Source organism: Chaetodon auriga, chromosome 20 (assembly GCF_051107435.1).
Source record: "Chaetodon auriga isolate fChaAug3 chromosome 20, fChaAug3.hap1, whole genome shotgun sequence".
Taxonomy (NCBI): Eukaryota; Metazoa; Chordata; class Actinopteri; order Chaetodontiformes; family Chaetodontidae; genus Chaetodon; species Chaetodon auriga.
In genome coordinates, this window is record NC_135093.1 from 16,274,248 (window position 1) to 16,396,909 (window position 122,662).

A 122,662-nucleotide genomic window follows, 5' to 3' on the forward strand; every position below is an offset into this window, starting at 1 on the left:
CTGCAAGTCCTTCCCCAGTTTACGGTAATGGGTTGGTTCTCTTGGTGTTTTCTAGCCCCATACTGTTGCTGCACAGCTCAAAGAATGCTTTAAAAACAAAAATAAATGAATGAATTAAAAAAATACAGAAATTTGAGAAATGCAAGTTATATGTTGCACATTCACCAGAGTAATTCAGTCCTTAACAATAAGCCATTTTTAAAAAACCCACAAAACCACAGACACATCATAAACGAGTGTGTATTTATGGCTTGCTTTCACTTCCCATTTTGTGTTTACTTTTTATATTCATGAATTTTAAAGTTCAAAATAATGGCTGATAAATTCCCCAAGAAAATCGAACATATGTTGAACAGTATGAACTGAAATGAGTGTTTAACCAGCCTGGCTGTGATTGGCTGGTTGAGGCTATGGGCTTGCATCACTATTGGTTTCTTCTCTTTCGAGTGTAAGAAATACACCACAGTCCAGCAGGTCAGCGGCCCGTTCACAGAGTATGACAGACAATCCCATTAACTTCAGTCCCATGGCACAGGAATAACACGTGAATGTTTAGTGTTTACCCTGAAACGAACACCTGACATCCTACAGGTCAACTGCTAATGACCCACCGCACGAATCAAACAACAAACCACTGCAGACTTCAATTCAACCTTTATTATCTTGTTCTTTTCCGCTTTAAATTAATTTCCTCTCCTTTTTGTAACATCTGAAATAAACGAAAACATCCTGAACAGGAGTGATAATAAAGACTGACTTAATTTAAATTGATACATAATAACAAAAAACAAACAGTAAAATATAACAGGTAATGTCTTTAACGTGTCTGTAAAACACTGTTCCAGCTCAGCTTGGTATGGTAGGATTTGGCATCTTAATAGAAATGCCTTCAGTTGGTTGCTTTGTCTTATTAACAAAATATTCTCTTATTGCATTTGGCAGAAAAAAAAAAAAAAAAACAGGAACACAATGCTGCTAAAAAAAAACACAACTTAAGAGACATATGCAATAGTGCCAATGTTTTTGAACTTTTTAGCCATCACAATATCCAGTCAGTCAAGCACGTCCCATCTCTCTCTCACACACACACACACAAACACACGGTTTCTCTCAAATGCAGGATGTCAGATTAACATGTATTCACTTCCCTGACTGGAGCAGATAAGTGTTCAAAAGCAAGCACGCAGGCTCAAACACACACACGCAAACACACACTGAACACATTTCTCATGAATCTCTCACGGACAAGAAAACGAAAAAAAACATTCAACATTGTAGCAATAACGCAGACACTCCCGATATCGTCTTCATCACATCCTCCTCCATTCGGTCATACTGTCATCGCTCCTTTCATGCACACACAGGCAGGCAGGAGGGCACCTTGTACAGCGAGTAAATAAGTGATCATAGTCATCATTACCATTATGATAATATATAATAACCAACTTGATTTCTCGAGTAAGAAAAAAATACAATAGCGAGGTCAGTGTTTGAAGGGCAAAAAAAAAAAAAAAAAAGGAAAAAAGAGGACATCTCTGGATTTCCACAAAGTTTCACACATTTCTCTTTTCTTTTAAAACAGAAAGAAATGATAAACAACCAACGTACATCGAGGAGGAGTTACAATTTTGCTTGTCAATAAGAGCAGTGTGTAACTGATGAGAAGGTGTGATGTCGCTGACATGGCGGGCGGGCGGCCGCTGGGTGTTAGCCAAGGCCACTGCTGTTGTAACATTTAGTTGTCCTGTAAGGTCTGTGTAGTTGTTGTGTTGTAGCTCTGTTTCAAAAAATGGAGGGATTTGTGGAGGATGTGTCAACAACAAACCCAGAGGCATATAGTGCAAGTTTGGCTAATGTTGTTTTTGTTTTGATTTTTTTTTTTTTTTTTTTTTTTTTTTAACCCTGGGTCCCATGTCGATGGCATATTTCCACCAAGGTAGAGGTGTCAGTACCTACTAAAAACGCTCTCCTTTTCCAGACCTCAAAGGTTGCTGATCGTCCTTTTGACTCAGTAGTGTGGCGCTGTCCCAAATTTTCTACAAACTCCAGATCCTTCCCCACTCTTCAAGCTTCCAAACATGAGAACTCAGAAGTACGCCAGCCAGGTCTACGAGGGCTCAGTCTGCAAGTCTGAATTTTGAGATTCGACCATTAAATAGTAATACAAAAGAAAAAAAAAATTGTGGCACACTAAAAACAGCAATAGCTAAACTTGTTAACATGTACGACTCTGGCTGAGCCTGTCTACAGTGCATGCCTGAGTGATCGGGTCTCTGAATGCAGATGGTGGGATTTGGAGTAAAAAGACAAAGAGCTATCCAGTTGAGTCCTAAGAGTTTAATGGATTTCACCTTTTTCCCCGGTTCAAGTTTTACTGTTGTCTTCATTTAAAGTTAAGCGGCTTAATGTGTGTGTATGAAAATAATGTGTGCATGTACTGCATGTAGCCTGTGTGTAGTATGAATGTTGAGTGTCTGTGTTGGGTGACCAGTGTAACTTTAATTCATGTCTTCTCTACGTGTAAATAAATACAGAGTGTGACATATGTATTACAACTTGGGTGTAAAATGTGTGTGTGTGTCAGTCGGCCCCTCAGATGGAGTCGGCCCCCCCGCCCAGCAGGTCCCCTGGCAACAGTGAGGCCGGGCTGCCCATCTGGTGACGATCCTCAAGTGCCGGGGAACCCCAGAGGCTACTGCTGGGGTACCCCGCGCCGCTCATCCCGCCCATTCCGCCCCACAGACCCTGCCTTCCGGCCTCCACGCCTCCAGCCCCACCCACCCCGGTGCCATTGCTGCTCCACTGGGCGAAGATGCCCAGCCCGGGCCCCTGGGTGACAGGCTGGTCCGATGAGCTGCCTGTGCTGTCCAGGCTCTGCCACCCGGAGCTGGAATGCCCGGCTCCTCCATTTCCTGCTCCTCCAGCTGTGGAAACTGCTTCTACGCCTGCTCCTCCACTGCTGCCTCCTGCTCCACCTCTCTCACAGCTACCTCCATTACCGTTAGCCCCCACGGCGGAGGCTGTTGTAGGCCCAGAGCCTGCAGAGCTGGCTGTGGTTCCTCCGCTCCCTGCTCCTCCTGCCTGGGAATGTGCAATGTAGCGAGCCACATCCTCCTCGCTCACAAACTCCGCCAAGATGGTGGTGTTACCCAGAACACACCTGGTATAAACAAAAAGTAATCAGACCATAGGCGAGAGGCTGCTGCAGTGCTCTTTTTAATACAGACATGGAATCTGAGAGATAGGATCAGGCTCCATGTGGATATTAAGAATATCAGAGAGTGCTTTGATGGTTTCTGTCTGATTCCTCTCTATCCTGCGGCAGAGAGAAAAGCTATGGAGGAGACTTTCCTCTGACATTTATCACATTGTGAGCAGATGTCTGGAAACATTTTGTGAAGTTTAGATTTTGAATAGTGGGGTCTGTGGACAACCCGAAACTGAATGAGACAATGCCTACAGTTATCTAAACATACTGAAACTGTTTTGATATTAGAGACAGAAGTCAGGGACAGTAAGCCCATCAGCCTACTTTGATTCCAAAAGGTGAGCTTTTGATTTCTGTGACTTTTATAGAAATGAACTTCAACTTTAATTACAGCGACTCCCACTAGTCAGTGAACTTTGAAAGGATCTAACAGTCACAAAACCTGCCTACCAGTACATCTAAAGCTCAGTAATTAACACGCTCCATCTCATTTGCTTGATCCGCCCAAACACTGAAAAGCAGCACTTAATGGTTTTACAGGGAATTATGTGCCCGACTATTTCCAGTATTTCCTCCTCTTTCCTGGTTGCCTGGCAACTGGTCCACACCAGGAAATAGTATGGCACACAACCCCTGTAAAAGGGTCCTGTCGTTTTTAACATGACCAGCTTTTGTACTGATTAATCAAATGGTGTTTTAATTAGTGAGCTTTGGAGGTAAAAATCTGGTCGGCCTGACAAGCCATTGCCCACCTCTTTCCAGTCTTTATGTTAAGCTAAGCTAGCTGGCTACTGGTTTGAGTTACACACTCACTTTGCAGACATGACAATGACATTATGAAGATAATATCAAAACAACAGGCTGAGTCTTACATGTGGAGTGCACTCTGGGCCTTGGCTGCCTCCTGTTTGGAGCCGTAGCGAATCAGAGCGGTGCCCTGGGTCAGGCCAAGGTGAAAGGTCAGCAGAGGGCCGTGCTGCATGCAGATGGTCCTCAGAGTGGAGCCATCAATCTGCAGAAATATGCAAGATGGACAATGGTGAATTTAAAGTGAAGGGTATGAAATTCAGAGCTGTGTTTCCGTGTGGATTTTGTGTGTGATTGCACTTAGTGCGTGCGTAGGTGAGATTAAACAAGCCACCCTGGCTGTATCGGAATAGTTTACAGCTCTATGTATTTACAGATCCATCAAAACAACTAAATGGAAGAAAATGTACTCTGTTTTTGTAAAATGTTTCTGTGTGTTTACCTGTGGTGTGAGGTTACTGAGCACCAACCAGCAGCTTTCCCGAGAGCTGCCGTCACTCCAGGTCGAGCCTGCAGAGAGAGTGCAAACAGAAGAAAAAAAAACTGAGTAGGAGTTTTCCACATTCCCTGTTAACACAATCCCACTCTGTTTTTCTCTCCGGCTTCTCAGATGTACTAAATGATGAATACCTTTCCCTGCTGCTTCCATCAAGCCTTGGCTGCTCTTGCCAAATGAAATATAAATGAACTCTTAAGTTCAAAAGAGCACTGTTGTATCCCAGAAATCAGAGCCAGTTGTTTGATGTTCCATTCACATTTAAATCAGCTGAATATTTCAACACGTACTAGGCCTGAATGAGAAGGTTCAACCTTGTCCCCAAAACAACATGAAAAATGCATCGGGGCATTACCAGTTGTGCTCGAGCCACCGCCCCAGCCTCGACCGGCCAATCGAGGGGCTCCTCCAGACCAAGGTGAAGGGGATGGCTGCTTCTGACTGGCTAGTCCTGGAGGTGGGCGGGACAGCTGGGCCTGGCTGCTGCCGCGGCTGGCTTTCCAGGATTTGTGTCCAATGGGCTCTGGGGGCCAGCTGGTCTTATAGTCTGTGTACTTTGCTGTAGGGCGACAGACAAGTGAATGAGAGTCTGGAGGGGATTTATATTATCACACCAAAGGCAAAGCCATCGAACCTTATTCTCAAAGCCTTCTTTTTATCGACTGTGGCTCTCTCTTGTTTGACATAATCAAACAACTTGTTCACTTATAATACTGCATGAGACATGTACCTTTCTAGCGTTACACTTCTCCAGCTGATAGACGCGCATTTTGTAGATGGTGCAAGCGGCCCAGATTTCACTACAAACTCCAAATTGTTGGTTTTGTCTAACAGTCTAAAACCCGTAGATATTCAGTTTATCACCTCATAAGATAAAGAACAGGAGGGAAGAAGTTGGAAATGACCAATAATTCTCTTGTTGCAGATTAATTCTCAATGGTTGAGTATCAGTTAATCAGTTAATCTTATCAGAAATCAAGACAAAGCAACACACCAGCCCAGAAAGGACATGTTGAGTATTCAGGTGAGGTTACCTGAGTTGTGTGCGTTGTTGAGGGGACTGTCTGAGGCACTGTAGGGCCAGGCACCAGGTGAAGGCAGCAAGGTGTTGAGGGGAGGGGTGGAATCTGTGAAGAAAGGTACCGACCAACTGTGTTAAGCATTTTTTCATGAATAACTGGAAAACAGCAATTCCAACAAACAGAATCCATGTACATGTATGGAGACCTGCTTATTGGCTAAAAACTGAAATGCCATAAAATAAGAAGGTGAACTCACTGACTGCTAGATATTTTTGTACTACAGCGGTGTCTTCACCTGCCTCGTCAGATGCTTACCAGTATTATCTTGTAACAACTGGTGCTCAGTATCATTGAGGTTGGGGGACACTGCGTTTCCCATCATGCTCCCTGGGGTCATGTAGGGGTCAGATTCGGGGTCGACACGGTCAATTCCCTTCCATGGAACACCAGGCTGGAACTCTGAGGAGGACACACACGTGTGGTCTGTTGAATCCAGTTTTATGAGACACTCCTCAACAGTAGACACACTGACCTCAATCAACACTTCATTATGAGAAATACCTCAGGTCAACTCAAATCTGTAGGAGTTAGAGAACACATTCCTATATTGTTCATCTCCTGGATGATTTCTTCTCTTTTTATCTTACTTCAAACTTTGTGAGATCTTCTAGCTCAGGTTATCACGTTAACTATAACCTATCACTAACCAGGGGGCCAGCTGGGCGTGGGCGGAGGCTTGGTACCCATCTTGTTGCCAGGGGTGCGATGCCAGCTATCACCTAGCCCGTCTCCAACCATCATGTCGTACTGAGAGTAGGGCGAGCCCCCCGGCATCTTCATGGGAGTGACAGGACCTGGAAGGTAGTTGGCGGGTGATGATAATGTATGTTACATCACAGATCATCTTAATGTGTGATTTCACATCTAATCCCATTAACACCATTTGCCTCAGCACCCTTTCATTCCCCATCTTATAAAACATTTGTATGAATAAAAACAACGACAAAAAAAAAGACATCTCACCATTTTTGTGGAATGCGTTCTCAGGTGAGGAGGTGTCTGGAGAAGAGTGTCCCTCCATCATCCATTTGAAGCGGGACTGCTGACCCCCTAGGTCCTTCATGCCTCCAGGTCCCCCCACCACAGAGCCACCCAAGTCCAGACCTGGGAGGTTCACCCCAGTACCAAACCCTGCTCACGGGAAGAGACACAGAGAACATTTACAAGGTTAAAGGAAACCTCTGGTGCCACAAAAACATAACATGGAAACCTACTCTAAATTCATCAACAGAAAATCAAAGGAAAAAATATTCCAGTGCTCAGATTGTGGTTTAACCGTGATCTCCGGGAAATGAAGGATGCACACTACATTTGCACGAGTGAGCTCATGTTTACTTATGTATGAATGAGCTCAAGCATAGTTCAGAAAAAAAAAAAACAGTCTCGGAACAATCACCCACCAGAGTATGGTCCGAGAGTTTTCTGGTGCAAGTCAGCCACAGATCCGGCCAGGCCTGGATGTGGCAGGGGATCAGCCCCAGGCAGTTTGGGACCCCCTCCGCCAACTCCACCATGGTGGGAGGGGGAGAGTTTGGAGCTGCCGCCTAAACCCCCGACCTGTTGCTGCTGCCTCTGCTGCTGGAGCACCGCCATGATCCTGGCCAGCTGAGGAGAGGCAACGAATACAAGAGTCAGTGGCTGGGAGGAGGAAGCGAAGAAACGACAAAGGAGTGTGTGACGTGTTGGGTTTGTTCGCACCTGTTGAGGATCAGCCTGCTGCCGCACGCTTGGTGTGAACTTCCTCTGGTTTTGCAGCAGCTGCTGTTGCTGCTGTTGTGGCTGCTGCTGCTGGAGGAGGAGCTGACAAGCCTGAACGAACACCGACAGAACAGAAACAGAAAAAGAAACAAGGAGTGAGAAGCAACAGTGAAAACATTTTCAACTCTGCACCGACAAAGCAATGTGTCAACTGAATACTATGTAAGACTGAGTGTTGGCTTTTGGCTCCAATGGGAGGTAATCGTCATTAACTAAATATTTAGTCAGTGAGTCAGAGCTGCAGCTAAAGTTTGTTTCAAGAAAATACATCTGTGTCACAGAATTTCTAAAACATGTTGTTTGCATTAGCTGTGATTCAACCATTACAATGATGTTACAAGACATTTGATGGAAACTGGGTTTCTGCATAATTTCAATTTCTGAAATACACATTTTTTTAAATCTAATTTCTGATTAGGGGGAGCAAGATACCAATCTGTTGACATTTACTGTGTATATGTATATACACAATGTAAAATCTTACATCTGATAAGTATTTAAAATGTGCTCTGCTCTTCCTAAATTTTCTAGACTGTTTGGGACTAAGAAATGATCACATCATGTTTTCCATGTGATGGAACCCTGCAGTTGTTTTCAGTGCTGTTTCTCACCAGCTGAAACTGGATGGGAGGTGGGTAGATGCTGCTGAGCATGGCAATATGCTGGGGGGACAGCTGTGGAGGGAACACACCTCCCCCCAATCCTGCCACTCCTCCCACGCCGCCAACACCCCCCACACTCCCGCTGGGAGGGGGCATCTGCTTCAGCACAGAGCCTGGCACCTAGAGACAGACACAACGGCAGGAAGGTACACCTGTTACCACAGAAACGCTTTAGCGCTGTAACCACTAGCAACCGCATTAGCTTACTGCTTCTCCCCGATTAACATTGATTCTCTTTCATGTTCTCATTAACTGGTGTTAACAAGTGACTCGACCCAAGAGTGTGAATGAAATGTATTCAATTCCAGGAAAAGACGTGTTTCAATTTACATTGTTTAGAAGTAAGTGTGGAAGCACGATCGATGTTGTCCTGAAGAGTGATGATGCACTCTGGGGACGGCACTGACTAATACACACCATGCACACAGCCAACAGGCCATGCTGTGTAAGCTTACAGAAAGAAGAATCAGACAGTTACAGAGTATGTCAGAAAGCTCACAGCACCAAGACAAGTCCATGAAGTATGCAATCGACCCCAGGGACCTAGATATACTGTGGATGTATCAGCTGATTTAACACCAGCTGGCCATAACAAAAGGTGCCACTGAAGTCACACTTAGAAGTGAGAACGTAGAAGTGGGCCTGATAACAAGTTAAACAAGTTTCCAAGTTGAAGAAATTCTGCTTTTAATTGGTTCCTAAGCAGTAAAAATAAACACTAAAAAAATGAACACTATTTTACAGACAGTCAACCCACGCACTTCCTATGACACTGCTGAGTGTGAAATATGTAAACAGCCAGGAAGAATACTGATCACAGGATACAAGCAAAAGAATTAGTACCTGAGGTGACAGGAACTGATGAGGCACTTGCGCTCGTATCCCTGGGGACTGGTTTATGGGTGGGACACTTGGCTGGTGTCTTGACTGAGCCATCCCTCCACCACTGCCAAAGATACTGTGACCACCCTGTGATCGAAGATGGAAAATGAAACTGTTATGAGGGCCCATAACAGTGGAGATATATACATAAAAATCATGCATATCAGGCAGAACATAAGGACGTGGGGGTATAATTATTATCTTTTGAAAATGGAAAACTACAAGAACCTAATGTAAAGATGGTAGGACAGAAACAAGAGGAGCGGTTATCTTACTTGTCTAAAGGGGATTGTGTGGTTGAAGAGGGAATGGGGCTTGTAGACAGTGGGTGGTGAGTACAGAGAGCAAGGACCCTCCTCCCCAAGGCACCAATCCTGATTGGTCAAAGGCAAGGTCTGTCACAGGGACAGGCAATGGGAGACCAATTTGAATGGTGGTGAAGGGGGGGGGGTTGTAGAGGAAGTTTGAGATGAAGAAAGGGAGAAAGGCGGCAGAAGACCAAGGAACCAAGGTAGAACCACAAGAGGAAATAAAGAACAGTGAGAGAGGACACAATGTTACCTAGACACAAGAAAGACATAAGAGACAGTCTGCCAGAAGTCTGCCAAGGTAGCAGTGAGTCATTACCTTGTCATAGTAGGACCCAGCATCCCCAGGTGATGCCTCTTTGGAAACAGGAGGACGATAAGCCATCCCCCCTCCTCCTCTTCCTCCCTTTCTCAAATCTCCATTGTAATCATTCATCCCCATGCCTCTTTTCTCCACATCCATCTTCTTCTCCTGGAGAGAACCCGGAGCCAGGTCAATATTTAAGCCAGTGGGATCATCATTCTGTCCAGTGGAAAAGACCACCATCATTAACATCATCATCATGTAGGAAATCACAACCCTGCTAAAATAAATCAGCTAAAATATGTGTGGGTACAAATCAAAGCAACTGGAAACGAGGACATTTCTGATGTTGCCCTGACACAGTAACACTGAGCAGAATGCTAACACGTTTTCTGCCTTACCAGCAGCCCCATGTTGGAGAACTGTCTGTTGATGGGACTCATCCAAGAGTCTCCTCCGCCAGCCTTCAGTGGACCCTGACAGACAAATACAAAGTGAGAGGAGGCAAGGATTTCAGAAGTTCTACAAGGGTTTGACCAGAGAATTTCTAATTCAGATTAATGCCATAACCTTGGCAGTCGGACAAATTCACAGAACCAACTAACTACCTTAAACTTGACTTTGCTCAGCTTAGTTTATTTCAGAGATTTCCTTTATCAATCAACCCACCTTGTTGCTGGGCTTCTTCCCACTGTGGCCCTGTCCCCAGCCCCCGTTGCTTCCTTGTCCCCAAGATGAGCCGCTTCCCTGGGAGCCTGTGCTGTTCCACATGCCGCCTCCCTCCTCCTCATCCTCCCAGCTCGAGTGACGCGAGGCGGCCACAGAGCCCTCTTTGTCCCCCCAGCCATCTTGCATAGACTTTGAACCTGCAGAAGGGGAGAACAGATCTGAAATTGATACCCATTTTGAGGTTTTCTATTAGTGAACTACTAAGCATGCCAACATCCAAAATGCAATACTGCAAAATCAGATTGTATGGGTATCCCACAGATAACAGCTGTGATTCACTTCTAACCACACACACTCTAGTTTTTATTTGATTTTCTTACCAGGTTTGATAGGGTTGGGAGATGGGTTCCCCCAGCCCGCTGACTTCCCTCCAGCATCGTCAGGCTCTCCCCAGCCAGTAGGGGTTTCAGTGGGCTTTCCCCAAGCTGCTGTGCCATTGTCTACTGTAGGACTAGTTGGAGAAGTACCACCCCAACCTGAGGGACCTGGAGATACACAGGAACAACACAGGTTAAAATGGAGAAGCCTGGTAGAGACCCTTTTAGCAAGAACATAAATATTTCCCTCAAAACATGTTCACATTTGTTTATGTAGCTTGATGTCATCTGAACAGTGTGCAGTTAGATGTGCTAGCAATGGCTCAGGGCTTTAAAAGTGCTTAACTAATAGCTATGGCAACTTTCTGATCATTTATGGGCTTGATGTGGTCTAGCACACTGATGAAAGCAACTTCTCTACAGTCACAGTATTACCTGGAGAATATTCACTAACAGAAAATGTGTTTTTACCTCAGCTGTGCTCAGTTGGAACACTCACTGAATCGCTTCAGTACCACGGCTGACTACTGTTAATGTGGTTTTGAGATGAACATGCAAGATAGCAAGCAGGTGGCTGGCTGGAAAACAACTACATCTCTCATGACTCAGTTGCCACTTTGATACACTAAAACTGCACGCTAACCTATAAAGAGGAGATGGACCATTCCTGTAAAGACTGCTGTAGTAAGAGTATTTTTGAGCTGTTAACTTCTCTCAGTTAGTCAGTCGATTTGCCAAAATGCCACAGCTGATTCAGAAACATACTCTAATTCCCGCACGATCTTAAAATAAAAAAAAAAAACTGCTGTTACACAGTCAGCCTTACAGGTAAGTCTGCATGTGTGAATGCACATGGTTTGTACGTTAAATTTCTGTGTGTACTACCGTCAGATGACTTCCCTAGCTAACGCAGGGGTTCTCAAACGTATTACTCAAAGGTCCACATCTGATTTTGATTCAAGGTCAAGGGTTGGTGATGACAAAGTAATATTTAATCACTGAATTAACGCCACATCTCTTGTAATTGGGCAGGAGAAAGGGAGATACTTTCTCCATCTGCAATTTAGGAGCTGATAGCTAATTCTTTGATGCAACATTACTGTGTGAACTTGGCAGCAACAACACTCAACACTCTCTGCAGCAGTCAATGTCACCATGACAATGATGTCAAAAGGCCACATTAAAACCACATTCATCCGGTGACAGGATCGCTGTGAATGGTCTCCAGCTACACTGTATATTCAACGTCACTAACAACTTATTGATTTATTTCAAAATAGAAAATGTTACACTTCGTAACGTATAATCCATTCAGGCTTAAGTAACCTATTATTGTTTACTAATTTTACTTTCTAAAAAAATTGTTTTATTTTTACGAGTGTGTATCTATGAACAGACTCCAAAAAAACACGGAAAATCCATAATGATAACTAGACACTGAACTAGAAAATGTTCTCAGACCTTCCAAGAAGACTGTCAATGTTCAATAAAAACCCCACGGTTCAACTAACAATGAATGACTCCTTTTCTCAACAAAAAAGTCCTCTTTGGGATTCCAGGAAGCAAACAAAAATACTCAGTTTGAGAATCAATGCAAAAGTTGGCCAAGGAAAATAAACCTGATGCGTCTTGCATCTAATAGACAAGCTTTGTGTTTGTCCGTGACTTTCCATAGAGCGTAGAAGTCAACTATGAATTATGGACTTCTGGCTTGTAGCCAGGGGTTGGCAAGCTGATCGATTATTACTCTCATGACGGACTGAACCTCTTCCACTGGTGAGTAACATTAGATACGCGCATTTTCTGGATTCACAAATATTCTACAGGCTGGATGGGGATGTGGCGAGCTGGATGTGACCGGGGAATGGCAGTTGACCATATGGGCTGAGTTCAAATTGACTTGCTGTTCGGTCCAGATGTAGACCAAGGTCTGGACTTTGAGAAGCCCTGGACTAATGTAATCCTTGTCTTATTTTAGGATTCTGATTCTTTCACACTGTATGAGTAATCGGTACTTAACAATTTCCCCCCACCTAAAAGTCCTGTTTAAATGCTATGATAAATTCAGCCTGGACAATTAAAGACACATTATCTTAACTCACAATAAGACCAAGTGCAATTTCAAAATCACACGAGCTGCAATTTTCTTGATAAAGGTAAAATGTGTTTTCCAAGGGGTAAAAAAAAAAAACAAATGTCAAAAAATAGGCTCACCAATTAGATGATCTTTCCCTAATTAACATTACTGAGAATTGTAAAAATCCATTTTTCTTTATGACAAGTTCAAAATCTCAATAATAATAATAATAATGATGCAACTACACCAGCTAATGTTGCCGTACCTGTGCTGTCCTGTCAACGTCGTGGCATAATTGATATTACGATCAAATTCACAGTTTGTGGTGTCTTACCCATAGCTGAAGTTTTTCCAGGTCCATGGCCAGTGTTGAAGTCTCGGTTACCTCCAAGCCCTGCAGCCTGTCTGCTAGGCTGCTGCTGTATTGGAGGTCCCTGCTGCTGTTGCTGTTGCTGTTGCTGCTGTTGTTGTTGCTGCTGCTGCTGCTGCTGCTGCTGCGGAGCCTGACCTTGACCCTGGCCATGCGACTGCAGGCCAGCAGGTGCGCTGTTCTTATCCCACAGGTTGACCGGCTTGTAGTTGTAATGGGTTGGGTCTCCCCATGCTGATGTTCCATCGTCTATCTCGTTTTTCCTGCTTATAGACTGTGGCGAAGGTTCCTCCCAGCCACTTGGTTCAGATCCACTTCCACCTCCTTCAGAGCCACCAGGGATGGGCCCCGAGGTCCAGCCTGAGCTTTGGTTCTGATTCTGGGCTTGAGAGATGGGTTTCCTCCCCCCGCCCCCTTGCATAGCCCCTTGGTCCAATGCTTGCTGCCGCTGCGGATGCTGATTGCGGGGCTGTGATTGTTGTTGTTGCAGTTGTGCCTGCGGGCCTGTGATGGAGCCCGACTGGCTGTTTGGCATCTGGTGCATTTTGTTTCCTCCACTCCAACTTTGATGGGGTTTGGACCCCATAGCTCCAACAACACCCATCCCTCCCCCTCCACTCCCGCCTCCCCCCGTGCCCCCTGCTCCCCAGGTTCTCCTGGGAGCACCATCATCCCAGCTCCCCCAACCACCCACACCTGAATCCCCACCTGAGTTTCCTCCATTCTTCCTGTCATCTTCCCATCCTCCAACTCCACTATTTGATTTGGACTGTTGCTCTCCCCAGTCCCTCCCTGTCCCAACCTTCTGTCCTGATCCCCAACCACTTCCTCCTCCATTCCCTCCCATGTCTTTCCACCCCCCTGTCCCTTTCTCCTCCTGACTTCCTCCCCAGCCTCCACTCACTGGGTCCCCCTTTTGACCAAGGTCACCCCATCCTCCATTTCCTCCTCTAGTACTGTCTCTCCATTCCTCCTTCCCCCAACCCTTGGCCTCCTGGCCATCCCCAGCCCCCATCCCTCCTCCACCCCAGCCTGTAGCCTTCCCCTGCTGGCTATGTCCTGGTATTACCCCTGACCCCATACCAGGTCCTGCTGTGGTCACTGGCCCAGATTGTGAGACGCCAAGATTCCTCATGTTGGGGCCTGAAGGTAGTGGGGCTCTCCCTGACAGAGAGGCTCCACTACTGCTACTGTTGCTGCTGCTTTCCCAGCCCTCTCCAGAGGACCCAGCAGATGGAACAAGGGATGGATTGCCCCCAGGACCCATTGAATCAGTGATTTGGGTCCTAGGTCCACCAGAATACTGAGAAGAGCCAGTAAGAGAAGATGGATGCTTTGATGTGGCTGATGACGATCCACCCTTACTTTGTCCTGCATGTTCTTCAAAGTCCCAGGCCGTGTTTTGTCGGATCTGTGTTTGGCCCCAGCCTGTGTTGGAGAGGACCCGAGGGTCCAGATCAGACCGGCTGAGCAGATTCTGTAAGGCAGCTTCAGCATTAAGTGCCGGGCGGCGAGGGCGACTTTGACTGCTGTTAGGCCCGCTCCCGTTTCTGGAATTTCCACCACTGGATGAAGATCCTCCCTGTGCTCCCTGTCCATCTCCTCCCCCACCCCATTCCCCTGTTTCACCCTCTCCTTTCTGATTGTCCCAAGCTCTAGTCATAGTGGTGGCTGTTGAGGAAGAAGAGGAGGTGGCAGGGGGATTGCCAGCTGTGCTGCCCCCACTACTGCTGCTGTTACTACTGCAGGCTCCACCCATTCCTTCACCTCCTGGATTCGCTCCACCAATACCCGTGGAACTCCCACCCCAATCACCACCAGAAATCACTCTTTCTCCTCCTACTCCTGATGACCCCCACCCTCCCTGAGATACCCCGGAGGTTTGACTACTGTTTCCCCCAGCTCCAGCACCACCCCAAGCATTAACCCCACTAGTGGAACCCGGATACCCCCAACTCGAGGTCCCATTATCTTCTTCAGCAGCTCCGAATCCCCCTGTGCCACCTCCTCCTCCCTCCCATCCATCAGTCCGTGAGGCACCCGTTTTGGAGTTAGCTGCAGGGTAAGAAGGCTGGCCTCTCCATGAGGAGGCAAGGCTGTGGTCCCCCACACTCATCTCACCTCCTCCCACACCACGGTCCATTCCTCCACCAATCCCTTCCCCCCCTGCGATTTTTGGTCCCGCTGATTCGCTGTCCCACTTCCCCCCTCCCATCTCTCTGTCTCTGGATTGCATTTGGTGAAGTTGGCGCTGATGGGTGCTTGACTGATTCACAGATAAAGGTGGGTGACCGCCCAGCACCCCGACTGCCCCACCTCCCAGGCCCAGGCCCAGGGAAGCAGAGTTGTTGGCAGACAAAGACCCTCCAGGGCCCTGATGATGGAAGGAAGACGAACCTCCTTCCCCTGCAGCAGCGGGCCCATCCTGCTGCACCAGGGCAGGCCAGGCCGAAGGGTTGGCATTTGGATTGAAATTGGCACCTGGAATCCCACTGACGCCATCAACGGGGCCACTGGCATCATGGCTCCCTGGCACAGTGGAGGCTTTGGAAAGTGAGGAGGGCTGTTGTAGCAGAGGCCCAGCTGCAGCTACTGCATTCCCTCCTCCAAGATGACCCTGGGAGGCAGCCATCCCCCATGCGACACTGTTGGACGACTGCATACATTCATTGGGCAAAGAGAATGAGGAAGTGGGTGAGGATTGGTTGCCAGAGGCACTGACGCTGTTCACAGGCATTCCGTTGTTGCTGCTGCCCCCTCCAGCCCCGGTGAAAGAAGCTCCTCCCCCATCACTGCCAGCGATGCTAGGCCACTCCTCCAGGTCATTGCCATCGACAATCACCTTCTCCCTGCCCTGAGAGGAGGCCTGGCTGCCTGAGCTCGCCCCCCACATGGAATTTGCATAATTAGAAGTAGTAGTAGAAGCAGCAACTGATGATGAGGTGAGGGCCAATGAGGAGGCAGCTGCACCAGAATCTGCAAAAGTAAATCCCACAAGACAGAGACTTTAGGGGTCATGTTAGAGATGTTGAAAAAATTACCTAAATAAACTTTAAATAGATCATGGATAAATTCTGAATCTGACCTGCAGCACTGCTAACACTTACCTGAGACAGCAGCCATGTTTGCATTGGGGCCATCCCCTCCTCCTCCCCCTCCCAGCAGCATGGAGGACAGTGGCGGCTGACCCCTCTTCAGTAGCACTTTATGGTCCTGCTGGCAGCGGAATCGCGGCGGCACTTCTCTTGGCATGTAGCGTGGTTGCTGCTGAGGCGCCTGGGCTCCGCCTCCGCTACTTGTACTGCCGTTTCCAGCAGCACTGGGGCCGCCAGCGGTGGAGGAAGAAATGGTGGTGGAGGTGGGCTGTCCGTTGGCCACCGCCAGGCGCTTGGCATTGTTGCCGCCCTGTAACGGGGTGGCAGCACTGCCAGGGCCCAAGGTGGCTGGGGATGGGGAGGCAGAGGGGGTGGGTCCAGGGCTGGGGGAGGCAGAGCTGCTCTGAGCGGCAGGAGACTGGACAGATGCCGGCTTGGTCAAGTCTGGCACTGCAGGAAGGGAAGACAGAGAAAGAAACATAATGGATGAAATTAAGCATAATTTATTTAACAAAGTACATCTTAAGAGAACAGTGAACAATTGATTTTCTATAAATGGAAGCAGTAACCATATTTTTGGTATTGGATAGAGAAACGGGAAGATGCTACAAAGAATTCCCTAATGCAGGTGCTTCGGCTTCAAGTACCCGTTAGTACCCCTCTTCCCACAATTTTTTTAGTCATTAACTAAAAAACAAACAAATTCATTAATTAATTGGTGCCAGAAATGTAAACAATAACCAACAATAACCACAATTACCATACCACCACAACCAATTTGAGAAAAACAAAAAAAAGCTTAAGATTAAATGTCTTAAGACAGATAGTAAATGAAGTTTTTGCAAACAAAGCAAATCCAAAGCAGAGCAAAAGTTGCATGTATCACTGTGCTGCTTACCTTTGTTCTTTTGTTCTGTGACCTAAAATGAAGAAACACATTGGTTAATAAATCATTCTTTTTTTAATGAATACATTTTATTCAGTCAAATATCAAACAACAGTAATAAATACATCATACCCCCATTCAAGATCCTGAAGCTGTTGGGGCATTTTACGACTTCAACAATATCCTAACACTGAAAGACGTAATCCAAAAATGAATGTTGACTATAATAATTTGGTCTTCATGCTCCATTTCATATTATTAAAACAGTACAACCTAAATCTGCTCAATGCAAACTTGTTTTATTAGAGAAATTAAGTTGGCAATTTGTCAGATTACAATATTTTAGAATGACAAAGCTGGGCATCATTCCTTTGCCTTCCCCAAAAAACAACAATTTGTGGGGAAGATTAACAAATTCACAAATGTTTGATATCACACTATACATTAACAAACTCATATTTACATGTTGGTTCATCTGCCTCCAGTAGGAACAAGTTAGTCAAGAACCTGGATCAAGTATCTCTTCATGTCAAGTTAAGTTTACAAATTTTAAAAATTCTCATTCATACATCCGGTTTTATCCATGTGGTTGGCCAAATATTTATATTCAAGAGCAGTTCTTTAACTAGAGTGATGGAATCACATTTGTATGTAAATCTAACTGCTCATAAATACAACCATAAAGGAAAATATGAATACAGTAAAATCCCAACTCATCCCAAAAATGACACAATACCAAATAAGCAGAAGTAGCACTAAATCAGAAAATGTAAATGTCGACAATATCCTCATAACAAAATATGTGATTCGTATTCAAAGCTGTTTCAGCTGCTGTTGAGCATGGTGCTGCAGCATGCTCGTTCAATGGTGTCCAACCCAAATGGAAGAGCTTCAAAGTCATTGTGAACATGCTCACCTTCTGAGAGGCTTCCCTTTTCCTTTTGTCGTCTTTTTTCCTTTTCTTGTCTTCCATGAACTACTGCTCCTGTCCTGATGCTCCTTTCTTCTAGAGAAAAAAAGGAGAATACTCCAAAATGTGGTCGCAAATTCACCATAGTAAAATCACTGAGCACTTATCTGTTTAGCGAGTGACTTTTAACTACAAAGTAAAAACAAGACAAAACAATACACCCCCCCCCCCAAAAAAAAAAAAACTAACTTAAAATAATAAGCTAATAACGACTGCAGCAAAAATCAGAAAGACAGCATTACAGTTACTACATTGTGTAAATCACAATGGACTGCATTTTTGATTTGAAAGAATCAACCATCAGGTGTTATGGTTAAAAATACTGCTAAACATTTGGACAACAAATACAGTAATTATCTCTATCATAAGCAAGCAGAATACTGTGGGGTGATAACACTGGTAGGTTAAATGAATTCAGACTGTTTACAAGGGGGCTTGGTTTAGTCTACCAACTAATCTTGTCAGCAGACTGTCTGAATCTGTATGCAGCTTTGGAAACTATAACAAGTGTCCAACTGATGACTTGAGATGCATGCTTGTGCTTTAATTGTCCCTAAAAATGGAGTGTGAGTAAATCTTCCAGATTAGGCTGTTTAACAACTTTGCGACAAGTAACATGAATAAGAACACCAAGTAATGCATTAAAATGCAATATAAGGACCCCCGAAGCAGGAACACAGTGCAGGCTGACAAATCCAACTGACATAATACTTTTGATCATATATCTAAATCCTGATAGATTGTAATGCTATTGTAATGCTAGTCTAGGTTTTGACACTGATTTTTTCTCCTTAAGAAAATCATTAGTAATTTAGATATGATGGTTTTAGAACATGTAAGCAAACACTTAAAACACCAGTATATTAGAATATGTCAGTAATCCAAACCTCACAGGATATCTACGGTCATGTTGCCATCTTGAAAACTGAAGCTAGTATATCAATTTAGAAGACGGTTTAAATGCACAGACTTGGTTTAATGCTACGACTCGACAGCGTCTGTTTTTTAGTTGGTTTCGTTTTTGCAAAATGCCAGAGCACTTCCAACAGGCTATACTCTGGATCCACATACGAGGAACCTGACATCCTCCCTGAGCATTTCTGACCACAGGCCTGGCGGATCAGAAAACCAGACTCGATTACTAGAATATTCCTGTCAGATCCGCATTCATCTCTGTCCAGCTACCCTTCAAATCACTGATGTAAACTACAACAGCTAATGTTGCCGTACCTGTGCTGTCCTGTCAACGTTGTCACAAGCTCATCCGCATTTTACTGTTAGCTTGCTAACGCAACTGCATTAGAAGAGCCGAGGTCTCTTATGCTAAAATGGAAAAGCCTCCACAAAAATCAAAGACACGGGTGATTGAAGTTTCTTAAACTGAATCGTGTTTAAACGGGTAAGGGTTCACGGCGATATAGTTTAAGAACAGCTGCTAGTAAAATATTTCGTCGATGGCTAACATTAAGGAGTGGTATCTGCCCATACTTTTAAAATACGCAGCCACAGATTAGCACGTACATGGACAAGTTAACGTTAACAAGATCAACCACGAGCTGTCAACCAACGTCAGTTAGGTCACTACTCTGTTCTGTGCACACAACGGTTTTTAACAGCAAATACACGGAGCGTTGAGCCACATATCCACCTCAACCGATGCACATCCACGAATAATGCTACACCAGCGCTAATGCTATAGAACGTTAGCTAACTTGTTAACGCTGTTACCTATAGACAGCAGCTACAAGCAGCCAGGCTAACGGCGCTAGCTTGGCTAGCAAGCAAGATGGCATTGTAATTCGTTAACAAATATGTTGCAGTCATTTTGCATACAAATTATGAAATGTTAAAACGCTTACAAATATTCTCCATATCAACAGTCAACGTTACTCACCTCAGGAATCACATATGAAGATAAGCTAGCGTGCTAGCTAGCTTAGCTAAAGTGCTTCAGTGCGATTTTTTTTTTAGCTTTTTGAGGCATTCGTCGAGGCTACAAGAACAGCGACGCCTGAGCGGATAGTCAAGTATGTGGCAGATGATGAAAATACACGCGCAATAAGCTACTGGTTTGTAAATAAGTACTAACGTTGTAATAGTGTAAACCCTAATGTGCACAAGAATTTAAATTTCAAAGCGCTGTGGAGTCAGTCGGTTGACGGGCGGCCATTTTGCTGCTGCTCAGCATGAAGCGTCTCCAATGGCCAGCCTGTGGCAGCTGCGTGGAAGCTCTCTGACTGGCTGGCTCCTACCGGGAGGGATGCATAAAAAATGCATTTTGACCTTCATAAACTTTTGGCAGGCGAACTCAACGGCACCGTCCATGCTTCGTACGCTAACAGCCCTCCCAAACGCATATTTTAAAGCGGCCACTGAAAGCATAAACAGAAAACCGTCATTTGCTACTTGATAAGAGCTGCTCATAACTTTCTCTCGGTAGCATGGGTCCAAAAAAGAGAGGAGCGAGTAAAAGAAAACGCGAGGAGGAGAAGGAGGAAGGAGAACATGAAGGAGGAGGGAACACTGGAGAGAAGGAGGCTGAAGAGAGAGTAAGCAGGATGAGGAAGATCCGTGGGAATAAGAAATACATTGGAGCTCATGTTGGCATCCAAGGTGAGGCCTGCTGCCATCCTGCTCAGCTCTCCTTGACTCACAGAAACTGTCACTCACAGCTCTTGTGTTGTCTCTTTGACATACCTCCAGGTGGGATATGGAAAGCAGTGGAGTCCTGCATAGAGATGGGTGGCAGCTGTTTCGCCTTGTTTCTGGGCTCCCAGCGGTCATGGAAGAGGCCTGCACTTGACCAGACTGCTGCAGCCAAGTTTCGGGAGCAGTGTTCCCTGCACGAGTTTGACCCAGCTCACATCCTGCCTCATGGGTCCTACCTGATGAACTGCGGGTCTCCTAAAGAGGGTTTGTCAGACACTGAGGGATGTCTCTAGCAGATTCTGTCCTTGACTCTTCTCCCTTGCTCTCTCACAGCCGGTACCTCTTCTCCTCTGACAACCTCCTCTGGCTTGTGTACCATGTTGCTCCCAGATGTGTTTGAGAAGAGCCAGGCCCTGCTGGTGGATGAGCTCAGCCGCTGCAGCCTCCTGGGCCTCAACCTCTACAATTTTCACCCTGGCTCCTCCCTGGGCTCGATCACCACTGAGCAGTGTGTGGACAAGATAGCAGGAGCCATTAACCATGCTCACCAGCAAACACCTGCTGTGGTTACAGGTATATAGAATAACACAAATACCCATACTCTGCAGGAGCCCTGCAGTAAATACCTTTCCGATGAAGGCTCATAATATCTGGAATTTGTTGAGACTGACAGAAGTGTTGATGCTGTTGATGATGTCGTTCTGTAAAACAAAAATAAAACAGAATGTGGCCTTTTGACATATACTCAATTGAAACCAGTACAAAGACAATATATTTAATGTTGACCTCGTCGGCTTCATTGATTTTTGTAAATATCTGCTTATTCTGAACTTGAAGCAGCATGTTTCAAGCAATTTGGGACAGGAACAGTAAAATACTGGGAAAGTTGCAGAATGCTCCACAGATGATTGCATATTGCATTCTGTTTTTATTTACATTTTAGACATCCCAACTTTTTTGGGACCCGGGTTGTATTATAGAAAGTTGGTTTACAGAAAGACATGAAGTTACAGGTAACATGAGGCCAGATAGTCACTGGTGCTTCTGAATGAGGTGCAAACACTGAAAAAATATGTTATGTAGCAAGGGAAATAAATGTGAAAAAGCCACAGTGACATATGCTAAAGATGGGAACTCTGCAAAGAGGAACTGTAGAGAACCTCACCAACACTGACCCACAGACACTTCAGTGCGTGTTTGCCCTCTAACATCACAAACTAGGGCCTCAGTAATTACAGTGATTTTAATCCATACCTCTTGATGGCCTTGTCAAGCAGAGAACATTCTGAGCTTCACTCAAGGAGGAACTTGCCGCACAACAATGCTTTGCTGAGTGTTTGAGTCTCAGTGCAGCGAGAAAACTTTGCAGTCACAGCCAAACTCACTGCACACAAATTAAATTCTAATATCACTAAAATCACAATTACCTTTTAATCCCTTTGCATGTAATTCATTAAACTGTCCTCTTATGCATTTTTGACCTCATTCAGGAAGATTAATGTGTTACTACCACTATCAGTCATCAAACACATTTTACAGCTCATTATCTCATAAAAACCATATGACCTCAGATTGACTTTGTGGTGATGTGTAACTCTCAATTTGCAGAACTGACTGCAGGCTTGACACTCGTGTTGCATTACTTGTGAGTCATGGCACAGACCAGTCCTTTTGATTTGCATGCCTCAAATGCTGCTGGTGTGACGAGAATACTCTGCAGTGCAGTGCCTGCAAAAACACTGGAGCAGGAGCAAAAAGTGCTCTCAGAATGTGCTTCAGGAATGAACAAGGGCAACTAAATCAACTCTGCATGTGTGACAGGTGTTGTAGCAGACTGGGTGTGGCAAACTAATGGTGCTCTGTTTTTCCTTTTGCCCACCATGTGGTCAGTGTTGGAGAACATGAGCGGTCAGGGCAGTACGGTGGGCGGTAAGTTCTCTGAGCTGAAGAGCATCATAGACAAAGTGAGAGACCAGACCAGAGTGGGAGTGTGTCTGGATACCTGCCACGCCTTCGCGGCAGGTGAGTGAAACCTGAGTTTGATCATTTTGCACCACAAAGTCAGTTTAAGTCCTGATCAGCATTCGGTGTTCAGCACCCATTCATGGGTAATTAAGTCTCAACTGCTCAGACTCCATAGTATAAACTGTCCTCCTGGTTCGGTGAATTGAGTTTATTTCAACCAAACCAGAACTGATCATGATTGTTGGACCAGTGAAAAGCAGAACCAAGATGGTTTTAGTGAGTTTTATTTTTGCTTCTGTCGCGTTTGAATGAAGTGTGTTTTACGACGATAAAATGACTGTTTCTGTGAATGGAGTCTGGTGGCTTTGGCGAGAGTGTTATAACAGCTGGTTCTGTTTAGGCAAAAACTGATTTTACTCTTTAACAAGACGGTAGCTCTGTAGGAATCTTTCAATCATGTTTTCAGACACTTAGAATAACAACCTGAGCCTGTCAGTGGCAAAAACAAACACTTTTAGAGGACGTACATTGAGGGTATGCAAACACCTGGAGGGATTACGTTGCAGCGCATTTCATGACTGCCAAAGCTGAAAACAAGCACAACATGGTATATAATATTATTTTAATTATTTTTTAATGTGTGGGTTTGTGGATCTTTTAAAAGACATGTTTGTGTTGAAATAATATACAAGTAGTTTGTCCCTCGTTGTACTGGTTTGCCCTCCCATGGACATAAGTGGCAAAAATAGATATCTGAATGGTTTGAACCTCTGTGTTCTTTTTTTTAGAAAGAATAATCAAATGTTATTTTTGGCCAAGCCCTGACAGCCCTTCTTGATATCCAAACTTAAAACAAGCTTGCTGTTGATGTGGGGAAGCATGAAAAGCTATGAAGTGATAAACCTGCCATGAGGGCTGCAAGTGTTCAAGTGCTCTTTCTGGTGGTGTTCAGGTGTTTTTTCTTGCCTTTGTAGGATACGACCTGGCTGCAGAGGGAGGAGTGAAGGCCATGCTTGATGAGTTTGATCAGGAAGTGGGACTCCACTACCTCAGAGCCATCCATCTCAATGACTCCAAGGGTACAGCCAAGACATCCACACAAAAAAATGTGGTCATGGAGTCGTATGAACTTTGTGACTTCCGTGAATCCGTCTTTGCTGTGTGAACTCTCACTGTTGTGTTTTGCAGGTAAACTAGGCTGCAACCTTGATCGCCATGAAGACATCGGTAAAGGTCACATCGGAATCTCTGCTTTCCGGGACATTGTCAACGAGCCCAGACTGGACAACATCCCTCTGATACTGGAGACACCTGGACGGTGAGATAAGTGCAGAGAAGAGAGGTCTGTCTGTGAACAATGGATAAATATGGTCTTCACTTTAGAAATCTAAAACAACATATGTTTACTAGTTTAAAAAATGGGAATATAATGGAGAAGATTGCACAACAAAAAACAACTTATATTGAACTGACATCTGTCAGTTTGAACTTCTGGCTTTCAGAGTTTTCAGGTGCAGTTTTAACATGACTTCTGTCTTTTCTCCACAGGCCAGGATTCGAGTATGCAGAGCAGATTGAACTTCTCTATTCCCTCTGTGAGAAACAATAGAAAGCACTCTTACTGATGAATTAATTAGCAATGTGTAGCTCTGCACACGGTTCAGTTGAAGAGTGAGGTGTTTGTCGAGGACCAAAGTGGATAGTTGAACACACTTAGAGTTTGTTAGGCTGTTAATCACCGTGTGTACAGTTTCGGTGAGTTCTGTCTTTGAGTGAACATGAGTTGAATAAATGTGTTGTTGCATATTTTTCATTTGACGTGTGAGGAGTTGTTTGGTTCACAGTGTGCCAGGAGAGGGCAGTAAGAACACACAAATCCAGCACAAACCTGTCAACAGATTCCTCCATACTTGTGGTGGCAGGCAGAGATGGAAGGATGTGTAAAAATCCAACTTGCATGCACATTTGCATTTTATAATCACATTTGTAATGGTGCAGTTTCAATTATAGAACCTAGTATAGTTATTACTAACTATAAAGTCCTTATCTGATCTGCTCACATGCCATTATTTGCAAAATAAATAATCCTTTTAACCTTAATGTGCAGGTTTGTAGTACATATTACAATGAGTACTATGAAGGTAATGTGATGTATTTGAAGTTGAGGTTTTTAACTAAAAGCATCAATTCGATGTTTTCTGAATGAAAACATCAGTTTGCCAAGGAAGTTTATCCAGTCAGGGGTTCTGGTGATTAATTATTCCCAAAGGGAACGTTTCCAAAATTAGAAAGAAATCAGACATAAGGAAACAAGCACGAGTTAGTATCCAATGGACATGATTTATAACTAGTTCATGAAGTCATAAAAATATCTGAAAAAAACAAAACAAAAAAACAACACAGTTTGTGTCATAAAATAACACACTCTGCTTGAGAGAATATGAAATCTAACAGGACCAGTGTATCAGCTCGTAAATGGTGCTATCAAGGCTTAAATCAACATCTCCTGACTGACAATTGTCACGTGGATTTATAAGGACCCCCTACAACACACACACTACTCGCATCCATAATAACCCCCCACATTTCTTCTCTAAAATGGTCCAGCTGTTGAATACCAACACTTTGGTGCAGCTGTTGACCCCTGGGAGGATGGCAATTGATTGTCACACCTATTCCACCACCCCACGGTGCACATAAACACGCATGCACACGCAGGGAAACACTCCCCGACACACTTTCACCTGCTCTTTTCTGAGGTTTCTACTTTTTTCACATGCTTTTATGTACAATGTCTGTATCTTTTCCGCGGCACTTCTTTGTGTCAGATCGTAACACTGGGTTCACAGGATTGTTTTGTTCCCTCCAGTATCTGAGCGCTGAGACTTTGACCTTGCACTTCTCACCATTGTTTACATCCAACATTAGTAATCTCGGAATTTCAACTTAATCTACTGCTGGATAAGAGTGTCAAGTAAAGTGTAAAATAAGAGCAGGTCCAGACAGTATGTCTTTCAGCGTGGTGGTAACAGAGACAGGAAGTGAAGGTGCCTGGCCCAAGAATGTCTCTGCTCCCAGGTCCCACCCACAGGAAATGCCTGTCCAGCCTGTTTGAGTCTGCTCTGGTGAAAAAGAAGTCTCCTGTTAGTGGAGTTTGGCTTGTGATGGAGGAAAGGATGGATGGAGTTTGGATAATGAAGAAGCTGGTCCTGGTACTTGTATGCTCTGTAGTTTAGATAAGCAGATGTCTGATGGTTTTCAGAGGCGTTCTGGCGATCTGGTTGGGTCAGAGGTCACAACCCAGGAAAGCTGAAGACTAAACAGTGAACACACATTCCTGAACTCCAAATTAATCATTTGCTGGAGGAGGCACATAGAAGGAAACACTGAGGGGAATATAAAAATGCCTTTCCATTCTCTAATTATCTTAAGATGTGAGGTATTAGCTGGTTCTGGTGCACTGTGCCCATGTTTTGTGAGCACTCGTCCAGCCGTTTCTTCTCTTCCTCCTCTGTCATTACATTATGCTGTGAATATTTTCCACTGCAGCCTGAAGCCACTGATCTAATTATACAACTTTGTAAATACTTCCAGATATCTTTGGTTAGACTACTTCAGTGTCTTGAGAGTAGCCAAGTGATGATCTCTCACTGAACTTGGTTTCCATCAGACTGATAGCCGCTGTGGGAAATGGACGAGAGCCTCTAACGGCGTGCCAGAGCGAAGCTGGAGAGAAATATCTAACAGTCAAAATGAAGACAGTGTTTCTGTGTTTGTCCTTAGTGGCTCAACGGGGGGAAAAATTATTAAATTGCATTGGCATGCATGCACCTTAGTTTACATGAATTCATAAGATGTTGTGGATAAAACCTCCAATCAGCTGAAGCTTGTGTCTTTGTCAGTAACAAACATGCAGATAGTCCCTTTATCTTGCATGGCATTTCTTCAAGTACAAAAAACTGACACCTTCACACTGCTTCAGTCGCTTTATGAGTGAAAACTACAACCAAATCTGAGCTAGAGTATTACTTTGTTCACTCCTCTTTTGTCCTGCAATTTGTTAAAAGCACTTGGTTAACCTTCTCAATGTGCACGAATAAACAAAGCCCTTCCCTTGGTTTTCATTTCCTCAATTTTCTTTTTTATCCTCATTTATTTTAGCTGAGGGACATGCGCTGGCACAGCTCAGTCAAACCACACTCATCCACTGAACTGCTCTACTGGGACAGTTGCAGGCTTTTGGTCAGCAGTGTGACCAAGTAAAGAGAGAGTGATGTGTTCACTCTCAGACTCTCACAGTCCATGCAGAGATGTTTACTGCCGATCTTCAGGTCACAAACCCACCTCAGTAAACTTTAGGCTGCTGAACAGAAATATTTAACTGTTTTGTAGACGAATATAACAAATGTCATAGCCATTGTTCCATAACCCACTAAATAACTTTCAGTCTTACTCATTTCAAACCAGTGCTGCAGCAAAACAGCTTGTGTCACTTGTACTGAATTAGAGTTGCGCATTGTCTAAATGAGATGCTTTTGACTGTCAAACTGAACATGAATATGATCAGAATATAAAAGTGTATAGAGACCTGAAAAGAAGCACCCATGACAGATTGTAATATTTGGGGGGAAAAAAACTCCATATTGTTTCAGCAAAAGAGGCTTTGAGTATGCTAAAAACACAGTCTTTCCAGTCTGATGTCCCTGTAAGCCGTATCAGCTCAGCTTGAGTACCCCTGCATCAACATGAGCCAAATAAATTTTCAAGTGATTTTAAACTGGAATCAAAGGAATAGTTTGCCTTTTTGGGAATCACGCTTATTTGCATTCGTGCCAGGCTTTAGATGAGAAGACTGATACTGCTCTAATGTCTGTACGGAAAATACTGCCACCAGCCAGTTAGCTTAGCTTAGCACAAAGACTGGAAATGGAGGGAAATCCATCTAAACAAATCAGAGCGAATAGATTAAAACTATTAATTAAAGTATAAAATACTATCCTCTGTTAATTAGTGCATTATTTAGTGAGCTTCAGATGTGCTGGTAGGTGGATTTTGTTACATTTTGACATAGACTGATTCTTTCCCTCTGTTTCCAGTATTTATGCTAAGCTAAGCTAACCACACTTAGTGTACAGCCGTGAGAGCGGTTAACAGAAGTGTGTGGACATATTTCTCATCAAATCATGGTTTCTATTTTTTCATGTATTCACGCAACTGAAACATGTGATAGGAGTGTTGACCCGACCCGAAACCTGAAGGCGAGTGCAGAGAGAAAGAGAGCGAATCCAAAAGAAAAACAGAGGAGAGAGAGAGAGAGAGAGAGAGAGAGAGAGAGAGAGAGAGAGAGAGAGAGAGAGGACTGTGTGCGTGGCTCTTCTCCTCCAGTGCGGCTTGAGCTGCACGCTGAGCCAAACTTTATCCGTCCTTCTATACCCACAGTCTGACTGCTACATCTGCCAGCAGTTCCCAGAGAAGATGCCACACACACACACACACACACACACACACACACACACACACACACACACACACACAGAGTCCTCTCTATTGCCTGCACACACATGCTCCTACAAGCCTCAAAATTCACAGACACACACATGAACCGAAGTGCTCAGAAGAAATAAGAGCTGAGGGGCAGGGTGGAGTCCATTCTGCTTTCTCAGCAAATCTTTTATTTTTGCACCTCAGCAGCAGCGCCGACATCATAACTTACCTTCAAGATATAGCATTTCATTCCCCACTGTGACGAAGAAGAAAGGCTGTGTGCATTTGTGTGCCATGTGTGTTTGAGTAGACCCCTGCGTGGTCAAACTGTGTGGGTATCTTGTGGCCTGACTGAGAGTGTTGTAATGAGTGAGCGGCTGTGGCTATAAACAGAAGGGCTGGAAAGGAAGGTTTATGACCAGTGGGCGAAAAGCTGGAAAGCGACAAACAATTTGGAGAAAAAATTGCTCCTCGCCCCTCAGCGAGGTCACAGATATATAACATCACACTCTATATAAGGAGACCCGCTGTGGTTCTTTCTCTCATTCCTTCCATTTGTCTCCCCCCTCATCCCTCTCTTCCCGTTGGCTCAGGGTGAGGAATGCTACCCAGTGGTGGCTGGGCATCGGGCCACGAGGAGACAGGCAATCGCAGAAGCAGAGCAGGAAAAAGATGGGGAGAAAAAGGGAGATGCAAAGAAGGAAGCTGAATGAAAGAGCAGAGAAAAGAGTTGGGGGGGGATGAGACGAGTGGTGGAGTGGCGTCTTCAGTGGCCTCTTTGTAATTTGCTCAGAGCAGAAGCACATCATGGCATTGTTCTCTGTCCACTGTCACGTTTCTTCATTTGAACAGTGCTGTGCCGTTTTCATCACTCTCTTCACCTCCACAGTTCCCCCATTGGGAAATGTAATTGGTCACTAACTCAAGTAAAATATTTCCAGGGTAGTGGTGGAAGAATATTTTTATATTAGCTATGCATAAAATTCCTACATGTAATGTTAAAGCAGTCACCTTATAGTGTCGAACCCACAGAGAATTATCACTATTATATTTGCAGTTTCCCCAAGTTTTTGTGTCATTTAGCTCATTATTTTGGTTTTCTGGCTTTACTGTTTTGGTTCACCCTCATTGTGCTCATCAACCTAGTTTTCAGCAGAAGGCAGCTGTATGCTCAGATACACCCACGGTACACAACGCACTCAGCACCAAACAGCAGGCAAAATTGCAAGCAGCTAGCTCGTTGACACTGTCGAGCATTTAGCAGCTAAAGAGCCAGATGTTTAAATCAGGTGGTGGAGACCAAAACGGAGCCAAAAGAAGAGTGAATATTGGACTTGGACATTCATCAGGTGCACATGAACACAACCTCAGACAAATGTTGAACTGTGTCTGCTGGATGTGTAAATAAGCAGCAGTTAACTAACATGCAACTTTAGAAGGTGATAATTTGCCAATGTTGTGTTTACAGCTCGTTACACTGTCCCAAGTGGGAAAAAAAGAGATGAATGCAGATTTAATCCTTTTTAGCATTTGTCAAACTGCAACCTCTGGGGATGAAAAATGAAGCCAACGCCAAGTGCCAAAAACTGCAGATCCTCTCTTGCCCTCTTGAGGGAACCACTCCCCATAGACCTCCATATACAAATGTTCAACTTTACAGCAGAAATGAACATGTTTACAGTCTGGTACAAAAAACTTGTCTTGTCTGTAGCTAATGTCCCTGTTCATGCCTGTTCAACCGTGTGGGGGTGAATTTTTATAGAACTCTCATTTGAATTCCATTAAGGCTTAAAGTTAATCATAACAACGGGTAGGGCTGCTTGGACTGACAGCTAGCCACTTGGTTTCAGCAAACAGGCTTCTTTCGGCCCACCTCAGCTCCACCCACGCTCCACCTCTTTACCAATTTTTGGATTAGCTGGGAAAATTGACAGTCAGACACTGCCAAGATGGTGACGGCCGTAGCCACTGTCACTGAGCTTCACAATGGCTCTTCAGAAAATTATAGGTGACGTCGCAGAGATTACATCCATGTTTTATGCAGTTGTCCAGAAACTTCAGATTCAAATTCTATCTTTAGTCACCAGGACTTTTCCTCAACACAAAATGCATCACAATTACCTCCAAGCAATAATGAACACCAAGCATATCAAACATCCCTACTCTTAAACCCGTTTTTGCTCACCATACTGACATAGAAACTTCAAGCAGCAGACTCTCCAAACACACAATTTTCACACGTAGAAACCTTTCCGCTGCAGCTACACTCACACTGTTATTTAGATACCACTGAACCAAACATATTGACAACTAATTACAGTGAAGTGAGTGAAGCGACACTGCGACCCTGCGACTGCCTTACATCAGCATCCACTTGTTGACAAGTGTGTCAAAGCACTCAGGAGAGCATGTACTGCATGTTTTTTGGTGAGCATGTTTTCGTTCACGCTTTGGAAAGAGGCACGTCTGGTGTGTGTGTGTGTGTGTGTGTGTGTGTGTGTGTGTGTGTGTGTGTGAATGGAGCCAGCTTACACAGGTCAGTCTTCCAGGTCAATCATCCATACGCAAAGAGCGCAAAAGTCAGACACTGACATTCCTCACAGCAGAAACACATGCACACACACACACACACGCACACACACACACACACGCACACACACTCACACATTGATGTCCTGACCTCTCTTCTGCCAGGCCCTCGGACCCTGCCATCCAATGGATTAACTGAGTAAACACATGGTATAGTTTATGTAAGTCTCTGTTATCACACTTTCAGATTCACAGGCTTCATCCATACTCTTAACCCCCCCCAGCCCCCCCCAACACACACACACACACACACACACACACACACACACACACACACACACACACACACACACACACACAGAAAACAGCATTGCTCTGCCACATACCTCCAGTCTGTAAATAGCCTCCCTTCCTCTACATCTTTGCTTTCCTTTGCGTCTTTTGAAAGCCTATGTGAATCCATAGATCTCTCAGCCTCTCAGGTCTCCCAGGTGACCTTAAAAGTGGCATGGCCAGGTGTGTGTGTATGTGTGTGGAGAGAGAGGCAGTAGTGTGAGGAAGGTCTAGACCAATGTACTGAACAACTGATGTGTCTTTTATGGAGGGAACAGTTCATCCAAAATACAATAAAGCTTATTTTTCCTCTTTTATGTATCAGTTCAGGTACTGTAGTTCAGATGTGGTTCGCTGAAGCTTTTAGTTATGGGATGCAGCTCCTCTCTCTATAATAGCTCAGTCAAATTTGTGCTGCTGAAAGAGTCCAAAAATGACATTTTGAAACTCAGCAACGGCAGACCTTTCCAAATAGGATGATGAATTTTCCCAAAATAGTCAGTGGAGGATAGATGTGGCTGTATTTCCATTAAAAAAATGTTATTGAAAACTGTTATTTTGTAACAAGGCCTGTAAATCACCATGTGTCTTTGGGTGAACTTTTAAAAAGCAACTTTAGTGGTTTAACTTCTCACCGAGCTGCACAGTGAAAGTGTCCTGCACAGTGTGTCACTGCATGATGGATGTATCCAGTGTGCCAATGTCAGTCATGAGTCCATAAACATCAGCTATCAGAAGGTTAGACTGGGTTCAGGATCAGGGCTAAAGTTAAAAGGTAAGATCAGGACAAAATTGTGCAGTCAATGAAATATCTTCAAAACAGTGTGTGTGCGTGATTAAGAAATAGGACAAGGAGCCTGACGGTCTTTGCTGGAGTCTGTGTTTGTGCAGGTTAGGGTGTGTGTGAGCATGTGCCTGTCTTAGTGCGTTTTCCTGTTTTAGCCTTGCGTGGACATAAAGTGCCGTCTTACAATAGCCCATTGTCCTGTCTCCCCTCCACACTTCCTGTCAGGTCAGAATTCACGGAAATTAGGACACAGTGCAAACAAACAGTGGTGGCTACAGTTCTCCACCGACTGTCGGCCCTCCAGGAGGAACCCGGCTCCGACTCCGGTTGTGGGCGGTAGCGTTCCTGCCAGGAAGCTAATCAGCGTCGCATCCCAGTTTGACGAATGAAAGAGATCCACATCTACTGTATCCATGTGTGCACTCGGATGCGTGTGAATGTGGAGTGATGGAGACTGGAGCAGGAGGTGGTGGAGGGTGGAGTGCAGAAGGGTTGGGGATTGAAACTCTAAACCAGGACTGGTGGGGATTTTCCAGCAGAGGCCTTTATGGTTTATAGTATATCACATAGAGTGTGATTACACCTACAGTGTGTTCCTTTCTTTGGTGGGAAATTGCATATAGTCAGAACCTGACCACTTTCTTTTCAAGCAGCCTGGGTTTAAAACGTACATGTCCCTTTCATTTTCTCCAGAGATATTTTAGGAAATTACTACGTACAGAGTTTTAAGTTTGGAACGAAACCCAGCAGAAATGACATAAATCTGACCCTCTAACAGCTGATTCACACACAATTTACTGGTAACATCAGGTTCTGATCAGGTGTTTGTTTGTGCCAACTGAGTTTGAAAGACATCACGCTCACCTTGATATCACTCTCTTATTTGTACACTGAATAGGAAGCGACCACCAGCAGCCGGTTAGCTCAGCATAAAGTCTGCAAAATGGGAAATGGGAATGGGAAACAGCTAGATTGCCTTTGTCTCAGGGTAAAACAAGCTTCTCACAACCTCTAAAATGAACATGTTTCTTTAATCTGTACAAAGATAGTGGTGTAAAAACAAGAAGTGGATTTTTTATGTGAGTTATGTGTCCAGTTATTGTGTCATGTCAGTTATTTGGCCAGCGCACTAACTGCCTGGAGTGTATAGATTAAGCAAATGAGATGAAATTTGTTGATTAGTGATCTTAAGATGTGGCAGGTGGATTTTATCTGAACTTGCCAGTTTGGCTCTTTGCCCTGCTTCCAGTCTTTATGCCAAACTACGCTAATCAGCTGCTCTCTGTAGCTTCATATGTATATCTATCTATCTATCTATCTATCTATCTATAGAGAGAGAGAGAGAGAGAGAGAGATCTAATTCTCGCAATATGAAATGTATTCTTAAATGTTGAGTTATTCCTCATGAATGAATGAATTAGATAATTTTCACTTAAATCAATTATTACCTCTGGACTGTTGTGTGTGTGTGTGTGTGTGTGTGTGTGTGTGTGTGTGTGTGTGTGTGTCTGTCTGTCTGTCTGTCTGTCTGTCTGTCTGTCTGTGTGCAACAGATCAAGAATTTCTGGGTCTGTGTTACGACTGCTTTGGTCACTTTAAATATTTTCCTACACATGAACAGACTGGAATGTATGGATTTTTTTCTGGCGCAGTTACAAATGTTTGAGTGTAACATAATGGAAGTCTTTCATTCAAAATTTCAATTTCCTGTCTGTAATTTGAAAGGAACCAAAACAATTTTTTGTATCTATTTTAGAGGCAAAGGTATTTGAGGCCACCACAGTTGGACAACGTTAATCTATAATCTGAAAGGGATTAACTGGCAGACATGCACTCATCCATACATTTACACTACACATATCCAAAACATGGTGCTCACATTCACATGAGCACACATGGACAAACACACACACACATGCTGCCAAATCCTCAGACAGACTGGAGAGCAAAGATTGGTTCAGGAAGCACGCTTGATGAAAACAAGACATTTGGGATTTTTTTCAGTAAAATAGTAAAACAGTCCCTCCTGCACGTATAATTCAACAAAAATCCTGGGGGAAGAGAGAGAGGGAGAGAGCCAGCACCTGTGTCCACTGTAGACTCCCTAGACGGACGTTTGGTTCCAGACTCCTGAAAAACACAGTAGCTGCTGTTATTCTAGGAGTCAAATTAGCAGACGGGGCGCTGAAGGTTGGAGAGGCCTAATTTAAACCAGTCTGGTCTCTGGGGAGCAGATCACGCAACAGAAACAGGATTTACTAACTGGTACCCAGTCCCTTTTTTAATGTGCAATGCTGTGATAAAAAAGGGAGGATATTACTTAAGACTGAGAATTTGAATTTAATTAAATTTGGTTTTGTTTGAAAGCGAGAATTTGTGCTTTATAGAACAGTCTGTTGGCAGGCTGGCTGTCTGCTTCAGTGTCCAAAACTCACACAAAGGACACTGGGACACTTACAAGCATAGCTGGATTTTTGGAGGGATTTTACTGTTTTCCGACTTTACCGGTGAGCAGGAGTCATGTCTGCCCTTTTAATGTCTCAGCATGTATTTTTCATGGTATGCTAAATGGCGAGATCAGCCTGTTTTAATTTAATCCATGCATGCTTATAGGATCAAGTAGCAGCAACATAACAATATGAACCCAAAACACGACTATTCCCGTAAGTAGGCACATTATATACAGTACATAACTCTCTAATGTGGCTGCACAATTCAGGAGGGAGACCTTTTTCCAAACCATTACTTATAATTTCAGAGGGCTGTTGTTTATTACCTGAAAATGTCTCTGGTCTCAAATGAAAATACATTACAGTTCACGGCTGGCTCAGCAGTGATTTCTCTCAAAATGACTTTGGTAATTGGTTGAATTTCTTGGGTTTGTGCTGCTGGAAGAGGTTCCAGCATATCTGGCAGGCATTTGCACTGTGTGAAAGTAATTTCCTGGAAAGACATCCCAACGTTCTGTCTGTGAAATATTCATCCTGTTTCAACACACCGCCTCACTCCCGTCACATCTTCCTCCTCTTATCATCCAGCCTCCCTCATTCGGTCTTCCACAAACTTTTCCTCCTCCATCCCATTGTCAGCTTTTTAGATTCACTTTGTCATGAGATGCTTTGAATTGGATGTTTGCTAGGCCCCACACATCTCAGTTACCGTTCCTACTCCTGACAACCTGCCCGTTCTCACATGGCACATTTCCCTAACCAAGATAACAGTGGCACCTTTAGCACTCAACATTCTTGGTTATGTTTTAAACAATGGGTCTTTATTGGTTTTAGACAGAAGAAGACAAAAGCACCGTCTCATTTCTCGACAGCTGTCATGGATTTTGCCATCTGAATTTACAATAAATGTAAGCTAATTTTATCAGCTGTAGCCATTGACAAAAAAGTGGATGTAGCTTCCAGGCCAGCAGGGGGCGACTCCTTGTAAAAATAAGTTTGATTATATGTAAGCTAGCAAATTAAGCTAACATTCCAAAAATGGGAATGGAAGGTGTGCTCCAATTATCAGGGTATCACACTGCTCAGCCTCCCTGGGTAAGCTCATCTCATTCCACGTCTTGGAAAAGAGACTCCATCAGACTGTCAAACCTCATATCCAAGAGGAGCACCGGGGCTGTTGCTATGAGCCGTCCAGTCCTTACATAATCAGTGGATGTTTGACTCCACCGGGGTTGTCCCACAGATCTGGTTTGTGATTTTTTTGGATAGGACCTCAAGACGCAGCCAGGGAGAAGAAAGCATCCGGTCTTGTGACCTCAGAATTGCCTCTCTGCTCTTTGCAGATGATGTGGTTCTGTGGGCTTCACCAGACCGTGATCTTCAGGACACACTAGAGTGGTTTGCAGCTGAGTGTGAAGCTGTTGGAATAAAAATCAGCACCTCAAAGCCTGGGGTCATGGTCCTCTGCCAGAAAATGGTGGATAACTGGGCTCACCCATAGAGATACGGTTAGGAGCTCAGACATCAGGAGGGAGCCCGCAGCAGAGCTATCAAAAGGAACCAGTTGAGATGGTTCAGGCTTCTGATCAGCGTCTTCCATGCATGTTCAACTGTTAGGAGACCCCGGGGTAGACCCAGAACATGCTGGAGAGATTAAGATCTCATTTGGCTTGGGAACATCTCGGGATTGCCCAGGAGGATCTTCCATACTTGGATAAGAGAGAAAGAGGCTACTTTTGCCCTTTTGTTTATTGCAAACAGTGCTTTTTACTTTCAATGTCACAAAAGCATTTGAGAACCAATCAATGTGTAGAGCAAACTAACTGCTATTTGGGTTAGGTTGCTTGAGTGGTAAACTTGTCTAAATTCAACAAAGAGTGGAAGACAGCCGCTAAAATCACCTACACTCTGATATATTAGCATCCAGGACTGGTTTCCACACAGTGGGGAAATACTCTACCATGCATGTGCCATTTTGGGTATTAAATGCTCTTTGGCCTAACAACTAAAACTGGGTTAGATTCCGACTGTAGCTGGTAAGCTAATTACCTAGACATGCTAACATTTGCTGCTCACTTTACACTACTCTTTACACTTTTGCTCTTGTATTAAGGAGATAAAAAGCACAACCGTCCAAACTATCAGTCTTGGTACAGCCCCATCCTCACAACTTCAACATGTGGAGAAGCTCAACTGGCCTGCAGTGCCTAGTTACGGTTGCTAAGCTATGATTGGACAATCACTGTTCAGAGGAGGGGTTTAATGAACAGTCAATGCCCTTTTCCCCTGCTGGCTGCCAATTTCATAAATATCCATGGCAAATGATTCCGCTTGATTGCTCAAGGTTTAAAAAGGAAAACAATTGTCCTTGTTCCTGAGCAAAAAGCTGTGACTCATGCTGGAAACTGCGACACACGACACATCATTTGCACACTCCAGCTGACAAAGACCACGGCTGAATCTTCCCTCTTCCAGACACCATGAGGAAGGATTCACAGAGGCAACAAGCCACAAATTAGTTGAAGCCAGAGAAGCAGCTTCGACACTCTCAGACACAAAGTAAATCACAGCGAAGGGTTAACGAGCGCGTCAGACTGCGATGCTTGTCATGTAGGGGTTGATTATTTAGATCCAGACACAAACACACAAAGGTATTTTCACCATCCTCTCTACCACTGGTGACCATGTACTGTGCTCCAACCCCCACTCCTGCTTCCCCATCCCTCTCTCTCTCTCTCTCTCTCTCTCTCTCTCTCTCTCTCTCTGTCTGTTGTTTTCACTCTGGTTAGATATAATTACCCCTTCATCATGCTCGGGAAAGCAAAACAGTGATCTGTATCTCCATATAGGAATGGTGGCCTAGTCTAAACACAGCCGTTGTGTTTTTGTGCATATGCATGTGTGTATATGTGTGTGTGCGTCTGCATCAGGATATTAAAAGAAGCAGATCTCAGTGCGTGTGTCACCAGCTGGTTGCACATATAAGTGGGTGTCTATGTAAAATGAAACGTTATCTTAGCTGGTGTGTCAGCACACATCATCGGCTGTAGGTCAATGTGCGCGTGAGCGTGTTTGTCAAGAGATGCAAAAGCACAAAAGTGCACCGCTGTTTAGGCACTGAGCATGTAGGGGAACCTGTATGTGAAGGAGGGAGACATTTGAGAATATAAGCTAAACTGAGATCAAAAAGACAAAGCAAAGATGTAATTTGTGGTGAAAAATATTGAATTTAGAATCATTTTGCTGGCACACAAGGAAAAGTGTGTGAACCAAAAACCAGAGGAATACTTTAAATGTTCTTGGTTTTATCTCACCACAGAACACCACATGGGCTCCCACACACACACACACACACACACACACACACACACACACACACACACACTTACATGCATCCTTGTCATCAGAGAAATGTCCACTTCAGGCCATTACACTGAAAAGGCTTTTCCAAACAAATCAGCGATAAGCAAATGCCAAATTGGGAGTGTTTTGCCACAGAGTCACTGAAGTGTGTATTGTATGTTTGTGTGTGACTCTCAAAGGGACTTGACACGGGGCACTCAGAGGCATGAGAACTGGTGTTCTGTTCTCCCCTCGAGTGTTAATCAGAGAAGAGTGGTGAAAGTTCCTGACAGAAAATAAATCAGCGTTTTAACTAACAAGAAGGGAATTTCAGGACTCTATATGGTCAAGCTGGTTGGAATTGGAGGAACATAAGGTCAAACATAAAGGTGGCAGGGCGTCGAAACTCACATATCTGGGAATCGCTATGTTTCAAGTGAGAGATATACAAGTCGTGAGAGAGTTGGAAGAAAATAAAGAGCAGCGTAGACCAAGAAAAATGAAAAACAGAGGGAGAGATTGTGAAAAAGCACTAAATTTGTAATCTTGCCTCCCTTCGGAGACCCAGATCTGAACGACATCCAAAAGCTTGTGAGCTTTTTTGAAGAAATAGCTGACATGCCTCAGAAGAGAGGTTGTTTATCTTGGGATGGAGTGAAGGGGAGAGAGAGGAGGGATGCAAGGAAAGCCTGGGAGAGAGAGGAGGGGAAAAACAGGAACAGCGAGATGGGCAGGAGGATTTGAGATTGTGCAAAAGAAATAAAAGGGAGACAGAAGAGAGATGAAATGCTTGGGAACAGGGCCGCAGAAAAAAAAAACAACGACGGTTTCGGCAGATCTGCAGAAATAATATTTTGCTTCCCAAAATCACAGCAACAAAGACGGGAGCAGCCTAAAATCAAAAAAAGCAGGTCCAAACAGAGATTTAATGTAAGAATAAATCAACTGGAGGGTGAAGTCAAGACATGTCAAACAGTCTTCAAACACACGAGTAACAAAGGGGTTTAGAAGGATCGGAGAGGACTGGAAAACACCAGGGAGTGACAGACAGGAAAACAGTGCAATCAGCATCACCACATAACTCTGCAATTGTCCCAAACGCATTTTTTCCTTGTAAAATCTTAGAAAGCTTTGCAGACTGAAGTGCTGAAATCAGTGCAGATTACATATCAGCTGGGATAACAGCGCTGAGAAAGCACTGACTAACAAGTACATACAACAGACACATTTCAACAAGAGCCATGACATTATGAGGATACACACCGCTGTAACAACAGGACGGCGCACTATTTACTACATAAACACTTCAAATATAGACCTATTGCCACAGCAACCTAAAAGCACCCCTTGGTCACTGTAATGACTCAGGCATCCACACATTTTCAGACTACAAGTTTGGATTGACTTCATCATTGAACCGGTGCCAATTACACAGGAAAGGAAAACATCTACACAATCCACAAAATGGCACAACAAAGCAACAAAGAAAGCTGTAATGTTAGGTACTGCTTAGAGCTTAAACCTAGCTTGACTGATTGGGACGGTGCAACGAGCTACAAACACTAACAGTTGAGTTGTTATGGCTTACATGGTAGGAAACAGTTGCATATTTACACAGCAGACATGCAGTGACATTAACATTCAGCTGGAGATGTGTTCTTGGCCACCTGACAGTCCAGCCTTAACCCGGCTTTCTGCTCTGTTTTGGTCTCTTCCAGCTCCTGAGAAACATATCTGGCTCTTTAGCTGCTAAATGCTGCACTTTGTTCACCAGCCTGTCGCTACCTGCGTCTGTGGTTTGGTGCCGGCCAGGTCGTGTAGAGTGGGTTTATCTGAGCCTTTTGTGTTGAAAACAGCCGCCTGCTGCTGGGAACAGCACCGATGAGAGCAGTCAGTTGTGGACGTTGCTCAAAAAAGGAGTAAATTGAGTGCTTGATGGGAGATATTTTCAGCTGGGATTAATACACATTTGGTGCTTTAGTGAGTATGGCACCATGGAAGTGTGTGGGATTGAAACAAATGAGCTACATAGAACATGTTTATGGTGATGGTGCATGTCACTCACTGCAACAATGTGTTTTTAATAGTGTCTGGACAGCAATGGAAGTTGTCCAACAGAGTGAAATCGGGCTTTAGCTACACAAACAATACTTGTTAGTAGGATCAGTTCCATGTTTCTGTCTTTTCATGGGATTTGTTGACAATACAAAAGATATAAAATATCACCAGCTGTATCCTTTTAACTAGACAAACACACTGATATTTGTTTAGTGTGCCAGCTGTTTGTTTGCACTCTGAGGTGTCAGCTCGTGGTTATCGCAAGGAATGTTTTGTAAACCAGTCCAAAAATGGGTTTTTCTGTAAGAAAAAGAGCGTATTGATTCTGACTGGACACTGGATGCCCACGTTTTTGCCACCTGCGCCAAAAAGCCTGGAAATTTGGTCGACAAACACGCAACGTGAATGTCACCTTGTGAATCTGCTGAAAGCGCCGTGACGCCTGGCTGTTGGCGCTGTTAAATGAATGTCTGTTGGAGCTGTTGAAGTAAGGGTGGAGCGGCGGTGCCAGCGCTTCAGTGCCGAGAAGTGTGGGCATAGGTGGCAGCTGGAGACAAGACAGACCAAATACAGACATGCTGTTTGACACACAAGGGCATGGAATGCACACAGACAGACACACACACTAATCCTTTGGATGCCTCCAGTGCTGTATACACAGATTAGAGGTGAGTATTAGTGTCTGTGCTTAGAGGACATTCACCCCCTTTGTCACAAAATAAACTATGAATCACCTGTTGCTCTAAGGATAAGGTTGATTAAACAATTAAATGAGTCATACTGAACACAATTGAACCTACTGTCCTCAAGAAAAGGTGGAGCCTGATTGGCTGACAGGCAAACCTCATCCCAGAAGATGCATGCAGGCACCCTGGACCAATCGGTGACAAGCAACCACACAGTCACTTTGAACATGCCAAAGCAGACAAACAGCACGTTCCCCAAAGTTTCATCAAAGGCCAACCCATGTGAGACACTGCTCATGAGGGAAGGTACACTGGATTTATTGTGAAACAGCCTGGAGAAAAAAGGATGGATGTGTGAGAATGCAATAAGTGTATATTTAAACCCCCCAGCACAATATTTCTTTGAGAAAATCTTTTACCGCGTGAGTAAACAGAGAACTTATGTCTTGTGAGATGAGGAAGGGTGTTGTCTGAAACAGTAAAGGATGGTGGTTTTCCCGATTGTGTGCGATTGCGTTTACTTCCGCCTGCCTACGTGTGACCTCGTAAGTGTGTGTGTTTGTGTGTGTGTGTTGTTGCAGGGTTGTAGGGGCAGCAGGGAAGTCCTGTGGGGTAGCATGTGGCTGTGGTGCGATTGCTCACGGTGCATGCTTGCAAACTTGCAGGCCACCTCGGAGCTTTAACGACAGACGGGCCTGCTAGAAGCCTTTGAGGAGGGGGTGAGGATGCTTCTGTTCCTGTTGATAAGGCTCTGTTTCCTGTTGGACAGGTCAGCATGGGACCACTGGCATGTGCGCTTTATGGGGCTGCACCTCTGGCGGCTGCTGTTCACTGAGTGTTGGATGAAATTTTGCAGTATTCAGTTAATGTAACTGAAGCTTAAAGTGGAACCTACTGATGTAAATCTCTATTTACCTCATCACAAGCCTCAAAGTGGATCTGCAATAGAGGAAAATCAATGTATTGTTCACTGTGTTTGCTTCATGTTGGGATACTTGAGAGCAAAATGCAAACCGTATCATAAACAGGAGTTAGAAAACCATTTGTCCCATGACTCACACCGCTCAACTCTTGATCTTGTTTCCTTTAGTTGAATCACCACATCACAACACGAGCAGACTGATGTCATTTCTTCAGGATTTCAGGGGATTCCAGCTCAAACAGTTACATGACAACATGCAGAACTGCCCGTTGTGCAGTTTTCAGTCTCTGATGTGAGGAAAATGTGGATTTTTAAGAGCAAGATAAGATACGGTAAGCTAAGCTAAGCATTTTCTAGGTATAGCTTCATAACAGTACAGACATGAGAGAGGCATCAATGTTTTTGTCTAAAAAGAAAAAGCATATTTGCCAGTATGTCAAACTATTGCCTTAAAAAGCGTGTTAGTTTGAAGCACACACAGTAAAAGCCTCAGAGAAGGTCAGAGTCATTGTTAGATTCATCTTTAAATACACATTAACATGCGGTTAGTTACTGTACATTAAGTCAAACTGAGTCACTGTGAAACAATTTCATAATAATGTTCTTCCCTGCAGCTAAATGTCACCAGATACTCCGCTGATACAGTCTGATGATTAGCACTTGACAGACTTCTTCACTCTGAAAAACATGGAGCTTATGTCACCTCTAAATGTGTTTCTCCAAACGTCAACAGAGGTGGCTCGTTTGATGTGACGCTCATGTCACACCGCCTGTCGTCTCCACATGTTTACTTGCGCCTTGAACGCGTGTTGACGAGCCAGTTGTCATGTCGCTGAGGTGAGGCACCGCGTGGGAGCTCTCAGTGTGGCCCTCTGATGGTGTTACTGGTGGGTTTTTTTGATCCCGCCCCTTCCCCCAGCCTCCGCGCTGCGCCGCTCCTCACACCCGACGCACCCGCGGCACAGTCCGGCTGCACAACCGGCTCGCTCGGACCTCAGCAGCCTGTAGTGCGTTCCCAATGGAAAAATAATTACATCGGAGCCCAGAAGTCTCCATTTCTTCGTGTCGCAGTTGCCTTTGGTGAGTGTGCATTCAATTTTAACGTTTAGTCACTGTAACGTTGCTCAGAAAGACTCACAATGAGTCTGTAATGCTCAGTGAGAAGTTCATAGTGACTTTTATTTGATGTAGCATTCATATAGAGAGCTGACAGTGTGTTTGCAATAAGTACAGAGTATGTATAATGCATCTTTGGTGCATATTGAGTATAACATTCATATCACATTTCTGTAACATTCCTTTAAGTGTTCCTTTGATTTTCTGCGGCTCCTGTTTGGACAGGGAATAACTTTATAAAAGAGCTTATCAGTTACCTGTTGATTTAGCTATAAGCTGCATATCATGACATTAATCAGCAGTAATGTTTTTCTCCTACTAAAAGCATAGATGAACTAATAGCTCAGTGGAGAGAAACAAGAGAAAAGAAAGCAAACAATTCAGGGTTACTTTCAGATAAGGTCATTCCATCAAGTCTTGTAAAAATGTTGAGTGAAACCCAGCTGTTATCAGACATGGTGTTAACGGTCCTGCTGTTCAACGCTGGTGGGTAAGTTGTTGTAGTGTTGTGAGAGCCTTCTCTCAGATGTCTGACATGAAACTCAATCCTCTCCATAACATATTTATATTCGGCAGCAGTGTATCATTACGATTTCCCCACTGCAGCCTTGGTCAGCACAAACTGCTCCTGCTCTGATTTCTTATCGCTCTGCCTTGTAATTACAGTTACATGACATAACCTAATCATTTTCATACACGTTACCGAGATGTACGCTGATTTGATGTAACATGGCATGGTGAAGTTGAAGTTGGTGCCCTTGAGGTGTTTTAATTATGGAGACAAACAGGCTGCATGGTTGGACTGATTAGAAGCTGGGGGCAGTGGCCTTCTGACCCCTACAACCTGCCAGCAAGCCACGAGGGAGGCCACCATGTGAAATGCCACACACACACACACACTGACACACAACGTGCTCTTCATTGATTGAAGAGCACGTTGGCCTGACAATAAACAAACATGAGCGTTGGTGATCAATGAAAAGCCAGCTTGCTTCAGTGATAATAACACAAAATCCAATTGTGGATCTGCACAGTGTTTCACTGTTTCAGGTCTAACCGGAGCCATATTTCCCCCAGTTAGTCTGCCCAGAGTAGGCATCCTCTCGGGAGACCCTGAGTACACGCTTTGATATTTCTACATCGGCCTCCTGTATGCGCTCAGCTCAGCCGGCAGCAGATGATTAACACATGCATGTAATATGTTTCCTGTACATCCCCCTCATGTGATTTACACTAATGATACGGTACCTCTCAAAGCATTTGGTTAAGTAAATGGGTACAGACCTTCCCTGTGGGTTTTACAGTCAATTCCTCATCTTTTTTTTTCTTTTTTACCTGAGTTCTACATTCCTTTAAAGGGGGCCCTTTGTGACCTTTGGGTGTCATTGACGCAACCAACCAGGAAAGGGTCAGTAGCAGAGGTGCGAACTCTGAATCTGGCTGCTGTATTTGTTTTCACACCGCAGGGTTTTTTTCTTTCTTTTTTTTTTTTTACCACACATGAAGATGGGAAAACTGCTCCATCATGGTCTGTCGTCACCAAATGGTCACAACTCGCTCATCTAACAACAAGGCAGGGAAATGTGGGCAAACTCTCGGTCTCTCAACTACATGTCATAGCTTTAAAACTAACTGCAGATAGTAGATTTCACTGGATAGTGCGAGTAAAAAGAGGACATTTTTTGACCAAGCCACAGTCATTTTTTTAGTCGGAAAAACAGGGTTAGGCTGAAGTCTGTTTGCTGATTGGCTGCTGTCCAAACATTGACTACATGCGAACTTTTCAGATGATGATTGATGTGGATGATTGTAAAGTTTCTCCAGTTCTGGCAAGTCTCCACCTCTCCCCCTGAAACTGAACAGTGTGGAGCCTTAATATGAAACTTGCAATGTTTTGTGCTGTCTGTGAAAGTGATAAGAACAATATCAGTGAGTCCAAGGCGACATGTTGAGTGGAAGTAGCTAAGTGCTTTTATGCAAGAGCAAAATTTAAACTTAATTGTTGGTCTCTTTTTTTTTCTTTTTTAACTTTGGACATAATGCCAACCGCTTATCGTTACTTAACGACTAATGCAAAAAACTCAACACGAAGAACCATCAGAGACTTGTGGATTAATTGATCTTTATCAGAGCCCAACAGACACTTGTTTTTTTAGACTGATATTAATACTTCTATCAATATTTGAGAGTTTAAAAGAATACAACAGCAATACACAGTTTTTGACAAGGATCACTTGAATTTGTTTGAAGCAAGAGTTCAACACATTGGGGAAACTGATGGGGCAGTTATTGACTTTCTTGCTAAGAGTTAGATAAGATCAAAATCACTGTCATATACTATAGATATGAAGCTACAGCCAGGAGATGGTTAGCTTAGCATAAAGGCTAGAAACAGGGGGAAACAGCTAGCCTGGCTCTGTCCAAAGGGAACAAAATCTGTCTACATCACCTCTAATGAAATATTTGAGCATATATTGTCCTGCAGACACCTCCAAAACTCATTAATTACCCATTAAACCCTGTTTCCTGTCTTTGTGCTAAGCTAACCAGCTGCTGGCTCGAGACTCATGTATTGTTCAGATATGAGAGTGGTTCTTTCTTCTCATCAACTCCCAGCAAGAGAGAAATTAAGTATATTTTGCAAAATGTCAAACTATTTCTTTGTGGGGATATATATACATATCACTGCTCTCTGGTGGACAAACTATGTAATGCTGACACAGTTTCTAAATTATCTTAATTATTATCTTATTAAAAATGATTCAAATTATCGTTGGCATTCCAGTACTGCAGTTTCAGTTTCTTGTTCCTATAGAAACAATGTAACTAATATGGTGTGTATGTAATATGATAAAACTGCACGTGCACGCTTCAGTGTGGCTGCAGTGTCTATGTGTGCTCTCAGGTAAACTGACCTGACCTTCGAAATACGGCAAATATCACGCGTGCACGCGTGAACAGAAGAAAGAGAGACGAGAAGAAGCGAGTTAAAGTATGAGCACAGAAGAGATATAAACTGAAAGGCAACAAAGAGGGCAAACTGGGACCGCCAGTTCCAGCAGATGCAGGAAGCAGGGAGCCGCAAAGAGTATGGATGTTTGCTGAAGCATGAAAATGTTTTCTTGGCTGAGGAGGAAGTGTAGCCGTGTTTTGCTTGGATTCAGACTGAGCACGGACGGTGAAAATAGGAACGTAATTGAAAGTCAAAGGGTGAGCCTAAAAAATGTGGCCTTATCTTGTATGTTTGTTCACCTGGTTAGCGGGGTTAGTGAGTGAAGGACATGAGAAGAGAGGGAGAGGGAAGGGAGGGGAAGACCCATAACGAAACACTCAGTCCATCACTGATTTTACTCAAGACAAAACATAACAGAGGAAACATTTTGAGTTTAAGTCATCAGGAATAGAGATTAATGTGTGTGTGTGTGTGTGTGTGTGTGTGTGTGTGTGTGTGTGTGTGTGTGTGTGTGTGTGTGTGTCTTGTGTGGGCCCAACAGCTGTTTCAGCCTTCCTAAGTCAATGGAGATACTCAAAGAGAAAGAGAAAAAGAAAGAAAAGAAATGGAAGGGAAAGAGGAAGAGAGCAATTAAAGAGAAAAAAACACAGCGACAGAAAAAGAAGATGGAAAAAAGAAAGAAAGGAATCAACAACGTGAGGAAAAGATTCAGAAAGAGTGAAAAGGGAGAGGGAAAGGAAACAAGAGGAGATAAAAGGAGACAATTAAAGAGAAGAAAAGAAAGAAGCTGAGAATGGAGGAGAAAGAAAAGGAAAAGAACCGAGAGAAAAAGAGAAAGAAAAAGTGAGGAGAAAAGGAGAAGAATGAAAGAATTAAAAAAAAGTTTTAGACCAAAACGTGGTTTCAATCAGCGCTTGAGAAGAAGGGTTTGATGGTCGTAATCGAGAGAAAGACTCCACCGACCGATGCTCTGCTCAGGAATGTGTTCATACACACACACACACACACAACACACAAAACACACGGCTCCTATTAGGCTGTGGTTACTCTGGTTTCTATCCAGCAAAGCCACCTCAAGCAAATACTGTACATAGTGACATGGAAATGTTTTATTGAGCCTGTCTGTGATGTATGAATGCACCGAAATCCCCTGAATGGTGAGTTGCCCAAAGAAAGCAACTAAAAAGCTGCAGCAGAAAGATGAACTGAGCAGAAGTTTTAATGCAGAAATGCTCTTGTTTTATCACAGACTGGGGCTGTAACAGAAAAGAGTTCTCCCACGAACACTGAGCGAGTCTGGCCAACTGATGCCTTGTTGCAAGACTTCATACAGTTATCTCTCAGCGCTTTTGGAGATATCTGTTGGTGCGCTGTTGATGAAGAGCTTACGACCACTGTCAGGCTTCAGTGATTACACTGCTGATACTGCAAGAATGATGTTTTCTTAAAGTCATGAAAACTTTTAAAAAGAGAAAGTTAGGAAAAAAAGCATCAAATGTGATTAAACTGACAGGTGACAAAAGTCCCAACAAGACAAAAGACATAAAAACCGGACTAGGTCTGCCACCATGCTGCAGATTTATGCAGTGCTTTAAGTTAAATGCTAATGCCAGCATGCTAACATGCTCACATTGACAATGCTAACGTGCTGATGTTATTCAGGTGTAATGTTTACCACGTTCACCATCTTTCCTTTTAGGTGTTAGCACGCTGGCATTTGCTAATTTTTATAAAATATTTGAGGCTGATAGGAATGTTATTGGCTTTGCAGGGATTTGGTCATAAACCAAATTACTGCACAAGTGAAAATGTGCAGCTGATGATGGTCCAAGAGGAAAAGTTATGGTGTCAGCAAAACAGTAAAAAGAGTATTTTTTCTTTTTGTTTCTCATCCTATCATCCTCTCCTCATCTGACCTTTCCTCTTTGTCTCTTTTCTCTCAGCATCCATTCCATCATCTGTATTTCTGCTCCCATTTGCCATCCTCCCCCTTCACTCCTTTTTGAGAAAATGAAACTTAATTTTTTCATCCCCTACTTCCTTCTATCACTTACCACCTTGTCTTGCTCCAGTTTCAATTGACTCCCTCCGTCTGTCAAACTCATTCTGTATTGTATTTCTCCTCTGTCAGGAATCAGAGCCAGCGGAGCAGCTGACCAGGGTGGTAGCAGTCCGGCCTTGCCCAAAAAGAGACGCCCTACTGGGGGTAACGGAGAGGATGAGGGATTAGAGGATAATCCAGGGTACGTCCAAGTCCCTCCTGTCGAGAGGTCCTCTATTCTTTTATGATATCCAATTCGCAGGCAGGCAAGATGCTACTGGGATTATAGCATTAAACTTATTACCTTTTAAAGACTCAAAATATTGGAGCTTTTGTCCTTGTGTTGCTTTTCAGGCCATTTTATGTGACGCCTGAGGGTGCTGGCTGCTGTATTTGTGTGACTCAGACAAGAGAGCATCAAGTGCAAAGCAGGATCACAGAGAGGAGGGAAGGAGAGTTCACTAACATAGAAGCGTATGTGCAGATAAAATGAGCTTTGCCCGGAGGGTCGAGATACATAAGAGGTTTCGGGGGGAGCGACCCCCTCAGAGCTGTGGTCAAAGGTCTTTAACGGGATTACAGGCAAAGACAAAACACCAGAGCTTTCCGTAAGCACACAGCCAGAGAAATTAATGGCCCTGAGTGTATTCCTGTAATACTGTAGGTTATCAATTAGACTGAGGTTTTTCTTGTTAAACCTAGCAAGACAAACCTTTGCCCTTATTGGGAAGCACACAGTGCCATTTTGTCTCTGACCACTGGTCACCACCACCACTGGGGACCTGTAATCAGAGAGGTGGCCCGTCGCTTCACTGTGGTTCATGGGAACGTGCACAAGGTCCCTGCAGGCTCACGCCGTATTAGATTCAACATCACACCTTTGTATACTGGTCTCTGGCGTCCTTTTGTGAGCCTTGATATGGCTCTGCTCAGTGCTGGTATGTGGCGTGCTTCCTCCCTCTCTGCTCCCACATGCCCCTCTTAAAACGCCAGTCAGGGGAAGTGGAGCGGAGGGCCTGGGACTGCGGTCAGCTGCAAATTAGAGGGGCTGCCTTGGACCTGACGCAATCCCCAGCTCTTGAACCATAGCAGATCATTAATGAAGCCAGACGGGGCCGTGCATGCGTGGGAGGCCCGCCGACATTTAGCTGCTGCAGTGGAAAGCTTTTAAAGAGAACCAGAGGTCCTTGTCAGGGCTGCCTTATGCTATCAAAATATTTTAGAATTGGATATCCATTACTCTGCTGGCAAAGAACAACACATGAGAAAAAGCCAATTTTTTGTCTGCGTTCATTACAGACATATAGACTTATGGAGGTATGGAGCTCCAAAACTGATGAAAGGCAGTAAGGCTGTCAGTCAAGTCAAAAATATAACCAAATACATGAATTAATAATTAAAACAGCGTAAAAACAAATATAATGCTTTACACATTTTCTTTAACCTCCAATCATTTCATTAAAAAAAAAAAAAAAAAAAAAAAAAGAGAAGCTGCAGCTAATGTTGAGACAGAAATATGGTGTCTGAGGATGCTAATTTACATCAGCTAGCCTAGCTCGTTAGCATTAGCCAAAATGTTTTGGCTACTGTTACAAGAGTGTGTACAGTAATGTTACAGAAGAGTTAAGTATATGGCTGTTTAACATCACCTGCACGAATGTTAGCTTCAGCTAAGTAGGTAGCTGAAAAGGCTTGTGCTCGACGGGTATAGCTTTGAGTGAAATTAGCTAGCTAGCTGCTCAGTTCATTGACACATTCGAAGACAATGAAAAATGTAAATAAATAGTAAATAGTTGCATGAGGAAAACAGGGACTAGATAAATGACTTGCGCTAAAACCGAAAAATAGGAAACTTATAAAGTGAATCAGTTAAGGATGAATAGAAAAGTCAGATTTTTTCCATCAGCATATTGGAGGCAAAGGGGAAGAAATGAAAGGGCTTTTTCTTCTCTTTTTCCCAACCAAGAAAAGTCCAAATTTTATATTTCCTTTCACATTTCACTATAAATGAATTAATGTGTTCCATTTCTCAGTTTTCTAACCGTCACTGTGTGTCGGGGCCCCGTTGAGCAGTGCAGCTAAGTAGCAGCAGTGCTTTTCTTATCAGGAATTGTCAGTATCCCTTCCTATCTTGCCAGGCATACTTTGCCTGTTTATAAACAAATGTAAGCCTGTTGAAGAAGGGCTGCTGCTCAGCTTTAAAAGCGTGTCTAGCCTTTTCAGTGAAATGTAAAATGAACTTTGTGTAACCTTCATGCCAGACAAAGCAGGACAAAATGGAAGCAAGAATTCCCTGAAAGTGCACCCATTTTATGGATAAGAGGCAGACTTTGGTTTGTTGCACAGAGCAGGGACTGTGGTCTAAATTTAGAAGGTTCCAGACCAGCGGACCTTTGGAACGCGGAATCCTAAAAACCTGCAGAAAGACAAAATACAGTGAGGTTACTTTACAACGACATATAGCATTCAGAAAAGGAAAGCACAGTGGTCGCTCACAGAATCTCCACTCCCACAAAACAAACTGCAAATGTCATCCATGTCTCTCAACATCCCTCAAAATCAAATACATCCCTGTCTACGTTTTAAAGATAGATGTTTTTTCCCTGTTTTTACTCTCGATAGATGGTTCCATGGTGCGACCGCAGAGCCGTTTGCAGCTGGACTCAGACCTATTTCTGAGCTGATGTCGACAAAAGCCAAAGCCTAAGGCAAGCAGGGGAAACCAGGCGACCTGACCACACTCCAACTGGCCGGGCTGCTTCCAGGAACACAACTGCACAGTGTTCTCCTCAATTTATGTCCGTTTAATTCAGCCAGCTATGCATGACAACGAGCTACAAACAGTGGGACAGAGTTTGGCCTGCACATGATAAACAGAGCTAATATTCCAGTGAACCATTTGGCGCTGCAGACCTGGAGTTTAACTTTTCAGCCTTAGAAATTACACGGTTTCAAGATCTTGGAATAATCTTTCAGGGCTGTTTTTTAAGCCCATACTTTGGCCTGCTGAACTGTGAGTGATTTTGGCATAAATCTAAGAGGAGAAAAGTTGAACTTTGCCAGTTCAGGTTTGTCATTCAGCGGGATTAAAGGCCATTTCAGACGTTATTTCTGGCTGGTTTTCAAGAAATATTCAGTCACCTCTTTTGACCATGAATCTTCAGGAGAAGCTGTCAAGCCTAAAAGGTCTGGTCTCACACTCCCACAGCAAGCGCCGCTTCAAAGGCGACCTTACAGTGGACATGATCAGCCCTCCTCTGGGTGACTTCCGCCACACCATGCATGTGGGCCGTGGCGGCGATGTGTTTGGGGACACCTCCTTCCTCAGCAACCACGGCGGCACAGCCAATGGGAACAATGGGGAAGCGGATTCTACCTCCACCCCTGACAACAAGATCGGAGCTTTCTTCTCCAGGACGCTCCGTCAAATCAGGAGGGGCTCTGACAGTCGACCCAGAGAAGGATCCAAGGATCTGTCGCCGCCACCTCCCGCTGTTTCTCCCATCATCAAGAACGCCATCTCCCTTCCCAGGCTGGATGTGGATATGCCTAATGGAAGTCCCACCACCAAATTGCTCTTCCCCAGTTGTCAAACCACGCCAGAGGACAAGAAAAGCTCTTATGGTGAATATGGTGGTTTTTTTTGTCTTAAAGCTGCCATAATCGACTGTGGGTGTGTGTGAAAGTAGATGCGTGTAGTGATGAACCCACAGAGAATTATCACTCAACTTTAAGTGAATTGTTTCGGTTTTGCAGCCTTAACTTTACTGTTTGGTTCACTCTCATTTCCACATGCAGCAGACAGTGATAGTGAGAAATAAAGCTCAGATACACTGTATGCCACCTGCACACCCAATGACTAACTGGTAAATATAGTGTTGCATTTAGCCTCTCTCAGGGGTTGGTGGAGACCAAAATGGGGCTAAATGTAGATTGAATGTTGGACTTTGATTCGTCAGGTGGCCAGATGAATACTAACGTTGTTCTCTGTCTGCTGGATGTGTTAACAGCTTTGCCATATCAGCTTTAATAGGCTTTCACAGCTTTCCTCCAAGTGTCCAAAAAATCAGTTAAGTTTAAGTCAACCAGCTAGTGCCTTTAGGCCATTAGTGCCTAAACTTGTGGCACTCAGTATTTGTAGATGGGGATCACAGTGTTAGCAAAACAACCTTACTGTTTGACACAGGATACATTGTGAATGGTCTATTGAGGCTTCTGGTTGTGTGAAAATGTACGTCTTTTACAAGTATTTGCTCATTTATTCTGAGGGACTAACACCATCAGTCTTTTGCATCGCTGTTTTCTCAGCATGATGTCATGTCATCTATTTTTGCCCCAACTGTCAAGGATTAAGAAGAGTACATCACCAAATCCCAAAATGGTCCCTAAGATTAAGGGTAGATGTTCCCTTCAATTTAATACATTTAAATTGTTGCTAAACAAAGTGACACACATGGGCAAAGGCCAAAGGAATTAACCAGTGCTAACTGGAAACTGCAGAGGTTGCAACCATGTGTAGAGCTTTCAGTGAAACTCAACCATCAGTTCTACCCAGTAATCAAGACAGATTTGCCCCAGATGTCCTCATGAATCACCTTGGCTCATTATCAGCAGCCTCCACACTGATAACACACAGAGATCCAGACAGAGCTGGCAACAAGCTGTCTGCGAGGCTGTTTGAATGACCCACATTAACACCACACTCATGGCTCACACAGTCTGACCTCCCCTGTGTGTGTGTGTGTGTGTGTGTGTGTGTGTGTGTGTGTGTGTGAAGCGTTTGCTGAATGTAAATGGAATGTTTGTGGGCATTTTATCACATATGACAGTCAAAGTAACAGTTCAACATTATGGGAAATATGCTTATGTCTAGATGGGAAGATTGATACCATTCAGTCAGTAGACTGTTAGCTTAGCTTAGCATAAACATCGGGAACAGCTAGCCTGACTCTGTCCCCATCAAATTTTTACGCTTCAGTTTTTGTATGGATTTAACAAACAAGATATAATGTCTTAATTATTAGACTTTCTGGTTGGAATAACTGGACAGACCCAAGCTTGCTGCTCCCCCCTGCCTCCAGTTTTTATGCTAAGCTAAGCTAACAGTATTCTGGCTTCATATCCAACATACAAATATGAGTGACATCAATCTTCTCATCTCACTCTCTTGCCAGGAAATTAAATTAGAGTATTTCCCAAAATGTCAGACTATTCTTAGAAATGATCTGAAAGTTATCAGAACATATGAGCTGTGTAATCCTTGAAATATGATTACATTTTGGGTGATCCAGTAAGTGTTAACAACCAAATCTATCTATGTGTGTCATGAGTCTATGAGTTTGTGTCATTTTGATGTTTTTATCTCAAATCTTAAACTGCATACTTTTGTAGTGCTAACTGAAGCTACGTTACTCCCCAGTAATTACTCTTTCTGAAACACGGATGGGAGAGTCTGCAGGTTTTCATGCCGGCCAGTCCTCCACAAACTGGTTCCACTGATTACGTCATTCTTACTCTGGTTAAAGTGTGTTAATCTGTGAAATCAGACACTGTTTTCTTTAGTTGGTATGAAAAACCTCCAGACTCTTGGCCCTTTAAGGCTGGCATTAAGAGGTGCTGTGGTAATTTTACCCGTTTGGGTCATGAAGACAGCAGTGTGTGAGTGTGAGACTTGTTAAGTGATCTGACAGGATCGGGCAGATGATGCACTGTTCACAGAGCAGAACAACTCAGCACTCTGTGGGACGGGCTTTGTTGGCTTGTCATCATCAGACAGGATGTTCTCAGATGGGTTTACACTGCCCCCTGTTGAAATTGTGGGATAGGAACCATGATGGGGATTGCACCATGTATCAACTGGACTGTGCCAGTAAAACTTTGGGCTTGCGTCTGATCCTTCGAGGAGGCTGCTGCCTTTCAGCCAGAATTTCCTTTTGGCCAGCTGCTTGTCTAAAGCTGATTGTGGTGTTTCTTTATGCTGTTTGTCTCCCTCTGTACACACAAACACTTAAAGATCACTAATTAACACACTATCTGACCCTTCAGTCTCCTGGAGGGCGTTTGGACAGAGCCAGGCTAGATGTTTGTCTTTATGCTAAACTACGCTAAACTCATGTCACATGGCAGTACCTCATACTTCACTGAAAATTGCAATGACACAGGCCACCGAATATGCACATAAGACAAACCACTCAGACAAACCTCCTCCTGATCTCCATGTCTTGATGTTTGTGTCATCTCCTTAGGTCTGGAGTCTGGTTTTGTGACACTGCCTCGTCTCTCCCGCTCTGAGCGGCAGCAGCCTTCCATCTCCCTCCCAACTTCCTGCTCCCCTAATATCCACCGGGGCTCTCTGACCGACCCTACCGACGCCATCTTATCCACGTGCTCCACCTCCATTGTAACCTCCAACCCCAAACCCTCCACCACCGCCTACTCTGACTCCCTCCCCTCCCTCACCTCACTGGACACCTTCACCTTTGACCTTGGCCCTTCCCTCATGAGCGAGGTGTTCAGCATGATCGGTGGCCACCCAGAGGATCATGGCCATGCCTGGGAGGGAGAGGAGGCAGGGTCAGCAGGCTGGCTGACCAATGAGGGATCAGAGATGGACTCGGCTACTATCTCATATGTGGATTCCCTGCTGAGAGAGGACTGCGTGGGCAGGAAGAGCCCGCATGGGGCCGAATGGGAAGAGGAGGAGTCTAGCATGATGGAGGTGAACGGAGTTGGGCTTTCTGTTAAAGTGCCTGATGTGGTCATGGGGTCTCCTGAACGAGTGAGGCTGGGGATGGGGATGGAGAGTGAGAGGTTCCAGAGCGCTACAGATGTGCTCGCACGCCACTATGGCGGCACCTTCCTAAAGGGACAGAGGAGGGTGGAGGTGGCAGATTCAGAGATGATGGTCAGCCAGTCCAAGAAGAATATGTCCTACAATTACATGGACGACGAGGATGAAATCAAAGTGTGACCTGAGCAAATCAGAGATGTTTTGACATTAAGACAAATCTTCATCTGATGTTTGATTTCCCTGTTACTCCAATCAAATCAGTCATAGAAAACATCTTTATGGTCAACGAGGCTGGCTCTTTTGACAGGATGACCATGGAAACTGTGTCCTTAATATTGGATCCTTTACTTTTATGCAAAAATGCTTTAAGGTTGTGCAGTTTTGATGCAAAACTGTTGCTGAATGTACCTAAAAGGAGGGAAAGACTTGATGCTGCACGGAAAGGGAGAATGCTTCCAAAACGTCATGACTGAAAAAGGCCTGAAACAAAGAGGAAGCGTAGAAAGTGAGGATGTGCCAGAGAATGTTGTTAAGATTGTCTCAAAGAAAATACCAACATTACTCAATATAGAAGTTACAAAGCCTGTCATTCACTTTATACTTTAGACACTTCCTCATATACGAAGGGAAAAGATTCTTGGTGTGAGTCCTGGTCACTGATGAGAACACAGAGAGGAAGCGGGGATTTAAAAAAAAAATGTAATCTTGTTTCAACCTTTTTTTTACAACCTACACTACCGTCTTTTGCCAACTTTTCACTCAGGAATACACTACCAAGAAACGAAAAAGGGAAGGGAGGTAAGAGATCTGGAATCTCAGGCCTCAATTAACCAGAGAAATACAAAGAGTTCAGTTATTAAACTGCATGGACTGAGGGAATATGACAAGTATTACCGGTGTTTGCCAGTTGCAACCAAAGCCTAAACCATATAAATGCTCATTTTACGCTGCAGACCTTCTATATAGATACTCCATGCACCTTTTCTGAGTATGAAGTCTGACTCCTGTATTGCTTTTATAGAAGAATTGGCATTTATATGTTTTTTTATACAACTGTACATGAAGATATCAACTGACCTCCTATAAATATGTACTTACAGTATGAGCACCTGCAGTACATAGTGCAATTCACATCCATATGCTGCAGTCAGTACCAATGATATACTATGATGATATAAATTGACAATAAAGATGTTTTTAGTTAGGTTGAATATGCATTTATTGACACAGTTTTTCAGGTTTAGAGGCAGACCTGACAGGTGGTTGGAATAACTGTTGGAACTGTCGACCCTGACATGAATCACGCTCACCCCCAATTGCTGTGAACAGTAGACTTTGAATGGGTTATCTTTTAACAACTGAAAAGTAAACTGCAGTTAAGTCTCAAGGTTCACGCAATAATTTCCTCATACTTAATTAGCTCACATGAATACTATTATTGGGTAGACTTATGGAAAAACACCACAAACATCAACTGGCAATCTGTTTTGGATTAATTTATAGTGTAGATGTTTGTTTGTTTTTACCAAAGAGACTTGCCTTCCAGCACTCACTTTGCATTTTGGGAAATGTAGGACACCAGTAACTGAAGAATAAATAAATGATATTGGTTACACAAACGTTGGTAGACCAAAAACTTAACTAAGCTGCAGCACTTTGTCTTAAAATGAGTCCTCGATGGGACTAAACAGCACAGACTGGCAATATCCAAGGGGAAGTTTTTACACAAAATACACAGCTGCTCGTCACCAACCAGGCAATACAAAGTTCCATGTTACATGTTCAATGGTCCACTGTGAAGGATTTAGAGGCATATAGTGGTGAGGTGGCAGATTGGGACCAACTGAACACCTCTCACCTCAACTTCCCCTTCCAAGCATGTAGGAGAACCTATGGTGGGCACGAAACTCTTTAAAAAACACAATGGGTGCTAGAGTCAGTGTTTGGTTTGTCTGTTCTGGGCTACTGTAGAAACATGGTGGTGTATCATGGTGGACTCTGTGGAAGGGGACCTACTCTCTGTGTAGATACAGAGATCTAATTCTAAGGTAACAAACACATGATTATACATTAATGAAAACATAACGATGGTACATGGAATGGAATTTAATACTATTCAGTTTCTGCCATATTCTGCCAATAGATTCTTGCACACTGGCCCTTTAAAGAGTAGCTTATCAGCAGCCCTGAAAACTTTTTTTTGCTGCCCCCACTGACCACAGCTAGCGTCCCTTACAGGCGTGGTTGGTTGCTGTAACCTGACCCGACAGTGATGTCACAGTGCCCTAGAGTATATCTGTTCATCACTGCAGCGAGGTCAAAAGTTAAACCACCAGAGGTTAAGAAAGACAAGACAAGTTCCTCTTTAAGAGCTGCAACAAAAAAAATTCACAATTCATAAATGTCACACGTCGTTTTTCTCACTGTGCTATAGAAGGTACCACTTTCGCCTGTGAAGGTGGAGGAAGTGGTGGGGGGCAGTTTGGGGCTTTGGGTCCAGGCTTTTTCGGGGGAGGCTTTTTGAGGTTGGCCGGCTGAGCTCGGGGTGCGGGTATTGGCTGGGTCCTTGTGTCCGCGGCTTTTGGGTCTTTGGTGGGGGGCGGAGGGGCCTGGAGCTTGGGAGGTGCTGGAGGTTTGGGTTTAGAGAACTGAACTGTCAGCTGCTCATTACCTTGGTTAGCTTTGTTCACGTTGAAAGTTCGTTTTGCTGTAGGATGAGAAAAGGAAGACAGTGAGATTAGAAGGAAGGCACGTGAGAGCGACTAGATTAAGAAAGGGTTGTGATGCATAACAGTCATCGACAATACACGTTATTTGTGTAACAGAGGAGAAAAAGTGGCAAAAGATTTTTTTCAAAAAGCAGTGCTGTCCACTAGCATGTAGCACTGATGCTGTAAATGTTCTATTTCAAATCACTGTATCACAGTGAGATGATGCAGTTTTTGAAAAAGGAAACAGTATCTTCCTCTTACAAATGAAAAGCTTAATACACTCAAAGGATTTGCTGCCACTTGGTCTGGTATGACCAGGAGCTTACGGTAGCTGATGTTAGCTAACTTTTCAAAGATTTTACTGCATAATTGGCACAGTTTACTGACTATGGTTCTGTACATTTTAGCATTGTATTTTTTTTTAGCATGGTTGCCACAATGTGGTCACAGTGGCAGCTGTTTAGAAGGAGTGACCTAATTTCACTTTAAACTGAACTTTATATACAAGTGCGATGAAACAGTGTGCAATTATTAGATGCAGCCCATTTGACATAAATACAAAATGGAATTAAATTAACCAAAAATGTATTAAATTACAATGAACAATTTGGAATCAATGTGATAAGTATATCTACAGACTGGGTTTCCAGTTTTAAATGGTTGTCAGTGTTTAGACGGGCACTGCTCTGTTACCACGTTGAAGGAAGGAAGTCTGACATTTGTCTGACTGGCAGCTACATTCAAATTATTTTGGGTTAGAAAAACAATCTTGGAAGACCAGCTATAGTAAAATTTGGAGAATTGTTTAATGTTGGTGGAGGTACATGCTGTACCGAGTGCTTTGTACTCAACATTATCAAATACCTCAGAGGATTGTAATGGCAAAGTCAGTGAAACACTCCTGCTCAACTTCAGATAACATCACACTTAAAGTAAGAAACAGATGTCATCAGAATCTGTTTTGTAGTTAGGCAAACATATCGTGATGAGAAGACTTGAGCCAAAATAAGGGAAAGTATTTCAGCCTCAACCCGCCAGTGAGGCAGTTACAACAATGTGAGAGATGACGCACGACCCTAGAGACTGGTATTTTGGTCAGTGGTGTGAGACATCCTGTTTCCTGTGTTCTTCCTGGTTATTACAACAAGAGCAGTATATTATCTTCTCTCTGACAGCTTGACCTAACAAGCCATCACTTTGACTTTGTGAGGGGAAAAGGGTAGAAGTAAAGAATCTGTACAGGACATTACCAAATTGAGATATGGAAGCCCTCAGACCCAAAACAAGAATGAAATAAGGGGCTGCTGCTTCTGAAGGAAAATATGCTGTCACACATGAAGATGGGTTTACTGGTCACGAGGAGCGCTGTCATATGTGTTACTTTGGCTTTGGTGTAACAAAAGACAGTATTGATATGCATAACGGGAAATGTAGGATCCAGTGATTTTGGAGCTTGACCCACACTAGGAAATAAAAGTCACGATAGCTCAGCCTCTGCTGCTACAATTCTCACCATTCTTTGAAAAATATGTCCCTTGCAGTACCCTAAATTAACGAAAATGCAATGCTAAAAAGCTGGACTTCCTTGCGTTGCTGAACAAGTCAACATCTGGGGACGGCCTTTGGGCACAGTGGACGTTGACTTACGTTTATACGGTGAGCTGATCTTCACGAATGCTCTGGGAGAGTCTGGAGGTGCCTCCAAAATTGGATCCAGCTGGCCCTGATCCGAGCACTGCTTTTGAGCGGAAGTCCTGTTCTGACCTGGGTTTGCTGCTGCTCCTGTCACTTTAGGAAGCGGGGGTGGACCCAGGTTCACTGTTGAGCTACAGGCAGTGGAAGTGTTGGGGGCCACGACGGGGCTGGAATTGACGGAGGATGAGCTGCTGGATGTTGTGTTTTGATGGGTTTGTGCTGCTGTCTCAGCTACAGGGCTGGCCCATGAGGAGGTGCCACTGCGACTCACAGAGCCAGATTTCACCGAGAAGTTACCACTGTCCTGAGAGGCTGTGCTGATGGACAGAAATAGACAGCAGTTCATGTTTTTTGTAAAAAAATACAGGAATGAGGTCTTGATATTCTAAACGGTCATCTCTTGCTGCCATTGCTTTAACCCTCTAATGCCATAATATAGGAGTGTGCCATCATCCTAATAATGATTTGTGGCTGCACCGTGAATTCAGTTTGTGAATTCTGCCCTCAAAGAGTGGTACCTGTTTGCCTTTGAGAGAGGGAGGTGATAAGAGGAGTAGGAGGAGGCTGTGGATGAAGAGGAGACTGTTCTCCTCAGTAGGTCCTTTTCTGACATCAGAGACTGAGAAACAGGAGCTGGCAGGGCCCCATCCGGGACCTCTGGAAGCTCGGGGATCTCAAAGGACACAGCTAACCAAAAGAAAGGGAAAAAACAGCAACTAGCATCACACTGATCAATTGCATTGTGGAGATCTGATATCGCTAAAAGAAGTCTGATTGGACAAGAAATAGGAGCAATCAAAGGATCAGACAGGTTTTAAATAACGTGTAAGCTAAATATATTTCAAAAAGTAAAACAACCCAAACTGTCTCTTTTACAGACACACTTCCTGCTTCAGCTTGGACCTGCTGTGCCTCCAGTAGCTGTGAGCATTTCCTGTGCAATGTGTGCAGTGACTTTCAGTTTTATGTCTGAATAAAGGTCAAATTAACAGTTTCCAGAGTGGGTTCAGCAGCACCGTGGGGTGGCTTCAGGAGGGGCCAAGGGTACCACAAGATTTCATTTTCTTTTTTTTTTTTATTGTACATTGTAATATCATTTCACCACATTAAACGGGGGGCACCGTTTACCTTAACTGCTTTTTATGTTAGTTCTTAGACATGTAAAAAGAGAAGAAATAGGAAATAAAAATGAAAATCACCGTCTTAAAAAACCTGTTTCATATGCAGTAATACCAAAGCTAATGACAGCTGCCTGTTGTCACCAAAATGTTTGGTAATACTGTCTGGTGATAAACCAGAATAACCCTTCAAATAATTAATGCTGGTGGCACATAAAGGGGGTTCAGCAGTGTTTGGTGTACCTTCAGGGAAGAGGCTGGAGCTGTGCTGAATAAGAGGCTCAATGATCGTCACCACCTGGACTGAAGAAGCTGACGCCATGTCAAACAGAGCAGCCTCTCTAAAGAGGCGGAGGGGTAGAGAAGAAAGACACATGGGACAGGCGAGGGTTACGTTTCATAGACAAATTCAACCAGGCTGTCACTAAAATCAAAAATAAAGCTGCTAACTGTTAATCTATGTGGAAACAAAAAATTAACCACTCAGAGTACAATCTCCTGCGACAAAACAATCCTCACTGCAAAAAAAGTTATCTGCTAACAAGCTGTTGATAAAAGATCTCACTAATGCTCAGCTCTTCATATTATGACACAAAGATGAAGAAGGAGGAAGAGCTGACAGAACAGAACATGAATAAAACATGATAATAGCACACGTGGGGCAAAGACAGAAGGAGGGATTTGGTCACTACGCACCCTTCAGCTCGTGGCCAGAGCAGGTTAGGCCCCAGGACGATGGCAATGTTACTGGGTGTCATCTTGTTTACAGCCTGCTGCTCAGACAACAGAGACAAGAACTGGACCAGGTACCTGACAGGGAGAAAGAGGGGATAAGTATCTGAGAAGCTGCCCAGAAATGGCTAACACTTATGGTGCGCTCCAGTGCAGAGGATGAAAGTGCCTCCTGGATTACATGTTTTATCCCATATCAGAACCCTCTGGACAACCCAGACGAGAGTCAACAGCTGTGCTAGCAGCTCTGTGAAGCCATACTTGGCATCAGCATGCCAACATGCTCACAGTGACAATGCTAACATGCCAATGTTGAGCAGGTATAACATTTACCAACTACAGTAGCATTAGTTCACAAAGAGTCCCAAAGGTCAACCTCCAGGTGGTGCTACAGGAAAGGTCGGAGGATCATTCGAGTCAGTGGTGTACGCTTCACTCTCTGGGGACCCTCAATGTGTGTATCGTGCTGTTGAGACATTTCAGTCTGGGCCAAAAATGCTGACTGACCAGCAGAGTAACATTGTTATATAAAGCTGCTGGTGTGGCTAAAAATGCATTCAATTTAAGCTGGTTATGAGGATCTTCTTCTCCTCTGAAATGCTGACTGTTCTGAGATGTGTTTTTGCCCAAATGACATGCAAATTTGACATTCACTCATGAAATTTTTTAAAAAACAAGTACCCAATGTGTACACACCTGAGATTGTTGTAGTTTTCCGGTGGCAGTTTCTTCAGAAGTACTCGGAACTGTTCCAGCTTCTCTGTCAGGTCTTTTTCCCTGTGAAGAAAGAGCTCAAACTCAAGAACCTGGGCTGAAACCACAGCGAAATGAATTATAAACAATGTCGATGTCATACACACCCTGCCGCTTTAAACCAGTCACTGTAGAGTTCAAAGGTCATTAGCGGTTCGGGAAGTTCTCGCAGATAACACTTCAAAGCTCCTGTCAGAGCACATTCAGAGAAAAATCACAGGTTGCAATTAAAGAAGTTGAGGTCATGACTTAATTACCGATTTTGTGTTGTTAATAATAACAATTTATAAGTCGTGATATTGTCATGATATTGGCTGTTTTCTCTCACTCTCACACAGCTCATGAAAGCTTTTACTGGAACACAGGAAATTAAGCATTTTACATTACTGGAAGCTGCAGCAGCGGCTGTATTTGGAGCAAACAGAAGAGGAACTGGGTAATCAGAGTGGGCCGTTGGCTGAGCGGTGACCAGAAACTCAAACTCCACAAAGAGGAAACAAAAAGGAAAATTAAATAGACACATCATTACCGGCCACAGCATGAGGGTCCATGCTGAACTCGCTGTGGTCGACCATTTCTTGATCCAAGCAGGTCTTCAGCTTCTTCACCACGGAGGCTGCTGCTGCCAGACGAAACAGACCCTGAGGGACGATGGAGGAAGAGGGCCGGGACAAAGACGTAGAAGAAGAGTGATTAAGTGGGAGAGCTGGAGATAGCAGCAGTCAGGTCCAGCTACGCTACTATTTAGGTTTCTCTTTAAATACCTGCAGGATGAATGAATTCCCCTTTGTCTCAGCTGTAGTTTGTGTTTAGTGCTAATTTTTACACATTACAATACACATTTTAAAAGGGAAAAGTCAGCAACATCCTGCAGTACCTGAGAATGATAAAAGTCTGAATAAAGGCTAGGAAAGTCCTCAAATCTGTATGCTGGGATCATGCACTGAAGCTTTGTGTGGGAGTAATCTGAAAGGTAAAGGTACTGTTCAGCAGAATTTCCATATGTAATCTATAGTCTCATCCCTGGCAGCCCCACCTCCTCTCTCATGCCTGTTCTGAGCAGCATGTGAATACACTCCTGGATGGGTGCAGCGATTTCTCTGTTGCTTTGAGACAGATGCGACAGCAGAGCCTCCCCGTAGACCTTCTGGTTAGAGAGGCTTATCGGTGGCCCTGCGGAATCAGACAAGTACACAAAGGACAAAAGAGCACGTGTAAACAGAGCGCGTGAATGACGGAGTAGGAAATAAATGGACAGGCTCAAACTAACTTCACCTTTTTGACTCTGATTCTCTTTGAGTTCGCTGATGTTTTTGCTCAGGAACTCATGTGAATTTTTGTGGTATTCTGCTTGCAGCTCCAGAAGCTATGGTCAGAGAAACAAGAGAAGGGGGTTTCCAAGACTGATGGATACACTTGAGTCTGTGGTTAGGCTCCAGCTATGTGCATACTTCTACTGTGAGACAAAATGATTATTTAGTTTGCACATTTAAGAAGGAAACGAGCCAGTACAACTGCAACTCACACGGATGAAGTAGTTAGCATAGTCTTCTTCCTTGGTTGCAAAGTGATACAGATCTGCAGAGTACTGGTCCTACAGAGACAGAAAAGCAGAGGTCAGAAGTCAAAGCTACTGATTCCACGTTCAGTGTCTTGCTCAACATCACGGGTTGCTGCAGGAAACACTGGTACCTTGATGCTCTCCAACCTCCTCCAAGCTTCTTCCACTTCCTCCCTGAGCCCGTCCTGCTTTGCCTGCGGACCAGTGCTGGCTTGGCTCCTGAGCACAACCACATACAAAAATATAAAATGTGCATGTGCATAAATTGTAACACCCTCACTGAGGCTCTATAACTCACCTGCTTCTTGCATTGTTCCAGTCTGTTGTCAGCTTTGCAAACTGCTTCTTGTTCTTGAGAATCTCTGGTAGATCGTCCTAGAGGGTAAAAGGGAAAAACAGTAAAACTATTGAAGATCAAAGTGGTTCAAGAGCTATTCTTAATATTTTTGCTATTTTCTTTGGCTTTTCTGTGTGGAGTTTTCTCCTTGAGCTCCACCTTAGTCCCGCAGTCCAAAGACATGCAGGTATGAGCAGGAATGGTTGTCTGTCTCTAAACCCTGGACAGGTCACCATTGGTCCCCCGCCTCATGCCCAATGTGGCTTTTTTTTTTTTTCCATTCATCTGCAGCTAATTGTTCATGCATTTATTCAAGCAACATACAGGGATTGAAATGAACAATGAGACCTCTAGATGAATACATACAAAATAATAACAATAATGATAATAATAACAGTGCAATAAACACCTTTGTGAAACTCGAACTGTGTGACACTGTATCACAAACGTGTTGCTTTGGTGTGTATTATAGTGTGACAGCAGTTAGCCACTCCCACCTCGCTGAGCTTGTTGAGTGGCTCCAGAACTGCCTTCTCCACCTTCATCTCAAAGTCTGCCAGCATGCTGGCCAGCATCTTCTCCATGAAACAGCACATCTCCAACACCCTCCTGCCACACAAACACACACACACACACACACACACACACACACACACACACACACACACACAGAGTCATTTTTTTAAGACAGATGTGAGAAGTGAAACCTATAAAAACATACCTATCTACATTAAGTTGTAGAAAAAGAAATGTGTTGGAAGGAAACTATTGAACACAAACACATGAGGATCTGGCTCCGTGTGGAGAGTTTGCAGCAAGAACCAAACCAGTGTATCATGAATCATGCATCATGAAAAATATTCTAGTTGGAAGTTATGTGGGATCCTCTTTCTTGTTCAGCCAGAACTGAAAACCACTGCACTAAAGTCATGAGGTTTTCACATGACAGCAGTCAACACGGCTGCTAGTCAGGAGTTCAGAGCACGGAGTGATGGACAACTGCAGAGGATCAAAGCTTTCACCTGATTGGAGACTCTGCATCAAAGTCTTTGAGGCTCTCTGCCATGCTAACGGACAGCAGCATCAGGGGGAGCTTTTTCTGTGGAGACAGAAGCAGATGTAACACCTTCAGGGAGCAGATGAAATGCTTTTCTGACTTGTCCTCGTGGACCCAGTAGCTTCAGTACCATCCGTTTTTCGGCCTCGAGCCCTGGCTGACTCTGCATGCAGCCCTGCAGCTTCTTGTGAAGGACCTGAGCCGCCTTCTTGGCCGGTTCCACCCGCTGCTCCACCTTCAGACAGTCGGAGACACACACGTGAATAGTTACGGCCGTTTCATGTGTTTTTATGTCCATTTTCATGCCATTATAAGCTTTGTTATAGCTGTCAGTGGTGTTGTGGTGCTGCTGATCGTGACTAAGCAAAATATCAGTAATATCAAATATGATGTGTGATATAAACTTAACACCATAAAGAATGATGTCAGACTGAAGACCAAGTTTCAGCTGAGATGAGGTGCGTTTACCTTCTAAAAGTCATGGAATAAAAAAGTTTGAATTAAAATCGAATGAAATGGAAGCAAATTATTTGTGGATGAGTAATTTATAGGAGAATTATTTTCTTTTTCTCACCAAAACCAGGTCCTCGTGTAGTAGTTCAGTGGCATCTTGTGATCTGCAGAGGTGCACGTGGGGTAAGTTAGTGAATATACATGTAAACATGTCAAAGCACCAGAATTAACTGTTCAAAAATGATCCAGCAACAGCTTTGACATTCAAATGTCCTTTCATTACAATTTACAAGTTTACAATGGATTTCATTATAAGTCTGGGTCATTCACAGTCTGAGGCTCACTGTCTGCAAGTTTTGATAAGTGTCCTTCATAATATCCTGAAGCCAAAGGTGATGTCATAAAATCACAACAATCCAAGACCTAAAAATATTCAGCTTATTATCAAATAAGAGAAAATAAAGCAGCATGTCCTCTCAACTAAGAAGCTAGAACTGGAGAACAGTTGCTAGTCTTGCTTGAAAATGACTTGCAGGAAGAGTTACGACATTTTGGGAAATACACTTTGTCACTGTTTTGGGTTAGATGAGATGATTGACAGCACTCTGTGAACAGCTAACATGTCTGAAGGCTGGGCGCAGCAACCAGGCTTTATGCTAAAAGAAGCCAACTGGATGCTGGTGTTAAAGAGCAGCTTGCAAGTTGGCGATCTTGTGAATCAGGTTTAGCGTACAGACGTGTGTGTGGTGTGAATCACCAACTGTGGAAGAAAGCAAATAAGCAAAATGTTGAGTGATTCCTCTAAACTGTTGTTTAGAGCTGTTTCTTTAACCTCTATCATGACTGTTAAAGTCATTCATCATGCAAAAATCAAGCTTCTTCTCAGGTGTGAGGATTTGCTGCTTTTACTCTGATATATATTGTTGCATATTAGATATCTTTGGTTTTTGAACTGCTTGTTAGGCATTTGAAAAGGCCTCCTTGGGGTCGTATACTGTGCATATGGAGGGTTTCGAACAGAAATAAGTGTTGTGCTCATTTGAAAGCTCTATTTGATGTAATAATGATGGTAATGAAATACAGGATTCTACAAAATGTTTACAAGCTGCCTGATAATAATTGCATAAAAATGAGATATAAACTGCTGCAGAGGCTTTGCAGTTTAAAATAAAAGTACACCTCCTCGGCTTTGAGCTGACAAATGAGGACATTTTTAGACCTGAATGACAAGCACCATGAAGCCAGCAACCTAAAGGTGGAGTGTGAGGGCTGCAGCTGTGGTTTTAGCTCAGCAGCAGAGGAGAGGAGGGGCTGAAGCACCAAAACTCCTCTTCGGTCTCTGCTGCGACAGGCAACCGTTAAAAAAAAAAAAAAAAGAAGAAGAAGGGAGCGGGATGAGCAGAGAGGTGAGACTCAACAAACTCCTCTGCAGCTCTTAGAACACCTTCAAGGTGGTGTCACACCAAAAGGAAGCCCAGCCCAGTTTGCAGAGAGGTCAGATGAGCTTGAGCACCTCCAGGGTGGGGCGTCTTATTTCCTCCAGTGAACCTGACATCTGATGTTTCAAAACACAAAGGGGAGAACCCCCCCAATGTTTCTGAAGCGCACGCAATTCCTTTTTTCATCTCGACTTCCTTTTGAGGTGGAAAAAAAAATGATTCCACATTGAGTGAAATTACATCAGAACATGTGAGCTGACGTGCTGTGTGCTGTGTTAGCAAAGTAAAAGTGTCTGTGGAGGTGTGTGCGGAGTGCTGATATAACGGAGGTTACACCCTGACCACAGCAACACAGAGAAATTGATATATTAATCAGAATCAATGTGTTGTCACACTATGGTGTCCAAAGCAGCTTTGATTGCATACATAAGGTCCAGTAGATGGAAGCACTTCGAGTGTGTGCATGTGTCTTATTTTTGTACATGTGTGTTTATCTCATCGCGTCAGTCTAAACTGAGAACTGTGTGAAGCGCTGCTGTGGTAGCTGAAGCCCACGTTGCTCTGCTGCAGATGCATGCTCATGCATGTTTATTCTCAAACCAGAGTGAGTCACAGGTACACACACACACACACACACACACACACACACACACACACACACACACACACACACACATGCACGCTCATACACACTTTTAGCACTGCTGCAGCTAATTGCCAAGGAAACCAAGCTGGGTTAGGTGTGATTTGGTCACCCACTCATCACTATCATGCAAAACTTTCTAGATCAGAGGTACTCAGCCTGTTTAGCTCATGGAGGAACATGAAGGTTTTTGATGATGAAGTTGCTTGAATTTAATTAAAAAAAAAAAAAAAAAAAAAATGCGATTAATTATTTTACGTGTGTAAAAGTTTTACTTTGCCTCAGAGAAATGCCACAGCACCATAAAGAGTACCAACCCTGAAACAACCACTGCCTTCACAACACACCACAAACTTCAGTGCACTCTGCTGAACCTCTCTGGCTTTCACAAGTAGAAAGGCCTGAGGTTTCCCTCAAAAACCCAAGCAGCGTGCTTCACTTTAAAGAGGAACCAGTAAGTGTGTGCGTGCCAGCTTTACACACCATGTTTGCAACGGTGAAAACGAGAACATGAAAACCAAAGCAGAGTTCAACATTTCTCAAAGCAGAACGTGGCATTGAAATATAAACCTCTCCAGCCTAGCAGCTAATGATTCACAGCACACTTTCTGAAAGTCCATAAAAGTTTGTATGAGGAAAATAAAATGAGCCTTCAAAGATTTTCCAAATGAAATGATCCATTCTAACGATAACACAGAAACTTTGCGATGTTGCTTCACAGCAGCTGCTTCAAAGTGACACAAGTCACAGTGTAGGAAGTGACAATATCTGCAGCTGGCATTATCTACCGTAAGCTACCGTCATACCAGACCAAGCAGTGTGTGGCGGCAAACCCTCACAGCGTACTGCCTTGAGCAAGGGTGCGTTTTATTGCTTATGCAAGCAAATTTTCATTTGTAAGAGGAAGACTGTGTTATTTCTTCAGTCAAAAGTTGCACGGTGACACTTTAAAACACTGTGTGACTACAGTCACTGCAATCCCTGAGACTGTTAAATCAATTAAACTACGATTTCTTAACCTGATGTGGTCATGTGTAAATCACCAGATCAAATTCCTATCCACCACCACCACCAAAACATGCCACATTTGGGTTCACACAAGCTCTTAGAAGTGCTTGGGTTCAGTGTGCATGTGAGCGTGAGAGCCTTGCTGTGCATATTCCAGCCTCAGTGCAGCATATTCTACAAAAATCAGAGGAGATATGTATCAGATTAAAGCACTCACTTCACCGCTGAGCCAAGCTGCTTCAGGATGCTCAGAGACTGCCGCAGCATGCTGGCAGTGGAGTCTCACCAGCTTCTCCACCCGACCTTCTCAGCCCTGCTCAGCCTCACAAGATATCCCGCTCCGAAAAGGTCCACACACAGGGTCCGGCCTTCACTTCATCAGGGACAGTCCGATCGCCGCTGTGGTTGTTGTTCCTGTGTGTGTGTGTGTGTGTGTGTGTGTGTGTGCGTGTTTGGGCTGTCACTTTTGGTTCTTGTTTCAGGAGTGCGCTCTTCAGTCACATCTAACACAGGCCAATGAGGAAGTTGCAGAGATGAAATGTCAGCTGCAAAGGGGAAGAGAAATTTTGTGAGGTTGCTCTAACACCTGCAATGACAGTTCTACACTTGGTGATTTGGTGTTAACCCCCGAGATCATAGAGGTGTCATGGCAGAGCATTTGATTTTAATTTAGTTTTCCAGAAAAAAAAAAAGTATATTCTTTATGTAACACTGAGCAGACATTTGCATACCGCAGTGATGCTTACACTCTTAAAATGTCCCTCTGGAAGGTTGTGGTTAGTATGTACTTCTTAATTTCTGACAACATAATGCTAAAAGGATGTGAAAAGACCAAAAGAGGAAACTATCAGTGCTGCTGGCTGCAACTTTTCAACATTATCTATTTGCTGTTACATTTTACTTACTATGTAATAAGTTCATTGTAACACACTGCAGATGCAGAGTGCCTGAGGTTCCTGCTTTAATCACTCTGTCTGTTCACGGTTCCTCAGACCATGCTAGAACACGTCATCTGAGTTGAGGTGAAGTCATCTCACAGATCGTTGCAGAAGCGTAATGTTACATATTACATATATGACAGCATGAAAAACATAATCGCACACAACAAAGTAAATATGCAACAGAGTCACGCGACTGAAATGATGCACTAAAGTTTTAAAAGTCAGACCATGGTTATGAAACGTTGCTTCATCCTGCTTCTTTTCAAAACTACTAATACTGTGGAGATCCCCTTCATGGCACCAAGGCAGCTCTTATTGGTTGAGGCATAGGCACATGACCTCTGAAGGTGTCCTGTGGTGTCTTGCACCAGGACAATAGCAGCAGATCCTTTCAATTGTGAAGTTGCCATGAAGGGGGTCTCCAACAGTGCTTAGGTAGGTGGTTCATGTCAAAGTAACGTGCTCATGAATGCCAGGTTTCCCAGCAGAACAGTGCACTACAACCAGATGATCAGTATTATTCACTTCGGCTGATCTGTGTATATTTATAGCACTATGTTTGGATTTCATTCCAGCTGTTATGTCAGTGAAGACAAACAGGGTACTGACAGAGAAAAGACACTCTGATGACATGGCTTTATGAATAAAGGACATTTAGAAATAAAACAACTGGGATAAGATAGAAATCAGATGTAATTCATTAGTTTAACTGTAATCCTCATTGTTTTATGTCTCCATTCGATGTTGACAGTGCATCAGGAGATGCAGCTGCTTCCTGTCAGATGCTGCAGTCTAGTGGTGACAACAGCAAAATGCAGAGAACCAGCAGTCTGCTTCAAACGAGCGGCATCAAACAGACACTTAACAGAGTGAACAGCAAGAACAACAAACTCCAGAGGCTTTAAGATGAGCGACTGAAAAAATACAAAAAAAACAAAACAGCATTTACAGTTTGAACATAAAACACAGCGCAGTCATTTATTTATTAATGAATTTATTCTTAAAAATGACTTCAAATACATGATGGAAAACTTGAGGAATTGATTTTTATGCTGGGGCTGCATTTCTTACACTTTGTGGTTTTTGACAGTTTGTTCTCGGAGCTACTTCCATGTTATAGGGAATACTGTTCTCCTGATCGAGGCATTTCCAAACCTGCCACATGCTGAGCTGCCAGTTCATGATGCACAGCCGTGTATGTGTGCCTAACAAGCTCACTTTAATTACAGGAGAAAGACAGTGAACTGGTCTTGTGTAAACTTTGAAAAGGCAACAAAGACACAATCCCTCCTTCAGAACCACAGAGGATCCCATCAGAAACAGGGCAAGGCCACAGTTACTGAGGCAGCTTGAGTCAATGCTTTCCAGCACTGATTGTTGAGCAACTTAAAATGCTTAACACAGGCAATTCAAGTAATATTTCTGGTGCTTTGAGAGGAGTACAGAACACATGAAACACTTCTAAACTGACAGCAATGACGTAAAGCAAGTGAGCAAAGTGTAGATTTGGGGAAAATATCCATGAAAGAAGCAAAAGAAGCTAAATATTTACTACTTTTCTACTAGTGAATTCTTCTGAAAGGGGCTCAAACCAACGCTGGGACAAAATAAGCTGGTGGAAAAAAAAGTTGAATATATGAGTCATGGTTGGATTGGTGGAAAACAAACTTAAATCTTATAGAAAATGATACCAATGTCTTGTGCAATATATCCACAAATACTAAACTACACTGTATAATTCCTATATATCAGTTTATCCTCTGAATAGTGTTCTTTTCTCCATCTGTCACTGATTTGCCTTCTCACGAAAACAGGCGAGACGGCAGGAAAAGTGCAGCACCAAAGAAATCCTCATGCACGCTCACTGTAATATCTGTCCAGTCATTTAGTAAACTTGTATTAGGTAATCTTGTAAAGATGTATAAATCAAAATGTGTGGAAATAACTTGAGCAGCTTAAGAATTAAAACCATGGTGGGTGGGGAAGAGTAAAGAGGGAGTGGAGCACTTGGAAAACCTGCGTTTCATCTCCTCTTAAAAGACTTTTTGAAGAAAACTAGAGGCATCCCAAATGTTGCATTCCTCTTCATCCCGCCTTGCTCCACCCGTGTTCCCTGTCCTGACCACGCTGTCATGGAAGACCCACGCCCCTCCGATTTGAAATGAGGGACAGGAGTTCAGGAGCACCCCTGATCTGATGCCACTCGAATTGGTCCCCTCCCCGTTCTCCTCCTCCACATCTCCCTCTCTCGCCATCCCTCTGAGACTGAAGTGCATGTCGAAGCTTTTGGATGAAGACTAGTGCTTTCCTTTGGCTTCTTCAGCTTCTTTTTCTGATAAAAAAGAAGAAGAAGCAAAGAAGTGAACCTTGTAAGGTGAATTTCAAAACAGTAAAAATTTCATTAAAAAACATAGAAGCACAGAATGAAGAATAATGAATCGGGTCACAATTGGGCGCCATTTGCATTAAGCTCCCCTCTGTGATGTGAAAGCACCACTGTTACACAGAGTGCAACTCGTTGATTAAAAGCATCCTGGAAGCCACAGAAACAAACATGAATCTGTTCATGTAGATAATGAGCTAATAGTCTTATAAAAAGCGCTTATAATGGCCTGATTTTTGGATTGAAGTGAATGAACCAACACCCAACCGTACCCCACAATGATCAGAGAAGGCCACCACACAGCTCCAAGGCTCTATGGCATGCTCACATTTTGGTCTCATGATGCAGCTTTACTGCTTTATACTGGTATTTTAATTCCTGACCAACTGGTCGTGGATCAGTGCATCCTTCGGTTTGACTTTACGCTGTTTTCTGCGTCTGCTGTCCTGTCTTCTCACCTTTCCTGAGTTCGTCTCTCTTCCTGGCGGCGTCCTCCCTCTGTTTCTTGATGATGGCCAGTCTGGCCAGGTCGGCTCGGGCCTGCTCAGTCTTCCCCTCAAGATGGAGCTTCATGTAGCGTTCCTTTGATTTCTGCTTCTCTATCTCCTCTCTGACAGAGAGAACAGGAGCGCACGCACATAAGACCTTCAAGCTTTTAGGACAACGTATGATTTCAGAAGCAAAAACAAAACACAATAACAAATGAGTGACTGGGTGACACCCACCTCTCCCTGCGAGACAGCTCTCTGGGAGCACTCATGTCTAACTCAGTCACCTTCTTGCTCTTCTGAGACACACGGTTGGGATTCTCAATCTCTATAAGCCCCTCCACTCCGCTCCTCTTCTTGGACTGTGTGCAAAAAGAAACACCTATAAACCATCACTGAGACATGAAACTGCCCGGACAGAGCTGGTAAATACTGGCAGAGGCTGGGAAGCTTTTTTTGTCGACCTGCTACGGTTGCCACTTCTACACATCCTTTGTTTGTTCTTTACAAACACATTCTGGCCAAAAGTTAATAGTGTTTTGTCAGGATGCTGTCAGCACAACTATTAAATTTAAACTTAATACATCATTAAAAATCTTCTCACGAAGTAATTCCTGAAATCAAACTAAAGCTTCACTTACACACTAAAGATTAATCCAAACCTCTCAGGCAATATTCAACTTCTACCATCAAGAGCTCGACCAAGTCAACTCTGTAGCCCCTCACTCACCTCAGAATCAGAATCTTCACTGCTGCTGTCTTCCTCAGACTCTGAAGCGCTCCCTTTCTCTGCGCCAGCGTTTTCCTCCTGTTGACACACACATTCAATCACACCCGACCTGATTTGAAGGTAATACTACGTCTGCGATCAAGGTCTTTCACTCACCAGCTCTCTCTGCGCTTTCATCTGCCGGTCGATCTCTTCAGGGTTGCTGAACTGCTTCCCTCTGCCCTTGTGGCCCTTTTTCCCTGTAACAAAGCAGTCACAGGTAAATCAATTGCATCCTTCTTTGAAGTTTGTCAGTCTACACTCATGCTACAAGTTAACTGAGTCATCTTCAGCTCAGGGACACTTCCAGATTCAGGCTACCTCCACACCAGAACAGTAACACCATACGATGGAGTATGATTACATACAGGGTCCTTGAATACATACTGCCTTAATAAGGCTTTTTGTTGATGCTGAGATGCTTGGACTAGACAATATGACCATTTCTTAAGTCAGAGATTGTGATGTAAGATTGGGTAGCTTTAAGTGATACAGGTATTATTATTTGCACCTCATGTATGTGGACACATAAGATTGCAGTACAGTTCAGACCTCTAGAGTTGGACATTTAAGATGTCTTGTTATTTCAAAGTGTGAGCGGGGGCAGTGTGTGTTGTGTTGTATGTGTTGTGCGTTGTTTGTTTGTGTGTGTGTGTGTGTGTGTGTGTGTGTGTGTGTGTGTGGTGGGATGAGACAGACACGCATGACGTTCGCTGGGGGCCAGCTCCTTTCCCCGGCAAATGTCATTGCAAGTGAGTGTTATGCACGGATACGATGGCGAAAGCAGCCATAGGCAGGCACATAGCTAGTGGGTACTTTAACAAAAAAGACAATTTGAGAGTATCTGGTAATAATAATTATCGCCATCTAGCAGGAATGAAACTAAATGCAAATAAATAACTTCTGTGCTAGTGAGCTAAGGCGGTTTGCAGTGCACATGGTACTGGCGGCTGAACACAAATGACAAAAACATCTAGAATTCCAAATGTTATAGATGTTGAAATTACCAACAAGCTAGTAGATGTGTTCACGTGAAGACATTAACTAATCACCACTGATACATTTTCTGTCTTTTCTGAATCGCTCATAGCCGCAAATACACCCCGCTAACCGGTTAGCATGCTACCAGCTGAGCATGTGAGAGTTAAACGGGAATACGTACTCCTCTAGCTAACAATTCGCTAGCTACAATTAGCCTGCTAAAATTTAGCATGTTCCATGAACTTCAGTACTTACCGCCCCGTGGCATTATCAAAAATGATATTAGCACAAATGAAGTCCGGTACTGTGTGTCGGAATGATCTGACAGTTGTATAAGCAAAGCTGACGGTTTAAAGTGACAGAAAGGACTAGAAACTACTTCGTCTCTCCCGCTATCGGCAGCACAAGCGTCGAGACGCTGCTTTCACTCACGACAGCCTGCGCCTGCGCGCTTAGGACCATTCAACCAATCGCTGCAACAAGCATTTAACTGACATGTACATGCACCAATTAGCGAAAGACAGAGAAACCAATTCATAAAAGGCCGTACCTTTCATTGACAGAGACGCGTGACAATGGATTATCAATAAAGGATATCATTATGCGCTGTTCCACCGAAAATCAAACTTTGGGAGATAAATTCACACGAAAACACTGAAATTCCTAACTAAATTTCACACGGTACAGAAATTGATCATTAAATGATAGTATGGGTCATACTACCGTGTAATAAGAATATTGGTGATGCAGATAATAAAAACGCTAAATTGTAGATGCTGGTTGATTTAAAATCGGTACTAAATGTGATCTCATAGTAATATTGTATAAATATTCCAGGGATTTTGTCAAAAACTTTTTGGTCAAGGTCATTTCGCTGAGTTGGGAGCAAAAGCTCTGAAAAAGCCAGTAAGAGGACTGAGATATTTTGTCAAAATACTGTTCCCGAGGTAATTTTCAAATTACCGGGATTATTTAGACAACATTAGTGTTCACAAATTATGTGGAGCTGGATAGGAAGTCAAAATAGTTAACAAAATGCTATTCTGTTCTATGCTAAAACCTCAGATTTAGATATGTGTAGTTTGTCTTTATCCCTTCTTGTGAATGTGTCACTGGCTACAACTCAAAGTCTTAATCCAGTAAGTAGTTAATATTATTACATTATTCCTATTATTATTAATATTCTTAAAAAAAATGGCAATAAACAAAACTGCTTCCTTTTTTTTTTTTTTAGTTTTAATCAGAATAGAAAATACAGTAAATACACAAAATCTTGAAAAGAAAATGTTGGCCTATACTTGTAATACAGATTTAAAAGATGTAGAAAATATGCTGCGTATTGAACAAAGACGTTCACAGGTGTTTCACTTTCATGGTTATTAAACAAATGCAGGACAAAACAAATAAAAACAGTCACTAAATCTGATTCAATGGTACCTGCTTTTTCAATAAATGCAAGCTGGGCCGAGATCTACACAAAATTTCTCATTGTGAGAAAAATCATGAGCACTTTTATTTCTATACAGTTTACATCTGTTTTTATGAGCAAAATGAAAAGTAAAAATATTTTTCAACAACAAATTCAAACTCTGTAAGATAACCTATGATGGAGGCATCAGATCAGATTTGTCATTTCTTCCTTCGATGCTGAGTCTTTATATCTTCCACTTCTTTCTCCATCAGGTGGTACTCTACAGTAGTCTCTGTCAACTAGAAGGACAAGATTATTTTATTTAACAGCTTTGACAAGACACTGCATTACATCAACCATTGAACTGGCAATTAAGTGTAGAACTGAAATGCATTAAGCAAGCTTAGTGTATAAAGCTAGCTCAGAACTCAGTGTATAAAGACTTACATTGCATCTTTCATTTTATTGAGAATGTCAGGGCACAATCAAAGCTGCTCAGTTCTTACCATGTCCAAGAGAACTTCAATCTTTAGTTTCAGGAGGTTGTTCTCCTCCTCCAGTTGTACATTTCTTTTCTTAAGCCGCTGCAATTCTCTACCAGATGCATTCCCACCAGATTCTGGTTCAACAAAAACAAAGATTCAAAGTTGTGGTGGCCATTCAAAGACCAATAGAGGTGCAGCAAATATGGCAAAACAAAATTGTGAGGTTTTACTGCAGTGAAGGAAGCCGCTGCACTGGTCTGTGTTCATTATTGAAGTCATCACCTGTAATCCACTGTCCATCTTCAAATTTCCAGCTCTGACCTCCAATGTTCATCACAGGAGGTCCATACTCAAGACCCAGCTCCACTTCTCTAGTTGAGCGATCCAACTTAAAGGGGTGAGACGATGAAAAAACAACAGATCGGTCAGCAGACACACCCAATTAAAAGCAGGTAACACAATTTGACGTTGCAACATCTTTCGAACAATCCACATCTTAGTGAGTGATAGGTGTAGATTTAATAAGTAATCAATGAGACACGGTATTTGCTTTATTTGAACACACCCCTTCGTGCTCTCTATCAAAACCGTGTCTTAAGGACAATGATGCTGCCAAAGAACACAAGGTTCAATTAAACTCACCGTGTGAAGACTGGACAGAGATGCAGATTTGCGAGGTGGAGTCTTTTTCGGACTGAATGTGTTTCCAAAGAGCGGCATCTTTAGTGACTTTTTAAGGTCCTGTATTAAAGGTGGAACACCAATGGTAGTAATATTAGCATCAGCATTTTACAGACAGCAGTATCACATAGCCAGAGTAACTTTTGCGTTTATCGTTGCTAACGGTACGTTGCGTTACCGCGCTAATGCTAGGTGTGCTAACACTCGCTAGGTGTGCTACTCATACCTGACATTTAATAGAAACTGTCGACTGCGTCACAGGTGGGTTAGTAGTTGTTGTGTCACTGAAAATATATAGCTAACATATTTACCTCCATACAGACTATTTATTCAAATTCTTAACGTGGTGGTTGAAATCCCGTCCTCTCCAAACAAAACCATGTTTCCAACTGCGCAGGTGTGAAAGTTCCATTTGTCTGAAAGAGATTACGTTGAAATATTGCACTGCTATAATATAGAGCAGTTAGAAGGGATTTGCAAACGACAGCAAGGTTAAGACTTTTGAGGTATAGTAGATCGCTTTAATAATGTATATAGGGCATCGTATGCATAATTTAATAGTCAAACTTGCATTACAATAACTTAAACACCCCTATTTAGTAGAGACAATGGAATCATCCATATAACGTAAACAGATCACCATGGTGATCGCAACACTCGGCTTTCCAAGCGGTCTTTTCAGAATACACGTATTGTAAGTATTGGGAAAACAGTGACTTTGTTTTAGAAACTCAGCGTGTTGAAAACTGAGGTTGCGAACAGTAAAATACAGTTAAAAGCAGGTTGCCATGAGACGAGAACTTCCGACATAAATTGCTGTGACCCCGCCCCTTCTTCTGACAGCCCCAGTGGCCTAATGGATAAGGCACTGGCCTCCTAAGCCAGGGATTGTGGGTTCGAGTCCCATCTGGGGTGGTTCGTTTTTAGCTCTGGGAAGAGAAGTTGATTCACGGACTATCGTAAGGATTATTGTAGAGACGGTAAATGCACCAACCAAGTAAAAGAGCAACCGAAACTGTCATTTCACCGGCGCCCTAAATGGAAGTAACCATAAAAAGAATTGTGTAGTGCTTAAATGACATGACAGGCAGATGTTTGCAGGAAAATATCAGCTAACATGGAGAAGCAGAGCATCAGACTGTGCGTACTGTTGACCGCACTGACTGCATCAGTGCAAACTTACCGTGAGTAACGTTGCTGTGGTTTGTCTGTATATGACGGAAACTAATTTTGTGTCCAATAGAATTGAGTTATACCTACTATTGAAAAAGACAGGCTGTTTGTTTATGTGGAAATTACTGAATACAAACAGATACAGTTCATGGTGGCACCTAACTAGGTTTTATAGAAAGCTCATTTTAGTTTTTTTTTTTTTTTTTGTTTTTAGTTTTAGTCTGCACTATTTTATTCTATTTACTTATTTATCTATGTATTTTACGATTAACATTTTTTAATTTTTGAAATACCACATTAATATATTGACCTGTGTAAGTAATTTTCTATTCTTTTGAAATGGTTTTGTGTCTCTTACATCATGTTTACCAATGTCTACTGGGAGAAACCTTGTATATTTCCTTGTACGCTGTTTGTGCAATCTTACACATACAATAAATATAGTATATTACATTCTACCTGCATGTCCAATTAACTACACTAACCAATATGAACCCCCATGACAAGTAACAGGTAGGGGGGAAAAAAAAGGCTGCATTTTCCTTATTCTTCATTCTATTGGTGTCATAACATTATCTTACATAATGCGTGTTATCCAACCTCAACCCTGTAACCCTGTCTATCCTTTTACAATGGTAGAGCTCCAAGAGGCCACTGTGACCTGGGATGCTGCCCGGAAAAGTGTGATCCTGAAGGAAGGGGTGATGGAGACAGAGGGGGGAGCCTACGGTTACTTCAACGACACTCTGCTCATGTCTGGATGGGGTGTGTTGGAGATCTGCGCGGGTCATGGAGGAATCACACAGGAAGACGAGACCACCTTCTTCCTGGCTGGGTACCTGGAAGGTTATCTCACTGCTGGGTGAGTGTCACAGGCCTCACAATGGACAGATCACGTCAAGTCTATGTTCCAGGTATTGATTGAGACTAAACACTTAAGAGGATCACTATCACTAAATAGGACAAAACATATTCTGTTCAGGGCACATTTTATTTTTAGATAAAGATACAGATAAACACCTTATCTCCCATGAATGATTAGGCCTATGTTTAGGCCAATCACTGTCATCTTAAACATGTAAGTGCAACAGTGAGAGTGTGTTTTGACGCTGCATGATCAGTCTCCATAAACTGTGCTCTTTGTGTTTACAATCTGTCAATAATTTCCTTATCCTTGTTGTCCACATTGTAATTTTAATATGTCGGTTTCTTCTGCACACACATCTGTCCATCCTGGCAGAGGGATCCTTCCTCTGCTTCTCTCACTAAAGTTCCCTCTGTTTTTTCTCTGTTTAAGGATGTTTTTGTGAGTGTGGATCTGAATCAAGGATCAAAGTCCACTGAGAAATTCTTATTCTCCAGCATTGTGTTGTAAAAGACTTGTATCACTGTCAACATACTTTAAATGCAATGAAAAATACCTATATCCTTTATTACTTAATGGAGAAATAATCTGTTGTAGATCTAGCCACTTGAGAGAAGCATGACAGTAATATTGATTGTGGTAAGGCTCGTAGTCAAAAAACTGAGAAGGCCTTTAAAAATGTGGCAGATTGGATTTCATGCCTGATCACAGCTTTGACAGGGTGGCTAGTAACTGTACCGCAAGTGCACTGTGTTTACTTAATGTCTGCTTTAATTCCCTCTGTTGTTATTCTTCCGCTGCAGACAGATGTTCAATCATTACTCCAACATGTACCCTCAACTCATAAAGGACGAGAAGGTTTTGAGTCCCCTGAAAAGGTTTTTAAGGTATGGTCTTATCATCTGTCTCGTTCAAGCTTAACCCTACTTGTTTATTGGTTCGTTCAGCGACAGAGAAACAGTGCATAAAACTTGCAAAGAAAGAGAGAATTTTATTATTCCATGCTTTTTCACCTGACTGCACAAGTTTCTTGGTTGAAATACTTGTGTTCATATTTCTATTTTTATTTATGCAGACATTCTGAAATAGGAAGATATTGATTGATGAGCTATTGTCATCTTCACCAGTATTGTCTAACAGTGTCAAACACTGGACTATACTGAATGCAAAACTGACATTTATGCACGCAGTGAGTTCTGAATTCGGATGCACAGCAAAATGAGGCAGCAGGCTCAAGGAGCAACCAAATGCACTAATTAGTAACAGAAACAGCCCTACGTGCCTCTGAGCTCTCTGAATGATTCACAGCAAACAGGACCAGTGGGCCAGAGAGCAGGTGAAACTGAGGAGACACAGCGATCCCTTGTGGAAGCATCTGGGACTGATCCTGGCCCAGCTGGATGGACTCCAGGCTGGAGCCGCACAGTGGGCCAAAAGCAAACACAGAGAGGTGTGTGAATGTGTGTGTGTGTGTGTGTGTGTTGGAGATGGCGAGACAGTTGTCACAGTACCATTTCATTCACCTCTGCCACTTGCTCTCTCCTTCCTCCCCAGCCTCTATCAGCGTTTGCCCTCCAGTTTCTGAATGGTATTGGGGACCTCCTGGACCTCGTCCCGGCTCTTACGCCTCGCTCCAACTCCTCCACAGGGGCCGGCGCTCTCAGGATGCCAGGAATGGGCCACTGCACTGCTCTCATCAAGGTTAGGCCAAGCTCATTTGGCTCAAGCTGTGAAGGAGCACTGGGGAAGCCTCAGCATAGACCCAATTAGTTTTATTGTCGGCCCTTGTGCATGGGCTTTCCTCCTCTAAACTGTGTCAGTGAGTGTAAAAGGCCATTTGGAGGGTGGTGTTTTCTCTTCCACCCATTCACCCATTCTACACCCATTCAGGCATCAAAGACAAAGGGCAAATGGAAGCAAGGACAAAGAGTGACGAAATTGTACAATCAGAGAAAAGGTTTTTGTTAATGAGATTTTGTTTCACCTCATTTAATTACATGCTGCTGGGTTTCCTTCAATTTAAAAATCTTCTTATTGTAGTTCTTAATTAAAGATGTCACATTTACCAGATATGTGTGAAATATCCACAAGTAGGTTTAAAAAACATTATGCACAAAATCAAAACGTTAAATTAGAGTTGTTCAAAGGACCAAGCTGCATTCCAACTAAATATAAAAAAACCTAATTCAAATCCAGACTTTCTGCTTAATAATGACAAAAATCGCAAAAGTTCTGGTTAATTACAAACATGATTGAGACCCTACAACCATGCTAGACTCTGTGAGGCTGTACGTTGGCACAATGGTGCTTTGAGCTAAATGCTAACATGCTGATGTTTAATGTTTACCATGTTTCCGCACCTTAGTTTAGAGTGCTAGCTTGCTAACATTTGTTAATTTGCATTGAACACAAAGTACAGCTGAGGCTGATGGGAATGCTATTACTTTAGCAGGTATTTGGTCATAAAGTACTGGACAGTTCAAAAGAAGTTTGACCTCACAATAGCGCTAGATGAAAAGTTTAGAGATTGGAGTAGGTGAAAGTCCTGTGTTTGGTTGGCCCATCCATCCACCCCACCTTCCTTCAAACATGGACTTTGTAGCTCTTTCTACATCGCCTGATGTCCTCCTTTGCGCCTGTCATAATTATCATGATTATTAGGGGCCATCAATCAATAAATGTAAATACAGGTCATCATAATGTACTTGTGAAGTCAACCTATGCATGGATATCATACATGCGCTAACCGATAAGATAAAAGTTTCTCACTGCCAACATGCAGACGTCCATCAGCACAACCCCACCCTCTCCCCTCTCTGCGCTTCAGGTGCTGCCAGGCTTTGAGAACCTGCTGTTTGGCCACTCGAGCTGGTATACATATGCAGCCACCATGCGTATCTATAAACACTGGGACTTCAGATTGTCTGACACACACGCTGCTACTGGAAGGATGTCGTTCAGCAGCTATCCTGGTACACACACACACGCGCACACAAAATACGACATCACACATATGATCTGCAGACGACTGTATTTATACTTTCTCCTAAAAGATCATCATAGCTCAGACACGGCATAAGCAATGTTGACAAAATTGAGATTTGCAGCTTGTAGATGCAACAGTGTTTACTGAGCACATGACCTGAATATGGGCTTTGAGTTTGTCGACCTACAGTGCAGCAAAACACAGCTTTCTTCTTGTAAAATCCCTGAGCTGAGGTGAACAGCTTGTGCTTAATCCACACGGTTTCGTTTTCATCTTGAAAAATATAAACACTGACATCAAGGATTTAACCCAAATCCTCAATGAACATTGTCTCCTGAAAGTAATTCTTCTGCTAAGCACACAGCTTAGACGGTGACGAGGAACCATCCACTGCGGTGTGTGTATACACCCAAAACAGAGCTGTATGAAATGTGTTCCCTCTCTGTCAAGTCAGGGGAGGCTGAATAATTTTGTGGTCAAAGATTTGCTGAGTGATCCAGGCCATAAAAATCCTCTTACAGGCTCCATTGCTATCAGAACACAAGTGGTTTTAAAACACTATTTTTAGAGGCCGGCAGGGCAAGGATATCACTTCACTATATTAAAATGAAGAGATGAAATACACTCCTGCCACTGGAGGTAGTGTGTGACCCCTGCAGCCTTCTTAAGCTGCTTTCTCTCTGACAATGTGAAACATTTAGCACACACACAGCAGACCAGGGCCAGCAGAGCAAGAAAAGATGCCATATAAATACTGATATTTATTATTGATAGCAGCATCAGCATGGCGTATGTATTATTGATATCAGCAGCATCAGAATTGCTAGTATTATAGACATAGTAATGCTAATATGGTAATGCTAATGGTAGTAGCAGGAATATTAAAATATGTAGAAGTACTTATTTGTTATTATATGTAACCATTCTAATACCAGCAGGTTTGATAGTAAAAGTAGTATGATAGTAGAAGATACCACGATCATATCTGTCTGGTAAATATCCAGCTACACCCAGCATGGCTCAGCACAGGAGGACCAACAACTCAACAGTCTACCTACCAATGAAAGACAAGGAGCACTCATTCAAGGACAGCAATGTACATGTTTTGGACAGGGAGGACAGACAGTAAAAATAGAGAAGCCTTCCTTCAACAGAGGAGGAAATCTACAGCACCACCTATCCTCCATCTACAATGCTGCCCTTGCATCCCTTAAGGTGAAATACCTGGGACTCATGTAGAGCTGAGGAAGCTGAAGGTAACAAAATCCGACATGCAACACCTCTAAAACTCACTAAATAATACATCATGTCTGCTTTGTAGAAGGTGCTGGTAGGTGGATTTTGCTACCGTCAGACAACGTCACGCCAGCTGTTTAGCTTTGTTTCCTTTCTTTACACTAAGCTGAGCTAAGCAGATTTTGACTGTGGTTGCATTTCCCGGACAAGTATGAGAGAGGCGTCGATCCTCTTATCAGTTCTGATCAGCAGCGTACTTCCCAAAGCTATTCTTTTGTGGAAGTCTTTGGGGGGTTTTTTATTCAAACCTGCAGCAACTGATTTTTTTTTTTTTTTTTGGCCACTTGTGGGCAGCAGAAACAAGCTGCAAAGACAACAATTATCACATGGCAAAGCTGTTAGCATACAGTTGCTAATTTATACATCCAGCAGACACAGAGCAGCACTATCATTCATTGAGGGTCATGTTTGTGTCCACCTGGTGAGTGTCCAGTATTCACACTCTTGTAGCTCTCCACCAACTCATGAAGGGAATATGTGGCTTTCAGCAGCTTAATGCTTCACTTCATGTATGTGCACTGGCTTATTGGAGCTTCTGAAAACAGCAGCCTGCTGCAGCTGAAAACGACAGCTTGTCAACAGTGAGACTGATTCAAAGCATGTCATTTGTCTGGACTGAAATGTCCTGCATCAGCAAAATAACCAGTAATTAGAGCTGTCACAGCATGTGGAAGTGTAAAAAATATACCTCCCTCTGGAATGTAGTGCAGTGGAAATATGAAACAATTTAAGCCAGAAGTACTCAAGCAAAGTACAAGTACCTCAAAATTGTTCCTGAAAACAGTACTTCAGGTACTTTTAACTACTGATAAATAGTCAGACAACCTGCAGTTTTAAGCAAGCATAAGAAAAAATCTCACCACAACTCCTCAAACATCAGTCTCCTCTCGCTCCATCTACCCTTTGCCACCACTCCTACCTCCTCCTCCTCTTCCTCCTCGTCCTCCAGGCTTCCTGATGTCTCTGGATGACTTCTACCTTCTTGGGAGCGGCCTGCTGATGACGCAGACCTCCATCGGTGTCTTCAATGTCTCTCTGTTCTCCCAGCTAAGTCCTCACAGCCTGCTGGCCTGGCAGAGAGTCCGCCTGGCCAACAGCTTGGCGTACAGCGGAGAGGAATGGGCACACATCTTCTCCAAATACAACTCAGGTGAAAGTCTGTTGATATAAGTCAAGACAAGGGGGTTGAGAGGTGTTGGTTGTTACATCCTTCCAGACATGCCAGCAGGGGAAATGATGAGCACAGCAGAGCAAACTCCCTCTGCTAAACTCCCCTCGCTCTCCACCAGCAAACCTTTTTGTGTAATTCAAATAAATGATGCAAATACTGTCATACCGTGATGAGAAGTCACTCATTTCTAGTGTGCAAACGTTCTTCCTGTCTGCATCGTCTAGTTGGATTTTCAGATACATTTCCCCAGAATTATGCTAGACATGACAGACTGAAGGCATTTTCTGAAATGCATATGTCAAGCTGAGAATAACCAGAGTGATTTTCAATCCAGCTGAGAGAAAATGAGGGTGGATACAGGATGATTAGTAGGTGTCTTTTCAAATTTCTAAGAGATTCACAAAGATGCACACTGTCACGGCATCGCATTCTTCATTAAATTTCCCTGTTTGAGTTTTGCATGAAATAAATAGAAAACAGCTCACACACTGCAGGGCTCCAATGTCCACTATTGCACCTTGGTTGCACCACTATTTACTGCACACTAGTGCAATAAACACTGCAATAAAGAATCTGCGGGTTATTGCTGATACATATTAAACTCCATGTATCCAACTATCCATCATCAACATCTCTACAGAAGAACAATGAATAAGGTCATTTTATTTAGTAATGAAGAGTCCACAGCCCTGCTCATGGGTCTGTTAGGCTGTACACAGCTGTGCTTTGAGCTAAATGCTAATGTCTACGATGATGATAAAGCTCACCAAAGTCAGTAGGATGCATCCTCAGGGAAGCATGATTGTCTGTACAAAGTTTCATGCCAATCCTTTGAAATGATGTTGAGATATTTCACAGGACAGGTAAAAACTTTGATGTGCTGGTGGCACTGTAAGTCAGGGGACCACCAAACTTACCACGTTTCATCCTCGAGGGGGACAAGAATGTGTGTACCAAATGTCATGACAGTCTGTCCAAAGTATTTTGGTCTGGGCCAAAGTGGTGGACCAAGAGACCAGCTATGCTGCTAGCATGGCTAAAAATACACCACTTAAAGAAATGAAGCCAGAAATGTGAAGCATGTCACCAATAATGTTACTGTAATTGCAACAGGGACATTTCTTCTCATTAAATTGCTTAAAGACAAACATCTATCGACTGATCTTTTCTGGGCAGAGAAAGAAGAACAGACAAGAGGACAATGAGACTTGCAGAAAGGAGTGAATGAGTATCTTGGTCTGGAGCTAAAACCCCAGCTATGTAAAAAATCACAGGACAAGTTTCAGCAGAATCTCAAACAGACCCTCCTTATCATTGCACAACACTGGTGTGTGTTAATTGGGCAGCTGCTTTGATCTTTCACATCATATTGCTATGGGAGGGCAGGGGAGAACAGGACAGAGTGTTCTGGTGCCTGACAGTCCTCTCATCCCTCAGCAGCCTCCTCTCTCAAGCTCCCTGCCCTGCCAAACCGTTGTGGTGGCCTGCAGGCAGCTATAACACCGTTCACCTTTACCTGTGCTTTCATTCCAGTTAAAGGGGGTTAGGTTAGGATCGTCTGTGCAAGAAACTCTGGACCCAGAAGTTTATGTTGTTGGTGTCACTGTTACTTTGAAAATGTTCAGCAGATATGCAAATTTGTATACTCTATGTTTAATAGGCCTGTCCTCTTAGTATTAAGTGATATAGACCTTCAAAACCTATGTGGATCCTTTGTGTCTGTGAGGCAAGACACAGAGCATGTCCCCCTCTTTATTTTAGGTACATATAACAGCCAATACATGGTGGTGGACCTGAGCAGGGTTTCTCTGGGTCACAGCATCAGGAATGGAGCTCTGACTGTGGTGGAGCAGATTCCTGGGAAGGTGATGCACTCTGATCAGACTCAAGCTTTACGCAGAGGTAAGAAACAAACACCTGTGTGTAGGTTTTTCAGTTTTATCCAGGGTTGCTTTTGTAGGCTGCAATGTGTCTGGACAACCTACACCTTGAGTGTACTACGTTTGACAGGGTATTGGCCGTCTTACAACATACCGTTTCATCTTGAAATCTACAACCTGAGCGGGTACGGTGTGATGTGGAAGAGATACGGAGAGGACTTCTCTTACGACCTCTGTCCCCGAGCCAAAATCCTCCGTCGGGACCACGCCAAGGTGTCTGACCTCAGCTCCCTCAAACGCATCATGAGATACAACAGTAGGTGTATCAATAACTCTGGCATTCCTCACATTTTGTATCCTTTTCCTGGTCTTGAAGAGCTTCAGAGATGTGACAGAAAAAACACACAAATAATTCAGGATGTTATTTCAGACTGTAAGCAGCATGCCTCAACTCAGACTGGTTCTGTTTCAGACTACAAGAGAGACCCCTACTCCAAAGGCCATCCATGTAAAACCATCTGTTGCCGTAATGACCTGAGACCGAGGAGGCCGCATCCAGGAGGCTGCTATGACTCTAAGGTTAGAGCTCATCAGAATATTAGCGTCAGAATAAATCTTAAACTACACACTGTATTGCAGTGTTTTGGTCTGGAGCTTTCTTCAGGGGCTTTTCCAAGAAAAGATTTGACCTCACTTACTTCCTTTCACTCTCTCAATCCATCCTTTGTGCCCTCCTTACCCATTTCTGCCTCACGGTACAGGTGACGGATTACCAGATGGCTGTCCAGCTGGTTGCAGAGGCAATAAACGGCCCCACGACGCAGGGGGGCCTTCGTCCATTCTCATGGCAATCCTTCAACATCTCGACTCTTCAGGGTCTCCCACACACCTACAACTTTCCCTTCGTCCCCATGAGGCCCACCCTGCAAAGACCGTGACAGAAGACGGAGACAGAGACAGAAGACACCACCCATCCAGGTAGAACAGGTCATGCTTTCCTTTTCAAGGTATCAGGAATCCTAAAATGCTTTGAACACTGAATATCCTGTTGGCTGTTTGTTTGTCATTAAGCTGTTTACTAATCCATTAGTTCATCATCCTGCAACATGCATTTTAAAATTGATAAATATTAATGAATATTAAATAGCTTGTTTCTACTAAATATGAGCCATAAACATAATGAGATGTTCCTGTTGGAATGATTCTTATATGTCAGCACCCATCCAAGAGGGGCAGCATCATGACAGCGTACTCTGAATTAACAGGAGGATTATAGATTTATCAGCGGTGTTTTCACAAACTGTGGAAATATGTGTTCAAAAAATGTTTGGATTTTAGCCATCATGGAAATGCTAACCGAAACGTTTGTTTGTTTGTTTGTTTTTTGAGATAAATACTAATTTATTTGTTTGTGGTTGCCGTTTAAAGTTCTATGCAATGTTTACTCAGGTTTACACAGTGTCAAACGAAGTGTTCTGACTGACTTTATGCAAATATTAACAATAATAAAATCTATTGTAAACTGTGGTGCGTTTTCTCTATTTGGTAGTAATAATAATTCTACAAAAACTACAAGACCCAGTTCGTTTGGTCTTCGTCAAGTTTGCCAGAGAAAACCAGGCAACACCTCATTATGGGAAACATTTTCTTTCAAAATAAAATGTATGAATCCAGATGACTTGACAAATGAGTTGCATACTCTATTAGGGTTAGATTTGTTGCACAAATGACCGTGTAACAAATGTACACTCTACTTTAATTCTGTTTTTTATATCACTCCGTGAATGTACAGAGTGCGTGTTGAACGTTGGCAGCGACGGATCGAAAATAGCTTTTATTTTGAAAGTACTTCTCGGGTGTGCATCTTCTCATTTTCGGACCCTTCACGCGGCTGATCTTTGAGTTGGTGCGGTCTGGGGCGGAGCGTCCTCCGTCGGCAAGCGAGAGAAAAAGCCGAGACAACAGCGGACACGGACGGACGCCCTCGCTCGTCTCCACTACGTCTCTATCGGCAGTTTCCAAATGGCAACGACAGCGGACGACCAGCGGGAACCGGCGGACGTCGCTGCGCCCTCGCCGCACCACGGCTGCCACCACCACAACAGCAACAACAACAACAACAATAACAACAACAACAAAGACAGTGAGGCGGGAGAGAGCGCGACCTCCGCCACCGCCAGCGAGACAGAACCCGGCGGGACGGCGTCGCAGAGCATCGGTAACGGCTCTGTCATCAACCCCGCCGGGGGTAATAACGGCAAGTGGGTACGGCTGAACGTCGGCGGCACGGTGTTCCTCACGACGCGGCAGACCCTCCTGAAGGAGCAAACTTCGTTCCTGTACCGGCTGTGCCAGCAGCAGGACCTGCACTCGGACACGGTGAGTCCGCTCAGGGCACGCGGTGAACGTCGCTTCCTTCACAACAGGCGAAAAATGATTTTCACTTAACAGGGGCTTGGTGTGTGTCCATGACACTAATAAGACAACAGTCACCTTCTTCATTATTGACTTTTATTGGCTGTTATGTTCCCAATGTAAAGTGTTGTCCCGACGTTTGTCAGCACTTTATTCTCAGTCAGCCAACATTCAGTGGACCTTAAACACACCGTAGAGTATTACAGGAGAGCTAAAGACCAACGTTTCTCTGCAAGTTTAATATGGCGACAAAGCCAGTGGAAAAACACCACCGTAACTTTTTCTGACATTCCTGTAGTGACTCGCTCTTACTCGTGAGTTTACATTGGTGTGTTTTCCACCTCGTGATAACATTGTTATACCCTGACAGATGCTAAAAGTTTGGCTAGACAAACATTTCCTTTACCCCTACAGACTACATCATGATTTATTTTGCATTGCTGGCGTATGAAAGGCGCATTTTCTCTAACCTGACGGTCTTAATGAAGTAATGTCCATTGTGGCCTCAGCATTACACCCAGTACAGACTGAGTGGTAAAATAATAACTGCTGCCTTAATTTGACTATATTATACTATAACTATATTATCTGTTTGCGGTTCCCAGAACCTATTACTCCTATTACTACAGCTCTGTTCTGGCCTGGAAATGTGGCTCCACAGTAGGTGTAGAGTTGTCTAATGACAGGCTGATATACTGCATATGTGCGGTTCTCTGTCTTTCTCCTGTGTGTGTGTGTGTGTGTGTGTGAGCATCATTTCATGGTGTGAATGTAGCTTGGGTCAGATGGATGAACACGTGCCTCCTCTTCTGCAGGGAGCTGCACAGTCAGTAGCTGTACAGCTGGCATCTTATGGAGAGAGAGAGAGAGAGAGATTGAGATGTATTGTGTGTCTCCCAGTCACATGTAGACTGAACACACTGGAAGGGCTGGCAAGTCTCATGAATGATGCAGATTTCTATTATCCTGCAGGCTTTGATATGCAAGTATGTGACAGCCAGAGAAAGGGGGTAGGTCTTCCTCGCAGCTTTGAGTCGACTGTAAATTGATATTTCTTTGCCGTCAGGTGATAAGCTTGAGCTTCAAAATGTCCAGTGTTTTAGCAACAATGGCAGGAATGGAAGTAAATGTATTGGTTTTAGGTTGTCAAACGTGAATGTTTTTTTAGGTTTGTCATGGTCATACAAAACATCTGAAGACATCCCAGTCGGTTCTGGGGACCGTTTGCTGACATTTCGATGAAACATTAAAAAGCGAGAAATGAATTGTTGATCATGGAAATAAAAGTTAGTCGCAACCCGAGTCAGTTTTATTTATAGAACCCAAGATCACAAATCACAATTCTCCATCAAAGGGCTTTACAATCTGTATCCCTAGACCCTCAATTTGGATAAGCAAAGTCTTCCCAAAGAAGCCTCTGATGGGGAAAATGGACGACAGAGTAACACAGAGATCTCAGTAAAATAACAATGTCAGTTAAATTAAACTACTTCTTCACATTTTTTGCAAGAATCATAAAGAAATCCAGTATTGTTGTAGAACAGGCCTCCTCTTTGATTTACATCACCCATAATGGTCTGACAAACCCAGAGACACTTAACATAGTCCAAACTGATGGCAGAGTTTGTATCATCTCACAGTAAATATCGTTATATTGCCAAATCCCAACCAGCGCATGTTTGGTGTCCTCGCCGTGTGCTTTCGATGTCAACCAGTGGAGGGTTTCAATCGGCGTCACGTGTCTGTGGCTTGCAGAAGAGCAGGTCTTCCTGCAGCTAAAGTGACAAAGCTAAAAACAGCCGCCAAAATCAGAGTTGGGAGGTTTTTAGCCGACAGCGGTGATGACTGTTCCCCTGCTGCACCGCTCGGCTCTGTGGAAAGAATATTCCCGTGTGACCTTCAGCCGCGACCCGTCAGGAGCTCCCTCTGCGCTCGCCTTAAGACACACAGTCGCACGCTGAACCTCTCTCTCACATGCACAAACACACACCTACATCTCCTTCTTTCCTTCCCTCGTCCCCGCTCTTTCCATCCTCGTCATCGCCGTCCTGTCCTCCCCTCACGCTCGCTCTCAGCAGCTGACTCACTGTGAACGCCGAGCGCACGTTTGTCCTTTCTAGTCTGCACCTTTTTATTGCTGCTTTTTAATCACAAACTCGCATCTCGAGAGAGGGACTTAATTTTAGTGTGATGGTTTTCTGGCTCCATCGCGCTGCCGTCATCCTGAAAACGTGAACTGAGCTGTAGGCGAGGCTCTGAATCCTCTCCGAGATGTGACCTGTGAACATGATGGTCGAGCTGCTGTTTGTCAGGCATGGATACATTAACAGATGGTGCAGTGGAGAAAGGCTTGATGCAAGTGTTTTCCTACCATAGAGACATGTTTCAGGTTATCATAAGGGGTATGCCCGTTGATCTTAGAGATATGATCTGTTGTCTGTTCCTTTGTATTCTACACAGAGGTTCAGATTTTCAAGAATTAAAGGCTCGTCGCTGGAGGGATGTACCGAGTAACAATATGCACGCAGCTGAGGTCATCTGATGTATGCAGAGCTGCGGTCCAGGAGCCAGAGGAAAAACTGGTTTGGTTAGATAATCACTGTGCTGCTAATGAATTCTGCTGTAAGCCACACATATATTTACAGAAGAAATGACAAATCACAAGGAAAACGGCTTTTAAATAGTTTTTATTTGGCGGTTTTGCAATCAGAAGCTTCCTGAAGAGTTAAGTGTGGCCGTCCTCACCCCGGTCACTGTCAGTGTTTATTTTTATGTCTTAGTATTTATTCATCAGGCTGTGTAGTGTTTGTTTTGTGAGTAGCATTAAGGGACTGCAGCGTGCATGTTCTGGTACAGCCCTGTGTCACAGAACGACGAATGAACCTTCAACCTTGTTCAACCCTGATTGCAATAAAAAGTTGGGAGGCTGTTGAAAACCTAAAGATGCATGCAACAAACAATCCTTTATACAATCATGTGTTCACAAAGCGGTGAACCTCTCTCCATTCTCGCTTGTTGCAAGTCAGGAGACCTGCTGTGGGTCTGGGTGGCTTACAATCTCTCCTCACAATTTCCTGTCATTGACTTCTTGCAGTGTTCCTTGTGCTACTAGGGCATCGATAAACTGAACACACTGAAAACTCTTGTCTCAAAATCTTCCCAGGGAAAGTGTGAAGTGTCTTTGAGGGTCTCAGTGTGCCAGCGTACTGCCTCTCCCAGCAGACACCAGGCAGGAACCAGCCTCTGCTCGGGTTCTTTAGCACACAGAGCGAGTGTGTTTTCGTGTCTCGCTCAGGAGAGAAGCTGGTTTTATCCGCACCGGAGTCTCCCTCTAATCCGCTGACGTTCGTGTGTTTCTGCCCAGGGGTTCTTGACTGTTTTTAAACCCACATACGCACAGACTGGCCGACTGTGTGTGACTGTTTAATAGGACTAGCAGCACCTCAGCTGCCCTGCCCCTGCACCGAACCAAACCCAGGGCTTTCTGCTGTTAATATGAGCCAAGCTGACCTCACGCCGTCCCAAGACTCTTACATAACGTAGCCAAGATTCAGCTTTGATGATGCTAGATGATGTTAGCTGAGCAGGTGTAACAGGACAGCCAGCTGTGGACTATAACCACAAATTTGTGATTAACAGCGGTTTAATTCCTGTTAAATGCCAGTGGGATCAGAGGATTTTTGGTGGCCTCATGCTGTAACTTTATCTGTACATATTGTGTGTGTGTGTGTGTTTACAGCTTAAAGGTCTGTGGCACAGTGTCAGCATGGATTCCACCACATGCCTGAACTCGCTTTATCACTTTATCTGTGCTATGAGATGTCTAATATGAGGCATTGGCAGGGACCAGTGGAAACGAAAACAAAATGCTAGAGGCAAAGGTTTTCATTTGAATAAACAGCACAGATTTGTGTGGACTTGTCCCTTTTCAACCGTCACGATACACAAATTAGACTTGGGCCACACAATACGTGCTCATTAGGTGTTTGGTTAGAAGTTGGGGTTGAACTTCACAAACCCTTTGTAGGAAAATACATGAAAAAGTTGCCTTTTGTCACCACATTTCTTAACTGTTTCCTTAACTGCTTTGCTGTTTTCTTTAACTTAAACTTGCATAATTGAATCAATGCAGATGAAGTAATATCAGTTTCGGCTGTGGAGAATATACTTCATATCTGGATTAGACAGCTACATCCAAAGAAACAAGGAGCACGTAAACTCAGACATGTTTATGTTTACATAAAAAATCAATCATGGATTAATTGATTGCTGATATTGCTTGAATGAGACTGATGGATTGAAACGACTGCCCTCGCTTAAATCTGCCTCTTGAGTGACATTATTTCCAGATGAAGCTGCAGAGGTTACACATGACATAATCATGCGTGATGTTTTTTTTAAGGATTTTGCTGTTATGTTCTTTTTCAGCATCCCTCAGCCCTCATGTTTACACACGCTCAAGCAAGCAGCAGAGTTGAGGCAGGCGTGTGCGCACGCGTGTGTGTGTGTGTGTGCGCGCTTTGCGAAGTGAGCAGGGCTTTTGTTTGGCTATTGGTGACACTGTAGCCTGTGGGATGTACTTACCTCTGCAGGGAGATGGTGAGGAGTCTCATCCCATTTCCCTGAACAAATGTTCTGTAAACCATTAGCTCTCCAACTGGTGTCCGAGTCCTCTCGACAGCTGAAAATATTTTCGTGTGAGCAAGTCGGTGTACTGCGGCTGCAGATGGGTCTGTGGTAGCGAACAGCTACAAATTCTGTGCGTGTGCGTGTGCGTGTGTGTGTGTGTGTGTGTGTGTGTGTGTGTGTGTGTGTGTGTGAGTGAGTGAGTGAGAGAGAAACCGGGCTCTGACACATCGAGGAAGCTTTTCGCCAGTGTTGTCATGCCCACACTGTCAAGTCAAGTCACGCTGATAAGGCGTCGGTCTGTCCTCCGCTGCGGCTCCTCTGCTCATTTATGATGGTGTGTGTGTGTGTGTGTGTGTGTGTGTGTGTGTGTGTGTGTGTGTGTGTGTGTGTGTCTCTTCATCCTCCGTCTCTGTAGCAGTGTCCCTCTATGATTCTTTGTCATTGGTATTTGCAAGTATGTCTGCCCTTCAGTTCTAATAGGAGGTTATTTGTCATACCGTTTCTTCTCGCATATTTGTCTTCTCTTCTTCTCCTCCAATCCGTCCCTCACCCAGCTGTGTGTCCGTCCTCCAGACTACTTTACAGTCTGAATCCGTCCACTCGGGTATGTAGGCTTCCTTGTTCACTGCGTTCACATTGGGAACAGCACATCAGAGGCTCCTGTCACGCTACGCCAGCAAAGATTGGCTGGATGTGAGGGCGTGAGCATCAGGGATAAATTGATTCTTCTCATATAAATTGGGTAGACAACACCCCATCTATTGTTCATTCAGTCACTGTGTATGTATGACTGTGTCGTTCTTTCCCAGCTACTTCTCTTTGTAGTCTGTCACACAGACAGTGGGTCAGCACTCATAGACGACGATGCTTTACTGGCACAATGCAGAATCTGCACTGTGAAGTGAGTTGTGTGTTATGACCAGTCAGTGCTCCAGGAAGGGTTGCACCGGCTAATTGTAAATCCATAATTAAGTCCTTTGTAGCACTAAATCGGGTTACACCATTAAAACTCAGGAATGTTTTAAACTAGCTATTTTTTTTACGTAATTAAGCAAAATGACGTTGGCAAACGTTATCTCTCTTCCCAGTCTACATCGTTACTAAGCTTTATGATTTCATGAAGTGTGAGGTGAGATGTGTAGACCTTTGTCCACTTGACCTCTTTTACTCGGTCACATGTTAGCAAGCTAACGTTGTAAGTGAAGCTAGCTCAACACAATGTGACAGTTATATGTGGCAGGTACTGGGTTTAGTCGATGCAACTGCCTCCAGCTCAGTGAGATGTGAGTTGTAGCAAGGCCGTGCTCCTCTGCAGGAGTGTATAAGAGGAATTCCTCGACACCCCAGAAACACTTCAGAGCCTCATTGGTGCAACTACCACAATGATATTGATAATATTTGCCAAAGCTGTGGTGCACCCACTTCCCGCCTGCTGTTTTGTGCACAGGTTCAGACTCCTCATAGCAAACACATTTGCAGAGAGTCGTGGGTAGAAGAAGCCACTTCACAGGCCCGGCCCTCAGAGTGACTTAAACCTCCTCTGCCTCTGTGCAGGAGGAGGAAGAAGACCAGAGGAGAAGCAAACTGGCTGCAAGCCAACTCATTTGTTTACAGTCCAGTCGGACAACCGTACTGTTAACATGGGAGCCTCACTCACTTTTAACACTGTCAGAATGCTTTGTCTGGATTCAGTCTCTGAGGTTAGGATTAGACAATGGAAGGTCGTGACAGTTCCAGTGAGGGTGAGTGGCACTGTGTGTGTGAATGAGTAAGGACCCACTAACAAAAGTGATAACATGCATCCACACAAGATGCTGCCGGAGGCCAAGGCTGTCCGCTGCCGCTTCAGCAAACAACCATGACTAGAGTCAGTCATGTGAAAAGAGTAGGTTCTCTTTATTAAGCTGAACATCTTCTTTTCCTTTGACTCTGAGTATACAGTGTCTCTTTTTCTCCACATACCCAGGCCCCAAATATTAATGTACATGCCACCAGGCAAACGCCACTGTTTCTGCAGAAACCACTGAACTGCAGTAACGACACATCATCAGACTGATGTTCTTTAACTTCCTCTTTCGCACAATTTCTCTTCTTTTTCTCTATGTGTGTTTTTGTATGAATTTTTCAAGCAGTGGCTCTTTTGTGAATTCAGCTCTGAAAGGGGGCTCTGCTTTAAGCAATAATCACGAGGAAGAGCAGGGGGAGGATGTGTGTGTATGTTGGAGGGGCAGTAGTCATGACATAACAACCAAAGCAGACTTGGCAGAAGTAGCCTGGAGGTGGGAGAGAAGCAGGCTGCCGACACACGTGTGATAACAAAGTCACCAACAACTACTCTTGTGTGCCGGGAAGCTGTAACTCCTGTGTCCAGCTGCAAAAAGCTGTTGCTGTGGCAGGGAGGTCTCAAGGGAGATGTAAATAGCAACGCTGGAAGAGGAAGCAACAGGGTTTTATGGAGCGTTTTGGAAACAGATTCTTATAATAAAGGCTGAAAAGTTATTCTTTAGTCTGACGACTGAGAGTTATATGAGCTGTGTGCAGGTATATTTAGCACAAATTGGTTCCTTTAAGTACATTTTTTTCTCAAACCCCATAAAGCATCACGTCATTCTAACATCAACAGAACCACTCATTGGACAGCTTTTATTTTGGAGACCCCTGCAATGCATCTTGAGTACGTACATCCGCTCTGGGCAGCCAGTACTGCATCCACAAGATGAAAATAGCAAACCAGGATGTTGTTCTCCTGCTAGTCAGCTTTTGGGACTAAAAATACTCAGTATATTACAGATGAGGTCCAGTGCTTGAGGAAGGAAATTGAAAGGAGTATATTTGAGAAGTACCCAGTTACATACATGTGAAGTAGCCCAGTGCATCACACGCGACCACAAACAAGTTGTCTTGAGTTCTATTACAAGTTACAACACACACAGCTTCTAATAGAATAACTGAATACACGCACTTTATGATGTGATAATAGTGTAATGTGTTTTTTCTCTCTCTCTGTAACAGGATGAGACAGGAGCTTATGTGATTGACAGAGACCCCACCTACTTCGGTCCCATTCTCAACTACTTGCGACACGGCAAACTGGTCTACAACAAGGAGCTGGCTGAAGAAGGTGTTGATACGCTTTGACTCTACTCAGATGGGTCCTGGATGCATGAGTTTGTTTTATTTATAGGGCAGGTGGAAAAGCTAGACAATACTGTGCACCTCCATACGGCCTCGCATGATGTCATTTCTCCTTCAGTGTCTCTTAGTGCGTCAGTTTCTAGTTCAGTAAATGTGAAAAGGTCCACATATAGACTCAGCTATAACACCTGCCCACCACAGGAGTGTGTGAAAACACTTGGCTAGCGAGCAGAGAAGGCTAAACTGTTAGCTAAAAGTAATGGCTAAACAGTGGAAGTAGTTTACATTGGGAACATGGTTGGTGGTGTGGTGAGGGGATCTTCGCTTCATGTGATGGTGCTGTGAGGTTATGTCTGACCAGAACGGCCGGAGGAGCGGAGGAGCTGAGTCACGTCTTTCTGTTTTTCTTCAAGGTGTCCTGGAGGAGGCTGAGTTTTACAACATCACCCCGCTGATCAAACTGATCAAGGAGAGGATCGTGGAGAGGGACTCCAAAGCCACGCAGGTATACGCAGAACTCATCCAACTGTTTTCATGGTGGAGGTGGCGTTCGCTGCCTCACTCTGCTCGAATGGCTTTAAAAAAATGAACCACAGATCACATCAGTCAGTGCATCATGTGTATACTGACTGTCTAATGTTAAGGGTAGAGGTACAGTGTGACACAGGTTGCTTTAATATTCTCAATTGCGTTTTTTGAGTCTAGCAGTAATAATACGCACAGTACTGCACACTCTAACCATCATGGTGGTGATGTAAGTGCAGCGTCTTTCAGTCATTTTCTCTTTATTAGTGATTTCACCCTTCTGTGCTTCTCTAAGGACAGCACTGCCGTACGCCAGGCTTCTCTCCTTGCTTTTCTTTTCTAAGGATGGTTGCACTCACCCTTACATAATCCCACTGCCCTCCCAAACATACACCCACTTTCCCTGCGCTCTACTGTACTTCACTGGACTGACTGCTTGTGTTTGCCTGAGGTTGAATATGGTGCAGAAACATGAAAATGGCTACATTATTATGAACCTTTTGTTGTTTTCATGTTTTGTTAGTCAGTCCTTAAAATGTTTGTGTTGTGATTATCGTGACAGCGTTGTTTTTCTTTTATTTCTCTCCTTATGGATGATTGTACCTTCCTTTTCATCCATCTCTTGTCTCCTTAACCCCCTCTCTTCTCTCTCCCCAGCAGGTGCCCCCCAAGCATGTCTACCGAGTGTTGCAGTGCCAGGAGGAGGAGCTGACCCAGATGGTCTCCACGATGTCGGACGGCTGGAAGTTTGAGCAGGTCAGCGTGCGCGCCTGCAGAAAGCCCCGCACCGGACTGCTCTGGACTGTGGGTTGGACTCACGCTGCTGCTGACCCTTCTATCTTGACCCTTGGCCTGACCCCTTGGCCCTGACCTGAGCCTGTTGTCTGCACCCCCAAAATGAGTTTAGGACTCCCAGATCACATTAGTTCCCTTGATTTATCGACCTCCAATAGGACTAATGTAGTAAATACAAATGTGCTTTTGCAGGCAGACCCTGATCCTCTGGATCTTTGACCTTCAGCCTCTTATGACGGGATCAGACCCTGGATAGGGCCCAACTGTTCTGTTTCTCAAAGTCACAGACGATCAAATGTCCACTGTGTGTTAGTTAAGTTTGCTTTAGATTACAGGACTTAGACACATTTTTTGCATTACATTTGTCTCATATGTTTTTGTTCTCTATATTTGGGCTTTCCTGGTAACAGATATTAGACCAGAGAGCTGAGACAATTAGTCGCATAGCTGCAGACCAGTATTTACTCTCACACTATCATCAGTCTGTTAGAACAGAGTAACTGACTGCAGCGTAGCTCACAGTGTGAACACACAGTACAAATAACACAGGTCTATTGATCTTGTGACTCACTGTAATGTCAGTAGTAGGGAAAAGTCTTTTAGTGTTAACGGCATCTTTTAAGGTGAAGGCCTCCTGAGCTGAGAGGCTTTAGTTCATTGATGCCCTCTCAAGTAGTAACACTCAGACCTTCAACTCAGAGCCTCATGGAGTCTTAATAGGCCAGCCTGTCCACGCTGAAGCCCAGAAATCACTGTTAGATCCCCCCTGTTTCCCTCTGCTTTGGCACTAAGCTCCATTGCATGCAGCACTGCTATGACTGTGCACTGTTTCCTGCAGATGCTGACCCACAGTTGTTTTGCTGTTCCCACGAGTAAAATCTGCTTTTTGTTGAGTCCACTGCTGTGTGTGTAACAGCAGGCTGCCCCCTCCCCCTCCCCACTCCCCACCCCAACCATGCATGAGAAGAACCCTTCCTCGCTGTAGTGCGGGATCCCGGCTCGCTCAGTTACTTCCTCTCTCCTGCTTTTTGTTTCCTCTGCTGTAATCTCTAATTCTCCCTGACACTCACTCGGTCTCTCTGTCCCTCTCTCCTCTGTATATCTTTCGGTATCTGTGTCCCTGTCTTTTTCTAGATGGTGAACATCGGCTCGTCGTACAGCTACGGAACAGAGGACCAGGCGGAGTTTCTGTGTGTCGTATCCAAGGAGCTCCACACTCCTGGATCTGGACTGGGTACGGAGCAGAGCCACAAAACCAAGGTGAGCCCCCTGTCACAAACACGCGTGCATATGTTTAAAGACTGTAGGATCGAGCTGCCAGGCTGCGTCTCCGTGTGTGGCCCTGTCCGTGCTTTGTATGTGCGTCTTCCTGTTTTGTTGTGGCGTGTATGAAAGAGGAGGAAGGTGTCTCCTCCCGCTGAAGCCGAAGCGAGCGTGCTTTGATCCTGCACTCTTCACTGAAAGCTCCAAATGTCACACGCCTCGAAAATGTCATTCACAAAATCATTCACTCCATCATTCACACAGCTCTGCCTCTCTTTCCTCTATTATCGACCTCTCATTGTGTCTCTCTCAACACTGTATCAGTCTATTCTCTGCTTCTCACATGTGGATATATCGACATATATCTGTGCCTCTGTATTGACCTCTCAGCTTCTCACTGTCCGCTCACTGACACTCATCAGCGTGTTCATGTTTTTTTCTTCATTTTCTGTCTTGTTTTTTTTTTGTTTTTTTCTTTTCTTTGTGTTTTCCCCTTCGTCCTTCATGCTGAATGAAGCCGACCGAGATGCAGGAGGAGGAAGCCGCGAAGGATGAGGAGGAGGAGGAGGAGGAGGAGGGAGGGAGAGATACCACACCAAATGAGTGGCTTAGAGAATGAGGGAGTCATGTTTCTGTGTTCCCAAGAGAAGCGGGAATGGGTGAGGAACTGTGCCGTAGATGTGCTAGTGGGTAGACCTGATAGATTTTAGTGTGTTTTTATATGTGTGTGACGTCTGCAGGGATCACGAGTGTTTCATGGCACTGCATTGAGGATGACCTCTGAGCTGTCCCTCTGTATATGTGTATATTAAACCTGCCTAGTACACAAATGGAATCAGCAGTGAAAACACTAAAACTGACATTTTCTGCAGCTCAAATGAGGCTTTAACCAGCGCCAGGTCAAATCTTATTTTCAGTGACTATTTTGGCTTCCAACAATTGTTGCGCCACCTTTGGTTTCACAATGATGCACTCGGCGTGTCCTGTGTTGTAAATCCAGCGCGCCCCTTTGCTCCTTCATCCCTCCCTAAAAGTCCAAAGTCTCTCTCAGCCAGTGTGTGCAGCATGTCGGTTCAGCTCACTGCGGTCGAGCGTGCCGTCGTTTGTGAGAAGCTGCTCATGACACGAAAGAAGAAGAAGCAAAAAAAACCTCATTATTTCAGTCTCAACCCTCCGGTCCTGACACTGCGTGTTAATGACCTCTGCTGATGAACCAGGCTGACCTGACACAGTCCACATCTATAACATTTCAGGCTCTCAGAGCATTTCCCTAAACGCTGCCAGGATGCAAAATCATCAGCTACAATTCAAGTACGCGTTGTCCATCTGCTGAAAACGTGTCCTCAAAGTGATCTAAAACCCCATTTGATAAAACACTTTGGCAAGCGTGTTTTGCTAATTGGCTGTTGGATGAAAATGTCACTTTCCCATGCTGTTTGTCAGAATGACCCGTGCCAACTTGTACATGTGTGTAAACACGGACATGCTCAGTCTGGTCTGTCATGACCCGACACAGAGTTGCAGATATTGACGGAGCGCCGTGTCTCTGTGGGCTCTCATTACCGATGCTGTGACATGAAACATCCATGACCCTTCAGTGCAGCAGTAGTGTCAGATGTCCTTCCCAGCCTGTGTGCATACTGTATACACAGTGTCAATGAGTCACACACAGTTACACCCACCACATACTGCACACATATAAAGACATTTAAACTAAGAGCCCATTTGAAAACGTGTAACGTGGTTAAGACATGGCTGTGTGTGTTTTTGTTGACGTCTCCAGCCATTATGCATGTCAGTAAAGTCATTTGCTCTCATTCTGTCACCATTTTCATCATCATCACCGCCATCACATCCAAACCACAGCACAGAGTGTAGAAATGTTTCTAGATTAGGTTGTTGTGGGTCTGCAATGTGCTAATATCTGTTTTTCTTTTATTCCACAGCTTTTCCAGATCCATGGGTCCCGGATGTAGAAATCACAAGAATTTAAGTTATTTTATTTTTTTTTTTGTTAGGATCATTTCAACACTCTGTTCATGGTGTATGTGTGCGTTGCGTCAGTGGACAGTCATCAAAACAGATTTGTAGCATTCCTATCAGTGCATTTTAAAATGCCACTTAGAAAGATTACCAAATGACCAAAAAGAGAAGAAAAAAAAACCTAAATCACTGAGTCGCAGCAATATCTCAAAAAGTATTTTTCAGTCAAACTGATTCTAATTATAGGAATGATCATGAGTTTGTGTGCAGACATTATATTGCCAAGGGTAGTGGAGCTTAGTAAATTCTAACCAAAGATCCAGATTAAAGCTGGCTGATCCAAGGTGCTCAACCAAAATGTGACAGAGAAGATCAAATCTGACATTGTCTTCGTTACCCAGTGAGGAGCCGTCGCAATGGTCTGACAGAGGGTGAATGGTGTGAACTGTGCTGTAAAACTACATTATTACATTTCCTAATGTTGACACGGATAACATGGAGGCATGAACCTGAACAATGATCGTCCATTGATGGATGCAGTTGCTCCTCCAAGCTTTATACTGATGACCATTGGACCAAATGGGTTGATTTAACTGCACACAGACTCCACAGCCTGTGTAGTCAGGGTGGGAGCAGATCTTGGGAGTGTGCACTGCATACAGAGCAGTGCTTGTTAAACCAGACGCCCCGAAGTCCACCTTGGGTTGTGAGTTGCTTCTGGTGCACTGATCGCCGTATACCTGCTTGCAGGTCTGCGTATTGGCTCTCACTGAGAACATGGGTTCTCATTGTTTTGATCTCAGAGTATTAGATGTTAGTTTAGCCATTTGTTGTTTGGCTTGGAATTGACAGATGGAAATGGTGTAGCTGGAGACAATGGAATACAGTGTGTATCACATTATTTACTGCTCACAGAGGTTTCAACTGGCCACACAAGACTGTCAGAGACTGAAACAGTCACTGTCCAACAGAGCTCAGAGCGAGAGCAGCCAGTGCGCGCACGCACACACACACACACACACACACACACACACACACACCTTCTCCGTTTTCCCCTGCACCAACACCCTGTCATGTGCTGATACACACCTGCATCACCTCGTGCCGGTGCATGCTCAGCGCCAGCGTCGTCTCGTCGCTCTGGCTGGGATCCAGAGCCAGCTTTGGCCCCAGCTGACAGCGCTGTTGGCGTGAGTTAGGAAAGGCTGTAACAGAGAGTCACAGAGAAGGGGGGAGGGAGGGGGGGGAGGGAGGGAGATCAAAATGAGGAGCAGAGGGTGAGACAGGAGAGCGAGGTGCGTAAAGTGAGAGTCAGACACCCTGTCGCTGTCTGTTTGTTCTCAGCTCGTGCTTCAAGCTCTCACAGTGAGCAGATCTGCCGCAGTGCAGGTGTGTGATTGAAAAGAATTTTAAGAAGCACTTAGATCACACGCCACTTTTATCAACCTCTGTTGGCAACTTGTAGGAACTGCACCACAGATCAAACTCGTGTCCCCTGCAGTCTGTGGCACAACCCCTGACAGCAGATTCTATAATGCTGTGTAATGAAATCAATTCATTTTTAGGCGTCTTTCAGCAAATAAAGCTGCCCTAAGTTTCTGACAGCACATTTCCTGCTAAACACTGGAGGTGTGGTTGTTGAATGCTGGACCATAAAGGGTTATACATAACCTTAAAACAAAAAAAACAGGGACGGGGCAGGACTCAAGGTCTCTTTTGAAGCATTCTTGGAGGCACACGTTATTAAAATAGTTGAGTGATGGGAGCCAAGCAGTCATAACGGCAAAAACATTTCAACAGAAAAGGGAAAAGAAGAAAGAGTAACCACGCTCAGTTATCTGGGTAAGCTAGTCAGCCATGTTCCAAACCCAAGTTAGCTGTACTAGCAAACAGCTGTGTAGAGAAGATGCTTAACAGCGATATTAGTCATATTTATTCATTCATATTTCCACTTTTTCATGGACTTTGTTATTCTAAAGGTCTAAAACATCACTACACTTCCGCTTTCAGTTTCTTATTCCATCTAACCTGTGTAACCCTGAAGAACTGCAGGTCTCTGGCTGAGGTTCACCTCGAGCACAGAGATTATTTCTGCCTCTAAGATTTCCGCAGCCATATGGAGCCGTCAGCAGCTTATGTCTGACCCCCCCCTGCTGTTTAGCTCCCGTCCAACACTGACTGACCAGCGGGGTACAGTAGGGAAACACACGAACACACTCGGGCTGTTTTATACGGGCAATAAGCAGTGAAGAGTTATAACGTGAGACAATCGACAGTTACCATCTAGGTTGGCGACTTTTTTTGATAACATTTTGATAATTAAATCTGAAAAAAATAGGCTGCAAATACAATTTTGTGTGTGTATGTGTGCATAAGTTAGTGTCTCATCCATTTCAAGTGTAAAATAGAAACGTCCTGGACCTTTAAGGTTCTTTGCAATACCTTATGAGCTGGGTTAGCAGCATACAGTACATGTTAGAGTAGTGACGATACAGTTACTCATCGTGCTTATGATAATCATACCAGTGACATTAGCAGGAGGGAGAAGACTGAAAGAGACAGTCGCGTTTATTTTGTTACATCGGCTTTTTCTCGTGGCTCTTTTTAACTCGGATCATTTGGTGCCTTGAGTTCAAGCAGCAAAGCTGACGTGTCAAAAGACAGACAAGTCAAAATGGTCATCGGTGTTATTCCACGCATTTTTTTTAAATAGCTGTGTTCACATTTTAGCTGATGAAAGGGTAGTTTACAATCTCATTGGGAGTCCAGGTTCAGTCTTTGTGTACATTTCTTCCGGTGCGTATTTGCTCTGAGAATTTTATTTTTCATAAAGTGTTTTAAGTAGAGACAAAGAAGCTGAAGCTGTTTTCTATGAAATGTCATGCCTTTTTTTCTTTTGTACATTCAGTTGTCTAATTTATTCTCAAGGTTTCTTTTTTGAGTGTTACACAGTGAAAAAAAAAAGTTTGTGCTTTGACTTTTTTTAGTCGGGGGGGTGGGGGTGGGGGTTTAATGTCATCTTTAGGTGACTTTTGCTTTTTTCTACTTGATGACTAGCTTTTATTTTTGACTAACCTGATGATCTTCAACAGTGAAAAAGAAATATACTCATCAGGTTTACCACATATGCTAGTTTTTAGTCTTTGTTCACATAAATGCTGATGAACACCAAGAATATAGTTTTCCTCTCAGATGAAAATGTTTTAAGTTTTCTAAAGCTCCGTTTGCATGTCCAGTTACCGTGTTCGGTTTGCTGGATCCACACGTGACTTTTTTTATTTGTTCACTATTGTTGACTTGTTTCTGCTGTACAGTAGAGTGTGTTTTTACATAGTATCCAGCGTGTTCAAGCCTACAGAGCAGTCTCCTTTCATTATTCTGTGCAAAAAAAACTAATCTGCCAGGCAGCTGTGGATAGAAAACTATTTTATCTGATGCTGGATTTTCTGTCTTCTGCTGTCCTTAGAGCCTCAGTGTCTGTATACATCAAACTAAACTGTGTGACACATGCATTGTACCGCCTCAGACGAACCTGTACAGGCTTCAAGAGATGCTGTGTTTTGATCCCACTGAACTGTCTTCATCAGGACCTGAACAACACACAATGTTTCCAACAATGTGGCAGAAGGTGTTTTTTTTTTTTTTTTTAATTGAATGTAAATGAATGTCACCAGTCTCAATAAAAATAAATCTTTGTCCTTTGGTTTAAAATGCAGATTTGAAAATGTTTTTTCAGAGGCAGACATCACAACAGTGACACGATCATGACACGCGGCTACATCTGAAGTGAAGTCAGTTATACAGGCAGCAGTTACAGGCAGTGCAGCGACCTCCTAAACCTCAATGGTGGAAATTTACAGCCAGCCAGATTAGAGGTGCAGCTGAGGTCAGAAGCAGTTGTGTCTAGATGTGCATGCATAAACAATATAAATGCATATAAAGTAACCAGTGCAAGAATAAACATTTATCAAAGTACTTGTGACTAAAAAACACTCGAAAGGAGCTGCAAAGGTCTGCTCAGAGGATTAAGAGTTAATCCAAGAAGACGGAGGTGAGGACATACCTTCTGTTTTGGAGTGATTGTAGAAAATAGATCTAAAGCAGTTTGTATGGATTGTTTAAGCCTATCATTCACGTTTGAAACCTGCCATTGGTTTGTTTGCAGTCTCTTTCTATTCATCTTCATGTTCCACGCCTCCACCAGCTTTGTCCTTCCTGCTCCAGGTTTTCCTCTTCAGCATTTAGTATTGTTAATAATAGAAGTGCTGGGTAAAACCTGGACATCTTGAGGATTTCATACAATATAATAAAAAAATTCTGAATCTTGTATTTTTGCAAAATGGCATCAGTGGGCAAAAAGAGTGACCATTATGGCAGATATAATCTGAACTCACATTTCCTTCCAAAAGGGTGCAGCACTGGGAATAACTACAGTAGCTCGTCTCTCATGTTGCTCAGGATGCTTGTCATACATGCATATTTAAACCATCAATAAATCTGATTGATTCAGGTGACGTCACTGCTTGATGCCCTGCTGTCTGCACATCTGCGCCTGCTGTTCAGCTTCTAGCCAGGGATTCAATCAGTAGCATGAGGAGCAGGAACAAGGCAGGAAATTCTGATTTCTAGATATAGATACCTTTGACATGTCAGCCCATCATACACAATCCTAACCAACAAACAGGCAGAGGACCTAATGTGCACTGCCTGGCCACAAATAAAGGTCACACACTCTAATATTTCGTTGGACCGCCTCTAGCTTTGATCAAGGCACGCATTCACTGTGGCATTGTTTTGATAAGCTTCTGCAATGTCACAAGATTTTTTTCCATCCAGTGTTGCTTTCATTTTTCACCAAGATCTTGTATTGATGATGGGAGAGTCGGACAACTGCGCAAAGCCTTCTCCATCACATCCCACATATTCTCAATGGGGTTAAGGTCTGGACTCTGTGATGGCCAATCCATGTGTGAAAATGATGTCTCATGCTCCCTGAACCACTCTTTCACAATGTGAGCCCAGTGAATCCTGGCATTGTCATCTAGGAATATGCCTGTGCCATCAGGGAAGAAAAAATTCATTGATGGGATGACCTGGTCATTCAGTATATTCAGGTAGTCAGCTGACCTCATTCTTTGGGCACATAATGTTGCTGAACCAAGACTTGACCAACTGCAGCAACCCCAGATCATAGCACTGCCCCACAGGCTTGTACAGCAGGCACTAGGCATGATGGGTGCATCACTTCATCTGCCTCTCTTCTTACCCTGATGCACCCATCACTCTGGAACAGAGTAAATCTGGACTCATCAGACCACATGACCTTCTTCTATTGCTCCAGAGTCCAATCTTTATGCTCCCCTGCAAACTGAAACCTTTTATTCCGATTAGCCTCACTGATTAGTGGTTTTCTTAAGGCTTACACAGCTGTTCAGTCCCAATCCCTTGAGTTCCCTTCACATTGTGGGTGTGGAAATGTTTTTACTTTCACTGTTAAACATAGCCCAGAGTTCTACTGTTGTTTTTCTACGATTTGATTTCACCAAACGTTTAAGTGATCGCCAATCACAATCAATCAGGATTTTTTCCAACCACATTTCTTCCTCGAAGATGATGACTCCCCACTATCCTTCCAGTTTTTAATAATGCGTTGGACAGTTCTTAACCCAATTTTAGCAGTTTCTGCAATCTCCTTAGATGTTTTCTCTGCTTGATTCATGCCAGTGATTTGACCCTTCTCAAACATCTAACATCTTTTATAGGACCGCGGGATGTGTCTTTCCACATGGTTGTTTAAGAAATGAGAAGCTACTCATTGCATCAGTTGGGGTTAAATAACTTGTTGCCAGCTGAAAGATAATCACCATGCACTAATTATCCAATAGGAAGCTCTTACCTATTTGCTTAGTAAAATCCAGGTGGTGACTATTTTTGGCCAGGCAGTGTATATCCTCACTGAGACTTTTAGGTCTTAAACAAGGCAATTATTTTTGTATGATGTGTATTTTGTCCATGCTGCAGTCCCTTCCTCCCTCTCTGCTGGCTACTTTCCCACTCTTACTTCATCAGTCCATCAAGTTGTACTCCACAATAGGTTTGCACTACAGGAAGGTACTGAGGGTGTTATCCACAGTGGCCATTTGCAGGTACTCAAGCTGATGGTCGCTCTCAGATTCCACCTCTGATTCCTGGTCCTTGTCATCCTCCCGGCTCTGACTTAACAACGTCTTTTTCCTCCGGACAGATCCTCGAGAGCGGCGCTCCAGACAGTCCAGGATCATGTGGGCCAGGTCCTGCTGGAGCCGCTGGAAGTTCTCCCTGGCGAAGCAGGAACCAGGTTTAAACATGTGCATCTCAACTATCCTGTCAAGCTATAGTAAATGTGCAGCTGAGTTCCAAATACAGGTCTTAGTGACAAATCTGAGGTCTAAATATACAAAGCTGAGAAAAGTCAGAACAACAACAACAGATTTCATTAGGTGGAGGGTTTACTCACGTTGTGGGTGGAGTCGGAAGGTTGTAGTCTTCGCCCGTCTCACCTGTCAACCAGTAGGTTGTCTCTGTTCCTTTACCCTTGGAAAAAACACACATTGACGCTGTTTTGCTGCTGCATTCATACCAGACTGGTTCGTTTGTCTGACATGTTCAGTAAATGTAATGAAGAGGCTCATCTTTACCTTCAGATACGTTTCTCCTCTCATCTCATACTCAAACTTGCAGTCTGTCCTCTGCAGGATGTTTATAGTAGGCTGACTGACGTGGATCCGCAGGGCTATAGGACAGTGGAAGATAAAACAACAGGCATGATTTGTTTTTCCCCAAGCTTGGCTGTGAAAATTCATTTCATTACATTGATTAAGTGCACAAATAATGACCAGTGCATTGCTATTGCAGCATAACTGGACCACACTCACTGGTAGCATGAATGTCAGTGGAAGTTTGCTCATTCAGTGTCTCTTGGCATGCATGTGTTTATCTCTCTACTCACGGTGTCCTGTGGACTCCATACGAGATGCAGTGTTGACTGTGTCTCCAAATAAACAGTATCTGGGCATCTTTATCCCCACAACACCTGCTGCACAGGGACCTGGACACACAAACCAACAATCGGTCAGTTTTCCATCAAAGATGACAATCGTTTACAGGATAACAGAAAATGAGTGGAAAGATCAGGGGGTGGTGAGTCAGCTGAGCAAAGGCTGTCAAAGGATTCAGTTCCATTTACAAATAATGTGGCTGCTGCCTACCTGAGTGCACGCCGATGCGTATCCACACAGGGATGCCAGGCAGGTGTCGGAGCTGGAAGGTGCCCATGAAGGCCAAGATGTCCAGCGCCATGCGGCAGATATCCACCGCGTGCCTGTTCCCATTTCGCTTTGGAAGCCCAGAGGTCACCATGTAGGCATCGCCAATCGTCTCCACCTGATGGTAGATGGATGAAATGATGGTTCTGACCTGTCTACCTATTTGTCTCCCTATCAAACTCCACCCATGTCAATACCTTGTATACATCGTGGTGGTCGAGGATGCTGTCGAAGCCCTTGTAGATGTCGTTGAGCATGTCAACGACTTCCATCGGTGTGCTGTACTGGCACAGAGTGGTGAAACCGACGATGTCGCTGAAATATATTGTCACTTCCTCGTACAGCTCCGGCTCCACCACGCCGGTCTCCTTCAGGCTCTTCACCACTGGACTACAGAGAGAGAGAGAGACAGATGAAACAGGATGGTCACCCTGTGAATGTTCTGTTCTAGTTAAAGCAGTGATTCCCAACCTTTTTTTTCCAAATGTACCCCTACAAAGACTTATTTTAACCATTAAACCATTCCTATAGGCCATTTGAACTGTTTATCCATTATTTTTGCTAGCTTTGCTTCTCTGCTTGCTTCCTATCTTCATGCATTCTTCACCACTACTAGTCTGCTTTTTGGAAAGTTCTGCTGGAGCAGGTATTTGCATTTAGCACCACAAACAGTTCTCTACCAGGGTACGTGTATGACTTTGGTATCCGTGCTTTCAGGCCAGTGTCTAAAAAGTGTGGCGTGCTCCCTTGAGTGTAAACAGACCCAGGAAGCAGCATGAAGTTTAGGCAGTCTGCCCTGTCCCTCTCAGCTTTGTAGAGGGCCGTCCTCTCCTCCACCAGGTGCTCCAGGTTTCTGGAATACATCTGCAGCCGTCTGATCATGTTATCCATGTAGCTCTCATTGTCCTGGTTATGGATGTTACTAAGGGAGAGGAGGAGAGAAAAATAAACTTCTACTGAAAAGAACTACAAATATGTGATACATTTCCAAATATGGCAATATGCACCAATCACACCTCCAGTGAGTCTATGAGAGTAAAGACAGTAGATACCTGATGATTTTCCCCAGACAGTTTTCTACCTTCCTGAAGTCAGGCCTTTTTTCTGGATCCTCATCCCAGCAGCATTTTATCAGCGTGTACACCTTGTAGGCAGAGGACACGAAGCTTTAAAGACGCATCAGACAATACACACACACACACACACACGCACACACACACACACGCACGCACGCACAGGTGTCAGCTGGCATCAACTCACCTCCAGTTCTTTCTCTGAAGCGTTGTCAGAGTCAAGATCAGGTCTGAAGTAGGACGTGATGACCTTGGACAGCTTTGCTGTTGGGAAACACACAGATTAATTTCCCTGAAAAGTTCTAATATTACATTACTGAGTGTGTGTATGAAAGCAAAACACTGGATCTGAATCAAACAGGCTCTTGACTGACTGCCTCTTGACCACAGTGGAACAATAACAAGGCATTTTCCTACACCCTCTATTGAAGCAAATTGCAGTACTGCAGCTTGAATACCTCTATTAATGCATTTAATGGGAACTGACCTTGTGTGTCTCTCCAAAAATCCCATTTTGCATGTTAGATACTGTTAAAGACTTTTTGAGGATTTTATTTTTCTGTTGGATAAATAAGGATGGTCCCTTTAAATATGGACTCATTGAAATTTATTGAAATGTATTCATTTTAAAAAGCTGAAATAAAATTTAAATCCAGCATGAGAAAGAGAAGACTACCCTCCCTTCAGTATAAAAATAAATAAATAAAAATACACAACTCTCCTCCTTTCTCCTTCTTTTCCACTAATTATCAGACAGTCACTTGAGTATAATTATATTCTTCATTCTTTTCATTTTCAGGAGCTCAGTCTGTGAGGATGGGGCCTTCATTTTGGACAGCAGTTGTGTAAGTGTGTTACACCTGCTCGGTCGGAGCAGCACTCGGTGTAGAAGGTGCTCTTTCTGAGAACGATCTCCTGAGCGATGATGGCGAAGCTGTAGACGTCTCCTTTCTGAGAGGTGCCCTGTTTCCTCAGATGCTCCGGAGCGGTCCACAGGTCTGAGAGGAGGAGGAAGGAGAATGTTAGAAGGTGCTGAAAGTGAAGGAATGGGCAAACACTCAGTGAGGGAGGACTGTGGTTTGACCTGCGCCGGGGCTAAGGAAGGTGTTGCAGCCAAAGTCTGTGATCTTCACCACCATGCGATTGTCCACCACACAGTTGGTGGACTTGAGGCGACCGTGCACCTGGATGTCACTGGTATGCAGATAAGACATGCCCTGCACAGAGGATGTACACACCAGAGGAGAAAGAGACGAGAGGGTTCAGGAAGTGATCTTTACTGACATCTACTGGCTGGTGGAGGGAACTGCAATAACAAGTCCTACTGATGTGTGCGTGTCGTTCAAGTCAAAAACATTTGACTTAATATGAACCTTACAAAGCCCGAACATACACTTAATCATATCGTACTCAATTGGTGTTATGGCATCAGTAATATTATTAATCACATGACCTGTCACGTGGTGTGAAGCACGACTGAAGACGTGACAATGGCTGTGTTACATCCTGTTGTGCTTTTATTTATTTTTTTTCAGATTTGTAAATCAAGAGTGATTTTTAGAATAATAAAGTCATCAGAGAGGAATGAGTGAGAAGTTCTAATTACAATTCATAAGCCTATCTGGTGCTCGAGAAGGTTTCTTATTAGAGTGACTAGATGGACACATACTCTAACAAGTGAAGCTTTATTAAAAATTACAAAGACGAGTTTTAAGTTACCGACCACTCAAACAGAGTAATATTGAGTTTCACAATTTATTTGGCTGAGTAGTCATAAAGTTAGATGTATAAATAATGTCCTTTATGTCCATCTAATTTCAGCAAAACTTCTCCTGTATGGGTGCTTTTATTTTGAAGAGTTTAAGTTCAGGTCCGGTTTTCTAGCTAAATATGTCCATATTTATATCAAAATACACACTAAGGAAATACAAAAGGACCAAAATTCAAGTTTAGGAAGCAACAACCGACCACAACAACTGACTACATTTATGTAAAAAATATGATTGGCCAGACTGTCCGTCTTACCTTGGCGATATCGTACATGACGGAGATCTTGAACTCCCAGTCCATGAAGGTCTCCTCCGGGTACGAAACCTTGTCGTTCAGCACGTACTGGAAGAGGAAAGGGACGGAGGGTATTTGTGTGTGTGGATGTGTTTTACTCACGTTGCAGGGACATAAATCTGTTTACTCTTCCAAACCTCATGACGTTAATCATTACATTTTAGGGTAAAGACTTTGGCTTAGGTTAGGGTTAGGGTTAGGGTTAGGCAAGTCGTGGTTATGTGTGCTGTGAGTGCTACTGCTTTGCGTCTCAATTAATGCATGATGGAAACAATTAGAAAATGAACTCGACATGAACGTGTGCCATACGTACCCTGAGCGACCCCCTCTCTCCATACTCAAACACACCGAACACACCCTCATCAAACTTGACTGTGCCATAAAACTTTGTGAGGTTGTAATAGTCGATTTGCTGGAGCTGCAGACAAAAGAAGTGCAGGAGGCGCGTCAGGATATTAAATCCATAAAAACCCAGCATCACACAAACCACCTGGTGCATCTGTGTTCATATCTCACCGCGTTAAGTTCTATCCTCTGGGTCTCATTGAAGTTCCCGTCTGAGTGCTTCAGCTCCTTCAGGATCACAATCTGAAAATGTTGCAGCAGCATCAGTCACACCAGCATGGCCTGAAGGTACATGTTTGGTACCGTGCATGTCGATTGATGTGAAAACTGCTGCAGGATGCTGTGGTCAGCTACCTTCTTATCGTAGAATGCACGGCGAATCTTGAAATCCCTTTTTTTTCTCTCCTCTTCGATCTGATGGGGGCAGATGAAAGGCCTTTTAACAGAGTAAACCTGTCCTGGTTTTTCTAGTGCTAGTGCTTTCATGTTCAATGTTAACTCAAGCACTCGTCGGTCAACACTTGAGAGTGTTGAAAAAGCCTCCATGCTGACTCACCCTACACCTCATTTACCTTAAGAGAGATGACATTGAGTTTGTTGGTCTCCACCAGTGTGATGAGATCCGAGGCGATGTGGGACCAGCGCTTCCTGAGCTGACGGTCTCTCCTGTTCTGACTACACAGCAAACAAATACCAGCAGGAGGTAAAACAATTAACTGGCTGTGAAGAAGCACATCACATAGTACAGGGATCTACATCCATGGCCAAGACCTGCACTTAAACTCCACTTGGCTCTAAGATAAGGACACAGAAATCATTCAACTTGAAACTCGTCAGGTTGGTCCGAAAAATCTCTTCAAAAGAACCAGAAAACCTTTTTCTGTTGACTGACTGGTTGAATGACTGCACTTTATCTATTGATGGAACATTGTGGTTTCCTAGTCCTGTAACCTGAAATCATTTTTACAAATTAAAATCATCAAAAATCACCGTCTGATAGAGAGAGAAAGCATCCTGCATTATCTCAAAAGTGTAAAAATAACACCTGTATGGTGATAGCTTCTGATGCAAACATTCAGCTGTGGTCTGCCGTGGAAGCTGAGGTCAGACTGAACCTCTGAGTTGGTCTTTCAGCATTGAACAGCTCCCACTCAGGGTTAGACATCGTCTAAGTGTGCTGTCAGAGCTGTTCAGCTCTCGTGTCCAGCGTGTGTTGATGTCCTTGATAAGAGCTTTTATACAACAAACTTGAGTCATCGCTCACCTGTAGAAAATGAAGGCGATAGTGGCCACCACAACCACCGTAACACCCAGCACGATGAGGATTATGTTATAAGTTGCAGGGCCTGAAGGTGTGCACACAAAAAAACATTCATTGTTAGAGGAGTTTTGACCACTAGTGGCACTATGCAGCAATGTTTTTAAATGGTGGATGCCTATTTTGTCTGTATCGCTCACAAGCAAGGAAACACACCTGACACCGGTTTTCATAGTTGGTGTCAGCAGATAACAGTAGTCAGCAGCAGTCACTTAACACTGTCATCAAACAGCTGTGCAGTGTGTGTGTGTGTGTGTGTGTGTGTGTGTGTGTGTGTGTGTATTTTATAGCTGTACTTCGGTCTGGTGCGGAATTGGGAAGTCTGTTTCCCCAGATGAAGACAGGGCGTGGCTCGGTCACTTTGGTTTGGTTGTTCTCGGTGTCGAACGTGAATAGAGTTTTGTACTGAGGATCACATGAGAGGACAAAATGAGAGCCACAGCATGAGAGGGTTTTATTTTGAAGATCTTTGAGAGACAAGACTTTGAGACTTTGCTGACAAGATCATGATGAAGACAGAGAGCAAAGTACCTTGTTGTCTGAAGTGGTGTAAATGACAGTGAGGTTAATGTCTCTGTCTCCACACTTGTCCAGCTTGTAGGTTCCAGCACTTCCTGAGAAGAATCAGAGAGACGTCTTTACACAAAAGCTGTCACGGTCCTGCTGCAGTGTTTTCTGGGTTTTGTTGTCTGTTTGCACAGTTTTTCCAGTCTGTGTTTCTGTGCTCCTTCCTCAGCATGTTTTTTCCTTCCACTCACCTGTTTCTTATTCCCTCATCAGCTCATAAATACATTTAACTGTCGGTTATCTGCTCCTGCCATTGCTTATGGTGGAAGGTCCTTCTGTCCATTTTGTCCTGTCAGCCTTTTGGACATGTTTTTTTGAACTTTGATTGTCAAAGCCTTTCTAAATCCAACCTGTGTCTGGATCATCTTTACTGTAAAGGAGTGTTAACTGATTTCTTTTTTCATTGTTTTTCTGTCATTAGAAAAGAGAACAAGGCCAAAACAGCTGAACATACATGCACTGTGAATTATGAAGGAACTTCTCAATCACCCAATTACACACAGCTGCAATCTGCAGGCTATAGCACCACATGGCTTCATCTTGTCAGTGCAAAAAGAGAAATGAGTGATGGCAGCTGACAGCTTCAGTCTGTTAGGCCTCACACACAGCAAGAGTGTCAGCTCTCAGGCCTGTTTTCAGGGCCAGTTATGTCAAGTCATCAGTATTTTTTTTTTCCAGCAATATGTGAGGAGTTTCAGTTTTACAATTGCACCTTGAGAGTATTTCATAAGCTGATTCCAGTATTTTTAGACTCAGCATCATTCATTAGGCCAAGTACACAACAGTGTATAGGCGTGCTAGCTGCCCTTTGAGGCTGTACTTAGACACAGCACTTCTTTAAGCTAAATGCTAACATCAGCATGCTAATATGCACACAATGACAATGTCTTTTAGTTTAGTGTTAGTATGCTAATGCTTGCTATTTAGCATTAAACATAAAGTACAGCTGAAGTGTCATTTATTTGCAGGTTATTGGTCATAAATCAGAGTTTTGGAAACATTTAAATTTGGATGATGCCTTTTTACTACACCGTGCTTTGTTGCTGGTTTCGCAACCTATTTCATCTCTGTGCCTCATTTTTGTCTTGGATTACTTTTTTCTATTCATGGTTTTTGTCTCATCACAGAAGTTTTGATCTGAAATGATTTATTAAGCATAAAAAGATGCAAAAACACTGACTGCTGGCATTAAAGTGAAGTGCATTAGAAGGTCAGATTAATTTTACTTTCCTCTGATGATCTCTTTATCCTTCTTACCGTTAAAGGAGATGTTTCTGAAGTTATTCACATTGACAAACTCCATCTGCTGAAGTTCCCACTTAGGTTTTTGAAGAATTTTTCTCATCACCTGGCCTATCAGCAGCACCGAATCATGGTACGCAGCTATGTAGTCGTTCATCTGCAGCAACAGTGAGAAAAATTCATGACTGGATCAACACCCTGGATTTAGTCCCAGTGCAGCTGTTGACACACTGCTCTGCAGATTATTCTGGGTCACAGGAATCAATCAATGTATTTCCAAAAATGTCAAACTATTCCTTTAAAAAGCAGGACAAAGAACAACAAGTGTCCTCACCGTGTTGTTGCCTTTGAGGTCTGTGCTGATTCTGTAGTTTCTGGTGTTGGGCATTGTCAACACCAACACGTTCTTCATGGCTGGCACTGACGATGTGTTGATGTAGTATATATCACTGTGGAGGGGAGGCAGGAGTGATATTCTGACAAGTGCAAAACTCCAAGAGATACAGACAAAATTAAACGAGAATATATGTCAATATAAACTTCAAATTCTAAAATGTCATGAGTATGAATTAGAGGAAAAGTTACAAATGTGTCTTATGGTGTACACCAGTGGTTCCCAAAGCACCCCTCTATCAATCAATCATCAACTCTACTGTCCCCAGTGGGGTGTTTGGTTAAGCAGCAGGGGGATGTGCACAAGGCACATGAATACCAAACTAAGACTTAAAAAACTACTGAGATGGCAGAGTGAATAAAGGAATGTTTGACTCTATTGGTTTTAGCTGGTAGAAGTCTGAGGAGGGTGCCAGACAGCAGAGACTGAAACTGTAAAGAATGGGAACAATCAGAGAGGATGGACTGTGCCTCCTTTTAGCCGTTAGTTGTACAGATCCGTCAGGGTTACCTTGCAGTACCAGTGATTTGGCTGCAGACTTTAACCACCTTATTGACTACATTTTTGTCTTTGACCTTGAAAGATTGATAGCAGCAGAAAAAAGACAAAGTGTGCACAGCCTCAATAGAAGATCGATAAAATACTGTCATCTGGGTCCCATCAACCCGGAACATCCTGAGACGCGAAAGACACTGCTGACTTTTCTTGTACACCATGCAGTATTACTCTCGAATGTCTGGGGGGTTTTGTTTGTTTGTTTGTTTGTTTGTTTTTTTGTCTAGTATAGCTTGCAAATACTTGTAGGACTCATCAGTAACACTCATCAAGTAACACTGATTGGGAATCACTGCTGTATACTACATGCCAGAGTAGTGTGTGTGTGTGTGTGTGTGTGTGTGTGTGTGTGTGTGTGTGTGTGTGTGTGTGTGTGTGTGCGTGCGTGTGTGCGTGTGTGTGTGTGTGTGTGTGTGTGTCCAGAGAACAATTAGTTAACAATACATGAAGTGCAAACTGGAGATTGGAGATGAAATGAAGAAAGAGCACTGACTTGTAAAGATCAATGAGGATAAATAGAATATCACTGCTATCTGCCTCTTTGGAGCCATTTTTTGCCTCCAGTATGTCCATGGGGGAGCCACATATGATGAACACTGCAAACACAGAAACCATACGTATCACTGTATGCATGAGCAGCAGTGTATGTGTTCTCAGCATCGCAGCCCTGGAGGGAGTCCAACTTCAACTTCACATTTCCACTTCAACCTTGAAACCAAAGTTAATACCAAGCCAAATGTCCTCTTTTATGGCTACATCAACATGACATAAAAGACTGTGTTATATGTGCACAAGTTTGCACACATTGCACAAATGCCACATGTCATTTTTCATGTTATGCAGAGTTATAACTGAACACTACATTCCTGTCTTTCTTTGTGTGTGTGGTGTGTCCGTTCTCTGAACAGAATGCTCCTTCTGTGCTGTTTGTGAAACAGGGTGTATGTTGCATACCTTAGTTTTAATTTGCATAAAGCAGACAAAGAGGTGTGTGTTGTACATTTTCTTAAAAAACACTTACAGTTGCTTGTCCTGTTTTTGGGTGAATTAAGTGTGTTTTTCAGTCCTCCTGGTCCATGCAGCACCGTGGCCTGAAATTGTGAGGCAAAATCGCCTGCATCCAATGCATTTATATACCTGCAGAAGAAAGTCACTTAAAATTCCAAATTTAAAAAAAAAAAAAAAAACCTTTACTAAACCATGTAACAGATATCAATCAACACAACATGACATATTCTCACTTGCACTGCACACTGGATGTTAAAAGACAAAACTTCCTTGTTGTTGAAAGACAACAAGGTCAATAGGACCTCCACTGCAAAATGTACAATAGCTGCTACAGTTTTAGCAAAGGTGCTTATTAATGTACTTAAGAAATGTCTAGCACAAGGCAATGTCAGAGATTTTTCTGATTTTCTGGATCTGGAAGACAGAACTATTCCATTTTCTCTCAAAAAAAGAGCAGACCTGCCATTGCAATGATCACCCGGCTGGGACTAAAATCACTTGATAGTGCGATAAAGTCACTGTACATCTAATTTACCCACAAAAAGTGGGTTGCTCTTTAAAAGACACCTCCTCAGTGACTCACCAAAAGCAATCTTCAGTGTTGCTATCTTTCTTATAGACATAGGCCGTCTCCCACTGAGGTTTGATCCGGTTGTTGTCTTTCCAGAACTCGATGAAGAAGTTCGAGATCTTGCGTGCCGGTGGCAGGAGGCGCTGCAGGTTAAGTGTGTTGTCGCAAGACGTACCGAAGCTTCCAGCTGAGATGATGGGTGTACTGAGCTTCAGACCCTTTTCAACACTGACGGAGACAGAAAAACAGGGAGGAAAAGGCGGGAAAGAGAGAGAGAGACTGAGATTGGCATCTTTGTGAAAAGCTAATCTAAAAACACATCTGCTACAAAACCATCTGATGTAAGGAAGCGTGTTTAGGAGCAGATTTCACATGTACCATACGGTAACATTTATATATGCCAAACATGTCAAACTGTGTTTTTTAAATGTGTCAGCACTAGTGCAATCATGGCCTTGGTAAAGCCTGGCACTTACTCAACTATTTGGAAAGTAGCGTGGGTGCAGGTGGGCCCAAGAACAGAACACCCGAGTTCACCTGATTTCTGCAACAGAAAACAAATGAGTGTGTGTCAGTGTGGCTGTTTGCTTCACATTTGTATGCACAGCTCACTTGGCCAAGTTGACCAAGTTGTGCTGATGTACTTGCTTTTAACTATGCATGACAGCTACCCCTGTGTGCTCCGCCTGTCTTTGCAGCATTACTTGTACACGTCTCTTCACAAATTAACTGCGATTAAGCCTATGAAAAGTGGGGGAAATGTTTCTGAAGTAAAAGCTTCCTGTTTGGCTGTTTGTGCAAAATCAGGATGATGCATCACCGATCTGCCCCCAAAGTAGAGTACAGTAGCTTTTAATCTCCAAGGTACACACTAAGCACACAGGCAAGTCTAGGAGTAGGTGCTGAAAGCAAGTATGCTACCAGAGCGACTCACCAGCAGGGCTTTTAGCGCTTCCACCCCAGCACACGTGCAACTCCGACAAACACTATGTCGATACAAGGACGTGTTGAAGCCAGCAAAGTCTGCTGTGAGATTTAAATCCACACCTTTATTGTTGTTGGTGGAAAGAAAGAAAGGCAGAAAAACATGTCAGGATTTTTGTTAAATTGTTGTCAATCAACGCTCCATAAATTCCTTCCCCAACCAGCAATCATGCAATAACATCTTAGCAACTGCAATCTGATCTGCGAGGTGCACATGGGGCTGTAATAATCGCAGTAATCTGTTACTGCTAAGAGTTGGATGGTGGTTTACCTTTTTATCCTCTCAAAAATCAAAAAAGAGCAAACATGTAAGAAGAAGTCCATTGTGTAGTATTTTTCCACAGTGTGGCAGCAAGTCTGAGATGCTTCAAACATAGTGTAGGCTAATGTTAGCGGCTCTGCTGCGCTGTACTGGATTTAGAGAAATTTACACTCCAGCAACCTCAGCCAAACACCAAGATAGTGTTACTTTTGCTAAGTACAGTGGTGAAACCTCGTCCTTATTGAGTGAATCATATCAATGATATCATACTTATGATATGAGGGCTAACTAGCTAGCTACATCCACAAGAACAGTGCTTTATTTCCCTGCCTTCAGTTTGTGAGGATGATTATTTTTTTGCCTGAACATGCTGCTCCAGCCTCAGCATGTTGTATCTTTAAATCCATTTGGTAAATTGTCATTTTAAAAGGCGTCGTCTTGAAATATCAAGAAGTCAGTCAACGACAGCGTTGAACCAACTAATGAAGCTAATTAGCCTAATGAGCTAGCATTTGAGTCAGCACAAACCCTGGTGAGAAATGAGAAGCCGCTCTTGTCGACCTCTATCTGAAACCAAGCAGCCAGTGTTTCAAACTTTACTGAGGAGTTTGAGCATTAACATCTGTCATTGTTATCAAAGTAAAACTGTAGGCTTCGTGGGCCACACAAGGACAGAGCTGGCACAGGAAGGAACAGTATCTGTGGGCTACGGGGCTTAGCTAATGGTCAGATGGAGGTCAATAATAATTCACCAATAATTTTTATTATTAATGTAGACCAGAGATCAAACTACAAAAAGTACACTTTATCAATGACTGTTTCCTCTAGGTGCATATCTTATTATTTATTACACTGATCATATATCATGTTATCAGTCAGTCAGTGCTTCACTTGGCCCCTGAAATCAAAGCCGTTGTAAAGCGTAGTTTAGCATGGTAAGCTGGAAGCCAAGAAATGAAAGCTAAAAAGAGCTTAGGGGGAAAAAACACAAAAGTACTAACATGTATGACAACCCCAAACACTTCTGGATAAGTGCTGTCTGGTCTTGCTTTTGAGATTTTAGTAACTACACACAGCAATATACATAAATTATGTGCAATTACAGATGTGTTCAAATGCAACCAGCTATATACATACATTTGTATCATTATACACGGGCATATTGATTACACTGTAGTATTTACGGTAATACAGTGTTTTTTGAGTCCATAATGTACTACAATTCATTCTGCATACACAGTCTTTATGTTGTGTTTCTTATTTCATTACCTTCTGTCGTGCTAATGGTTTTGTCTGTCTCAATGGCCTTCAGTATTTCTCCTTTTACAAACTTCATACTCCAGGGAGAGTGGTCATCATCCAGCAGGATCACATTCATTGTAGTCCGATCCAGACACTGCTTGATGCCCCGACATGGAACAGCAAGAATCCCCATGACACACAAACACAGCCACCGCCACCTTGTTCCCATTTTCAGCTCTGGAGTTCCCAATACCTCTGTTTTTGAACTGTTAAAAAGAGTCCATGATCTGATAAAGGTTTTCAATGTGTTATTTTTCACCGCTCCTACTCCAGGGTTCAGTGTGTCTAAAGTCCCCGAGGACTTCCTCTTAAATTCCGTGGCAAATTCCAGAGATTAAATTGTGTCTAATCCACCATGTCTTCGCTGAAAGTTTATTTTATAAGAGTGATATGCAGTAATCCTTGTCTGTTTCCTCCTCTGAGTTGTTCACTTGTCAGATCCACGCTCCCACTGTCCCTCTGAATGGCTGCTCACCTGTCCTTTCCACATTAAGTTGTTAATATACAACCTTTAAGGACACAGAGGTGGACCATATAACCTTCTCGCTGTTGTGCCAAGGTCTGCATGAATTACAAGCTTGATACACAGGCAAACACACAAACACAGCACTGATTGTAGCTGGCTGTGAGCTTGTTGGCAACAAGCACAGAGGTGACAATGATAAAAAGGTGAGCTTTTTAAAGGGAACGTCACAAATACTTATTCGTCAATGAGAAAATAACTGGATATTAGCGCTTAAAATAAGCTGCTCTGACCTTGGGCAGCGGGAAGTATGACGAGGCCATGCACACATGTAACATATAGAGATGTATCTGGATTTAGTCCTGACCTGAAATTTGACAAGCAGCCACTATTGTTATGATTAGCAAATGGGCCTGTCAATCAGCCCCCTCAACATATCTCTAATGTTTAATCCCTCTCTCATAAACTGATAATATTATCAAGATGACTTCATGTTTCAGGAGACAAACTGAAGCAAAACTAACTGAAGTAGATGTTAAAGAAATAGCTCAACAGGCTGGTTAGCTAAGCTTAGCTCAGCACAAGGGCTGAAAACAGGGGAAAGGGATGGCAATAAAATGCACCTAAAAGCATCTCCAATATTATTTATCTATTTGTTTAATATGTACGAAAAACAAATTGTAAAACCCACAATTTGTTGTTTTGCAGGGCAGTTATGTGGCAAAAATCTTTTCATCCCTGACTGATCAATTTATGGTTTAGTGAGCAAGCAGGCCAGCTAAGACATATCTGTATCTGAAAGGTCAGTGTGATTCCTTCGGCTAATCAAGATAAATTAATATGACCAAGCTGCATTTGGACTAGTAGAAAAACAATGTATCAATAGTCAATTAAAAATGGCGTGAAACAAAACGTTTTGAAATTTGAAACAGCGTTTGTAATTAATGTTGAATGTTAAATTAGTGTATATTATGACAACTACTGGTAAATCTGAGGCCATCCTGCAGATATCTGATGGCAGAAGTCTGTGTGTGTGATTTTTCACTTTATGTATCAGAGATACGTAGACAGACAGCAAACACAGACACACCTTACAAATTTCTAAAAGACACCTGAGGAAAAGTAGAGCAAGGAGAGAAAAGAGAAGAGCAAAGGTTGGTCTGGTCATAAAACCCATCACAGATAGCGTGCTGTAAAACCACACACACCGCTGTGTTTGTGTTCAGAAGCTTTTTGTGCTGTTTATCTGTACCACAGACGCACATCCACACCCTGCAACACAGCACAGATACGGGTGAAGACTGAAGGAAGTGAATAAATCCTTCAAATGACAACGTCCTCTCTCAACAATCTGTTCACATTGATTAAATGCCTAAATGATCAGGTTACACACAGACAGTTAACTGTGGTGTCTGACAGTCTGACCTATTACATCCTCACACACACACACACACACACACACACACACACACACACACACACAAACACACACACACACACACACACACACAGAGAGAGAGAGAGAGAGAGAGAGACTTTAATGAAAGGATTTCATTACCAGTTAATTACTTGGGGCAATCACTTTATAAAGGGTATCTCCACTCCCATTCTGTCTGTGAGTGTGTGTGTGTGTGTGTGTGTGTGTGTGTGTGTGTGTGTGTGTGTGAGTGAGTGAGTGAGTGAGTGAGTGAGTGAGTGCATATGTGTGTGTATGCGTGACCAGTTTTCCCACGCCTCGTCTTCACGGCATATATGTCGCTCATCTATCACTGTGACATCAAGGGAACCAACCTGAACCTGGCAATAAAAGTTGTGTGTGTCTATCGGGGCATGGGGGGGGGGGACTGTTAACACAGTCACATTGAGGGGACTCGTCTTTCTCATAGGACAAAATGCAGGTCCCCATAATGTAAATCACTACATTTTAGGGTGAAGATTTGTTACCTAAAGAATTCTTTTTCCAGATGAACTGAACTGCAGCTGATAGAGAAGCAACATCTTGTTCATAACTGGCCAAAGGATGCTGAAATCATCCCCTGTAGACTAGTCAACATACCTTTTTGTCCTTATCTGTGGCTGTTTCTTTTCCTTTTATTATCTTTTATTTTAGAATAATCACGCTAATAATTCCCACCTGTGTCTCTATATTCAACCAAACCAGCTGAGTCTGGACTCTCGGGTTCATTTTTCATATCAGGACCTACCGAGTGTGTCTTTATTAAAACATTTTATCTGATGGATCTCATTTAGTATGATTATTGCAGTGTAATATGATTTGGTCAAAGCTGAATGTAGAGTGGGTCGGGTGACACCAGATGAGATGGAGAGAGTTGAAGAGACGATAAGGCTGCAGTCGTCAGGTTTAGAAGAACCAGTTGATATAAAACATCGAGTCAAATGAACACAGTCTGCATGAATCTGACTAAAGTCCGGCCTTCATCATGCTTTCTTTGTTTTTTTGATTTATCATTGTCTATTCTATTGATTTCTCTTTTCACCTGAAACATGCTCTACTTTAGTGTGTGAAGTGTGTTCAGTCACGCACAGTTCATTGTTTTAAGCTTACACCTGTGTGTGTCCACTGTCCGTCAGCATGTCTACGTCTGCGTCTAAAAATCTTAAAATCAAGCCTCTCAATCACGTTACAATCATACATATTGCTGTATGTTTCCAGCCCACGGTGTTGTAATGGTGTTCTTCAACTAGCTTTTCCATATTTAAACTTTACAAGGCAGGCACATGGAGATTTAACTCTGGACATGAGAAGATGAGCACTTGTTGCTGGTGTTGCATTGAGTCTATGTAAATCCTCCCTCAGCATTCTTACACGAAGAAAGCTTTAAACTTCAGACAGGGTCTCAAATTGAAAGTTGTTTTAGACTGTCATTTGCAGGTTAAATATGTGTTTGTGTGTACGGTTTTAAGCTGTATGCATGTGTCCATCTGCAACAATAAACATTCTCCACAAAAGGAACACAAGTACGGCACCAACAGAGACAAATTCAGACATTCACCTGTTTGACAGTTTCTCCCTCAGCTGAGATTCAGTGGAAGTTGAACACTGAACATTACACATTGCTGACACCTAGCAGTCAGAGTGATGAGCTTCATAAAAAAAAGGGAAAAATACAAAACAATAATCCCGTCCTCAGTGTTCTTGAGAAGATGCTACAATGTAGAAAATCATTAAAAAGAATAAAGAAAAACAATTTGATGAGAAGATAAAAGATAAGATGAAACTTCAACGGCAAAATGCTTCTTTCAATTAGTGATCAGTGATAATAATCCAAAAATATAGTATATACCCTAATAGCAATACAAAAACATAAACAGGGGCCATATTACATATGCTATTCAAGTGTTTGCTGCCTTCACTGAAGTAAATGATGTCA

At 43.4% G+C, this 122,662-nt stretch overlaps 9 protein-coding genes and 1 non-coding gene across 19 annotated transcripts; 5 read left to right on the top strand and 5 right to left on the bottom strand.

Moving 5' to 3' along the window:
- Nucleotides 1-1,897: 1,897 nt before the first annotated feature.
- On the bottom strand, nt 1,898-20,139 carry tnrc6ba (trinucleotide repeat containing adaptor 6Ba). 4 transcript variants are annotated; one of them, XM_076759368.1, is made up of 22 exons: nt 19,846-20,139; nt 17,898-17,987; nt 16,994-17,015; nt 16,108-16,545; nt 12,965-15,976; nt 10,557-10,721; nt 10,177-10,373; nt 9,909-9,983; nt 9,523-9,675; nt 9,171-9,290; nt 8,857-8,982; nt 7,963-8,133; nt 7,292-7,402; nt 6,994-7,198; nt 6,557-6,724; nt 6,241-6,387; nt 5,849-5,992; nt 5,546-5,638; nt 4,867-5,070; nt 4,458-4,525; nt 4,081-4,220; nt 1,898-3,160 (listed from the first exon to the last, which is right to left on the bottom strand). In XM_076759368.1, the coding sequence occupies exons 2-22, from the start codon at nt 17,952-17,954 to the stop codon at nt 2,593-2,595; spliced, it is 6,384 nt and encodes a 2,127-aa protein (XP_076615483.1). In that variant the 5' UTR covers nt 17,955-17,987; nt 19,846-20,139; the 3' UTR covers nt 1,898-2,592. The 4 variants fall into 4 exon arrangements, with proteins under 4 accessions (XP_076615483.1, XP_076615480.1, XP_076615481.1 ...); XM_076759365.1 differs by having other exon boundaries at nt 9,523-9,726; XM_076759366.1 differs by having other exon boundaries at nt 9,523-9,726; nt 17,898-17,984; nt 19,846-19,966.
- LOC143338747 (putative endonuclease 4) lies at nt 19,169-24,382 on the top strand. 2 transcript variants are annotated; one of them, XM_076759371.1, is made up of 8 exons: nt 19,169-19,350; nt 20,392-20,564; nt 20,655-20,864; nt 20,991-21,173; nt 22,491-22,622; nt 23,540-23,644; nt 23,754-23,883; nt 24,114-24,377. In XM_076759371.1, the coding sequence occupies exons 2-8, from the start codon at nt 20,393-20,395 to the stop codon at nt 24,172-24,174; spliced, it is 993 nt and encodes a 330-aa protein (XP_076615486.1). In that variant the 5' UTR covers nt 19,169-19,350; nt 20,392; the 3' UTR covers nt 24,175-24,377. The 2 variants fall into 2 exon arrangements, with proteins under 2 accessions (XP_076615486.1, XP_076615485.1); XM_076759370.1 differs by lacking the exon at nt 19,169-19,350 and having other exon boundaries at nt 20,227-20,564; nt 24,114-24,382.
- A 17,649-nt stretch (nt 24,383-42,031) lies between these two features.
- On the top strand, nt 42,032-55,260 carry cdc42ep1a (CDC42 effector protein (Rho GTPase binding) 1a). Of its 2 annotated transcripts, XM_076760618.1 has the most exons (4): nt 42,032-42,236; nt 47,357-47,468; nt 49,889-50,890; nt 53,512-55,260. In XM_076760618.1, exons 3-4 carry the CDS (start codon nt 50,419-50,421, stop codon nt 54,234-54,236), a joined length of 1,197 nt encoding a protein of 398 aa, XP_076616733.1. In that variant the 5' UTR covers nt 42,032-42,236; nt 47,357-47,468; nt 49,889-50,418; the 3' UTR covers nt 54,237-55,260. The 2 variants fall into 2 exon arrangements, with proteins under 2 accessions (XP_076616733.1, XP_076616734.1); XM_076760619.1 differs by lacking the exon at nt 47,357-47,468.
- A 916-nt stretch (nt 55,261-56,176) lies between these two features.
- Nucleotides 56,177-68,056, bottom strand: sh3bp1 (SH3-domain binding protein 1). The gene is made up of 18 exons (XM_076760617.1): nt 67,781-68,056; nt 64,595-64,637; nt 64,151-64,255; nt 63,986-64,062; nt 63,461-63,572; nt 62,925-63,001; nt 62,758-62,845; nt 62,591-62,659; nt 62,341-62,431; nt 62,102-62,238; nt 61,595-61,706; nt 61,173-61,254; nt 61,009-61,089; nt 60,277-60,390; nt 59,824-59,921; nt 58,981-59,149; nt 58,415-58,779; nt 56,177-56,763 (listed from the first exon to the last, which is right to left on the bottom strand). Exons 1-18 carry the CDS (start codon nt 67,828-67,830, stop codon nt 56,477-56,479), a joined length of 2,157 nt encoding a protein of 718 aa, XP_076616732.1. The 5' UTR covers nt 67,831-68,056; the 3' UTR covers nt 56,177-56,476.
- Nucleotides 68,057-69,481: 1,425 nt separating this feature from the next.
- Nucleotides 69,482-73,565, bottom strand: pdap1a (pdgfa associated protein 1a). The gene is made up of 6 exons (XM_076759016.1): nt 73,381-73,565; nt 72,262-72,344; nt 72,106-72,183; nt 71,613-71,737; nt 71,346-71,497; nt 69,482-70,836 (listed from the first exon to the last, which is right to left on the bottom strand). Exons 1-6 carry the CDS (start codon nt 73,391-73,393, stop codon nt 70,802-70,804), a joined length of 486 nt encoding a protein of 161 aa, XP_076615131.1. The 5' UTR covers nt 73,394-73,565; the 3' UTR covers nt 69,482-70,801.
- A 792-nt stretch (nt 73,566-74,357) lies between these two features.
- On the bottom strand, nt 74,358-76,118 carry cby1 (chibby 1, beta catenin antagonist). 2 transcript variants are annotated; one of them, XM_076760232.1, is made up of 5 exons: nt 76,014-76,118; nt 75,664-75,762; nt 75,304-75,409; nt 75,043-75,155; nt 74,358-74,835 (listed from the first exon to the last, which is right to left on the bottom strand). In XM_076760232.1, the coding sequence occupies exons 1-5, from the start codon at nt 76,017-76,019 to the stop codon at nt 74,755-74,757; spliced, it is 405 nt and encodes a 134-aa protein (XP_076616347.1). In that variant the 5' UTR covers nt 76,020-76,118; the 3' UTR covers nt 74,358-74,754. The 2 variants fall into 2 exon arrangements, with proteins under 2 accessions (XP_076616347.1, XP_076616348.1); XM_076760233.1 differs by having other exon boundaries at nt 75,929-76,095.
- Nucleotides 76,119-76,544: 426 nt separating this feature from the next.
- On the top strand, nt 76,545-76,617 carry trnar-ccu (transfer RNA arginine (anticodon CCU)). The gene has a single exon. It is a non-coding gene; the product is annotated as a tRNA-Arg (tRNA).
- Nucleotides 76,618-76,769: 152 nt separating this feature from the next.
- On the top strand, nt 76,770-86,330 carry plbd1b (phospholipase B domain containing 1b). Its single transcript, XM_076760092.1, has 11 exons — nt 76,770-76,886; nt 77,515-77,737; nt 78,544-78,627; nt 79,049-79,190; nt 79,295-79,441; nt 80,568-80,712; nt 82,972-83,172; nt 84,955-85,095; nt 85,204-85,389; nt 85,546-85,652; nt 85,835-86,330. The coding sequence occupies exons 1-11, from the start codon at nt 76,820-76,822 to the stop codon at nt 86,009-86,011; spliced, it is 1,620 nt and encodes a 539-aa protein (XP_076616207.1). The 5' UTR covers nt 76,770-76,819; the 3' UTR covers nt 86,012-86,330.
- Nucleotides 86,331-86,996: 666 nt separating this feature from the next.
- On the top strand, nt 86,997-102,369 carry kctd17 (potassium channel tetramerization domain containing 17). Of its 4 annotated transcripts, none has more exons than XM_076760093.1 (7): nt 86,997-87,452; nt 95,130-95,238; nt 95,666-95,757; nt 96,435-96,581; nt 97,707-97,832; nt 98,353-98,494; nt 99,782-102,369. In XM_076760093.1, the coding sequence occupies exons 1-6, from the start codon at nt 87,096-87,098 to the stop codon at nt 98,452-98,454; spliced, it is 933 nt and encodes a 310-aa protein (XP_076616208.1). In that variant the 5' UTR covers nt 86,997-87,095; the 3' UTR covers nt 98,455-98,494; nt 99,782-102,369. The 4 variants fall into 4 exon arrangements, with proteins under 4 accessions (XP_076616208.1, XP_076616209.1, XP_076616210.1 ...); XM_076760094.1 differs by having other exon boundaries at nt 96,435-96,533; XM_076760095.1 differs by having other exon boundaries at nt 96,438-96,533.
- A 3,550-nt stretch (nt 102,370-105,919) lies between these two features.
- gucy2cb (guanylate cyclase 2Cb) lies at nt 105,920-118,976 on the bottom strand. The gene is made up of 27 exons (XM_076760225.1): nt 118,775-118,976; nt 117,194-117,306; nt 116,736-116,803; nt 116,272-116,487; nt 115,702-115,817; nt 115,174-115,276; nt 114,066-114,180; nt 113,747-113,888; nt 112,454-112,536; nt 112,219-112,327; nt 111,869-111,950; nt 111,177-111,279; nt 110,959-111,018; nt 110,776-110,847; nt 110,573-110,677; nt 110,221-110,307; nt 109,280-109,412; nt 109,056-109,193; nt 108,383-108,459; nt 108,175-108,266; nt 107,886-108,044; nt 107,320-107,512; nt 107,066-107,240; nt 106,807-106,905; nt 106,496-106,590; nt 106,315-106,391; nt 105,920-106,136 (listed from the first exon to the last, which is right to left on the bottom strand). The coding sequence occupies exons 1-27, from the start codon at nt 118,974-118,976 to the stop codon at nt 105,920-105,922; spliced, it is 3,231 nt and encodes a 1,076-aa protein (XP_076616340.1).
- Nucleotides 118,977-122,662: the final 3,686 nt, after the last annotated feature.

Coding starts and splice junctions, on each gene's coding strand:
- LOC143338747 (XM_076759371.1), top strand. CDS start 20,393: ATGGGTCCAAAAAAGAGAGGAGCGAGTAAAAGAAAACGCGAGGAGGAG. Junction 20,565..20,654: donor AGCTCATGTTGGCATCCAAG/GTGAGGCCTGCT, acceptor ACATACCTCCAG/GTGGGATATGGAAAGCAGTG. Junction 21,174..22,490: donor AACACCTGCTGTGGTTACAG/GTATATAGAATA, acceptor CCATGTGGTCAG/TGTTGGAGAACATGAGCGGT.
- kctd17 (XM_076760093.1), top strand. CDS start 87,096: ATGGCAACGACAGCGGACGACCAGCGGGAACCGGCGGACGTCGCTGCG. Junction 95,239..95,665: donor CAAGGAGCTGGCTGAAGAAG/GTGTTGATACGC, acceptor TTTTTCTTCAAG/GTGTCCTGGAGGAGGCTGAG. Junction 96,582..97,706: donor GCACCGGACTGCTCTGGACT/GTGGGTTGGACT, acceptor GTCTTTTTCTAG/ATGGTGAACATCGGCTCGTC.
- plbd1b (XM_076760092.1), top strand. CDS start 76,820: ATGGAGAAGCAGAGCATCAGACTGTGCGTACTGTTGACCGCACTGACT. Junction 78,628..79,048: donor CCCCTGAAAAGGTTTTTAAG/GTATGGTCTTAT, acceptor AATGATTCACAG/CAAACAGGACCAGTGGGCCA. Junction 83,173..84,954: donor CTTCTCCAAATACAACTCAG/GTGAAAGTCTGT, acceptor TCTTTATTTTAG/GTACATATAACAGCCAATAC.
- pdap1a (XM_076759016.1), bottom strand. Junction 72,184..72,261: donor TGAAAGCGCAGAGAGAGCTG/GTGAGTGAAAGA, acceptor GTGTGTCAACAG/GAGGAAAACGCTGGCGCAGA. Junction 71,738..72,105: donor GTGAAGATTCTGATTCTGAG/GTGAGTGAGGGG, acceptor TTTTGCACACAG/TCCAAGAAGAGGAGCGGAGT.
- cby1 (XM_076760232.1), bottom strand. Junction 75,410..75,663: donor CTCTGTCCAGTCTTCACACG/GTGAGTTTAATT, acceptor CACCCCTTTAAG/TTGGATCGCTCAACTAGAGA. Junction 75,156..75,303: donor AGATGGACAGTGGATTACAG/GTGATGACTTCA, acceptor TTGTTGAACCAG/AATCTGGTGGGAATGCATCT.
- tnrc6ba (XM_076759365.1), bottom strand. CDS start 17,954: ATGGAAGACAAGAAAAGGAAAAAAGACGACAAAAGGAAAAGGGAAGCC. Junction 9,984..10,176: donor GGAAGAAGCCCAGCAACAAG/GTGGGTTGATTG, acceptor TTTGTCTGTCAG/GGTCCACTGAAGGCTGGCGG. Junction 9,291..9,522: donor CTGGGTCCTACTATGACAAG/GTAATGACTCAC, acceptor TCCCTGTGACAG/ACCTTGCCTTTGACCAATCA.
- cdc42ep1a (XM_076760618.1), top strand. CDS start 50,419: ATGAATCTTCAGGAGAAGCTGTCAAGCCTAAAAGGTCTGGTCTCACAC. Junction 50,891..53,511: donor GGACAAGAAAAGCTCTTATG/GTGAATATGGTG, acceptor TCATCTCCTTAG/GTCTGGAGTCTGGTTTTGTG.
- sh3bp1 (XM_076760617.1), bottom strand. CDS start 67,830: ATGCTGCGGCAGTCTCTGAGCATCCTGAAGCAGCTTGGCTCAGCGGTG. Junction 64,256..64,594: donor TACACGAGGACCTGGTTTTG/GTGAGAAAAAGA, acceptor GACTGTCTGAAG/GTGGAGCAGCGGGTGGAACC. Junction 63,573..63,985: donor GATGCAGAGTCTCCAATCAG/GTGAAAGCTTTG, acceptor TTTGTGTGGCAG/GAGGGTGTTGGAGATGTGCT.
- gucy2cb (XM_076760225.1), bottom strand. CDS start 118,976: ATGGGAACAAGGTGGCGGTGGCTGTGTTTGTGTGTCATGGGGATTCTT. Junction 112,328..112,453: donor ACACCACTTCAGACAACAAG/GTACTTTGCTCT, acceptor TGTGATCCTCAG/TACAAAACTCTATTCACGTT. Junction 109,413..110,220: donor TCATGTACGATATCGCCAAG/GTAAGACGGACA, acceptor TCCTCTGTGCAG/GGCATGTCTTATCTGCATAC.